Source organism: Dermacentor variabilis, chromosome 4, assembly GCF_050947875.1.
Source record: "Dermacentor variabilis isolate Ectoservices chromosome 4, ASM5094787v1, whole genome shotgun sequence".
NCBI classification, from domain to species: Eukaryota; Metazoa; Arthropoda; class Arachnida; order Ixodida; family Ixodidae; genus Dermacentor; species Dermacentor variabilis.
The window spans coordinates 187744607-187888785 of NC_134571.1; the positions used below are offsets into that span (position 1 = coordinate 187744607).

Here is a 144179-nt window from a genome sequence, read left to right on the forward strand (position 1 = left end):
TTGTGGTCCCTGGACGAGTCTAAACAAAGAAGGTTGAATTAAATAAGCAACAGCAATGCGTGTGACCGTTCAATAGATGGTGACAATTTAACGCATCTCGAGTTAATTGCGCGGGCACCGAATCGATGAGAAAATTGGTCTTCACACCACAGGAGAGGCCAATAACTACTGCTATCCAAAAGGAGTGAGAACGGCAGCAAAATGTTGACCGCCGAATAGCTGTCAAGTCTCAACATTGATTTGGCGAAACTTTAGGAATGTGTGTGAGGAGTGGTGGTTTGGGTGGGAAGAAGAGGGAAGGGCTATGCTGCTTATGTTCTGGGGGCGGGGGGGCGCCTGGTGTCCATCATGTGCTCAAAAGTTGCGGGCACATTACAAAGTCCAAAATGCATTATGGCAAATTCGTATAAGCGGTGGGGTGTGACAAAAGCTGTCTTCCGACATACCGTATTTATTCGCGTATAACCCGCACCAATATGTGAAAAAACGCGTTTAAAAAGTGGGGGTGCGGGTTATCTGCGAATTTTTTCCTTGGGAGGGGGGGGGGGGGGTCGGCTTCACCGCAATGTGCGGCGGCCTCCCCGTGTAGTCCGCCATCCCCATCGTCATCGACGCTTGTCAAGCCGATGAAGGGCCAACGAAAGGCCAGCATTGTTGAGCCTCGCGTTAGGCGCTGTTTAGTGTACTTACCCCAGTTTGCACTGTTTGCCTGCTTTGTTTTGGCATCATGAGTGCGACTCGACGGCAGTGTTTCACAGCGAAAGAGAAGCTAAAGATTATAGCCGCTGCCGAAGAAATCGGCAACAGAGCTGCTGCAAGACAGCATGACGTCGACGAGTCGTGCATTCGCGACTGGAGGAAGAAAAAAAGAGAGTCTCGAAGCAACGAACCGGAACAGGCGAGCGTTTCGGGGTCCGAAGACTGGCGCGTACCCCCACCTCGAGACGCAGCTTGCGAAGTTCATTGAGGAGCAGAGAAGTCGTGGCCACGCTGTTTCGACTGAGATGGCGCAAATGGAAGCCCTGAAGTTGGCCCGGGAATTGAACATTCCACGTGAGTTTCGTGCAAGCCGTGGATGGCTTCAGCGCTTCATGCGAAGACATGGATTTTCTATGCGGCGGCGAACAACCATGTGCCAGCGGCTTCCTGAAGCCTACGAGGAAAAGTTGTTGAACTTTCAACGATATGTGATCGCACTTCGGAAGGAGCACAGCTATTTGCTGTCTCAGGTGGGAAATGCTGATCAAACACCTGTGTACTTTGAGATGCCGATGGACACGACCATGGAAAAAAAGGGCTCCAAATCAGTCGGCGTGCTGACCGGCGGAAATGCCAAGCTGCGCTGCACAGTCATGCTATGCGCTTTGGCTGACGGCACGAAACTGCGCCCGTATGTGATTTTCAAACGCAAGACGCTACCTAGCATTCCACTGCCCCCAGGAATCGTTGTGCGTGCGGAAGAAAATTCGTGGATGAACAGTGGCCTAGTCGGTGACTGGCTTCGAGTAATCTGGGAGCGAAGACCAGGTGCCTTGCTGGCACGCCGGTCGATGCTCGTACTAGATTCCTTCAGAGGCCACTGCACTGATGCGGTGAAGGCTCGCCTTGCCGAGACCAGCACCGACCTCGTCATAATACCTGGCGGCATGACGTCCATGCTACAGCCACTCGACGTGTGCCTGAACAAGCCGTTCAAGGCACACGTGAAGCGGCTGTATGCCCAGTGGATGGCCGACGGCATGTACGCCCTCACACCGACGGGACGCGTGCGAAGGCCTGATATTCCATTGCTGTGCCAGTGGATCGTGGATGCGTGGAAAGCGATACCGGCCGATTTGGTGCGCAAAAGCTTTAAAAAATGTGCGATCAGTAATAGTCTGGATGGTTCCGAGGACGACTACGTCTTTGAGAGTGGCGATGAAGCCTCGGATGGCAGTAGTGAGAGCGGCGACGATTAAGAATCGGATAAGCAGTGACGTGGTGGCGGTCGTTTGAATAAATGTTCTGAAAACGAAATGATCACTGAGTGTGAGTTGCATCTTTCTAGCGCTCATTTTTTTTTTTCAGGTAAACGTGCGGGTTATACGCGAGTTCTTTTTTTTTTTTCCGCCGAGTTCAAAGTTAGGGGTGCGGGTTATACGCAGGGGCGGGTTATACGCGGGTAAATACGGTAGGTATACCTCACGTGCAAGTCTAGAGATGAAAAGTCTGCACCTTGTAGGCTAAACCCCATGAGCCGGATTTTGTGCGCGACAGCGACGAGCGACGGATCGGGCCATTGTGTGAACAGATCGCTCGGTCTTGTCGCGCGATCGCTCGGTTTTGCAAATCTAGAATTCGTCGCTCGTGGCCCGGAAGTGCTATGAGCGACTAGCCAATAGCGCGAAGCCGGAACTGGATGTACATAACTCAAGTACTTCCGAGTATAGCAGGGAACGAGCAAACAATTGAATTTTTACACGTGCAAGGATAAGAACCTACTGCAACACTTTCAGAAATATTTTATGCTGCTTTTTACAGTAAAACACATCAACTTAAGGTAATAAAGCACGCATCACGCTCGTTTCGGCGCCTATATTGCTGCCCTCATACCGGCAACACTGGGGAGACGTCGCTCGAAGTCATCGCTCGCATGGGGTGCAACTTGTAGGCAACGAGCGAACGCGACAGCCATCTCCATCGCATCGCTTGTCGCTGTCGCGTGCAAGATCGTTTACATGGGGTTTATACTTGTAGACTGTCCATCGCGTCGTCTATGCGTGGGAGAGGGTAGACATCCATGTAAATGATCTTGTTGAGGCGCCGGTAGTTCACACAGAACTATCGTTCTTCATAACAAGAATAGGGGATGCCCATGGACTGTTTGACGGTCATATCAGCTTGCAGCCAAGCATGTCATCGACGTGTTCGTGGATTACATGAAGTTCTGCAGGAGAAGCACAATACGGACATTGCCGCAATGGCGGTTGCGAGCCAGTGTTGATGCAATATGTAACAGTTGACGTCCGGCCCAGGGAAGATTGCCCTACATCGAAACAACGCATAAGAGGCACAAAGGCTGAGACCTCTGGACTGGTGTAAAGTCTACAGCAATAGAGGAACTGAACACATCACTGGGTAATAGGTCACAAGTAGAAACAGCACTAAGTGCACTGGAACTAGCCTAAAATTGACCATTGCCAGATAAGTGCAGCTCACAATGTGCGATTATGTTGTTTGCCCAATTTTACCATTTGCCCTTTCTTTTTTCCTTCAGGAAAACCGAGTCAAAAATTGCCTGTGTGGTGCATTCAGATACCAAAAACCAAAAACTGCCTTTTCAGCATTTGTATGCTTTATGGATGCATTTGCATGCCTGAGCCGGAGGAACGACATTAATATATACAGCAATAATATTTATGCCCGACTATGACAATATTGTGGAAATTGATTTCTTTGCACTCTAACAGGTGCGTTTCCCTTGCAGGAAAGAAATGAGCACGTCACTGCTTGTACTTGTATTCCTCTTTCGCTTACAAAAATGGCCAAAGAGGTCATATTGTGCAGGGTACGGAAGGGGCAGGGGACTTGAATGCTATGACATCTAATGACAGTCTATTTGAGCCGTGAAAAGGGACAAAGTCGCAGGAAGTCATGTATGATCACTAGGGCGATAGTGTAAGTTCCTGTTGTTAAAGGTGGCCTTGTATAGCTAGTGACAGTATGCCTGCAGCCCAGAGAATGTCACATCACGACTGCAGCATGAAAAACAGAGGAACAACTAGAATAAAACATTTATTATACAAAGAGCAACACCAGATTGCAACTTCATTTCATGGTGCAGCTGCTGGTAAGATTATCACCGTCAAGCTTAAGAACAAATTCTAAAAGGATGCCGACACATGTGAAATATGTACAAGAATTTTTACATGACTGTGTACAAAGTTCAGTAGATTAACAGACATCTGTAATTAGTAAATATAATAAGATGAAAAAAATTGAGATAAAAACATGTGGACTGTTTACGAGGGAGGCATTTGCTCCTCTGTGAGCGTCGCGTCCAAGTCTGCTCCTGTGGCTCGTGGAGCGGTTTCAGGTTGTGATGGCCTCGGTGCTTCAAGTATGCTGCTGGTGAGCTGCTTCCCGTTTGCTTGGGCAAGGAAGTGCTGAAAGACAACGTTTGAAGCATTAGTGAACAAAGTTCATTATACCACACTATGGTCGTAGAGCTATTTTAGAATTACCTTAACCTTATTCATAATTACTTCAACTGTATTCATCAAAAGTTTCCAACCACAAGCAGGTTGATGCTTTTTTTTCTTTTACGGAACCTACTTTCAGATCCATTGAGTGTGAACAGACTGACATCCTGATGTGCAATTTACTCTCGGAATTAAATTGTGGGGTTTAACATCCTTAAACTGTGCATTGCATTACGACGGACAGCGTTAGTAGAGGTCTCCGGATTAATTTTGACCACCTTAGGTTCTACGCCCAAACGAGCGTTTCAGGCATCTCAGCCCCACTGACATGCAGCCGCAAGCTCATGCTCAAAAGCACAACGTCATTAGCCACTAGAATTAATCCTTGCTTATGCTAGAAGTACAAGATAGCCTTCCCAACTGCTGTCCTGAAAATGCCATTTTACAGCCACGCAAGCTGTACAGTACGATGGATTGTATTTCAACTAAATATTGTATTTCACCTACAAAAAGTTATGCATGCATGATGGTTACATGACTTTTATAAAAATAGTGTGAAGAGGTTGACATTGCATGTTAATACTGCAATTACAGGACAAACTAATTGGGCATTTCTTTGGTGTACCTACTGACATGAAACACAGCCTTTTAGCATGGTGTGTGAATGATCCATAGCCACGATGTGCTCCCAACACAGAACAATGCACAGTGAATGTGTCAGGGCAGGCGCTGCGGCAGCCACAGAGATCCTTACAAAGTTCCTCACCAATGCAAATGTTCGCTTTACACTTTGTGTTGTCTAAGGAACTTTTTACAAAATTTTTAAAATTGGTTCCTCATTAGAGGAAAAATAAGAAGTTCAACTGTCCCATTACCATGCTACCAGCAGGCGAGCGTCCTTGTAAACAGACACACCCTCTGTCTTGACTATGACCTGCGAGCTCCATTCCTTCAGTCTTCTCCCATACCGGAGCTGAATCACACCATGTTCATGTGTCGAGCCCCACCCTCAATTTTTTTTTCTCTTTCTTCCTCGCTGCACAGCGAATTTACGGCAATGATGTTGCGCTTTCGTCATTAGATGATTAACTAGACACATGTCGCGGTGAGCAACATAGCTAGCAATGTGTTTTACGTAGAGGCATCTGTGCGCGAGACCAACTCTGGCTGGGAGCGCAACTTCTGCATAAGGGACGATGCGTGGCATTTGTTTTGAAACTTCAGCTGTTTCTGGAGTGCACAGTGATGTAATACAGTATACACTCGTTCATATGTTCTGAAGGGAAAAAATGTAAGAAAACACCTAATAGCCAGAAGAATTTATGATCCAAAGTAACTAAAAAATTCCACAGGCTCAACTGTAGTTGACATCTACATAATGCGAAGCATTGAGCAAATCGTTGCGACATGAGGCACAAGACGCGTAAGCACATGGAGCTTAAAGGGCCCCTGAAATGGTTTGGCCAAATTTTGTAGACGCTTAAGGTACAGCTAAAGTTAATCATTCGCACCACAATTTGTGTGAAACGTCTCATATTAAGAGAGCTACGAACGATTACAAGTTACCCTCCTCCATATTCATGCATTTTCTCCTCAACTCGTTCGGCGAGTGATCGGGGCTAAGCTCCGTCTTCACTGGCTCTGCGTCATGATGGCACGTCGTGTCGTCGACTTCCGATTCTCTAGGAGCAAGTGCGCGAAGCCTCTCCAAACTCTCCGCCATCTGCTTGGCAGTCGATCCCGAGTGAGAGCTATCAAAGCAGCGTACGTTGCAAGCATTCTGTCGCAGCGCCGAACATGTCTAGTATTCCGGCAACCGTAGGCAAGCTGGGCGTTTCGACAGATGGCTGGAGTCAAACTCAAGCTGATGAAGGAACTTTAGCGTAGATCACGGTGGAAGATTCCACCGTGGTGTAGATGTACCATATTTACACGATTGTAAGTAGACCCCCCCATATCGCGTGACAGGAAAAAAAGAAAAAAGGGGAGCATACCCAGGGCGCATCCGATAATGAAAATTTATTAGTAGCCGACATGGTCACTAGACTACTCGTCTTCACTAGTGCTGCCATCGTCATCGTTGCTACGGTCCCACAGCGCGTAGTCGTCCAGCGAAATTTCACATTTGGCAAATGCCCACACCACATCTAGTGGAACAGCAGCCCACGCTGAATGCACCCAACCACACGCAGCTGTCAGGGAGGCTCTTTTGACAGGTCTGGTTGGCGTAATTTTGCGATCTTCTCCCGCCAGCCACTCGTACTCACAACAGAGCAGGTCCTTAAAAGGCAAAGATCCGAGCTTGTTTCATGACCATGTCGCACTTCAGTGACAGGGACCGATCATGCATTTCAGTGACGTACAACGCAAGCTTAGCCTACAGCTCCGGAAAGCGTCCAGACTTCGGAACGTGGGAAATTCCTCACTTGCCGTCACAGGTGAAAATTTCGCTTCGCTGCAGTCGCCACTCTCACGCCACCCGTTCAGAAACATCGAACTTGCGGCCCGCTGCGCAGTGATTTGTTTCTTCAGCGTAAAGTATGGCAGCCCTCTTAAGCGCTGCTGTGAACGAGTGCCAAATGATTAGTGGGCCTGGAGCACTCATAACGAGTGAGGAAGCATAGAAGTAGCGCATAGCCGGCAGTGAAGTGGAACACGTCAAACCAATGCCTTATGTCAAACCACAGTAAAAGCTCGTTAATTCGAACCACAAGGGGAAGTCACTTCAGTTCAAATTAACGAAAGTTCGAATTAATGAAATTGAAGGAGAACAACAGTACACTGATTTGGAAGCAGTAGGGCATGTCAGAAATTCGGCGTGTCAAAAAGTGGTGGCGTGTGCTGCGGGCACACGCCATCTTCAAGTCGTAACTCTGGGTCCGACCGAGCCCCACCTCCGATGTTCACCGAAGCGAACGTTAGCCTAGGCTTACCATCATAAAGAATCGCGACGGCCGGTACATCCCAAGCTAAAAACAGATGTGCACAACCAATGAAGACTGCTGAGACAAAGACGCTGAACATGTGAAGGTGACGATTCATCGGTTCTTGATTGCAAGTGCAGCTGCGACGCGCTTGATTCACTGTGATTTGGTGCTTGCCGCAACATTAGCAGCTACACAAGATTTGCAAAGCCTCCGAGATTCACAACGGGCAAGAAGTCTCGGAGGTCACATAGAATGGAGAAGAGGCAGCCGCCGCTGCTTTCTGGTCGATCCCGCGCCGGTTAGATTTTTCCCGATTTTGCCTTATCTCGCCGTTCTCTCCATTCCAGAGGCGATGCCGCCTTGTGTGTATGCAGTAGGCGCGTTTCTCTGGCCGTGTGCCAGGCGCCAAGCCGCCGGCACGGTGGCGCGGAGTTCGAATTATCCGTGGCGAAACCTTCTCGCGTTCGAATTAACAGGCTTTTTTATACATAGACTTCTGGGGAGCTTGGCATGACCAAATCGCACGGTTCAAATTATCCATAAATTCGAATTAACGAGCTTCCACTGTATAGAGAAAGCTAAGCGCAACAGGGAAAGAGAAACCTGCGAGCGGTGTCTGCTCTTCCATGAACTACCGATACTCCCCGCAAGCGCCGCCATCTGAGGGTGCCGCCGCAAATAGAACAGCGGCGCTTCCATCAACTATCGACACCCCCTATGAATGTTGTGTGCACTGTAAAACTCAAAAATGTTGAAAAACCCTTCCAAAAAGCAAACAAACACGTGGGATGTAAAGAAATTTCACTGCCGCCACAAAGGAATGCCGAGAGAATGCCGATAAATAGAAATTTTCACTGACTTAGATGGTCAAATGACTGAATTAAAAGCAGCTGCGTGCAAATGCACCTCTCAAATCGCACGCTGCGCAACAACAACTGCTGAAGTAGGGCCACATCATATTCCGCATACAGTCCAAGGGCGATGAGATCCTATAGCGCCCTGCACACTGTGTGCTTCAGGTGCAAGTGTAAGTGCGCGAGGGTGAGACGAGAAGGAAGGTGGCTTCACAAGTGCCGCCCTCCCGTGCGAGCAAAAGGAAAGAGAGAGAGGGGAGTGTGCTTGTGGTAACGCGATCAAGCATGTGCGAGGGGTTGGGGGTGGGGGAGAAGGGCAGTTAAGTTGGCGCGCGTCTCAGTCGTGGCTGTGTATGACTAAGCGCGGCTGAGCGCATACACAGCCATGCACCTAGCTTTAGAGGTAATTTACCACGTGTGCAGATGGGTGCACCGAGACGATGTGGCATCATGCAAGCTGTCTTACCGAGCGCTTCGTATTGGAGGTGGCGTAATCTCGAGTTTTGGTGACACGAAGCGAGAGGCAGACGAAGCATTTGCTTCCCTCTGCTGAAGCTCTTTAAGATAGCGCTGTACCAGTACGGGCGACTCTATCAGCTGTGAGAGCGGAGTGCATGCGAAAGCATGGCTGGCTTCGCTTAATTCGCACTGTCGATGTGAAGATACAGTCAACGTACGTGGCCTGAAACAGTATCATTTTGTCACCGACTCCCAAATTTATCAAAATAAATTGCTTTTTTAGTGAAGCTGCATATGGCCAGGGTTCCGTGCATTTTTGTTCTCTGTGAACAAAAACTATCACCATCAATGGCTCATACCCCTGTAAGCATTCATACTCTCGTAAGCAAGCAAAAAATGCAATGGTTCATAGCCCCATAAGGCAGAGGCTACAAGCACTCAGCAAAGTGAAGCGAACAGTGCTTAAAGTTCTTTCTAATCACGCTTACAACATACAGAACAGCATGATAAAAACTAAATGCAATATATGCAATTCAATAAATAAATGCAATGACTCAAGCTCATAATGTTTATGGCTACTCACTTTGTGTGATTTAGCTGAGATGACACTACCCCTGTTGTCATTGATTTCAATCTGGATGTGTCAGTATCGAAAGGGAGGGGTTTATGCATTTCGTGTTGTAGACGTATCCCTTGCGATGCTCCACCAATCTGTCCCAACCGACCACCCAGTGGCGTACATGCATCAACTTGACATTATCAAAGAATGTGACGGCAATTGCGAGTGAAATAATGCCCTCGGATCAAGACAATGAGTTTGTACCTTTGCTCAAAATTATGTGTCACCTCCGTGTCGTGTGCTAAACAGCTTCGCTCGTCAACCACCTTCACAGAGTGGAATGGCTCAGGATTTCTCATTCAAGTTTGCTTTTTCGATTGACCAATAATTCTGAAAATTCTGCAGCCCTTTTTCGTGTAAGCAAAATCAATCAGCGACTGTACTTATTTGCATAAAATGTCAAATTTCAATATTATGGAGCAATTGCCGATTTTATTGACTTCGTTAAATCGAGGTTTAACTACCTATATGCGCAGTTCTCGTTGGCAACGCACTGCAGTCAACCGGCTGGACGAGCATGCGAATGTGAATGCACGTCTCGGACTGCTGTCCTGCATTCAATTCCCTTGAGCAGCACGGAAGCTCTGTCCCTGAGTCCAGGAGCTGTTAGAATCGCATTCATTTTTCATGGACCGGTAGTCGCGACTGTCCGCGGACTCTCAGGGCTGTCAGCAGACCTTTGTTCAGTTAGGCGCAAGCAGCTAGCAGATGACGGCTGTCTTACAAATGCTGCACGCCATTTGTCGCCATGTTGTGAAATATGCCATTTGCTTCTGAGTACTTTGTGCGTTCCAGAGGGCAAATAGTGAAACCTCGGTGATACGATCACAGCTGGTACGAATTTTGGGGTGATACGAATTCGTACAATTCCCCGGCTAAAGTACACTGTATACTATGAGCAACAATTCCTACATCTGGAACACTCCCCTGCACCGGTTTGGGTGATACGAATGAAAGAGCCGCAATGGCCATGGCAGCTGGCAGCAAAGTGGTGAGGAGGCTGTGCCAAGCACACCAAGGAAGTTCAGCAGGCGGACTGTTTCCATGTTTGCAGCGTGGGGAAGGCCAGCAGAAGGCAGCCGATAACACAGCGGCAATGGTGCGGTACTGGCAGTCTCTCCCATGTCTCGCCACTCGTGAGGTACTGTATCCAATGTTGAAGCAAAGCCAGTTTTGCGAAGTTTGCGCGCAACTTCTAGAATTAGCTGCTGACCTGAAGAAGAAAACCCGAAAGGGCATCATCCAGGACTTCTTCCATCGTGAGTAAATTTCTAAAAATGACTTTCGTGCTCTTTAACGTGCAGATTTCATTTTTTTTTTTGGCGATACTAATTTCGGGTGATACGAATATTTTACGCAACCCCTTGAGATTCGAATCACTGAGGTTTTACTGTGCAATCAGCTATCACTTCTGTCACATCAATGCTTTGTGTGCCATCATGCGAGTTTTTCACGAGCGGTCTAATTGCTGCAGATTTAGTCTGTTTTTCTAAGAGAGAAGCACTGCGATCAGGCACACATGCTTGCTTTCCTTGTGTATCGCGAAATCTGTCATGCTCATTGCTATATGAGTAGCAAACAGGCAGATTTCATGTTTCAGGCGAGGTGGGTCAAAGTGGTGTGCAAGAAAGCATATCATGTTGCATGAGGCTATTCCATCCCGGTTTCTGTTGATATTGCTACGGAACAGCCGCCACAGTGTGGCTGCACTGAGGAGAAGGAAGACGACGTGGCCACCGCTTGATATAGCGTCGCCATCATTGCCACCGCTTGTCTACGTGTAAATATATTGTAGACTCGTACGTCAGCTACACGTAACATTAATTTGGTGGAGGTGGACGTTCCCGGTACCCGTCATGGAGCTTCGCAGCGGTCGCAACGGCGACAGTGCAACTTCGGCTCCTGCTGGCGGCACTTCCTCTACGCAACCGTCTCCGCCTGCAGCCCCGACCTACGTCGCCATTTCCCCACCTCGGGATCCTGGTATTTTCAACGGAGTCGGCAGTCCTGATGTTGACGACTGGCTCCGCTTATACGAACGTGTCAGCACCAGTCACAGGTGGGATTCGACTATTATGCTCGCGAACGTTGTTTTCTACCTCGACGGAGCTCCACTTGCATGGTTCCAGACTCACGAAGAGGAGATCTCGAGCTGGGATCTCTTCAAAGAGAAGCTCCGCGACCTTTTTGGCAATCCCTTCGGTCGTCAAGTCAATGCCAAGAAAGCCCTAGCCACACGTGTACAGACGTCGACCGAGTCCTACGTGTCCTACATTCTCGACGTCTTGGCCCTTTGTGCCAAGGCTGACCCGACCATGTCTGAGGACGATAAGGTAAATCACGTCCTCAAAGGGATTGCTGACGACGCCTTCAATTTACTGGTGTTTACCAACGTCACCAGCATCGATACGATCCTCAAGGAGTGCCGCCGTCTTGAGCATGCTAAAAGCCGCCGGTTATCCCAGCCCATCACGCGACTTCCCAACACAGCTGCTACGTCATCCTGTGACGACCTCTTCCACCAGCCGTCGCGATGTGACAACTTGACCCGCATTATTCGTCGTGAGGTCGAAGCGGCACAACCGGCGGCCCCTTCATTTCCGTCACCTGCTCATTCTCCGGTGACAATCTCCTTGCTCCAGGCCATCGTCCGTCAAGAGTTATCCAACGTCGGCCTGCACTCCATTCGTTCCGCATGCTCGGAACCTCTCTCTCCACGCACGGCCCCACCGCGCCCTTCTTACTCTTATGGACAGCGCAACCCCTCCGAATGGCGAACCGTGGACGACAAGCCGATCTGTTTTAACTGCCGACGCATTGGACATGTCGCTCGCCACTGCCGCAGCCGCTGGACTTCCCCCACACGCTATTCTCCTAATTACCACCCTCGCCCCTCTAGTGCGTCCTTTTCCTTCGCCCCTTCTATGCCCACCCCATCATCTGACCCTGCGACGCCTTTGACACGACCCCGCTACTCCCGCTCGCCTTCTCCCTCCCGTCGTCAATCTTGCTCGCCCCCGTCTCGCCGTGCTCCTTCTCCGACCTACTCGCCGCACCCCCGACCGGAAAACTAGACAGCGCAGCTTCTGGAGGTGAAGCTGCAAAGACGACATTGGCTCAAAATCCTCGCTTCACCTTACCGACGAACAAGAATCTTTTGGACGTTCTCGTCGACAATGTTCCTGTGTGCGCGTTGATTGACACCGGGGCGCATGTGTCAATTACGAGTGCTGCTCTTCGCCGTCGGCTTAAGAAAGTTCTGACGCCCGCCCCGGACCGAGTTGTACAAGTCGCCGACGGAGGAACTGTCGCTATTGTTGTCATGTGCTCTGCCCGCCTCACCATTGCTGAGAGACAAACCGTCGTTCTCTTCCCCGTCATCGAGTATTACCCTCACGAACTCATTCTCGGTCTGGATTTCCTTGCCAATCATTCTGCCCTCATTGACTGTTCGGCCGGCTCACTTCGCCTTGACTTGCCTCTTCTTGCCGACCCTGCGGACCCGCCTCCCAGCCATCTGAGCTGCATAGATTTTATTCGCCTACCACCTCACTCTATGACACACGTAGACTTGTTGTCCTCACCAGCTGTACCTGACGGCAATTACGTGGCCGCACCAATTCCGGCCGTTATGCTTACACATGGTGTTATCGTGCCGCACACTGTGCTGAAAATTACTGGTAACCGCACCTGCCTTCCACTCGTCAATTTCGCGCTAACCGCGCAAGTTCTGCCTCAGGGGATCTCCTTGGCTATAATTCGCGCTTTGCAGGATGATGAGGTCGAGCCATTCACAGTGGACGATCGTTACAGCTCAGCCCATACCTTGACGTCATCGCACAGTACTGACGTCGACATGAAGAAGATGGTCTCCTCTGACCTTACACCTGCTCAAGCTGCAGCCCTTTGCCGCGTTCTTGAAGGCTATCGCGACATTTTTGACTTTGACAATCGACCCTTAGGTCAAACGTCCGTCGTGACCCATCGCATAAACACTGGCGATGCGAACCCTATTCACCGTCGTCCATATCGTGTTTCTGCGTCAGAACGAGCTGTTATCCAACAGGAAGTCCAAAAGATGCTTGCAAAGGACATTATCGAGCCTTCCTGCAGTCCCTGGGCTTCTCCCGTCGTACTTGTCAAAAAGAAGGATGGAACGTGGCGTTTTTGTGTAGATTATCGCCACCTGAACAAAATCACAAAAAAGGACGTGTACCCATTGCCACGTATTGATGACGCTCTAGACTGCCTGTACGGTGCCACTTATTTTTCTTCTATCGACTTACGGTCCGGATACTGGCAGATATCCGTCGACGACATGGACAGAGAGAAGACTGCATTTGTTACCCCTGACGGCCTTTATCAGTTCAAGGTGATGCCTTTCGGTCTCTGTAACGCGCCCGCCACCTTCGAACGAATGATGGACTCTTTGCTTCAGGGGTTCAAGTGGTCCACCTGTTTGTGCTATCTGGACGACGTCATCGTTTACTCACCCACATTTGACACGCATCTAGACCGCCTTTCAGCGATTCTTGACGTGTTCCGCCGCGCCGGTCTCCAGTTGAACTCGTCAAAATGTCACTTCGCTCGCCGCCAAATCACCGTCCTTGGACACCTCGTGGACGCCAGAGGCGTGCGACCTGACCCGGACAAGATTCGCGCCGTTACGAACTTTCCTGTTCCGAAGTCTACCAAGGACGTTCGTAGTTTCGTCGGGCTGTGCTCATATTTCCGACGCTTTGTGAAGGATTTTGCGACCATCGCCCGTCCCCTTACCGACCTCTTGAAGACAGACGCCCTATTTTCTTGGGGACCTGACCATGCCGCATCTTTTTCGCAGCTCACCACTCTCCTTACCTCGCCTCCAATTCTGGCCCATTTTGACCCGTCTGCTTCAACGGAAGTTCGACCTGATGCCAGTGGTCACGGCATAGGAGCAGTATTAGCACAACACCAGCGTGGACATGATCGCGTTATAGCCTATGCCAGCCGACTTCTATCACCCGCCGAGCGCAATTATTCAATCACAGAGCGCGAGTGCCTCGCTCTTGTGTGGGCTGTTGCCAAGTTTCGCCCATACTTGTACGGACGCCCCTTCTGTGTCATCACTGATCACCACGCGCTCTGCTGGCTATCCTCGCTCAGGGACCCCACGGGACGACTCGCTCGCTGGGCGTTACGCCTGCAAGAATATACCTTCTCCGTGGTATACAAGACGGGACGCTTGCACCAGGATGCCGATTGTTTGTCCCGCTACCCCGTCGACGACCCGGCTGATGCGGACACCATCACTTGCGTTTTCTCTGTGTCCAAGTTGCTCGAAATCGGCAATGAGCAACGCCGCGATCCTTCCTTACGAGCCCTCATTGACCATCTGGAGTCAACGCCTGGCGACGCCTCTCTCCGGATGTTTCTCCTTAAGGAAGGGACACTATACCGCCGCAATCTCGATCCACACGGCCGTGACCTTCTGCTCGTAATTCCATCCCACTTGCGGTCGACTGTCCTCCAACAACTTCACGACGCTCCCGTGGCTGGACACTTGGGCGTCTCGCGCACATACGACCGTGTACGCCGTCGCTTCTTTTGGCCGGGTCTCGCTCGCTCCGTGCGGCGCTACGTTGCCGCTTGTGAGCCCTGTCAGCGCCGGAAGAAGCCCTCCACACCTCCAGCTGGATGTCTTCAGCCGATCGACATCCCACCGGAACCCTTTTTCCGTGTTGGTCTAGACCTTCTTGGACCGTTCCCTCTCTCGGGCTCCGGAAATAAATGGGTCGCCGTCGCTACTGATTATGCTACGCGGTACGCAATCACCAGAGCCCTCCCGACAAGTTGTGCTACTGACGTTGCTGACTTTCTGCTCTATGACATCATTTTAGTGCACGGTGCCCCGCGCCAATTACTCACTGACCGTGGCCGCAGCTTTCTGTCGGCAGTCGTCGAGGACATCCTCCGCTCCTGCTCGACTAAGCACAAGTTCAGCACGTCCTACCACCCACAGACCAACGGCCTCACGGAGCGCCTCAACCGGACCATCACCGACATGCTATCCAAGTACGTCGCGACCGACCACCACGACTGGGATCGTCACTTACCATATGTGACGTTCGCGTATAATTCATCGCGTCACGACACCGCCGGCTATTCACCATTCTATCTCCTATATGGCCGAGAACCCGCGTTGCCCTTGGACACATTGTTGCCCTCGGCCACACGTTCAACCACTGAATACGCCCGCGACGCGATCGCACACGCCGACCACGCGCGCCAGCTCGCCCGCACCCGTCTCGAGGCCTCGCAGGAGCATCAGCGACGCCTCTATGATTGCCACCATCGCGACGTACAATTTACTCCGGGTTCTCTGGTGCTTCTCTGGTCCCCCATTCGACGTGTGGGCCTTTCCGAAAAGCTGCTGTCCCGCTACACTGGCCCATACCGTGTGGTGCGACAAGTGACCGATGTCACGTATGAAGTCATCCCCGCCAGCCTCTCAGCGTCATCGTCGGCTGCAAGTGACATCGTTCACGTGGCGAGACTAAAGCCATATCACACACCTTTCGCCGCGGATGTGTAGATTAAGCACCGGGACGGCGCTTCTACTGCCGGGGGTGATGCTACGGAACAGCCGCCACAGTGTGGCTGCACTGAGGAGAAGGAAGACGACGTGGCCACCGCTTGATATAGCGTCGCCATCATTGCCACCGCTTGTCTACGTGTAAATATATTGTAGACTCGTACGTCAGCTACACGTAACAATATACTTTATAATGTGGAATATAAATCGAGGTGGATTGTAGGTCGGCCCCCTTACCTTGAAGCAAAGAAGTCAAGAGCAAGATTATTAGGCACAAAACTTTTATTAACTGTTGCCACTCGACTCGTTGCCTGCTCATTGGCTCGCAGTGTCCGAACTCTTGTTTGAAGACAACTGCTTCTCGCTGACTGCGTCCCACAACATGTCTTCGGTGCCGTCCATGGAATTACTAATGCAACATTTCTTGAATGCCTGCACTACCATAACATCGGACAGTGAGCACCGCAGGAGTGCACTGGGCCACTGATTCCAGACTGTACGAATCTAGTTGACCACGAGGGCCTCGTCCACGCAGCCTTTTTTGTTGGTGCAAACGACAGTCTCGTGCGAAAGCTTCCTTTAGCAATGTCTTCCTCTTCATTATTATAAAAGGGGGTCGCTTTCTGCCGTTGGCAGTGCATGCGAGTGTCACTGTGGAGTGCGAATGCTTGCTTCCCATCAGAAGTAGCTTAACTTCCTTTGTGCAGCGTTCGCACACTGCGGTAGATGGCAGCATGGCGAACCAAACCGGCGTTTCATCGGCGTTGCCCATCTGTCCCACCATGTAGCCATGCTGCTGCTAGAGACTGATAACATAGCAATATAATTTGGCCAACTTGTCTTCATATGCTTGTGGCAGCTTCTGACAAATGGATGTGCACTGGCATAGTGCGAAACCTTTGCACCGCATGAATCAGCGAACCCAGTAAATGGAGCCCTTAAATTGCTCTCTCGACAGTTCGGACTCACGGGCAAGCTTGATGGCTTTGATGTGGATGAGTTCCACTGCCACTGGAAAGGACCTGGCACAATGCTCGCGGACAAAATACACCACCTTGTCTTCAGGTTCAGGGTGCATCACATGGCGCCCACGAAAGGACAGCTTCAACACGTTGCTTGGAGACAGCTTGCCTTTCTGCGCTCGTCGGTAGCAGACACTTTTTCGGAGACGCCGAAGTACCACTCGACAAACCATACTGTATTTACTCGCATATAAGTTGCACTTTTTTGTCAAAAAATTAAAACAAATTCAGGAATGCGATCATTACGCGGGCTAAATTTCTCACAAAAATAATTTTTTTTTTTCATCCCACATTTGCTGCAGGATGACATCAGGTCAGCAAACACGCAGCTGCCGCTGTAACAGTGCGGGACACCAAAGCAAAAATGGCGGCCAGTGGAGCAAGCTGAAAGGGCCGAACAAGACCTTTTTTTTCTCGTGAGTACATTATATGCATTGAAACAGTTTCTTCCGTATCAGTAATGAATAATGTCATTAATATTGGCAAATTTGCGGCAATAACGTAGCCATGTTCACTTTGAGGGGACAGAAACAGATGGGCGCGCTCAGCTGCCAGTGACATAGAAACACATGGCGGGCATGCTGTGGAAACTGCGGCATTTCTCTTCACTACTATCCTAATAAAGCACGTTTCCGCTAAGGGTGGGCAAATATCTTAGCTGTGTTACAAGTGTCGGCATATGAATCGGGTACACTTCTAACGTATCAGTGTAAAAGTGGCCACTATCGTTGCCGCTCGCGATTTGCTGCATGCCCACGAGTGCAGACAAGAATCGAAAGGTGCCTTTTTTTGTTGTTGACCACGACCATTAAAAGCCTACAAATAATAAAGCCAAGGCAAGTTTGCTTGTAGCTTTTTTTTTTCATGGAAAGTGCGGAAAGTGATGAAAGGAATGAAATGGGGCACCTGCTTAAGAATGTTTGGTGCGTGCAGACAGCTTCGTATGTCTTCAAGAGTCATTTGCGTAGCATTCGACAGATGGTAAGCGCGATCATCATTAGCTAGACTTGGCACATGACATATCACTGCGGCAAGTTCGGGTGCCATCATTACATGAGAAAGAAAAAAAATCGAACTTTGACGACAAAATACAGCAGTGCGATCATTATGCAAGTAAATACCATACTGCTGTTCGCTTCAGTGTATTCGATCACGTTAAATGCAATGGTGAACTGATGCTGAGTACGAGTACTAATTTCGCAGCTGGTCATGAAGTGAACAACGCCATGAATGATAACCCAACAAAAAGGGAAGATGGTGTCGGTCGAATAGCATTGGTTCTTCGGCAACGTTGGTCAACATGGAGACAGTAACGATGCAGATGCCAAATAGGCTGCAGCTCCCACATGTTGTCAGACGACAAAACAGGTTGCGCGAAGGACCGATATATAAGTCGAAGGGTGCCTTCTTAGCAACATATTTTGGAAATAAACCTCGATTAATATTCTACACTATACGGTATATGTTGGTCCCTTCTGCCAGCAAGCTCGAGTGTTTGGTTTTGACGTGCAGTACTAGCAGATGGTGTACGTTCACTGTGTCCTTGAGACGCTTCAGGCCTTGAATTCATAGATGGGCTTGCGAGCTTTGAGAATATTGGCAGGTGCTTTCTGCATGAACAGTGACGTGGCGTGACCACGATTTTGCTCATGTTCGTGTGGAAATTCTACTTGAATTTTACAGGCAATGAGACAGCAGTTAAGTGGCACAAAGAGTGAGAGCTCAACATAAAGTGCGCTTTACGAACACGCTTTTTGCGATCAGGTTGCGATTCCCCTATGCAAGCTTTATGGTTGTGTCAGCAATGTGGCCTCTGAGACGGCACCACTTCAGAAGCCACACTGATTTCGCTGGGTAGGGGGCTGTCTACGAGTAGCTACGCAGACAACAGCACCCAGGAGAATGACTTCCGGTCACTGTGCTTTTGAACAAAAGCTCAAGCAGTCCCTGAATGCTGGATCATGCGACTGTGTCGCGCTCTTCTGTCAGAATTAGTCAGACAGGAAGGCGCAAACGGTTTGCGGACACTCCAGGACTGCATAATCAAAGAGGCCCAATAAAGAGCACGTGCCATCCTTCTGCCTTGGAGGCCATGCCCACTCTTAGCTGATAAAATGTTCCAGGGGACAACACTTGACTTTTTTCGTCTGCACTATCGTCATAATTACTTATTGTGGGATCAGTTTTTGTTGTTCTTTTTCTTTAATTTCTGATTGCTATTTTGCACGTGATGTGTCCACAGAACAGGTATGCGTCAGAGATGTCACATTTTTGTGTCTATTCGTGTGGCTTCGCATTTATGTGATCGGCACCACCACCTTGTGCCCTATGAGAGCAAAGTGGTGTTAAGTAACGTGGCTCATTTCTTCGATCTCCATGGCGATCACTTCTAACGGAGATCATCAATGCGGTGACCCTCTTGTCAACTGTATACTTCAAGGGCTATACTGTATGCGGAGACGAAATCACTCTTGCGCAAATCCAAGAAAATTTAATTGCCTCCAAGTGTAGTACGAGGCAGGGCATAGTTAGAGATTGTGCGACACTGATTCCTACGAGGTCCGCAAAATCGGTTAGGGACCCTACTTTTATTTTCAAGGGTACATTTAATTTTCTTTGAAAGACAAAAAGAAAATGAGCCGAATAAGTGCACCTTGTGTCAAGCCAATATACGCAGACATTTCAACACTCACTGCAAAGCTGTCCATGGAGGTCAGCCCACCCACAGGTCCGGCTGTGCTGCTGGATGCCTCGTCAGCTCCTTTTCCCTTGAACAGCTGTCGGCCAGTGGCGCTCTTCTTCTGCAGCAGTGACCAAGAAGAACAGAAAACATTGCTACCCACACACAGAAACTGCTGCACGTACATGAGCAGCACATGTGAAATGCCTATTCGCCAATACGATCAATACACTGTCAAGGGTTGCAAGAAACACTGCAAACGTCAAAGATGCCAGTACTACTGAGAAAGTACAGACTACAGGCCTTGGACAATGTCCTGCAGCAAGCGTGCAAAGGCAGGCAGTCATTTTAGTATGAACTTATATTGCTTCCCACTTGCCCAAGTCTTTGCAGTGTGTTTCGAGAGGAGTTGTGAGACAATGCTCCTCAAAGAGTACTTCCTCCACACAGTTGTCAGGATGACAAGTGTAGAATGAGTCAGTCTACAAGGAAGTTTTCATTGTAGCAAGTGATATGTTCCCCTGCCAGTGCTAACTGGTTGTGCCCTCTCTAGTGATCGAACAATTTAGTCACCGACTGATTACAGTTATGCCTGCCTATAACGAACCTCCACACAAGGAATTGCCTGATATTGCAAAGTTTTTCTATTGCTCGCCGTTACTCTATAGAAGCACATGTATTTGTGACCTCTATGTAACAAAGTGGCAGTGGGAGACACCCTTGAAGTAAAGAATTCCCCCCGCCGACCAATTAGCGATGTTGCCCCAAATTTTTTTATTTAGCGCGAGCAGCAGTGGCATGCATGTCCTCGGGTTGCCCTGCTGCCGCCACAGTGCGGAAAGTGTCGCTGGCGCAGAGAGCAGGGAAGGACGACGCTGGTCTGTGCGTATCTGCGCACGCATTGAGGCACCTCCTGTGTTCCTAGAGCCAGTATCCCACGATTCTTGCTGCTGCGGCCGTGTCCTTCTTTCCTCTTCCATTCAAACCTCATCCTGCTATTCATTCTAAGTAACGCTGCTGCCGCTTGCGGGCTCCCAGTGGCATGCCACCAGCGCCACTCTGTTTGCTGCAGAAGTCTCTGCACTTCACTTCGTTAACCGACACCAGGTGACACTACTACAAGAAAATAAACTGTAGCTTTCGATGTCTCGCGAGTTGTGGCGTCTATCCCTTCTTTTCACCATCATATCATTTGCTCTACGTTTTTGAAACCGTATGCACGTGCGAGCTGTCTCCTGTGTCCATGCATCCGGTCACTTTGGTGTATCATGCCAAGAATGAGTGCCTCGACAAAGAAACGTAAAATATTGGCTCTTAAAGACAAAATGGCCATCTGAGTCACAGTTTCTTGAGGCGAAAAAAAAAAAGAGGGATGTAGCTGCCAAATTTGGCAACCCAGCTAGTTTTTGTTTGAACATAAAAGATGCAATTCGCAGTGCAGCGGAGTTGGGCACCGACGGCAAGAAGAAGCTGAAGCTATCAACTTGCGCCAACGTTGCCAAAATGGTGTTTACATGGTTCATGGAGATGAGAGCACAAACAGTTTCCATCAGCAGCGCTGTTTTGCTACAAAAAGCAAGGAATAATGCTTGTATCTTGGGCTGAAATGACTTAAAAGCGAGTAACCGATGGCTTCAAGGCTTCAAACACAGGTATGGAATTGCCGCCAAAGTAATTAGTGGCGAGTCCTCCTCTGTGGATAGCGATGGTTGCCACTTGAGTTGAGAACAAGCTACTAGGAACTTTGGATCATTACAACACGTCTGATACATAGTACAATGCTGGAGAGACTGCTCTTCTTTTCCCGAGTTGCTCCCAAACTGCACCCTAAGGCTAAAACGAGACATCTGCCACAGCGGCAAGCAGCATAAATGTCGTTTGACTGTTTTGCTCTGCGTAAATTCGCATGGAAGCGACAAGCAAGTCCCACTGGTCATCCGGCCCAGAAGCTTTAAAATGACACACAGAAAGCTTGTGAAACGCATGGAAAACGTCAAAGCACAGATGGCACAGGACATATTTAGCGACTGGTTCAAAAAGATCGACAAAGATATCAAGAAGCAAGGCCACAGAATTTGTTTATTTGTAGACAAGTGTGCTGCACACCATGTTGAAGGCCTCGAGATGCCTAACACTCAACTTCGGTATTTACCTGCGAACTGCACATTGCTGATTCCGCCCCTTGACAGCAGAATTATTAACAATGTGAAGTGTTCCCACTGGCAGACTAATCTTCGTCTTGAGCGAAAAACAAAGGTGGACACTTTCCAAGCAGCTGAGATGCTTGAAGCATCCTGGGGGGAAACCAAGTGCAGACATTGATATGAACTGCTTCAGCAAGGCCCAGATCACAAAAAGGTTCAGGCTGTGCAAACTGACAGTGGAGAGGAGGAGCCTTCAGGCCCGCCCAATGTCGCCGAAGCTTGGTTTTCACTGCGCCCGCACGAATGGAGCAGCCCCGGGCAACATACAGCTTTGCGAGCGATTTTTGGTATGCGGACGAGTGTGCTGTCATTACTAAAGAGACATCAGATGAGGCACTGGTGGAAAGCATCCGATATCACAGTCACGACAGATCTTCGGAGGTTGATTCATCATGTGCTCTGCCTTCGGCGTATTTTTGTGTCTATTTGTGCGGCTTCGCATTTGTATGATCGGTGCCACTACCTCTGTGTGCCGTTATGAGAGTGAAGTGGCGCGAAGTAACGTGGCTCATTTCTTCGATCTCCATGGCGATCTCTGCTAACTGAGATCATCAATGCGCCATTGATGTTTTGCGCCATGTCGTGGGCTTGCTAGACAATGATGGAGCAGCGTTGTGTCCCTTGATGTCTTGCGAGTGTTCTGTGTTGCTGTCCCTCAGGAACAAGGGACAGAGGAAAGTAACAGCTTTTTGCAGCTAAATAAATGTGTTCTGGGTGAGGTCTACCTCCAGTTCCCTCTTTGATAACTTTGTGTGTTTCTTTTATGGATTTACGTGCTGCAACTGCACACAATAAATATCTGTAGCATGTAACGCAAATTTCCGAGCATTTGTCAATTTTGTTATATCCAGGTTTAACTGTCCAGTGAACTCTCGTTAAGACGAACTCGATAAAATTGAGTTCTTGCATACAACGACCAACATGGGAACAATTGTTTGGTTTCCCATAGACTAAACGCAAAACAAATCTACTTAAGACAAACCACATCAGACGTACCATATTTACTCGCATAATAGGCGCACCCCCAGTTTGGCCGCGGAAAATCTGATTTTTTTATTTCCGCGCATAATAGGCGCACCCCGAACTTGGCACTGTAATCAGTACCACATTTACACAATTGCAAGCCAACGCCCTCCTGCCCCTCCATCTCGGTTAGAAAAAAAAAAAAAAGCACGCACATTCCACAACCCAAGCTTATCAACGCATTTGCTGGACTACTAGTCTCATTAGTGTTGCTGCCGTTGCAGCTGCCGAGGGCCCACAGCACATACAACATCGCGAAAACTAGTTCTTCCATTAACTACCGACACCCCCCTCCCCAAACCGCCACGAAGCCAGCGAGCACGACGACCTAACGCGTCCGCAGAAACAAAACAAAAGAAAAAAGAAAACAAAACGCATCAACGAGCGAAAAGTTCTTCCATCAACTATCGATAACACCCCCCTCCCCTCCAAACAGCCGCGCGGATGTAAGCTTTTCGCTACCTTCGCTTAGGCAGCTCGGAAAGCTGGGCAACTCTCGGAGGCCGGGCAACTCGACACAAGCGACAGTGCCATCGCCATCAATGCTCTACACAGGCTGACACAGGCAAAGAAAAGACAAAACGCCACATCTCGCCATTTTTCAAGCAGCGTGCAGTTCGTGTGGTTGCGGGTTCCACAATGGGCAAGTACGGCAGCTACACGGCTGCATTCAAACTGAAAGCTGCGCAGTATGCACTCGAGCATGGGAACCGTGCTGCAAGCAGGCATTTCAGTGTCGGAGAAACAAGCATTCGCTACTGGCGAGGTCAGCAAGAAAAACTTCACGCCACAAAGAAGTCGCGACGGGCCTTCCGCGGTGCAAAGTCGGGAAAGTATCCGCAAGTGGAAGATCAACTAGTTCAACACATACGGGGCCTTCGACAGGACGGTTGTGCAGTGTCTCTCGACATAGTGCAGACTGAGGCACGCAGAATTGCGCGAGCACAGGGAATCGAAGCGAAAGACTTCAAAGCAAGCTCCGGATGGACAACGCGCTTCATGCGATGCCATGGACTTACCCTGAGGAGGCGCACAACGTTGTGCCAGCGCTTGCCCTCAGCATACGAAGACAAGGTACTCGAGTTCCACCGTTTTGTCATACGGCTCCGGCAGCAAAAAAACTTAATTTTGTCACAGATAGGTAATGCAGATCAGACTCCTCTCTGTTTCGACATGCCGAGAAATACAACAGTAGAGGAAAAAGGTGCACGAAGTGTGCTTATTCGAACATCTGGCGCAGAAAAACAAAGGTGTACTGTCATGTTGGCAGTGACTGCGGATGGGCGCAAACTACCACCTTATGTTATTTTTAAGAGAAAGACACTCCCAAAGGGAAATTTCCCTCGAGGCATCTACGTGAGGGTCCAAGAGAAAGGTTGGATGTCCGCGGAATTGATGGTGGACTGGGTCAAGACTGGGAAGCGTAGCAGGGGGCGGCAGAAAGTTAGGTGGGCGGATGAGATTAAGAAGTTTGCAGGGACGGCATGGCCACAATTAGTACATGACCGGGGTTGTTGGAGAAGTATAGGAGGCCTTTGCCCTGCAGTGGGCGTAACCAGGCTGATGATGATGATGATGAAGGGTCAAGACCGTCTGGGGCCGGTGGCCGGGCGGCCTGTTGTATCCGGCCATGCTCGTTTTAGGCAGTTTTCAAGGGCACCTTGTAGAACGTGTACGAGAGAAGTTGTCAGAGCTGCGTATGGATATTGCCGTGATTCCGGGAGGCCTCACTTCTGTGCTGCAACCTTTGGACGTTTCCCTTAATAAGCCTTTTTATGACAACGTTCGAAGGCTGTACACCAATTGAATGGCTGGAGGACAGCGTCAACTAACCCCCGGTGGCAAAATTAAGAGGCTGCCTATGGAAATTTTGTGTGAATGGATAGTGGAAGCTTGGCGAGAGATCTCCGATGACGTCATCAGGAAAAGTTTCATGACGTCATCAGGAAAAGTTTCAAGAAGACTGGGATCTCCAATGCACTGGATGCGAATGAAGACAACATGCTGTGGAGCTCAGACAAGGAAGACGAGTCTCCACCCGGCGGTGATGAGGATGTGCTCTCCGACTCGGAATAGTCTTAATAAATTTTACGTGTGTGTTCAGTCAACGTCTCTCGCCTGTTCATTAATAGGTAAGTAGGTAGCTTTTATTTTCCCTTTTATGCTGGATTTATTGGTAAATTATGTGAGAGTAGCCATATTCCTGACATATGTTAAAATTTAAAGCGCGAGAATGAGAGTTGAAAAAATTTCGTAAATTTCACCCCGCGTAATAGGCGCACCCCGAACTTCGAGCCGGATTTTCTGAAAAAAAAGTGCGCCTATTATGCGAGTAAATACAGTACTCTTCGGTTAAGATTAACATTTGGAGTGGCTGCCACTGCTACCAATCCTGGAAGCTAGGGTGCCTTTGGTGCACAATGCCCGTGGACAGAGGCGAAAACAAGAGGAGGAAACAAGAAAAGTTACTGTGACGTTTCACTTCGTGAACACGGGTGACGCACAGTCATATGGGTGCTATAGTGCGCACAAAGCCAATGGCCTTCGGTGCGCCTAGACACCTGCACCGTCCACGTCACAGATCGTATTCAAGACAGGCCTCAAGCACTGCATCATACGCAGCAACCACCGTAGTAGAATGCCCCTATGTAAACATTCAATTACAAACTAAATTGACAAGCACGGTATCAGTGAGCACAGGCAAACATGAGCACATCATACTCAATGACCACGGACGCTTGCTGTTAGAACGCTGGTGAGAGCAATCAAGGCAGAAGCAGTGAGCGAAGTGACCTTCGTGCCGTTTTTCACTTCAACGCAAACTGCGGGGCGAGAACACAGCACACACGAAGGTACGATCCATCGGCCCCACCTATACGTGCCCCCCCAAACAGATCACTTTCAAGATAAAGCCAACACAATGGTGCACAAATGAATTACAACTCCCCTCTCCCCCGGTGCCATACACATGACTGAAGACTGCAAACTTCGTCTCTCTTTCCTCCCTTGCGCACGCAAGACTGAACCACCATCGTCGGCTCACCATCGCACGCTTTCACCCGCACACACAGCGAAGGTACCCAAGGACGACGTTATCACGAGATGAACCCGGTACGTCCGTATCGCAAACGTAGGCTGTAGCAACTGCTAGAGAGGCCAACCCAGCACACCTCTGCCTTCATTTTTTCTCTACGATGCTTTGCCTCGTTTCTCCTTCCCCACTTTGCTTAACATCACTTAGATTTTCCTCAAGGTGGCGTTGCTTTGCCACGCGCTCCTTAGTGCTTTCGCTAGCTCGGAGCTTGCATTGATGAACGGTGAGGTGGCAGATGCCTGCTTGATCTCCCTTGTGAACTTTTTCCAGCAGCACGATGGCACAGAAGGATTTTTAGGGTCAGTAGGCGAGATGACGTTGGGTTGTGGCTGCTCATGGATTTGCACAGAAGCGACAATCATCCACCACAGACTAGAAGAAACCAAGCAACAGTACCACTTGAAGACAGTTTTGTGTGAAGTTCAGCTAAATAAATGCTTCTTATGTCATTTTTTTCTGCTGCTGTAAGTCTAATTCATTTACAATTTTGAAGTAACATATTTCGATGCACCTGGTCATGCGGGCAAAGACGAACAACTTTTCATGATCCCTTCGAGTTCATCTACTGTATTCTGTATTCAGTCTACTATATTTTGACACCAATAATTCGGACAGCTCTGCAGCACTGCAGCTAGACGACGACTATGTGTAAGGACGACCAATATTTTGGACACCTTACAGCGCACCGTGCAGTAACTCCGACGCCAACCGTGCGACCGGGTCCTAATTTGGCTGCCGAGTCAAGCAGAAATAGCAATATTTTCATTTTAAAACATCGCCGGCGGCTCCTCGAAACCGAAACTAGCAAAGCCTAGTCAATCTAACAATTGCCAATGAAGATTTGCTGCATACATTGACTTTACTTTCGTGTACCTGTAGCGACAGCATGACAATGGCAGAGATACCGACTGCAATTTTGTAGTGATGCCTTCTGCTCAATTCTATGCCACTCTTACCCACAATTCATGGCCGGCTGATCCGCTGATAACGCATGGAGAGTGTCACCCTGACCACTGACAACAAGCGTGAAAAGGAATAGCATAGAAGGCATTGCTAGAAACTGGAGGCCACAGAGTGTCTAGGCCAAATGCAAGCGTATGTGTGCGCAGCAACATTCTTTCACAAACTTGGGCCACATTCATAAATGATCACTTGCGAAATATGCTTTCGTTTTCACGATACTATTTCGCGTGGTTAGCACCGGACGCATCGATGGGCAGCAGCGCTTGCACACTGTAATAAGATAGTGTGCTCAGCACTGTGCCAAGAATGTTGTCACTCGCAGATGCGGATGCATCTTGCACTAGTCACACATACCGTATTTACTTGCATAATGATTACACTCGCGCAATGATCGCACGCATGAATTTTGTTGTCAAAATTCGATATTTTTTTCTTTCCCGTGTAATGATCGCACCCTGAACTTGTCACAGCGATATGTTGTGTGCCAAGTCTAGCTAATGATGATCGCGCTTGCCATCTGTCAAATGCTACACAAACGACTCAAGACAAACCGAGTGGTCTGCATGCACCCAACATTCTTAAGCAGATGCCCCATTTCATTCCTTTCATCACTTTCCGCACTTCCACGAAAAAAAAAAAGCAACAACCAAACTTGCCTCGGCTTTATAATAATATTTGGGGTTTTACGTGCCAAAACCACTTTCTGATTATGAGGTACGCCGTAGTGGAGGACTCCGGAAATTTTGACCACCTGGGGTTCTTTAACGTGCACCTAAATCTAAGCACACGGGTGTTTTCGCATTTTGCCCCCATCGAAATGCGGTCGCCGTGGCTGGGATTCGATCCCGCGACCTCGTGCTCAGCAGCCCAACACCATAGCCACTGAGCAACCACGGCGGGTTGCCTCGGCTTTATTATTTGTAGGCTTCATAATGGTTTTGGTCAACAACATAAAGGGCGCCTTTCGATTCTTGTCTGCACTCATGGGCACGCAAGGAATCGCGATCAACAACGATAGTGGCCACGTTTACAGTGATACATTAGAAGTGTACCCTAATCATACGCCGACGCTTGTAATACAGCTAAGATATTCGCCCACCCTTAGTGGAAACGTGCCGTATTAGGATAGCAGTGAAGACAAATGCCGCAGTTTCTGCAGCATGCCCGCCATGTGTTTCTATGTCACTGGCAGCTAAGCACGCACATCTCTGTTTCTGTCCCCCCAAAGTGGACATGGCTACGTTATTGTCACAAACTTGCCAATATTAACGATATTATCCATTACTGATAGGGAAGAAACTGTCTCAATGCGCGTAACGTATTCACGCGAAGAAAAATAATTGCGTTCGGCAAGTCCGGCTTGCTCCGTCGGCTGCCATTTTTGTTTCGGTGTCCCGCAGCAAATGCGGGACAAAAAAAAATTGTTTTCTTTTCGCGGGAAATTTAACCCGCGTAATGATCGCACCCCTGATTTTGCGTCAATTTTTCTCACAAAAAAGTGTGATCATTATGCGAGTAAATACGATAATCATACTTAACTTGTTTCGACAGGAGCAATACTTTGTCGCTATATTGATTCAATGCTAAACTCATTACCGTGAACAGTCATCGCGAGATGGGTTCCACCATTTTCTTTTTCACAAAGCTTTTCATTTCGAACCCCTTTTAAAAGAAACCCTTTTTGCACCGTGTGCCAATGTGCCATACAATCTTTAATGCTAATCTTTACATTTCTGGAAGTCTTTAAACTTCCGAAAATCATGAATCAACAAACTGGCCTACACCCACACTCTGCTATCCATCTCTAGCATAAGCGTGGACTAGAATTGCCTTGCGACATCAGCTGCACTCACCACGCAAACAAAATACATCAAGACCACTGTACAGAACCTCTTTTGTTAATGCAGTAAAAGCTCATTAATTCGAATTTGACGGGACCAAAAAAAAAAAGAAAATATGTCCGACTTAACCGAATGTTGTATTATTGAGGGTGTCAAGAAAACAATGAGCACATCCTTAGTACGTCAGCAGCTTTTACTTACTGAATGAATGAGTAAATCCAGTCTATTTTGCACAAAAGCAGTGCGGAAGCTGCTATTTTCGGCATCTTATGACTGATCAACGCAGCCACGGCACGTGTCTTCCGCAGAGAAAGTCATTTTACTACCAAGCACACATCACAATTATTTTTTCGCCAGTGAGCTGGTTACCGTCCATCACGATAAAGCTGGTGTTTTCATAATCAAAAACCTGTCCGAACGAAAACTACTGTTTCTGCAACCGAAACCACGGCTGCTGTAGACGCGATCATGGACGGCGACTAAACAGTCGTCAAGGCACACAGCCAACGTGGTGCTATGCATGGTGGTAAATGCAAGAATGAAGGCTTTAAGGGCACAAATAGGCACGAAGTGTTCTGTCGTTGCTCTCAGTCACGTAGGACTTTCACTGGTGACTACGGCAATGAAAACTCCGCCGCTACGTTTCAGTAGCGACGAACACCGGATTTGCTCATTTGTGCCGCTCGCCGAGCTCCAAAAGTTGTGCGAATTGACTGACGTGCAGCCAAATACGTCCGAATTAATGAGAGTTTCATTGCATTAAATAATGCACACGCCTGCCGGGACCAAAGGAAGAGTGAATTATCTAATTTTCCAAATAAGCAAGGGTCGAATTAACCTGCTTTTGTGTATTCTTACTGCAGTTTTGTCTTTTACCCCTACTCATTTCTGTAATGCCTTGAAACTATCTGAAATGAATAAGCGAATAAATAAAGGCACTCCACAATAACGTTCAGCCCGATTCCTGCTTTGCAAAGCTCTTTTCATTCAACCATGTCTTGTCTTGAAAACAAGTACCTTTCCTGAAACAAGGCACTCAGGGCTTCAGTGCACAAATAAAGGCCCTGAACAATATTGGAGAAGTTGCTTGCTCCAGTCATACCTGGGCCTTTAGCGAGCGCCGCCGAATGCTCTTTGCAGCAATGACAGCAGCGCCAGCACGGACTGGTGTGCCACCATTTGCCACCTGTGCATTCTTGCTGGCTGGTGTGCCTACACGCCTGCTGGATCCAAGGGTGGCATTGCTTGCCCCAAGCCGGAACATTTTGGACGCGCTGCCAGAAGGTGTTCCACAGAAGGTCCGCTTTGTGTTGCTCGACTTTGCAGGCGTGGCTTTGCGACGGTTCTCCTGCAAGTGAAGTCAGCAAGCAAACTTGAATTTCAACAGCACAGTGGCCATTCCAACTACAATGCACCAAGAACAGGCTTACTGCCTGCAGGTCAACGAACAAATTCACATCCCTTTCAGATGCTGCATGCACAATGGTACATGCCGACATGATATTGCCTCAAATTCGGAATTCATACAAACGAAGATAACGACACAGCACATTCCAGGCATTCTTGAGACACTTCTGATGGGAGCTATGCTGTAACATTCCCTATTTTGTTCAAGGCTGGATGCAACAAAACATTGGACTGCGCAAAGAGCCTAGTTTAATGCTAAATTCCAATGGCAGAATTGGAGTGCTCCCGGATCAAAAGTTTCTGCTTTTTTTTTTAAGCAACTCTGTACCAATGACAGATTGAGAGCACCGATCACTTATTCCAATGACAGATCAACAGTGGATCTCAATCAGAGATTGCCCTGCAAAGCAGTTCAGACCGCTCAGACAAAGCTGACAGGTTCAACCGGAAGTCTGAGTGACAGTTCCTCGAGCAGCCATTGACTGAATTGACTTATAGCAGACCGTATAAAAAAGACGAGAGCAGATTATCACAGACAGCACGCGCCACTCAAATGAAAAGGTAAGAGAGACATAGGTTTAGCAAGCACATATATTCTCAGAATTTATGCACCGAAATAACTGAAGTTCCGCACACAGAACATGCCACAGAACTGCAATAAAGTGAATTTGGCATGGTTGGTTCATGTTGCATAAAATATGAGTAACATCACAGGACACAGGACATAAGAAGGAGACAGACAAAGTTCTGAAGTCGACACTTCGTCCGTCTCCTTATATCCATCGTCTTGTGCTGGTACTAGCTTTTTTTTATGCCGCAGAAGTACAGCAGGAACCTTTGTCATTTGCAAAAACAGGAACGTGTCACTTTGGCGTTAGCTAGTACATGCCAGCACACTGTCAGTGGAACGATGGTCGGCATGCTGATTTTATTGGTGCCGTCGACAACTTGTGCTCGTCAGATGCGGCATCGTCAACGTGGTATGATAGAATGATTTCGGTGACGCACTGTGCTGAATAGTTGGCCAATTGTTGGCAGAGCGTCTCGTTGGTCTCCTATACACCCAGTGATGCCACGCCTGAAGGAGGGACCCGGGTCTCGGGGACCGAAAATCAGCCTAAAGTTCTAATGAAAAATTTTTGTTTTCCGTGTTCCTGACGCGTTTCCAAGCTAATCTCTGAAATTTGTTTACAAAATACCACATAGTTCTTTTGTTATTGTGATCTAAAGATGCAAATCCACAAGCGTTGCCCTTTAAATTGGGGGCAAATTGCGCTTGATTTTCATCGCGCATAACTCGAGAACTACGTGCTCTGCCAGCGACATCTTGGTATCAATCGAAAGCTCAAGTTTCTGGCTTTCTTTATTCGTCACTCAGCAACATTGCCGGTGGTGCAGTCACGAAAAAAAAAACAGAAAAGGAAATACACAGCGCATGCTATTATTAGCCAGTTTGAGCATGTGACCAAGATGGCGAGTCATGATTTGCTCCAAGGACCACGAGCGCTCAAACCACGAAAAAAGCTGCAATTTTGTCTTAGTCTCGCGACTGTGACGCTAGATATGCTGGAGGTCCGACCAAGTTTCGTTCCTTGAATCGTTACTGGCAAAAACGTACGAGATGCTATAAACTTCCAAAAGCGATTCCGTCATCGCAGTCAGCACAGGATACTCGGCAGCTCGCCACTGAAGTCGTGCCGCCGCCGAACGTCGACGCCTCAACTGCTTTGCCAGATCACGCATATCCACACGCCAGTCACACTCGTGTAAGAACTGAACACGGCTGTCGTAACTGAAGAGGAAATGGATAAGATAAGGGCACATGAGAAAGCTACGCTCGACAAGATTGCATCTAGGACAGCTATGAAGGGAACGATTCAGCCTTTTCTTGAAGATCCGACTGCCGATAGTGCAATAGCCTCAGTAGTAAAGCCTGCTGCTCCGTATGTTGTCATTCGACTTGCAGCAGTGAACAGCCTTCTCGGCGTTTTCTCATGCAATACTTGCAGTGGTTCTCCGTAGCTGGTGCAAAGCAATCAGGATTACAGTCTTGCTACTAAACTGACTGTGGTTTGAGAGATCTGCGGTGAAGTTGTGTCGGGATGGAGCTCGGGGAATTGAGGGCCCAAAAACATGTAATCCTTTTGAAGTGAACGTATTCGCAGTGCGTGCTGGGTCGTCGACCGGCAACGGCAAAACGGCCATGAATTATAACCAGTACATGCTGATGACCTTGGGTGCAGTTTTTTCAAGCTTTCTTTCAATATATCAGTTGTGAAATGTTTTTTGTTGCTTTCTCAAAACCACAATTTTGATGGTGCCGTATTGGACGAGCATTATCTCTGCTTCTGCTATCAGTGTAATTTTTTTTCCCAGAAAGGCAAAGCTGTCTACAGTGCAAATACCATATTTATAAGATTGGAAGTTGACTCGAATGTAAATCTACCCCCCCCTCCATATCACGACAGAAAAAAAAAAAGAAAAGAAAAAGCAGCATACCCGAGGGCACATTCGATAACGAAAATTTATTAGCAGCTTGCATGGTCACTGGACTATTCTTCACTAGTGCTGCCATCGTCATCGCTGTTAAGGTCCCACAGCGCGTCGTCGTCCAGCGAAATTCCCCATTTGGCAAACGACCGCACTACGACATCTTGTGGAACAGCAGCCAACGCCAAACGCACCGAATCACACACAGTCGTCAGTGAGGCTCTTTTGACAGGTCAGGTTGGCGTAAGTTCGTGGTCTTCTGCCGCCAGCCACTCGTACTCACGGCGGAGCAGGTCCTCCAAGGCGAAAATCCGGGCTTGTTTCATCACAATGTCACACTTCACTGGTTGGGACCGATCACGTACTTCAGTGACGTACCCTACAAGTTTCGCCTAAGTCGATGCACCCCGCAAGCTTGGCCTACAGCCCTGAAAAGCATCCTAACTTCGGCCCGTGGGAAATTCTTCACTTGCCGTCACAGGCGAAAATTTTGCTTCGCTGCAGTCGCCACTCTTGCACCACCTGTTCGGAAACATTGAACTTGCGGCCCGCTGCGCACTGATTTATTTCTTCGGCGTAACGGATGGCAGCCCTCTTGAACGCTGCTGTGAACGAGAGCCGAATGTTTAGTGGGCCTGGAGCATTCATGACGACTGAGGAAGCCTGGAAGTAGCGTGTAGCCGGCAGTCGAGTCGAACGCATCTAACTAAGAGCCACAGGGAAACAAACACGTGAGCGGCGTCTGCTCTTCCATGAACTATCGATAGTCCCTGCAAGCGCCGCCGTTCCGTGGGTGCCGTCGCGAATGGAACAGCGGCACTTCCATCGACTATCGACACCCCCCATGAGTGTTGCATACGCTGTAAAACCCTAAAAAATGTTGAAAAACCCTTCCAAAAAGCGAACAAACGCGCGGGATAGCGAGAACTACGGGTGGGGCCATAGAGCAAACATAAAATTGTAGCTCCCCTGATATCTCGTTGGTCTCTTTTTTTCTTTTGGCGGTGCCATGTTTTGGTTTCGATTGTAAGCCGACCCTCCCACTCCCTCCAGTGTATGATAATACAAGGTTCCTAGACAAAAATACAAGAAAATGCCCCCCAATTCATGTAAGAAGACTGACTGCAACTTCTGCCGTGCAGAGGCCAAGCGGTATTGCATGATCCAATGTTCAATGCAAGAACGTCAGCAGCATTAGCACTTCCAGTGATGGCGCTTGTGCCCAATGCACCACAGGCAATGCCACAAAGGCTACAGTGACCTTTCTTATTCCTCCCATTTGCAACCAAATGTGTCACATTAACGATATAGGCTGCGCCATGCAATTTGATGCAACAGTAACTCTGATTATTTTATGTTGCAAATTATGAAGTGATCATTGCATGTAAGGTATCGCAGATCTAAACCTATTTGAAACCAGGGGCCGTATTCTCAAACGTTCTCCTTCCGCGATGGTTTGGCCGCCGTGATAGTCACTGCTTGTCACAGTGACTGCTTACCCGTGACGTCAGCGTGCACTACCAATATGCGCTGTTGAACGCTTCACATCGCATGAGAAAGCGCAACGTGCGAGTGCAGAGCGGCCTGGGTGTGCTGTTTTCGAGTGCAGTGGCCGCAGTACAGGTTCTGCGCACTGACTACGGTTGGCTACGGCTTATTTAGGTAAAATACATTGAATAAAGAAGTGTGAAGTGTTTTATTTTAAATGAATCAACAAATATCGCTGTGAAACAATGCGTGCAAGGCATCACCAATAAAGCTACTATAAACTACCACCCTACTTTATCTCTACTATACATGAATACTTTGTTTAGCTCAAAACGACAGGCACAAGAAAGACGACCAGGACAAGGCGCTACTCTCAACTAACATCATTTTATTGCGTCACTCCTTTATAGACTGCTCAAACCAGAGGAACATGCACAGTGAGCACCATGCGGTGGAGCCACCAACATCCGATCCCAAGAGCGCACTCATGCGACAGAATCCAAAAAACCAAATTCAGCGCTGTACAAGGTTAAGGAAGGCACACTAATGCACTGTGACCCCAATGACTGAATGACAAATGCTTCCGATAACTCTCGGGCGGTGGTGTCACGGCACTTTTTCAAAATCGTGGTATCACGAAACATGGGTTTGCACTTGCATGTTTTACAATGCTGAGCCAATTAGCACAGCAATTTGGCTCAGCATTGTAAAACATGCAAGTGCAAACCCATGTTTCGTGATACCACGATTTTGAAAAAGTGCCGTGACACCACCGCCCGAGAGTTATCGGAAGCATTTTTCATTCAGAGCTAATTGGCTCAGCTCAGCGCATGCCGTTGGCGGAGGTGTGGCCAAGGCGGTAGTTTCGCAGAAGGCGACTACTTCAGAATAGGGGCCCAGGTGAGTGGAGTGACCCATTCTTGCAAATTGCGATTGCAGTGCATCACTTGCATTCACAAACTGTATGTTGCATACTGGAAGCACACAGGTGAACAAACGCATGGTTTCAGGTAACCTTCTGTACACAGGTTGTAGTTGTAACACTTGAAGCAATTATTTATAGAAAGCATTGTACATCATTGTAGAATTATACTTATAATGGATTATTAAGGCATCACTGCAAGGGTGGTGGTCTCGCTGTGTACGTAAATAAATTGTACAAACATTCTGTAATAGATTAATTTTGTGTAGCAGATTCTAATGTGGAATGCATTACTGTATCTACTAAACATGTAGCGGTCGTTGCAATATACAGACCTCCCACTGGTAACAAACAGCACTTCTACTTCCTTGAAAATTTACTCGTGTATCTCACTTCAACAGGATGCGTATTTATTATTATGGGTGACCATATTGTTATTGTCGAATAACTTATTGTCGAACGATTTATGTGCTACACAATTCAATAATACCGTTGCATTCTTTGCCTGGTGGAATTTTATATCTTTACCTACCACATGTTTTACCATCTTTTACCAGACATATCTTTACCTACATACCAAACATATTCTGTTTCCTGCCTGTCATGCAGGACACAGATATGAAGGTCCCGCAGTTATACAGAGTAATTAATGCTAACACAATAACTATGTTCAAACATTAGTTGAACGTTCACATTGGGATAATGTGTACGATACAATTGAGGTGAACAAAGCATATACTGCACTTATTAAACAGTTTCTTTAGTGCTACAACAATGCCTTTCCTCTAAAAGAAATTAAAACTTGCAAAAAGTTTAAAATGCCTTGGATGACTCGGGAACTATACAAAAAGATTAAGATGAAAAGCCATTTGTATCACAAGTTTATGAAGAGCCGTGATGCCAACACCCTCATTGAACTTAAAAAATACAGAAATAAATTTAACCAGGATATTAAAGGAGCCAAATGTACTTATTATATTGATTGGTTTACAGAAGCACAGTGACAGTAGAAAAGTTTGGCGAGAAATTACCTTTTTAACTAATAAATGTAATTCAGACCCACCCGTTACTATTATGACAGTCAATGGTGAACTTCCAGGCTCTGATCCCACAACCACTTTTAATTATTTTTTCATTAATGCAGCAGATTCTATATGTACATCGGAGACCACATCAGTGCCAGACACTTTCTAATCTAATCACTCCCTTACAAAATCCTGTTACGCTTATGCCAACAACTATACACACTCATGAAACGGCTTCATTAATTCATAAGGCAAAAAAATCATGTTTCACTTGCGTATGATGGCATACCAGCAGTACCTTTGAAGCATGCATCTTTTTTAATATGTGACGCCTTGTGTTACATCGTAAGTAGTATGCTAGAAAGCGGAGTGTAGCCAGATCAGCTGAAGACAGCACGTGTACGTCCAGTTTATAAAAGTGGGGGAAAGAATGACATATCTAATTACAGACTCATTTCTGTTCTACCTGTTTTATCAAAAGTCTTTGAAGGCGTCATTAATACTCGTCTCGAAAATTTTTTCCATAAGTGCAATGTTATTGTTATTACTTCCTCACAGTATAGATTCCTAACAACCACATCAACAGAGCGGGCACTGTTAACAGTAAAAGACGAAATTATTAAGAACATTGAAATGAAACAGTACACTCTTGGCCTTTAAATTTCTGAAAGGCCCCCCTCCCAATTCGATTGCGTTTATCAGAACACCTTGCTACACAAGGTTAACAGTTATGACATACGTGGTATTGCATCCGAATTGATAAAGAGCTATTTAAATAACAGATTGCAGTATGTTCACGTTAATGGCATACCCTCAGAGAAATTGGCAATTCAGCATGGTGTTCCTCAAGGACCAATATTAGGACCATTACTGTTTTTAGCATACTTAAACCTACCTGCAGCCTACCTATCTGAGGCCCACACTTTCCTGCAGTCATGTCTAGACTTTTCTTTAACACAGCTTATCACCCATCCTACGCGATCTTCGGCTACATCCGCTAATATTTTAGATCTAGTATTAACCACTGATCCTGATGTGTGCTTCGACTTAACTCATCAAGATGGGCTATCTGACCATGATATCATAACAGGTAGTCTTGCAGTTTCCCTTCCAAGACGTCCGTGCTCTGATAAGTACATCAGATGTTACAATAGAGCGGATTTTGACAGCATAAACTCCGCGCTATCTGACTTCTCTTTACATTTCCTCAATAGATGCCAATTTCAAACCATCGAACATAACTGGGCTGAACTTAAAACCACTCTTACTGAACTAATTAATCGATTCGTCCCTCTAACAAAAATAGCCTGCACCCCGACAGCCCCGTGGTTTACTGTAAAGCATCGGCGCCTTAATAATAAGAAAAAGCATTTATATCGTGAAGCCGATAAAGCCCGCGACTCAGATTCCTGGCACCGTTATAAGACCTGCGATAAGCAATATCAGTCACTGCTAAAATCATCTAAACGACATTTCTTTGCCCATGACCTATATACTATGCTCACTAACAATCCTCAACGTTTTTGGCGCGTAATAAACCCGAAGAGCTATCCCGATTTAACGCTAGTTGATGAGCACGATGATATGGTCCACCACTCGGAATGTGCTGATTTATTGAATAGCGCATTTTCATCTGTATTTACACAGGAAGACACCATATCTTCACCAACCCTTGACAATCTCATTAACATATCAATGCCAGAAATAATTGTTAGCGAAGCAGGTATTTCTTCTTTACTAAATAAACTTAAACTTTCTTCCGCCTCTGATCACACTGGCATTAATAATAAAGTGTTAAAACATTTGTCACCTAATTTATCACCTATATTATGTGCACTCTTCTCAGTCTTTATCAACTAACACTATTTTGCATGATTGGAAGGTGGCAAAAGTCATACCCATATTTAAGTCCGGAGACCGAACTCACCCATTAAATTACAGTACCGCCCCATCTCCTTAACTAGTGCTATTTGTAAATTACTTGAACACATCTTGTATACTGAAATCATTAACTACTTAGAAGAGCACAAAATTATTGTTGATTACCAACATGGCTTTTGTCGTGGTTATTCATGCGAAACAGAGTTAGCCGGCTTTTTACATGACATACATTCATACCTAGACCTAGGCTTTCAAGTTGATGCTACCTTCCTGGATTTTCGCGGGATCGAATCCCGGCCACGGCGGCCGCATTTCGATGGGGGCGAAACGCGAAAACACCCGTGTGCTTAGATTTAGGTGCACGTTAAAGAACCCCAGGTGGTCAAAATTTCCGGAGTCCTCCACTACGGCGTGCCTCATAATCAGAAAGTGGTTTTGGCACGTAAAACCCCAAATATTATTATTATTATTCCTGGATTTCTCGAAAGCTTTCGATCGCGTTGCTCACTAGAGACTAATACTGAAGCTAATGAACCTTAACATACACCCAACCGTTATTGGATGGATTAAGGATTTCCTCTCATGCAGAGTACAATATACGTCTGTTAACAACAGTACTTCCTCTTATACCAAAGTAACCTCCGGTGTTCCGCAGGGCAGCATTTTTGGCCCTTTACTTTTCTTAATCTATATTAATGATCTGCCTAACTGTGTGTCTTCCCACATCAGACTTTTTGACGATGACTGCGTAATATATCGATTAATTTCATGCGACAATGACAAAGATATTCTTCAAACCGATCTTAACGCTATTAACACATGGTGTTCAACATGGTTGATGACTCTTAATACAGCTAAAACGAAGTTATTATCATTTACTAGGCGCAACCACCGTATTCCAACATCTTATGTAATATCTAACAACATAATTGAACTTACAACTTCATATAAGTACCTTGGTGTTCACTTACAGTCTGATCTAACGTGGCATCATCACATCCGCCTGACGTTGGCATCAGCTAACCGCTCTTTAGGCCTCCTCAAACGCAACCTTAAGCATGCTCCAGCTAAACTACGCAGACTAGCATACATCACATTAATACGCCCCAAAATCGAGTATGCATCAGCCATCTGGGATCCTTTTCAAACATATATCACCCAAGAAATCGAATCACTGCAAAACCGTGCGGTCCGTTTCATTTTTTCTGATTATTCACCCTATACTAGCATTTCAGCACTAAAACCTCGCGCTCAGCTTGACGACTTATCTCATCGCCGCAGAATTGCCCGCCTCTCACTGTTGCACAAACTTTATCATCAACCGCACCTTCACCGTATCTTCGAACCAGCGACAGCCTTCTTTGCACGCACAGACCATATCTTCATGATAAAACGCATCAGTTGTCGCTCAGCTAACTATGCTAACTCCTTCGTTCCCCGAACAATTGTTGCATGGAATAACCTACCATCACACATGGTAGGTTATTCAAACCGATTTCGCAACCTTTCAGGAACTTTTACGCAATAGTTACATGTAAATATCCATCATGTACCGTTTCTTCATACATCGTTCAGTGTATATATTGTTTTGATCATTGTCTTACCATTCTGCGTGCACACTGTACAAGTGGATTCATGTCTCAATTTGTTAACGTGACAACTGAAGCAGCTTAGGGCAACACCCCGTTTTACTTCTTTTACATTGTACCTATTTAATTCCCTTAATTTATTTTCTCAGACAGTTTTGTATTTTCTATCTGAGTTTCACTTGCCTAATGTATTTCGTATATTGTTTACTTGTGTATTTTGCTAAATATCATACTTTTGTATAACTTTTGTGTTTTCTTTTGTAAAAATTTCGTATAACCTTTGCGTACTTCAGTTGTTTTTTCCGTAACGCTCAAAGCTCACATTTTTTCATGTATCGGTACCCCCTATGTAATACCCCTTCGGGGGCCTTTAGGGGTATTATGAAATAAAAAATAAAAATAAAATGATATCGCTAACATATCCGAATTGCCTAATCTGGTCATGTACGCTGACGATACGAATATATTTTTTTCATCCCACTCCTTGTCCCAAATGGAGGCTACGGCAAATGCACATTTAAGAAAGCTACATAAGTGGTTATTGATCAATAGGCTAAGCCTTAATTATGAAAGACAAACTACATTATTTTTCATCCTATTAATAGAGTGGAAAGTATCGATCTGAAAGTTGTCTTACGAGCACACTGAATTAAAGCGAGTTTCAAACCAGAAATTTCTTGGTGTTTGGTTCAATGAGAATCTTTCTTGGAAATTTCACACAACCAAAGTAATGTCTGATCTAAGCAAAACAGTCGGTTGTTTGTATAATATCTCATTTGTTGCCCCTCCCCGATTAAAGATATCCACGTATTACACACTCCTGTACTCAAGGTTATCATACTGTACTCTTGTTTGGGGAATTATGACGTCCAGCAATTACCTTAAACTATTTTCAATTCAGAAATGCACTTTGCGTGCCATTGAGAGGTTTCATGGCAGGACTTCAGATTTACCTCCGTCACCGCTACTTCAGAAACATGGCATCCTTAAAGTAAAAGAAGTATATAATTTCTGTCTACTTAAGTACATCCATCGTCATAAATTGTTCTTTTCTTGTCCAGATAATTCCAGCAGCCGATATGCTTTCTGAACGAAATGTAAACTTATTCCAATCACACGCACCAATTACAGCAAGCAAACACTAAGCTACCAAATTCCCACGGTAATAAATCAATTTCCCTTTGAAACTGAATATCATTTTCCACAAAAACGTTTTAAATCTACAATTAAAAAATGCCTATCGGAACCAACGGAATGAGATATTCATTTAGTCGACAGACTGTATTTATTTTACTACCTTTGAGATGTTTTTCTCTTATGCACATGTTGCAAGCTTTGCAATATTGTTTCTATGTTTTAGGACTGACATTTTTACGTTCATAAAAAAATTATGCATCTTTATAACGCTCAATGTTAAGTTGTGTATGCGATACAGTTCTTTTTTTGTACAAATTTCGTGAATGTTTACTGCGTCATACTTTCTACAAGGCTTGAGAAATTCATTGTGAATTTGTTGTGAAGTGCTTGCGCGCAATGCCAGCTGTTCTACGGGTGACCAGGACCTTGTCAGGCTCTTGCCTTTTGTCTTGGCGCCCTCTTTTCGTTGAAAAGAAATAAAATTACACTATATTGGAAGTGAGAATCAGTTAAAAAAAAAAAAAAGGGCAGTGCGAAATACACGAGTGATATCTATGTAATCGCACTACTGGCATAGCTTGTTTAACGTTGCCTGTTATAGATTAGGAAGACAAATACTGCCCTCACCCTTTCGAGGCGTTGGCGTTCTTTTTCTTCGGCACGCGCACGCTGCTGGGAATCCAAATGGTCGAGGAAGTCCTTACCCCAACGTGCAAATATTTCACTCCTGCCGCTGTAGGTGGTAATGTAGTCTTGAATTTCTTGCCTGAGCTGAAACCGAAATTTGAAAGAGCTCAGAATGCCAGGTTGAAAAAAAATAGTGCGGCGGTGTAAATCAAGTGTTGAGTCAAGTGTAAATCGGTGTAAATCAAGTGACGTACGTCTACGCTAAAGTTCCTTCATCAGCTTGAGTTTATACCTACAGTCGTTTGCCGAAATGACCAGCTTGCCTGTGGTTACTGGAATACAAGACACGTTCGGCGCTACGACAGAATGCTCGCAACGCACGCTGCTTCGATAGCTCTCGCTTGGGGTCGACGGCCAAGCGGCTAGCGGAGCTGTCTCGCGCGGGCGGGGGCGGGCTCCAAAACAACCGGAAGTGGACGATGTGACGTCGCATCGTGACGCTGAACCAATGAAGGCGGAGCTTAGCCCCACTCGCTCGGCGAACGAGTTGAGGAGGAAAAGCATGGCTAGGGAGGAGGGTAGCTTCTAATCGCTTGTAGCTCCATTAATACGTAACGCTTCACTTAAATTGTGGTGCGAATGTTCTACTTAAGCTGTACCCTACGCGTCTACAAAATTTGTCCGAACCGTTTCAGGGGCCCTTTAAGACTGCTCCTGGAACCAAATCTTAACTGCTGTAAAGAAATTCAGTCTGACCGTGCCAATAGTTCTCACATTAAAAGGGCAATTGGCAATGTTGGCCAATACTCTTAATAATGCCAGCATCCCATTTTTAGGAGAAACTGGCAATAAAAAACATGCTCTCCTGACGGCTCTGTGATGTAGGCCTCAGGTTGGCTGGTTAATGCCAATGAAGACGTCCCTCGTGCACACAACACCACCCACAGCATCAGCAGGCACACACCCTCGGGAGCTCTGTCTGCAGGCGCTGCCTCTCTTTGGTCTCAATAAGGAGGTGCCCTCCCCGGTTCATCAGGCGGGACGGGTCCGTGGCGAGCTTCTCCAGCTCTAGAAATCGCATCCACAGGGCTTCGTGACGCTCTGCCTTGGCTATGATGACCTTGTTCTCAGAGTAGAAGTCCTTCAAGGACTTGAGCAGCTGCTCCAACTTTGCCAGGTGTTCCTCGGTGGCATCTGGAAAGGCACAAGGCCAGCATGAACAATAGACATTCCAGAGACAGAGCAAAAAAATTTTGGTAAGACCACTGTGGCGCAAATAAAAAGGACAAGACAGACAAGACCAGACATCAATAGTGCCCGTTATGTTGTCCAGTGCCATCATGTTTCCATTTTATTTGAGCTATGATGGCCTAACGGAGAATACACCAACTAGCCCAAGAACAAGTTATCTTGAGAGCACAAAAGTAGTTAATGTCAGTAAGTGAGTGTCAACCATGCTCCATTTTTAAGGACTTCATTTCCAGCCATCATAAAGGGCAGGTAACAGACTGCAAATAAGATAGCTGCCTGACACTGAGGAAGTCCTGGTTACAATGCGCAAGATTAGCAGACAACGTGTAATGACCCCGTTTTCTAGCCTGGGCTGCGCCAATACATCCATCCTGCCCTGTGTGCTTTTGTTTAACTTTTTCACAAGTGTAGCAGTCAAGAACTACAATCGTAAGCGCAATCGCTGTGTGCTCCAGTGAACAGTTGTCTGCAATGGGGTAAGTCTCACTATGGACAACTGAGACAAGCTGAACCACAGTCAGCAAGCGAACATGCCGAACATGAAGATTCGGTGTGATACATTGATTGCACAGTTGTACAATGCACAGAAGAACCTCCTTCATAAGTTCTGGAAAAAAACCATGAGAAAAAAAATGAACCAACTGGGAAAACATACAATCTGAACTAACGAAAAAAATATTTGATGCTCAACTATTGTTGACATTTACGAAATGTGAAGCGTTGCGCGGAACGCTAACGCGCATCGAGCTGGTGGTGCTATGGCGGCCCGAGACGCGTTTTCTTGTTGCTTTGTGTCTTAAGTGAGCGACGGGAGACCAAAACGAAATCGAGCTGGTAGGCAACACCGGATGCCGCCGAAGCAAAATGCGGTGCCCACATTGGGCCACTTGCACCACAAATCGTGCACCACGGGAGGGATCCTGGGAAGATTTTTTGTGGTTTGCCGCGGTGGCAAGCGAGCTTTGAGCGGAGGCAACCAATAAGAGTGGCCCCTACAGTGATCTATGCACGGGAAAGTGGTATCATGCGGACCGGCCCGACCACTCGATTGGTACTCGCGTCTGGTTCAGCCGAACCACTTGTTTTGCACTGTACTCAATATAGCAGCCAATGCTTTTCTTGCTCGCTAGATTTAGCAGGCTACGTCGCTGAGCAAAACCGGAAGCAGTCCAGGACCTATTTTTTGTAAACAGTGAAAGGGTCAATATAATTTCTTTTTCATTGAAGAATGGCATGGCAGCGTGCGCCATGCTACCATAAAGCCACACCTTAAAGCAAGGTGCTCCGCCATTCAAAGCTTCGTTATCTCCTAGGGAACCCCGCCCCTTTCCCCACACCTGCGTGGAGAAGCTCCCTTCTTTCCTCCTTCACGGTTGCCCATTCTCCTTGTTATGGGTTGCCATTTCACATTTAGCAGTTAGTGAATACTGCATGCGGCGCCGGCAAACTCATAGGTCACCCGTTCCCATAGCGCTGCCCTTGGTCTGTGCGAAGCGGTTTGCAGAACAGCAAAGTGCCAGATCGCCGTGGGATTTTCGGCTAGGTCAGGTTTGCTCCCTCACTGTTGCCCATGCAAGGGCTGCTCCATCCACACCGTCATCCTCTGTCGTATGAATGCTAGCTGCGGGTTGATCTGACACATGTCATGTGACTGAATCATCGGTGATCGCGTACTCGAGTGAATCCAGCTTATCAGCATCGCCAAAGAGGGGCGTGGTACCAAGACGCTAGCCGAAGATATGACATGGACGAGTCATACATCTGCCAATGGAGACTTACCATATGCCAAAGACTTCAGCGTTGCTGTATGCAGTTATCCTCACGGGTTATACACGTGGATTTATTAAGCATGAAATGCTTTTAGCTCCTGTTGTTGGCAACATTCCAGTGACCTTGAGCCAAAAGCCAGATCAGTTATCCAGGCAGTCAAACGAGAACATCTGGACAAGTCGTGAGAACAAAACGAGATCCCCCCCCCCTCCCCTGCCAGGGGGCATGTCGTACAGGATTGCATTACATACACTAGTTACTCCCAAATAAGTCACAAAATATATTGCTTTCGAGTTCTTCCTAATGTTTGTTCACAATATCACTCAAGCTGTAATTTCTAGTGCACAGAAGTTTTATTTGTAATTTCCGATAGCGACACTCAAAAGGCAGATACAGGGAACCCTACACTTCAATTCTCGAAAATGAAATCTGCTGCAGATCTACTATGCTCACTGAGCTGCCGTGTAGCATGGTGCCAAATGCGTCTGGAAGTGCTGCTTTGCCTTCACGGCGAGGGAAAAAGTTAGGAGAGACCATTATGTCACACAGCGAGCCTTGGTAAGCAAACGCTCCGGGAAGCCAGTCCTTTGCTCAGTGGCGACTAAACATGTGACCTCTTGCATCAAAATCACGGAGCAAGAATCGAGATTTGCCGAGACGTTTGGTCGCACCTCCTTCAGCCAGTTTTCTTCTAGCTGAGCAGCACCCATATGGACCAGCGCATAGTATGGCGTGGTGCGGTGTGGTGTGCCGTTGCAAACATGCACTACCTTCGTTTAAGAGTGTGGCTAGTATCATCTCCAACAAATCTGCTTTGGCGGGTGCCGTTTTATCCTTGCAGCTATTCTCGATTACCGAACAGCCATTTTTTTCTTTCTGGGTTGTTGCAATATGGAGTGCAGGTTACACACGGTAGCAAGTTGCACGCGGTATACATATATAAATTACGGCAACTTAAACCATGATTTGTCTCAAAATGCTTTGCAAACCAACATGTTTTCAAACATAAATGCTTTTGGATATTTACAAGCATGCTGTTTCCCCATCCCTCATCCCTATGGATGCAGCTAACATGGAGTGCTTCAGCATTCACGCGGTGAATGACTGGATGCATTGATTGCTGCAGTAAATTCCCTTACCGGCATTGCAAACACATGCACAGCAAAAATCGTCATTCGTGGCTTTATCAATTTTATATTTAATAACCCCAGTCAGGCTCGCAGTGCAAATTTTTACATGCACATCAATCTCCATCAGCACAAGCATATTCATGCATTTAACTCTTTTCTGTTCGCAATTTTATGTTAAACCAGACTTGCAGATGTTACGGAAAAATGTAACAAATTTTAAATACAGTTACTTATTCAAAGATTAATTGACTACAGTTACAAATTACTGTTCCGTGAAAGTAATTTAGGAATTACTCAATAGTAAATGATATGTTCTAAGTTATTTACTTTCAAGTATTTATTAACATTGCATAGATTCAATGAACACAAGCTGACCCGACCTCTTCAGTTCATGCTCTGCAGGCCTTCACACATTGCCTATCCGCACAAACAATTGCTTTTAGAAATGTTTCGCAGTCACCGTCTGTTGCTTTCAGTGGGAAGACACCAGCAGCAACAATGAAAACTTGCTCGAGGCGGAAAAAAGAGAGGGAAAGAATGGGAGCCTAGCCGGTTAGCTTGATGTGCGTGCTGGGCAGTAAGGCGGTGTTGTAACACATAGGGATGCTACACACAATATTGTGGTTACTCAGCATCTGGATCTTTTGTGAAGCGTAACGCTTCGTTGTTGCTGAGACTGAGACCACGCTCCCGTTTGGGCTAATGGAAAGCTGAAAAAAAATCATCCTTATGTTTGACTTCCTGGTCCGCAGATAACATAACATGGTCTGCGTATGCTCCTATAAGCTGTACCTATCTCTGAAATGCTCTCTTTTCAAAAGAAGCCTGCTCCTCATTCGCTTCTGGATGCTTTATTTCATAATAAAGCGGACTCCCATACACAGCTGCTATTTGTAGATGCGGTCTGCTACGTAGCGTAGATACTGCGCGCGCTGTGGGGTCCACTGGTGAAGTGCACTACGGCTCGCTGGAGACCGCCACTTTGGCATGCACGTGGTGCGTTGTAGGTGCCAAAACTGGAAGTAGTGGTGTTTTAACATCCAAAATGAAATTTGAACTCCGTGCCAGGGTGTCATTTAGAAGGCCGAGCGTTGTAGGCACGCCCTGCTCCGCCATAGCCTATGCGGTGCGAGGCATTGAAGGAGTGGAAGCATCACGAAGGCCATGTGTGATGCTATGCTTCCGCTAAACGCACTGAAGTACTTTTTGCGGCAAGGTATTTCTGAAACTGCCTATTTTAACGCAGATGCATTTCTCCTGATCAGTAAAAAGTGGTTCAGGGCACCTTTAACATCTTAGGTAACTTTCACAATCGAGACATTCCTGCACTTGTCAAATTTATTGGCGAACATCTGGTGGACCATTAAGATAAGGGAATGAAAGTTCAACCTGCAGGCTTCCCTGTCTGAAAATGTGCATTCGGGAGGCTGCTGCATGGCATGATCTCAGGCGCTGCATTGCAGTTTATGCGAAATTCAAGTTCTCATAATGCAAAGAAGGGGTAAGGCGTGCAGACACGGACACAGGAGGAGAGAAGTGGACAAGACGAATGCCGACTATCAACTGAAGGAAGCACTGAGGTGAAAAAAAGAAAGAAGACAAAACTAATCTGTGCATGCTCTGGAAAGGTACCACCACGTGTCAATTGGGTACACGTGCCGGTCTATGTCAGAGGTAACTGTTAAGGCATTTGATCTCTTCTTTATGTAAAGTAATCGAAGGCTGACTCACGCACGCACTTCCACCTTTATAGATACGCCATGCCTCCACCATAAGATGCACATCTTCATTCCTCTGCCTGTACATATCGCTCATTCATCTAACTTAGGCGTGCAGTTACAATCTTGGCAGTCTTGGCAATGTAAGGAAAGATTAGAAGGCGATCCACCGGTTAACCTTTTATCCATTAGCCTCTAATTGATACACCGCCCCGTTTGCCCTAGGTAGAAATGGCCACAGCTAAAGGGAGCTTTATATACCACACCTATACGACAGTCAGTAAAATTGTTCTTGATGTGCTTCACTGGACAAATATCTGCTCTTTTTTGCCTTTCACCTGCTCCTTTTTTCGCTGCACAGCAGCGCATATCTTACCTAGCTTAATGGGAGCAGTGAAAATGACATTAACATCATATCTAGTTGCCACTTTTTTAAGCCTGTGCGATACTGAATGATTGTAAGGAATAGCCACTACTCTTCTTGCTATTACTGCTTTCTGTAATCACGTCCGTCCCCCTCAAAATAGACTTCTTTAGGCTTCAGCCACAGTGGCCACTGCTGTACTAGGACTTCTTTGCATTATGAATCCTTACCAACTAGCTCAGCTTTCTGTCGTTCAACAAGCTCAATGCTATGCTGCTTGTTACAGGTTGCCTCGTCAATAAATCAACTGGTTACATGTAATTAGTTACTCAAAAAAGTAAATGAATTACTGCGAGCATTACAGAGCAAACTTAGTAATTAATTAATCACAATATTACCAAGAAATGTACCGTATTTACTCGATTCTAACGCAGCCTCGATTGTAACACACACCCGTTTTCCATGACAAAAAAGAAAAAAAAAGAAGTACAATACCACGCACCTCGTGCTTTCATATAGAAAGCATAGTTTTTTTCATTTGGAAAAACCAGATTTATTCACAATACACTAAAGTTGTGATGAATAAAAACACAAATGGAAGCGGCGTACCTTGCCGCCAAGATTTTCACTTCGCTGGTACGAGTCGCATGGGGCAATAGATATCACTCGTCGTCGCTATCACACAACTCCTTATGGCTATCAACAGACCAAAGCACTTCATCCTCGGTGCTGTCCATGGCATTCAAAATCCCACACTTTCTGAAGGCCTTGTTGACCATGGCAGATGGGGTCGTGCACCATGCATCTTTCACCCATCCAGCGAAGTCCTGCAGCAAGCCTCGCTTCACTTTATTGGTGGGCATGAATACGTGGCAGCCATTGACAAGCCATTCGGTGTCGAGCGCCCAAATTCTATCTTTCATTGCTTTGTTCACACAAATATCGAGCGGCTGGAGCTGCGATGTCGTGCCGCCGGGTATCACGACAAGGTCGGTGTTGCATGCAGCCAGCTTGTCCTTGATGTGCTGGTCAAGGTGGCACCTGAATGCGTCGAGCACAAGTATCCCACGCAGACCCAAACTGCAGCCGGGTCTCTTACACCAAACGTTATCAATCCAGTCAGCAACCAAGTCCTTGGTCATCCAACCTTTTTCATTTGCGCGCACAATGACGCCACTCGGAAACACGATTCCTTTTGGGAGCGTCTCCATCTGAAGATAAGATATGGGGGCAGCTTGCGCCCATCCGCAGTGCAACAAAGCATTGCGGTGGCTCTAGTTTCTTCATGGCCGGAAGACAAAATGCTCACTTGCTTCGCCCCCTTCTTTTCAACGGTTGTGGTGGCAGGCATCTCTAAGTAGAGCGGCGTCTGACCGGCATTTCCAATATGTCCGAAGTGGTAGCCGTTTCTATGGCGCAACTTCAAAATGTGCCGCTGAAAGCTGTGCAATTTCTCTTTATATCCTTCAGGCAATTTCTGGCATATCCCTGTCCGCCTTCCAAGAGAAAAGCCTTTTCATAAAATTTGATAGCCAGCAGCTGCTCGCTTTGAAGTCACTCCGCGTTAGCCCTTTCTGTAGGGGCTAAGTGCATCGCCCGTACTTTGAGCAGATCGGTCGTCACAGGCCGCTGTGCTGCTCGTTGCTCGTGCACGTATTCCGCGAGCAGCTCTTCTATTTCGGTGAAGCGGCCCTGCGTCGGTCGACTGAAACCTTTCCTTGTTGCTTTGCTGGTGAAAATATTCTTCTGTTCACACCAGTCCCGCACGCAAGTTTCGAGAACTCCGAACACTCGTGATGCCGCCCAATTTCAGTCTGTCTTCGCGCACATGATAACTTTCCTTTTAAATGCAGCATAATGGTGGACTCTGCGTGTCTTTGCAGTCTGCGCTTCCATGCTGATTGAATAAACACAGAAAACGGGAAGACGGGCGGTAGACTGGTTTACACCAGCGCTTGGTTACACATACAGCATGGAGGTATACACATGGAGGAAGCAACGGCAGCTAGGCTAGAGGCACATACGAGGCGGCCATTTTTCTAATGCCGATGGCGATATGATAATGCGGATTTAGGGTTGTACTTGATTCTAACGCGCATGCAATTTTTGGGCCCATTTTGTGGGAAAAAATGTGTGCGTTAGGTTCTAGTAAATACGGCAATTTATTGCAAGTAATCAATTACATGCATTTTGTTACGTACTAGTTTGTGTTAAACACAGTATATTTAAGGACATAAATGGTTTAAGGCTCTGGGTATGCCACCGCATGCCCAAACATTTGTGGAGAGGAGTCTTATAGTATGCTTTAGCACATAACAGAACAAAAGCAGTAACACTCTTACAACATGGGTGCTTTCAACGACTTCAAACGGTATGTCCTTAGAGTAAACACTACCTTTGCACTCCTACAGTGTCCTGGCAGGCGACGAGCTCGCCATTCAAAACATCTGCATTTCAATTTACACTTTACAACGTGCATACTCGCATCACCGTTACTGAAACAAATACACAAACAAAATAAGCACATTGAATTATTCGAATTAGTATGAACCGTTGCCACGTGAAAAGTCGTTTAAACTACGCTGTCTCCCAACGGCGGGTGATGGAGCCAGCAGAACTCATTCTGTTAACCAGCAGCGCTGCTAAACACGACTGCATGCGCATGGTAGTGTCTCACGAGATGAATATGATCATTACTGTATGCAAGTGCTGTACAATACAGGCTAGGATGATGCAGTGCTCAACAACTGCAGCATCTCCCAGTATCCTGGAAATAACGCTAACAAAGCCCAGGCTTTTTACTTAGCTGGCACTGCCCTCAAACTGGCCTCAGCTCGAAACATTGGTGCTCGCGTGCTTAGCGTTTTAGAGTGGCTTGACAGAGCAGTTCGGAACTGTACTAGCACATTGGCACAGATGTACCACCCCTGCAGTGGCAGCCTGACATAAAACCGTGCATGCAAACAATAGCACCCACCTTCGTCATCATCGTCAAGGAAATCTCGACTCATTGGCAGACAACACTTCCCGTACCATGTGAGCAGCTCGTCTTTGACTCTGATGACAAACTCCCGAAGGCGCTCTCGCTTCTGCAGCTCGTACTCGGCGAGCTTGTTCCTGAGCTGTCGAGGCAAGGAGAATGTCGAAAAGTGAGAGCACACATAGCCAGATGCACGATGCCATGACACCAGTTACAGTGCAGACACGGCAGCATCACCAAACTTGCATTTTTGCAAGCATGCTGGCGGAGTGCTGGAAGCCTCCAGTTTCACACAATGTGTATCATTCGACGAAAGTACAGAGACGTGTTCTCGAAAAGCAGCGACTCGCATCTTCCGAAAGGCACTCAGGCGTGCCAAACTTAGAATTTAAAAAATAATAGTAACAGCAAAAAAGAAGAAAGAGCTACAATTTGCGGAAAGATACAACTTGAGGAAGTTAGCTAAATATTTATTAGTCGACATGTTGATTGTCTGAAAGAGGTCTGCCAACTCTTTTGTAGAGATGCTGTGAACAGGCGCTCTGCTAGTACAGTCGCAGTCAAGATGACCTGCACCCCCAACAGAAATGTTTACAGTTTTTTCATGTAATATTCATATGACCGCAGCCGAAATTGTAGCCACTGTTACTTGTTCATTCTATATTTGGTGCAAGGGGAGTGATGGTATGTTCCCTTTGCACCCACGAATAACAGACCAACCGCTTTTTCTGTTGCCCTGATACGAACAGCAAAGAGCTATGCAGTAGCCCTCATATGGCGAGGCAAGAGTTTTGAGAAGGACACCTTGGCACATATGTAAACGCTGCGGCACCGAACCACACCTCCAAACCCACCATAACATTCATGAACATCAGGCAAGCAATCAAGGAAACTGATTTCCCACACCTTGTTACCCTCCACACTTGTAAGACATTGCCCACTGCACATCCTCAAATTTCGGGCATGCAACAACTTTCGTTCCTCAGAGAGTTTCAGACATATTTCAGATGCTGCCATTTTGTCATTGACATTTCGGGACACTTCTTGTTGCCACAAAATCTTTTCTAAATGGACCAAAAGGAAACCAGGCACCATACCGCAGCCATTGTCGCAGGAGTGAGGCCATTGCTGGCATTCCGAATGTGGTCCTGCTCTTCGAGTGGGATGTCCAGCCGGTCAAAAAACAAGGCCAGCTGATCCAGCAGGGCAGCAAGCTCCTGGCGTCTTGCCTCTTCAAGCTGCTTCAGCTGACCATGCAAGCAAAAGAGAGAAGCCCGTGCATGACAGTACACACACAAGGCCCCCAGAAAGGCCTTGATGGAAGCTTCAAGATGCCATGTCAGCCTAGTCAGGACCCATCAAGTGCGGCTGACAAGATGAGCTCGAGCTATTCGGAGGCAAATTTCTGCGACTACAGTGCAAGATGCACTGACCCCTCGAAGCGACGGCATTCTTGGCACAGTGCCAAGCACGATGTGTTTCAAGCAACTAGCCGTGCGAATAATCGGTCGTCTGTATAGCAAAGTAAAGAGCCGATTTCACCGACTTATTATCGAAATTTAACTGCACTTTTAGGGGCAAGCAAGGTGCAATAACTGCGGTCTGTACAACACAACTCTCTCCCATGGTGTGAGTGCAGGTTAGTCCAACCAGTGTGGCTCACCCGTTCGAGGTAAGCCCTCGCTTCATCGATATTGCTGTTTGAGAGAATGAAGCCCTCCTGGTCTTCCACCAGCTGGATCTCCAGCTGTGCCTCTGGTTGGACATCGAGCAGGCTCAGCTTGGCGATGATGCTGTTCCGCAGTGCAGAGAGTGTGCACGAGCGAATGGCCTGGAACAAACATTGCTGCTCAACGATGTGCGGGCATTGGCTGCAACATCAACCTGCAACGGCACTCACAAGAACACTGCACTGCTCTCTGAGCCCAAGAGTAGTATTTGCCTTGCTCAGAACATGACCTCCAAGATTTGCACATGCCAGGTGGTTTTGCTCCAGCCGTCCCATTTGCCGCGCTCCCCCCCCCCCAAAAAAGTGTAATGCCGCGCGCACCCGGCTATACCGAGGGGGCGCTCTTATTCAATGTGTACGATGTATGTTTTATTAGAATGCAAAGACGTCTGCCCTGCGGTCAATTTAGGCACCACTGGCCTCCTTGAAGCCATTGGGTTCAGCGAGAGCAGGGGAAAAGTAAACATGTCCGAAATAGGAATTAGTAAGAGTGAATTGGAGGATTGGTGGAAGAAAAGCAGGGAAACAACAAAAAACTGAGACATACAAAAGCAAAGTTCACAATAGGTGATCAGAAAATGTGGTTGTGGAAGTACATAGTGTTTTTTTCTTTTTTCTTGTTTAACCTAGGTAGGATATTAGGCAGTATAATAGCAAGAGCTTGGCGGCGCAACCCACCGTCCCGTTCCAAAGGGGACACTCATAACATCCATTCATCTATCCATACGATGCCAGCGGTGGCCGCGGTAGAATGCAAACCGTGCGAGGTCTCAGCTTGGGCACTGGCTTTTTTTGCCTTTTGCGGTGCATTTTCACAGCCAAGGGGAGGGAACAGCGTCCAGATCTTCCAAATGCATTTATTTTGGCCTAATTTATGAACGAAAACACAGCAACTGCTCAGTTTTCCTAAATTAGATCATTGTAAGGGTATACCTTTTTGTCTGTGTTAGCATTACATTATTTTTTTCGTGCGTGCATTAAATTTCCTGATGTGGGAAGTAACAGGGGTATTCTGGCATCTTTTTGTGCTCATAAGTATCTCGATGGAAATTAGACTAATTGTGGTAGCCAGCTGATGCATGCTGTGGTCCTCACCCCGAGAAGCATCGCCTTATTATTTGATCACGCACAGATATTGATGAGGTATGGACAAACCCAAGCAGGGCTGCTGTCTGTGTTATAAGAAGCCTGTTTGAACAGCCCCATAGGTCGCTGTGCAATGAAGGCTGGCAGCTCTGAAAGATTTTAAAGCGTTCCGACTCCTGACACCCCCTCGCGGAATATGTTCTTGTATCTAACATTGGTATTACTATCTATGTCTAAGCAAGCCATTTGTGTCCTTTGACTCCTGCATGTGTTTCTGGAATCTTAGGAAAACCAAATAGTATCTGCTGTCAGGCTACTTGGTACGGGAACGAGCCCACTTATTACAAGCCCAATTGCCATATCGAAAAAACTGTCATAGGGAAACTGGTCACACCAGCCAGCTGGTTCAATGTCTCTAGATAAGAATTCTGGAGAAGGTGCCTTATCCTCATTCGAATTTATTGTCACCACAACCTTACGAATGCAAGCATTGAGCTCAAAGGGGAATGGAAAGTGGGTATGGCATAGGTCAGCAAACTCACGGGTCGACTCACTCAAACTTACACTGAAAAGACGGGGAATGCGAGAGATGGAAATTTAAGACTATGAGCATAATATGAACAAGGTGAATGCAGGAGCCAATGTTTTGACAAGTGAACTTGTCGAAACGTTGGCTCCTGCATTCACCTTGTTCACGTTTTGCTCATCGTCTCAAACTTACACTGACACTCGAGTGTGACACTGGCTGGGTAGAATTTGTGAGTTTTGAGTCCGGGTGAGCCTTAAGCGAAAAGTAAATGTTCCGACTATTTAACTGTATGGTGAAATGGAAACAAAAAGCATCACTAAAATCCCTGCGACAGCGGCGTCGTGCACCATACTACAAACGACTGTATCGAGAGAAAAGGACCCATCACTGAACTGCATGACCGCCATGTCATCAACAGCACAACACTCGCACGTACATGCTGAGCTTCCCCATTCCTTTATACCGACACGTGCGCACATACAGGCACGAGCTTTACACACGTTACGCTAGCCGCAGAGGCAACGCCAAGCATTCAAGCAATTCAGGACTTCAGCATCATTGAGAAATGTGTCAGTCGTTGGAAGGGGCAACGGGAGACATTTTTCACGTAAACCGCAATGAGGATAATATTTATCAGACCACAGCAGCCATGACGACATAGAATGAGCTCAGCACGCTCATATTCAATAAGTCTGCTTTTCTTTTTCTGAACACAGTCCTCCCTGTTTTGTTCGGCCTACATCGATGTAAGCTTATTTTTTTTCCGGCTTCGGACTTTCGGGGGCCCACTGAGCATTGGGGCCGGCCAAGATCCAAGTAAATATGGCAGCTGGTGCCTGATTTAGTGAGGAAAGTATGCCCTGCTGCATTATAGGAGACAGGAATGGAACATTAAGACACAGAAACACCAAAAATGAGCACATTCATAGTGGCAACGAAGAAGTTGAAGGCCCTCTCACCTAGCCCTATACCAAATTTTCCCTTTACGCTGGAAGTGGTGAGGCAATGCCTAGGAAGTGTCTTACCGAAATAATTTTTCAACTTTTCAACCCGTTACCATAGTTCCAGGTGGTGAGTGCGACTGCCTGTAAAGACTTCCCCCACTGTGTATCTCGACTAGCGACAACAGCATAGTTCCTTCCCTGCCTTCTGCCATGCGGGGCTGAAGGACTGCGTTACGGTCGCATTACAAGCTCCGCATCTTTTTTGTTTGTTAGTTTTTTGCTGTACAGTGCACTTGCAGTGGCGACATCTCATGTCCTGAATTGGATGGTTTACTAAAGTCACATGTCACGGGCAGTGACATTGCAGGCAGTGCATTTTATGCAAGACACTTGTGCATTCAACCTTCGTTCTGGCTAGGAGAGAGACTCCTTAGAGAGAAGGGGCACGCAAAATTTTGTGTAAAATTTCAGTCACTTTTGTGATACGTGTTGTTGCAATACCTTGCTGGCACAATTGTCAGCATGTGGCGATACTGTTTCTCTCTGTTCAACATGGCTAAACCTGGTGACGGGCCGTTTAGCAACTTCGCTATAAAAGAACCTGCAAATGGATTTGCTCCTTTTTTTGCTCGTGAGACGGTCAACAATGGGCGACACTTAATGCCCGCACTCGTGTATGAAATTTCACACACACACAGGGTGCCTTTGCAGACCCAGCCCCTGGATGCCACGATGCTAGAAAAAAAATTAAATTATGGGGTTTTATGTGCCAAAATCACTATCTGATTATGAGAAATAAACAAACAACAAACCTTCTCTCGTTCTAGCTGATTCACGTGCTGCTCCAGCTCTTGCAGGTCTTTCTCAGTAGGAGTGGATGTGCTGTTAGAAAGGACCAGAGCTGGCATGCCCAGCTTGGTGCACAGCTCACACTCCTTGGAGCGCAGCTTCTTGCGTTCTCGCTTCCGGAAACTTTTGATCTGCTTAAGCTGCTCCAACTTTTCCCGGATGACATTCTCCTTCTCGAGCATTGTGAGGGAACTGTCGACCTGAGGAAGAACAGATGTGGAAACATCAGAGCCAGTGTACTTACACGGCGCTGGGGAAGGACATGAACTTGCTCGTCCATCTCCTTTCTACTGTTGTACCAATAGACAGAGTTGATGTCTTATTTACACCGGACAGTAAGCTGTCCGTAAGCTTTCAGTAAGCTGAAAATGACAATATGCAGATAGACCAACAAAGACCGGTTCTGTGTGTGTGTGTGACGGTCTATCTGTGGGTCGTCATTCTTGTGCCTTGTACCTGTAGATCCAAGTGTTACGACTGTGGTGTGCCGTCTGCTAAATCCACTACTGGTGTAATGTGCTAAGACTTGCTGGAAGTTACCCTTCATAGTGCAAGCGCTTCTTGAAGCAGTTTATGGTTTAGACAGCATTAACATATCCAGTGTGTTTGCCCTTAATTTGAATATTGTGTGCTCTGTAGGTATTTAGGGTATCTGACTGCGCCAGTTCAGAAAATTCACTTCAAACTCGAGCCATGCTTCAGGTATCAACCAGCCAAAGCTTAATCAAGATGACACCAAGGGTCAAGAAACTGTGTTGCATGTTAAAACGTGCTTTGAAATGGCAAGCTTGGCTGAAAAGAAAAGTTGCATGTTTTCACATGCTCGTTTATTTCGTTTTGTTTAGAATACACTCATAGATCTGCTTTACTTTTTTTTATGTTTCTTTGGTGTTCAGAGGAACAGCACTTTACACGTGTGGTGCTTTATCAGTAAGCTACCGCAATGGCTTTCCTACATTCCCTTTTAATGTGCCAGTTATTTGTAGCAGTGTTTTTGTGCACCTCTCTAAGATTGCCCCTGGGAGAGTTAGCAAGCACCTGTCATGGCTATCCCAGTGTAGGTGGAACAGCACTTCAATCGCAGCAATTACTGTATGTTCAGAGACAACCATTAACTCTTTGGCCCACTTGTCGCCAGTCCCCTCTACGCAGCTTGCCAAATACCAGAGTGCATTCAATCTGTCTGAAGACAACTACTACTGGCACATTGTAAGGTAGCATGGATTAGTGTGCAGGAAGCTTTAAGTGAAGTTTGATTCTGTTAAACATTGCCACATCCTATACCGTTGGCGTGTGTATGTGCCAGGCCATGAAAACAACAGTGAAGTAGTATGCGGGCAAAAAAAAAAGAAAGCAACGTCACGTTGGTCAGTCTTATAAAATGCTTTTATACGTCTTGTACACCAGCTTTCCTGCCTCCTACTAAGACGTGACACTGGTGAAGGTGCTGGGTAGGATTGCCTCACACCTGGTACCCCTTCATGGAGCAATACATTGATAACATTACTTTCCCTTTATACAGGCACTAAGGAGCAGAAAACTGACTAAAAGGATTTGACTTTCAAGGATGTAGAAATACAGTCGACTCTCGTTATAACGGAGCCTGATAATCCTACAAAAAATTTTCGTTTTATCCGAAGTCCGTAGTCTGGAACGCCTCACTTCCGAAACTATGGTCACGATGTGTTACAACATTATTGCAGAAAGCGAGTTACGAACGTCTGAAGTAAACCGCAAACAAAAAGGCCACAGTTTCACCCAAGAGGCAAAGCATCGATTGAGATAGCAAATTAAGTGAGATAAGCGTGGTAGCAGCAGCAAGCGAACTGACCCTTGTGCTGTCTCTCACTTCAACATGAACTAAACGTCGAAAGCACAGCGCATGCGAAGCTACTGGCACTGGGCGCACTTTGTTCACTATGCAGATGGCTTTCAAGATGCAGCGGCTGTGCGGCTGCCGGAGTGGAACTCTCTCCTTGCCTTTCCCAGTGCCTCGCACGTGAAAAAAGACTGCGCGCTTCCGCCCTGCCTTCCTACCTCACGCGCACAATATTCAGCCACAATCTTTGGCTGACCCTCGTAAATCAGTTGTCAGCCAGTGTCGACACGGGAAAAGTCTGTTTTATAAGCCCAAATTTTGAAACAAAATTACAGCTATTTTCGTCCGCTGTAGTCGATAGTCCGTAGTAGCGCGGTCCATTAAAAGCTAACTTTGTTGCATTAATAAAATATGTAGCGCAGAGTAGAGTATAAATATTGTTCGTTATATCCGAAACTGTTGTATTGGGGTCCGTTGTAACGAGCATCGACTGTTAAAGGGACCCTGAAACGCTTTTGACGATTTTCTACAAACGTATTGAGTCGTTAGAGTAGGTCCTTCTGATCATTAATTGACACATCTAAGTGCTCCGCGTAAAGCGTGTAATTTATTATAAGGTTTTAAATATGTACATCGCTGCCGATCGCAGCACACTGCTCGGCGGAATTTTAAGCCGCCCCTACCCATATGACCGAAATCACCCATACGACGTCAGTGGGGCGAACTATCCGATTGGCTGACAAGGGCGCGTGATCGATAATTTTTCCAATTTTATGGTAAACAAATGATCTTCGTAATAGTTGGAACGTTAGTTAATTTGTTTTTATGAAAAGAAAGTAACAAAGAGAATGCAGAAGAATAATTTTTCAGTACACTTAAGCACTTCCGGCACACAGCGTGTGTCGTCTGCTTGTGTTACAACGTACTCCATTTTGAAGAGAGCTCAGAGGTCAGAGTCAGTCTCAGTCTTTTCGCGAGCACTATGATTCGACTTTGTTGCCTTGTGGACTGCAAACGTAGCAACTGGCAATATGTCAAGCTGCGACATCGTATTCCTCTGCAAGGCAGCGTACGAGGGAACTGGCTGCTGCGCATCGGACTGCCGCTATCCGATCGGCGCCAGGATTTGCGCGTTTGTGGCTGTCACATTACACCGGAAGATTACTAACGCAATAGCGTTTCCCGAGTCCGGTATTGGGGAAAACGCAAGCGCAAGGGGACAGAGTCTGGCCGCTTGACTTTGCCGTAACGGGATGAGCCATGAGATGAGCAGAAGAGCAAATGCGAATGGTCTGCACGGTGCAGCCACCTGGTGGCACATAGCTCAACCATACACAGTAGCAGCAACGAAGTGTATTCTTCTTTGCTGCTGGTGTGTATTTTTCGCAGGAGTGTAATCATGAACACTTTTTTATAAATGTTTAAAATGTTTTACACTTGGTTAGAGCAATATTAGCGCTTTGTTTGGCTGGTTAAGCTCTGCACCAACAAGTGTATGGACCGTGCAGACCGATCAGGCCGCTCACGTACGTCTACGCTAAAGTTCCTTCATCAGCTTGAGTTTATGCCTACAGTTATTTGCCGAAATGACCAGCTTGTCTGTGGTTACCGGAATACAAGACACGTTCGGCGCTACGACAGAATGCTCGCAACGCACGCTGCTTCTATAGCTCTCGCTTGGGGTCGACGGTCAAGCTGCTAGCGGAGCGGTCTCGCGCGGGCGGGGGCGGGCTCCAAAACAACCGGAAGTGGACAATGTGACGTCGCATCGTGACGCTGAACCAGTGAAGGCGGAGCTTAGCCCCGCTCGCTCGGCGAACGAGTTGAGGAGGAAAATCATGGCTAGGGAGGAGGGTAACTTCTAATCACTTGTAGCTCGATTAATACGCAACACTTCACTTAAATTGTGGTGCGAATGTTCTACTTAAGCTGTACCCTACGCGTCTACAAAATTTGTCCGAACCGTTTCAGGGGCCCTTTAAGCTACTCTTGTAACGCCCACATCTGCTACACTAACAGACTAGTCTCGCCACGAGCAGGGGCTTGATCAATGAGGAAGGTTACAAGAACATGGCTGATGAAGTCTAAAATTACAATTGCACCTCACTGTGTTATAATAAATTTTCCCTGCCTGTTGGCACTAGTTGGCTCTTCACTAATAAATAACTAATACGCGGCTTGAGAAGCAAGCGCTAGGAATCAACCTTGCATCCTTAGGTATAATACAGTAGAAACTCGTTCATACGTTTTGGAAGAACTGCGAGAAGAAATGTATTAACCTGGAAAACATACAATCCAATTTAACTAGAAGAATTTGACAGCCTCAACTATTGTTGACATCTACGTAATACGAAGCATCGCACAGACCATTGCGGCATGAGACCGCCGGCGTACGTCGAGGTGGTGGTGCTCTGGTGGCCTGAGACGCATTCTATTGTTTTCTTGTTGCGTTGTGTCTTAAGTGAGCAATGGGAAACCGAAAAGAAATAGAGCTGGTAGGCAACGCCGGATGCCGCCAAAGCAAAACGTGATGCCCACATCGCGCCACTTGCAGCAGGGAATGATAGCACATTTGGATTATCGCGTACTAAATGTGTGTAGTACGCTGCCAATGGCACTACGTACCCCGCACTGGGAAACAGATAGGTGAAGAAGCTTATCGCAATAGGTTTGATGGCAATAGCTATGAATGCGGCAAAGGATAACCCCAGGCAGAGATTTGTTATTGGAATAAAAAACTGCTCACTGTCGCTTTTACACGAGACGAGCATCTACATACTGTTCTCGATAGGGCGCGCCTCGTGCCTTTTCTTATTGACATGGGATCTAGCAGCAGGGTAACGTCTACAATCACAGTCTGCAGCAGGGGACGGCGGCACATTTCAGTTATTGCCCATTAAAAGCGTGCGCTATCCTTTCGATGGCACCATGCGCTGTGAAGCATAGGCCAAGATGCCGTGTGCGACGACCCCGCATAAGATTTGTGGGTACAGAAATGAGAAACAGTGTGCGCCGGCGTTTTCATGTGAGACGAGCGAGGGAGTATTGCGGTGAAGTTGTCACGGCGGGCAGAGTATACTATACTGTTCTCGATCACATACACCTTGCGCATTCTCCTGTTTACATAGGCTCTAGCAGACAGAAAATGTATCATATGATCACAGTTCGGCAATGTATTGAACGTTGGTGCCAAAGAACTTGTTTTCGGGGAACATATGAACTGGTAAAAAATTTGTGTAGCTGTTGGGTCATTTTTCGTGTTCTCGATTGTCAACACTGGTGCGGGGAAAAACGTACATACCGTATTTATTCGCGTATAACCCGCACCAAAATGTGAAAAAACGCGTTTAAAAAGTGGGGGTGCGGGTTATCTGCGAATTTTTTCCTTGGGAGGGGGGGGGGGGGGGGGGGGTCGGCTTCACCGCAATGTGCGGCGGTCTCCCCGTGTAGTCCGCCATCCCCATCGTCATCGACGCTTGTCAAGCCGATGAAGGGCCAACGAAAGGCCAGCATTGTTGAGCCTCGCGTTAGGCGCTGTTTAGTGTACTTACCCCAGTTTGCACTGTTTGACTGCTTTGTTTTGGCATCATGAGTGCGACTCGACGGCAGTGTTTCACAGCGAAAGAGAAGCTAAAGATTATAGCCGCTGCCGAAGAAATCGGCAACAGAGCTGCTGCAAGACAGCATGACGTCGACGAGTCGTGCATTCGCGACTGGAGGAAGAAAAAAGAGTCTCGAAGCAACGAACCGGAACAGGCGAGCGTTTCGGGGTCCGAAGACTGGCGCGTACCCCCACCTCGAGACGCAGCTTGCGAAGTTCATTGAGGAGCAGAGAAGTCGTGGCCACGCTGTTTCGACTGAGATGGCGCAAATGGAAGCCCTGAAGTTGGCCCGGGAATTGAACATTCCACGTGAGTTTCGTGCAAGCCGTGGATGGCTTCAGCGCTTCATGCGAAGACATGGATTTTCTATGCGGCGGCGAACAACCATGTGCCAGCGGCTTCCTGAAGCCTACGAGGAAAAGTTGTTGAACTTTCAACGATATGTGATCGCACTTCGGAAGGAGCACAGCTATTTGCTGTCTCAGGTGGGAAATGCTGATCAAACACCTGTGTACTTTGAGATGCCGATGGACACGACCATGGAAAAAAAGGGCTCCAAATCAGTCAGCGTGCTGACCGGCGGAAATGCCAAGCTGCGCTGCACAGTCATGCTATGCGCTTTGGCTGACGGCACGAAACTGCGCCCGTATGTGATTTTCAAACGCAAGACGCTACCTAGCATTCCACTGCCCCCAGGAATCGTTGTGCGTGCGGAAGAAAATTCGTGGATGAACAGTGGCCTAGTCGGTGACTGGCTTCGAGTAATCTGGGAGCGAAGACCAGGTGCCTTGCTGGCACGCCGGTCGATGCTCGTACTAGATTCCTTCAGAGGCCACTGCACTGATGCGGTGAAGGCTCGCCTTGCCGAGACCAGCACCGACCTCGTCATAATACCTGGCGGCATGACGTCCATGCTACAGCCACTCGACGTGTGCCTGAACAAGTCGTTCAAGGCACACGTGAAGCGGCTGTATGCCCAGTGGATGGCCGACGGCATTTACGCCCTCACACCGACGGGACGCGTGCGAAGGCCTGACATTCCATTGCTGTGCCAGTGGATCGTGGATGCGTGGAAAGCGATACCGGCCGATTTGGTGCGCAAAAGCTTTAAAAAATGTGCGATCAGTAATAGTCTGGATGGTTCCGAGGACGACTACGTCTTTGAGAGTGGCGATGAAGCCTCGGATGGCAGTAGTGAGAGCGGCGACGATTAAGAATCGGATAACCAGTGACGTGGTGGCGGTCGTTTGAATAAATGTTCTGAAAACGAAATGATCACTGAGTGTGAGTTTCATCTTTCTAGCGCTCATTTTTTTTTTTTTCAGGTAGACGTGCGGGTTATACGCGAGTTTTTTTTTTTTTTTTCCGCCGAGTTCAAAGTTAGGGGTGCGGGTTATACGCAGGGGCGGGTTATACGCGGGTAAATACGGTAATGGGAACGTATCAAGGTTCTACTGCATGTGGCAACATGAAAATATACCAAACTCAAGGAGACAATCGACTGACACAGCATTGCATCAAGAGAGTAGGTTGGGCCAGTTGGCTAGGATTCATCGTAAGATTTGTAACAGCGCAACACAAGACACGAACACAGGGAAGGCAAGAACGACTCTCAACTCTCAACTGGTATTTTATTGAATAAACGTCTAACATGTAGTCAATTTTACTATATGTATGGCAAGAACTGTTAAGTTTAATTTAAAGGAATCAGAGATTCAGCCCGACACCTGCACCGAGAATGCGTCTGTCATTGTTGACACCCCGCTGACTTCGTTGTCTTCGGCTCCTGCAGAAGCAGCAAATTCCCAAAACAGCCAACTGCTATGCGTGTGGCATTACCCCCTTCCAGAAAGCGTCATCTCGATGCTTCAAATGCAAAAAAGAGAAAGAAAAAGAGTAACACTGATGAGGTTTGTGAAGGGGAATGGGTCATAAGTGGGATGAAGGTGAGTGGAAATGAGAATGGCCTCATCAACTTGAGTGCTACAGTTTCATCCTGGAAACATGGACAATGTCCCATCTGATACACACAACAGAATTGAAGAGTGGTGTCTTCAGGGAGAACTTCATAGTTGCCCTCTCTGAGGCGGCACAGGACACTGTAGGGACAAAAATAGCGGTGCAGTAACTTTTCCGACTGACAGTGTTTGCAAATGGGTGTACATACCCAAACTTGATCACTGCGTCGGTAGATAACCTCACGATGGTGAGTGTTATAGCTCAGAGACTACGTATTGTTCACTCTGAAATCGCTCACATGCAAGCTTGCGAGCTGCGTCTTGGAGCCAGGTAAATTCACTTACGTCAATGGTGATGTATTGGCCGGGTAGGAAAATGGCATCCAGCATGGTGGTTACCTCACGGCCGAGGAGCAACTGGAAAGGAGTGAACCCAGTAGTTTCTTGAACAGCAGTGCTGTATGCAAATTCAACGCCAGGCAAAACATTTTCCCAATTCTTGCGGTCGATGTCAGCGATTGTCTTGTTTAACCTCTCCACAAGGCCGTTGGTCTGAGGATGGTATGCAGTGGCTTGGCGATGAGCTGTTCCACTAAGCATCGTGATGTTTTGCATCACCTGTGATGTACATCATCAAGCTGTACTACGATCTGTTATGACTACCGCTGGTGCACCATGCCGGAGGACGATGTTGTGGATGAAAAAGTGCATGATATTACCAGCAGTAGCTCAATGAAGGGCTCCAGTTTTGCAGAATTGCACCAAATAATCAGTTGCAACCACGATCCAGCGGTTGCCAGCAAAAGACTTAGGAAAGGGCCCGAGCAAGTTCATGCCGATTTGTTGAAATGGTGTTGGTGTAACAGGGTTCAGGAAACCAGCTGGGCGCTGAGGTGGAACCTTTCGACGTTGGCAGTCACAGCATGTGTTCATGTAATGCTCGATTTCCTGGGCGAGCTTAGGCCAGTAGTAGCGATGACGAATTAGGGCCAAGGTACACGCGAATCCCAAATGGCCTGAAGAGGGCTCATCGTGGCAAGCGGACAGAATATTGGCACGTAGCGCAGGCGTAACAACAAGGAGATGTCCAGTCGCCGATTGGTGGAAGTTCTTTTTGTACAAGACATTGCCACAGAGACAGAACGAAGATGGTAAATGCGTGAATGTCTGTGGAAGATCTGAACTTCGGCCTTGAAGACAGTCGATAAGGTGGCAGAGTTCTAAATCGTACCACTGTTGCCGAGTCAAGCTGGATATATCGACAGCACAAAGGAAACCACTGTCATCTGTATCACTTGACACCATTACAAGTGGAGCCTGTGAATGCATACAAGATATGATTCCCACTTAAGACCTGACAACACTGGTCATCATACTTTGAAAGGTTGCGGGAGCTGAGCATAATCCAAAGAGCAGCACCTTAAATTCGTACAGACCGTCAGAAGTTACGAAAGCAGTCTTTTTTCAATCACGTTCATCAACTTCGATCCATAAGTATCCATTTCGCAAATCCATCGATGAGAAGTATCGGGCATGTCGAAAGCAGTCTAAAGAGTCATGTATGCAGAGTAGACGGTAGACATCTTTTCTCTTCACCTTGTTCAGTTTGCGGTAATCCACACAAAACCGAAGAGTGCCGTCCTTTTTCACAAGTACAACAAAGATGCCCACGGGCTGGTTGAGGGTTGAATTACATCGTCGTCGAGGATTTACTTCACTGGACGAATCGCCTCTTGCTCCTTTTGTGACACTCGGTAAGTGTGCTGACGCATGGGTCGTTCGTTTGGGTCAATTATAAAACTGTGCTTCATCATGCGGGTCTGTTTTTGTAGACATGGGTGCAAAACAGTCACTGAACAGGTATAAAATACTTCATATATGCTCTTTTTGTGTGGTTAAGAGCTCAGGATTTATGTCAACTGTACTGACAATCGCGGCATCACTCTTGGCTGCTGCAGAAAGCTCAGCAAGCAGAGAGCTTTGTGCGTACCCAACCTCTTCAATGTGAGCAATGGTTGTTCACTTTACCAAGTGTTGGTACTCATCGCTGAAGTTCGCAATTAAAAGTGCAGTCATCCTGCGATTCAGTTGAATAATGACACGGGTGACTGAGATGAGCCAAGAGCACCAACAGGTTTCCTTCAGCGATGACACTACCGTCAAGGTCGCAGTCGCCATCAACAGTTATGAACATACTAGTTCGCGGTGGAAGTGTTGCAGTGTCAACAACCCGCAGTGCTGTTTTGTGCGTGCTACAATCTTGCAGTACGGGTGCGTAGTTATCGAAAAACGTTATAATCAGCTCGCAAAGGTGGATAACAGCTCCATGCTTGCGAAAAAAATCCATTCCAAGGATGACTTTCCGAGAGCACTTGCGTGGTACGATGAAAGCTGCAATGTACGTTGACAGACGAATTTGGAGTCTGGCTGTGCATCTCCCAATTGGCGTCAAGAGATGACCACCTGCTGTTGGAGGCTTGGTCCGCGCCATGGCATTGTGACTTTTCAAGTTGCGCCGCTAGTCCAGCACTCATAACGGAATAATCGGCACCAGTGCCCACAAGGGCAGTGAACGGACAGTTGTCGACCTGAATGGGGATGAGAGCGGAAACACTTTCATTGTCAATGGCATGCAGCTGTGACAGGGAATCATCTGCGGTAGTCCAGCGTATTTGGGGAGGATATCTTATAGTTCGGTCAACAGCGGCTCCGCCATCGGAGTTCGCTGCTCCTTTCCCCGGCGTGGGCTGAGGGCCTAGTAGATCTGCCCCAAACGCCTTATGTGAACACAAAGTGTTGGTCAGGTGACGCAGGGCATCGAGGAGATGGGGAGGAGTCGAGGAGGAGAGCGGGACTGACGTCACAGGAGAGTCAAGGACTGGTGGCTTGCCAAGTACTCGGCAATAGCTCGGGGCCACACCATCCCGGTGTCTGGGGCGAAAACCAGGAAGGCCCATCTGTCGGTATGTACACTCTCAATACAGGTGACATGCTTCGCCACAATGGTAGCAGAGTGGCTGATTGTTGGGAGTGTGCCACCCACTGGATTTCCGCATGTTCAGACTTGGGTATGCGGAAGGCAGAGGGCTCGAGAAGTACTGTGCCATCTGCTGCGTGGCTGGACAGGACGGACAGCTGACTGCTGGCATAGGGGTTCTTAAAGGGATACAGAATAAAAAATTTGTCGCCGAAATTTCTAGCTCCAATGATAGCTATCGCGACAGAGAGTGACCTAAACAACACTGAGGAGAAATGAGCAAAGAGTAATTAATCTAATGAGTATTTCTCAATTTGTCGCACCTCGTGGCCTCCTTGGAAAGCTCCAGCAAAATCATATTGTGCCACACTTGCCTCACTGCCTCACTGCTTCCTGCCTATTACGAGTGATCGCCCACACCCAGCGCGCAAAAGGGAGAGTGACATTTGATGCAATGCGTTTGCTTTGTTGTTCGACCGTCCAATTCGTACCGCTTTCTTGTGTGAACTGTTCAAGAATCTAGTCTTTCACCTGCTGGTCTTGTGGTTTGATGCGAGGAGCAGCCGGGTCGATGCTGCAGACTGCCGAGGGTCTGCTGCATGCTTTGATGACACACGAGCACTGGCAACGCGTCCCTACTGTGTCCGCCAAGGGCGTCTACTATGGCGTCCGTGATTAGTGCTGTAGTAGATGGTAGTATTAGCGCTGGTTGTCTCCACTCTGTACAGAGGGGCCCGCTCCATATAGAGAAAGCTTGCAGCAAGTTTGCACCTGTCACACGGCCATGCACCGCCGTGTCTTTTCGTCGAAACCCAGCGGTACGGCATGGGCTGCCATGGAGCAGACAGCGACCCGGTGGTGGGCAGCCTCGTCGCCACTGTAGTAACTCAACAAGCAGTTGGCGAAGAACGAAGACTTTATTAAAGGTTAGTGTAGTTTTTATAGCCTTTTTCTTGTGACGTCACCACAGCCACTGCTGATTAACAAGAGTTGTGGCCGGTGAATCTAACAATGTAAACACGTGTCTACGGCACATGCTGATTCACAAGTTTTTACCTTCCTTTTGACTGTGTCTTGTATTGTGTTATGTTGTTACGAACCTTACGATGACACAGCACTGAACTGACCAGCAGTAGAAGTTAAAGTGAATTGAATTCCAATTCAATTCACTTTAATTCATGTTCGATGAACATGAGGGTGGGAGAAAAGGACACTGGCACTCACACCCCTGGCATAGCAGGCACTTAAGTTAGTACAAATGTGCAATAAACAAAACAGTCGCGCAAATATGTATTGTAACAGATTTATACTAGTAAATGCTACAGAATAAAAATAGTATCACAAAAAATTCTGAAGTTAATCATTTTACAATTATCGCTATAACACAACACATCAAGTATAACACATTTGCAGTTATTTTGACATACACGTAAACAGAAACACGAAAAGGGTAATATAATATGTATAACAGGAACACTGTAGTTGATCACTTTTCACACAAGGCAAAGATGTTTCGTATGTGCCTGTACAACATGCAGCATGTGATTGGTCCACTAAAACTGCTCTAAAAAAAGTACTACTATTACACTAAACGATTTAATCCACTCTGGTAGCTTGGCAGTATATTATCTACTGTTTGGATCACTAGGACATTCATCTAATGCAAGAAAAGTGGAAAAGAAAAAAATGCCATGCCAGTATACTTCTATTGTTCATTAATAAAACGGAAATACATTTCATTCTAGATGAACCAAACTTTCAGCCTAACAAAGTTTGGTCTAGTACTTCCCTTAGAGACAAAAACAGCACTAGTATAAAAAAGATAACTGACCTGCAACATTACGCTTGTAGTCATGCTGGAGTTTGGGCTTAAAAGTAGACGATGCTTGGCCCTTACCTTCTTTCTCCACTAGCAGTCAACATTTTATATGCCAAAGGAATCAAAATCGAAATACGAAATGATATTGTAGCAGTCTAAATTGCCTTTCTCTATTGTGGTCTTTTAGGAAGCAGCAAAGCTATGCCAGAACTTACCACAGGGCTGGCAACTGAGAGCTCTAAGGCAAGCTGTTGAACCTCACTACTGAATTCCTTGATGTTTCGGATTAGTCTTTCTCGCATTTCAACTTCGCCCTCGAGCATCTGGTCCAGCAGGTTGGCAATGTGGGCCCGAGTACGCTCGAGGCGGCTTCGTGTAGCCTCGTAAGTGATGCCCACGTCGGACCAAATGCTCATCAGCTCACGGACCTTAGTTCCCACCATTTCACAGATGTGCTGACTCATCTGCGCCCTGCATTCAGAAAGAAACAAGAGAGGCTAAGCACACCTCACCGCAGCATCACTTATTCCAGCACCTCAACAATAATGATTTCACTAGTGCAGATGATGGAGCACGTGCTGCCTATGTATGTTGTGGAAGGAAAAACACCCTTTGACAGCTTCTCATCACAAGCCATTCAGAGTGGCAAAATATTCATGATGAGATGAGGTCATCAAAAGCCAAAAAGTCGGAATCGCTTGCAATGATATTAGGGTGTCAAAAGCAATTAGGGATTAAAGAAACACTAAAGATTAATAACTCGTACTGTATTATACTGGCAGACAACTTTTTTTGGCTACAAAGCGAAAGCCACGGGGGTGGAGCTGTTGCACATGACTGTATTCGTACACAATGTAGTCCCTCGGCACTGGTTTCTGTTTCACCAACCTCGCACAACTTCTCTAGTCAAGGCAGATACAATAACTCGGTGTGAATCAGTGTTTATTCACATACGACGTGTACCAAGTTCTGAACAGCCAGCATCGCAGCCTGCGTCGGAGCTCCGAAGCAGCCGTATGGAGACGCGCCACCGACGCTGCCGTCGGTAGAGCCGGTGCTGCAGTCAGCTTGCTCGTTCGTTTGTACGTGCCGATGGTTGCAATTTCCAGAGGGGCTCGCTTGGTTTCCGGGCAGACGCTGGAAAAACTTATTTTGTGTTTTTCAACAGTCTTTAGTTGCCAAAGTTAGTCAACAGCCTCTCAGGGGACTTGATTGGCGAGACAGCAAGTGACGAACACTCACCAGAAGACACAGGTGTCATTTTACGTTTGATGAACGTGCAGAACGAGCAATGGTCTAGAGTGTGCGAAAACTCGAAAGAGCAAACTAAAAGCGCAATAAAATACCAATAGTTGACTGGTGAATATTACGTAGTGTTTCAAATTAGGTGCTGTAAAAAAAACAAGTATTGTTTCCTATTTCCCACGTAAGAAAACATGAGCAAAACTGTGGGACTACTTCCAGTAGCAGTGAAATAGGCGCCCTTATTTTTCGTAGCCTTCACTTCATAGCCAAGAAATGTTGTCCGCGAGTATAGAAAGTTATGCTTCTGTAATACAAGAAAAAAAAAAGGAACTGCTTCTGCAGAAAGGTGCAATTATCCTGAAAAGAAGAGAAGGGCGGCAATGCCATCTTGAAGCTCTCACACCAGGTCGTACTAACATAATCGATGCTGACATCTGCTTGGGCCCGAATAATATTTTATTGGCAAAGACAAACTACATATAGTGTATTGTAAGAGCCCAAATCTGAACTTGGCAAGGTTCAAGGATCTTACTGAAGCTGAATGCCCTGTATATAGATGTAAACTGTGCGGGAGTCTCAATTAAAAAAAAAAAGTAAAGAAGAACAACCTTACATTTACTTGTTGGTGGAAGCTTGGGTGAGTTGGTGATTCAACATTGACATGTTTGCACACTGCAAAAGATGAGGACTGAAGAAAGAACACAACACAGGCGCCTTTGTTGGGCTCTTCCTTCAGTCCTCGTCTTTTGTGTTGTGCAAACATGTCAACACGAATCGAGCCCAGTTTAGTGCTAGGTTAAATCCATCGCTTCGACGGGTGCCGCTATGTTTGCCGATGCAAACCTTTTGTGGCTCCTGCTAAATCAGTGAAATAGCATGCCTGACGCCAATCTCATCAAAGCAAGGAGACGTGACTGCGGTTATCGCTTTCTCTCAACTAGAATGTGTTATGAAGATTGATTCATTAGACGCCGCTGATTCCGAATTAGACTGTCGATTTCATGGCTTGTAGGCCTAACTTGTAGGCCTTAGCTTGGCTGGTGAGGCACCTAATGTTGGTCATTCAAAACTAATCTCAACTAATCAACATGAGATCAACAATAAACTTTAACAATGTACATTGTCAGTCTATACCGATTTACTTTTATGTGCACGAATGTTTTACTTTCCCAGAATAAAATTATGCAAGTCTTCATGTGCATCAGAGATGCCTACCCCAAGGATAATTGCAATTTTATTAGAGGGAACTGTCACACATCATGCACCACAACACCATGCAGTTGGGCAAACTTTGTGATCAATACAGGAAGAAATTTTAATTACAGAAAACCCAGACGGAAATATCCCAGCTGTAAAAGAACTATAAAGTGTAAAAAAATAGAGTGCATTTCTCATTGCTCCAACTGCAACAAGCTTCTTTGAAATTTGATGATGTCATCCTTAGTTGAACAAATAACAGCTTCGGCATCAGCCTAAAGCAAGCTTCACAATGTGAAATTTTGTCTAGGCTTTAGGAGCTCGACACAAATAGAAACCATTCTTTCTACTGGAGTTATCTGTCGCTGCTGTTGCCACTAGCTCTTCGAATATGGTATGTCCCCCACCTTGTTTACTGTAGACAAGGCCAGCATTTTCATTTCTTGACATATTTATCACAATAGAGGATTTTAGAGTAGAGGCCCCAACATTCGGGGCCTCAAAGAAATAGCGTCAAAGCCACAGTGCATGCACAAAATGCAAACAGATTGAGTTTGGCGTCAGGCATGCTATTTCACTGATTTAGCAGGAGCCCCAAAAGCTTTGCATCGACAAACATAGCGGCACCCGTCGAAGCGATGGATTTAACCTAGCACTAAACTGGGCTCGATTCATGTTGACATGTTTGCACAGCACAAAAGACGAGGACTGAGGGAAGAGCACAACAAAGGCACCTGTGTTGTGTTCTTTCTGCAGTCCTCATCTTTTGCAGTGTGCAAACATGTCAATATTGAATCACCAACTCACCCAAGCTTCCACCAACTTAATTCATGGCACCGCATGAAGCTTGCAAGCAAGGAGACGTGACTGCGGTTATCGCTTTCTCTCAACTAGCATGTGTTATGAAGATTGATTCATTAGGCGCCGCTGATTCCGAATTAGATTGTCGATTTCATGGCTTGTAGGCCTAACTTGTAGGCCTTAGCTTGGCTGGTGAGGCACCTAAAGTTGGTAATTCAAAACTAAGCTCAACGAATTGCTTGCTGCAGATAGAATAGCCTCTCGCTATTGTAGTTAGATGTGGCAACATGAATGTCAAAATTACTGTTCTCCTAAAATGGTATAATTTAATTATTTATAATAGCTTTCCTCTGCTGCTGTAGTGGCACTGCAAGCGCAAGACACTATCCGCATATGCCAAGCCCTATCCTACGTTTTTTTTTATTATTATTAGAGTAGAGTACCCAAACTTTTGGGGTCCCTACTCTAGAACTCTCAAATAATGGTGCAAAGTAGTCTCCAAACCTATCACAATCTCCAACGAAATTTTACCTACAAAAAAGCAAATTTCCGTACTCTTCCACATAACGTCCCACATAACATGCATTTGGTATCGCATAATACAGGGTGTCCTGCATATTCGCTCAACATGTTCGAAAAAAGATTGTGCTTACCGCTGCACTGTTCTTGCCGAAATTTTGCAGAATCACATATGGAGTCCTTGTCGTTCAGTGTGACACTTGCTACAGTTAATTACCTGGTTTTTAAGAAAAAAGTGCAAATTTGCCATTGCTTATGAGGAGGCAAGCTGCTGCCACAATGGCACAAGCATTAACTTGTGTAGCTGCCTACTGGCAGCTGCAGAAAGCAGCATACAGGGACTGGTGTTGTGTGTTCCAGGAATGGGCAACATGCAACAACGCTATCCGATTGGCTGCTTTCTGCAGCTGCCAGCAACACAAGATTATGCTTGAGTCGTCGTGGCGGCAGCTTGCCTCCCATAAGCAATGGCAAATTTGAACATTCTTTGTCAAAGACCAGGCAATTAAATGTAGCAAGCATTACAGTGAACAACGTGGACCTCAAACTGCTAATTTTTGCAAGAACAGTGCATGGTAAACACAAAATCATTTTTTTAGTACCTTAAGCAAAATATGCAGGACTCTGTATGCAGCAATTAATCCTTGCCTCACAGAATCACATTAATGGTTTTCTTGCTCAATACAATGCAGTAGGCTGATAAAAACCAAACAGACCCCTTGATATTTTTTTTCTGTGCCGATTTCAGAGTCGGCTTGACAACCATCCCGAATTTAGTGGGACAGTCCCAACTTTTGAGTAAACGCCCCAAGCTCAGAATGGCAGTTTGGTTAGCCAATTAATCTTTATGTATACTAGGGGTGCGACTATCCAAGACTTTCGAATGATGCATTGAAGAATGTCCCATTTGATGTGATCTTCAAATCAAATAATCACTAACTATAAGTATGAATATTTTTCAAATAGTAGTTATCAAACATTTGAAAACAAACACTAAACGCAATCTAACATAAGTGGAACAAGTTTCATCCCCGCAGACAGTGTGAGCATAAAATTTGAGGAGGAGGAAAAACATTTATTAAAGAAAAAAAAAAGAAAGGACAAGCAGGTGTCCTTCTGCTTGCGTGGGAGGCGCCCTTGGTCCAGGACTCCTGCGGCTCTTGCTCCCGGGCCCAGTGCATTAGCTGCTGCTGGTTACGAGGGTCCGAACTAGTCAGCACGGCCTCCCACTGCTCGGGTGCGGGGTTGGGTGTTTGCAGGGCTGCCTTCACATTGGGGCACACCCATGTGGTGTGATATAGGGAGGCACAGTCGTTACAAAGGGAACATTTGTATGAGTATACAGTCGAACCCGGCTATATCGAACTCGAAAAAAAACGCCTATCAGTTCAATCTAGAGCATAATTCGATATAAGCCTGCTGAATAAGTGGATGTCATAAAAGCACGTACCATGTATAAAATCACTTTATTGATAAGACTAGCTTAGTTTCGCATGAAATAGTCCTGCATTTCTTCCTGCTTGGGCAATTTCGCTGCCTGCGACGCACGCACTTCTCCACATTGTCTAAGGAGTCGGGAGCAGCTGAGGCCGCAACCTTCCGCACTCGCGCAGAAGCACCGGACTAGTGCGAGCGCACCAATCACTTCGGAGGATGCAGGCAAGGGACCGTCGTTGCTTTTCTCATTGTGCCCACTTTCCCTTGTGCCGACGGTACGATGTCGGCAACGTAGTCTTCGTTTTCTGGCTCTCCCGTGATCGCGACACCATCATTTGCACTCACAAACTCGTCCACTGTTGATTCATCAACAGCTTCCGGAAATTCTGACAGCTCGCTCCAAGTTTCGGCAACGGCTGCGTCGCATTCATCAGAATTCACAGTCAACACTGAGCACACGGAAGCTGGCACGGCTGAAGGAATTTCGGATGAACCACTTGTACACGGTTGTACGTACGCGTCGGGCGCCACGGGCACCGGTGCGAGAGTTTGGCCGCTTAATGTTCCCCTTATTCTTCAAGATCACCCCGAGAGTGTTTCTTGGAATCATTCACGCTGCGGGAACACATCCGACTTCTCACCACGTTCGACCTGATTTACGATTTCGAGCTTCACGACGAAAGGCAAATTCTGCCGCTTCATCACAGCGACACTCCGGGAGAAGGCCCACAAGGCACACACACAATGGACCAGAAAAGCACCATGACAACTCGCACTTTCGCCATTTTGCACGACAAGGGCACAAGAGCCTCTGATTGGCTGTCTGAGCAAGCGCTGCGGGCGGGCCAGGATCATTTTTCGCAGGAGGGTGTCGACGGCTCATCCGAAGCAGCGCGGTCATGGTAAGGAGAGCAGTTGGATGGAGCCGCGCCGTCAGGTTTACCCGCAAGCGCGAGGGAAAGCCAACTTCTGGGGGCGCTTTTCCGCCGCTCAACATTCGTTATATCGGGAGTCGCTGCTATTTTTGTTCAATGTAAATGTAATTTTTGCTATACATACTCATTGTAACTATACCGTGCTCAGAAATTGTTCGATATATAGAATAATTCAATGTAAACGGGTTCAATATAGTCGGGTTCGACTGTAGTGTAGGGTGTATTGCGTGTAGTCTGCTTAAATGGGGGTATTTATTGGTTTGTAATTGTCGCCATGTTAAGGCACCTTCACGTGAGAGGGTCTTGTGTGGAGGTGGGTATTGTCTGTTCAATCTGTGGTGTTGTAGTATGGTGTTGTATTGTAAAGGTACAGGCTCCATAGTTGAGGCCGTATCTCTCTCTTATTGCGCTCGGGAGGCATGAGCTCGGGCTACAGTGTGCACATGCTGATTTCCAAGGAGGGACTCTTGTCCTGGAGTCCATACTATTTCAATGTCCAGGAATTAGGAGGCTTGTTTGAGGAGTCGGTGGGCCTCTCGTGTAGCTACGGCAAGCTGCCTGGGAGCCTAATAATTGTGACGTACTCGTTGGTCAGACTAGAGGTGATGGCCAAGGCGATGGCTGTCTTCTCCGTTACGAGGGCGCTGGCAGTTCGGACCGTCATCGAGACCACCTCTCTTGAAGGTTATGGTCAACAATGCTGGCCGTCATGACTGCTTTTTGGGGGTACTGCGCGGCATCTGTGTATAGTGTGGTAGGGAGACTGCCATATTTTGGCTGTAGAGTCTTCGTGCGAGCTTGGCGACGACCGGCACGATGTTCCAGGTGCATGCTTCTGGAAATAGGGGCTGCCTTGATGTGCTCTCTAAAGTTGGGGGCCAGATGGATTGCTTGTTCACGGCCTTTCGGGGTAGCCTAGGCGCGCTAGGACTGTTCTTCCTGTTGGTGTGAGGCTAGGCGCTCTCGTTGGCTTGCGAGTTTGGCGTCTACAATTTCTCTTAGTGTACTATGGACTCCTAGGGTTTCAAGCTTGAGTGTCGTTCCCGGTGGTAGGCCGAGCGCTTGCTTGTATGCTTTCCGAAGACGCACGTCTAATTGATCTATCTCCTTGGGAGTGAGGGGCAAGTATGGGGCAGCGTAGGCAATGCGGCTGACTATCAGGGCCTGGACGAGCTGTGCTATGTCGTCTTCTTTCAGTATGCATTGTTTGGTGGTGATGCGGCTAACCATTTGCATGATTTGGAAGGTGGTCTGCTTGAGACGTTGGATGGTATAATCGCCTCCGCCATCCTGTTGTATGTGGAGGCCAAGAATGCGGATGCGGTTTACTGTTGGTATTTCTTTGCCGTCGAGGGTGAGTGTGATGTGGGGTATTTCAATTAGTTTTCTTCACGATTTATGTCAAACGACTGATAGTTCCGACTTCTCGGGGGGAGTACCGGAGACCACTTGTTTTTGCATATTGCTGGACGACGTTGGTCGCTTGTTGAAGGGCGTCTTGTTTCTCTCCTTCGGAACCAATGGTGGTCCAGATAGTGATGTCATCGGTGCATATTGCATGCCTGATTCCTGGTATTGCATCGAGTGGGTGACAGAACAGCACCTTGTGGGGTTCCTTTGTTGCGGGTAGGTAACAGCGAGGTTCTGAGTGGGCCAATGCCTATTGTGGCCGTGCGGTTGCTTAGAAAGGCGCACATTTAATTGCAAGTACTACGACCACAGTTCGTGAGACTTGGGTTTTTAAGGATGGTATGGTGAGCCACATTGTTGGAAGCGCCTTTCAGATCGAGTGCTAGAATTACTCAGGTGTTGTGTTCAAGGACTTGTTCCTTCAGCTGAAGGATGGCATGGGTAGAAAGGTGGGGCCGGAATCCGAAGATTCTAGGTTAGGTTGAAGTCGGTTCAGAATGACATGTTCCAGAAGCTTGCCTAGGCATGAAGTTAGTGATATTAGTTAGTGAAGTTAGTGACACAAGTAACACTGATAGCCACTTACTACAAACTGACCTGGACGCAATAAGTGCATGGTGTTCTAATTGGTTAATGCCATTAAATATTTCCAAAACTAAACTCATGTCTTTCACCAATAGGCCACGGATTCCAACCACCTACTCCCTTGATAACAATGCTGTGGAACTCGCAACTACTTCCAAGTACCTTGGCATCAATCTTCAGTCCAACTTATCATAGAATAATCATATTAATCTTACCCTTGCCTCTTCAAACCATACTCTCGGGCTTATTAAACATAACTTAAAAGAAGCCCCAATGCATATTAAAAAACTAGCATACACAACATTAATCCGTCCTAAACTAGAATACGCATCTGCCATCTGGGATTCCGAACAAACTTATATCATCCGTAACATTGAAGCCTTGCAGAACCGCGCTGCATGATTTATATTTTCAGATTATTCACGTTACACCAGCGTCCCCTCGTTAAAAAATAAAGCCGAGTTGGACAACTTAGCACTTCGCCGTAAAATTTCTCGCCTAGCACTTTTCCATAAGCTCTATCACCATCCATCACTTCACGATGATTTCTTTCAGTCACCACCAGTTATTTTTCCAAGCCGTGACGATCCATACAAAGTCAAATGCATTAACTGCCAGTCAACCTATTATGCATATTCATTCTTACCAGGCACAATAACTGAATGGAACGCCTTACCATCAGTCATTGCCACGGAACCAGACTTCACTAAGTTTCAACATTTAATTCATTCACGACTTATCTTATTATTATTTTTGGGGACTTTTACAGTGTTTTCGACGTTTGTTGGTGTTTTTCATGCAGTTCACGTATGTTCTCCTAATATGTACTAATGTTTTCTCTGTAATAATTGTGACCTAATTATCTTGTATATTACCTATGTTTCACTGTATTATTACTTCAGTTACATTCTCTTGTTTTTAGTATGTACAGACTATGACCAGTGCCTGTGATCGCACCCCCCCCCAACATGTATTACCCTCGTAATGAGGGCCTTTGGGGGTATTTTGAATAATAAATAAATAAATATTGGTAACATATTTCCTAAGCTGGAGAGTGGAGTCCGTGTGCTTCCAGTCTGCTGGTAGCGTACCCGCTTCCCAATGATGATTAAAGAGGTCAGTAAGAGACTGAATGGCGCCATCATCCAGATTGCGCAAGAGCTTGTTATTTATTTTGTCCTTGCCTGGAATGGTGGTTCATGTGAGTGCATGGAGTGCTTTGTTGCACCTCAGTGATATTGATCGGCTTGTCGAGGTCACAATTGTCACTCCCGCTGTACGTTGGAGGTTGTCCTTGTGTGGGTTCGAAATCGCCTATGTATCACGGCCGCAACTCCTCCAGGATTTTGTCATCAGAACGTGGATCGTTGTGTAGATACGTTGGATTGTTTGCTGGCTAACTGCCTTGCTTTGTATGGGGTCAAGAAGATGGCGTAGCAGTGACCGTGTTTTGCCTCCCCCCCCCCCCCCCATGCTAAGATTGCCCTGCAACTTGCTGCATAGTTGTCACCAGTTGCGATGGGTGAGCTACCCAGCATAAAATTCTGCTGTGGCTGTGAGTTTCGCTATACGTAGTTTCAGTTTACAATTATGTTTTTGGCGATTCTATCTGTTAAAATATGAGAATTTACATTGTGGAGCAAGCTACTTCTTGTTATGCAGCAAACTTTTCCACAAAAAAATACAAATTTCAAAAGTAATTGTAGCTTTTAAAAGTGGAGATAAAAATAACCTGGCCAATTACTGACCAGGAGGAACTGTTACATTCTAGGATTTCTTCTTTCGCAGATAAATTCAATTTGACGAGTGAATGCCAGTTTTGGTTTTCGCAAAGGTCGATCGACGGAGCATGCTCTGTTAACACAAAAAGGAATTATTCTAAAAGCATTTGAGGAAAAACAGTTTATTATTGGAATATGTGTAGAACGTTCAAAAACATTTGACAGTTTGAACCATGACACATTAGTAAAACTTGAACTTTGCGGGATAAGAGTGGTACCTTTAAAACTTTGAACATCATATTTTAAGTACCGGAAACAGTGCATTTCTATCAACGACAACCTATCCCCTCTGAAATCGATAAATGCTGGTGTTCCACAAGGTAGCATTCTTGGACCGCTCTTGTTTAATGTATATGTTGATGATGTGACTAACATTAGCAAAACACCAACTTATATAATTATGCGGATGACGTGATTCTTCTATTTTGCGGGTCCAACATTAAAACACTTCACTTAAACATCAATGATTTCCTACAAGGCCTGCTGACATGGAGTAATATAAATTCATTAAAAATCAATACAAGCAAAAGTAAAGCAATCCTTTTTACTCCTCAACAGTCGCCAGTAGTTCTCATGGAAAATCTTATGCCTGACCACATGCCTTTAGATGTTGACTTTTTCAAAACACTTCGTGTATACTTCCACAAGCATATGTCCTAGGACATGCATATTAAACACATTACCACACTTTTGAGGACTGTTGGTATTTTGGCTTGATTGCATTTTTTTCTACCACCCAATATTAAATTACTGATTTACAATCCATTATTTTTGCCCAACTTAAACTACTGCTTTCTTGTATGGGGCAAAACTACGTCATCCAATTTACAACAATTGTGTGTACTTCAGAACAAAGCTCTTAGACACATAGCTAGCGTGCCCTTCAATGCACATACAGAGCAACTTTTCAGGCCGGTTAATGTAGTAGCTGTTCGTAATATTTATTCATATAATATGGCCGTACGATGTAAACATAGCAGCGTGAATACTAAGGAAGACATAATGTCGTTATCACACTTCAAGATTAGGACACCTATATACAACACACGTATCAGAGTATTGGAAAGTCCCATTTTGTCGAACGAAATATGGAGAACAAATGCTTGAACGCAGCATACCCGTACTTCTAAATTTTTTTAATGAACGAGAGATCGATATCATAACTGTCAACAACGTACTGCACTCTATCTTTGTGACGCATTCATGATACCATCCGTTCTATGTGGATGTACTTGTCTGAAAACTAATATGCATATTATTATAAGCATCTAATGTATATAACCCTGCAATTCTGTTTTTTTTTTTCCTACAGAGAATGTGTGAAACAGCAGTTCGTGCCTGAAACTTTGATATTGAAATGCATTCTGTTGTGTTTTTAACGCTTCTTATGCTCACATTGTTTGAAACGTTAGAAGGGACATCCCTGGTTTATCTTACTGTATGCCTTGTAAAGGGGGTCCGAACCTCTGTCAAGTGAATAAACTTTCACTTTTAGATCGGACTTTCCCCCCATTCAATATGGAAATAAACTCAATTCAATTGGCACTCTCTTAAATGTGTACGCAAACCAACTGCTTTTTTGTTTATTGTGCTCAATTTTTACATTTCATAAAGAACTCTTCATAATGTGGAATGTGTTAGGATGTCAATGTCATTTTAACTGAATTGTGAGAATGGCTGTTCATTATATGAAAATATTGAAAAATACTCCATATTTGATACACTGGCTGCACTGTCAGATTCATATTCAATTCGATCACAAAAATTACCATTTGCACACCCTTAGTGTATGCCCTTCAGATTAAATCGGAAATCTGTGGCTAGGGCTGAGTAGCAACACACTTTCTAGTTCAAATGGTGATGGCGCCACAATTATATCAAGCATACTTCAACAAGAAAATTCACATTTTATCAAATGAGAGGACACAGGTGCTGCATCGGTAAACAGCACCCACTGCCAAATGCAGTACCTAAGCAATATTTTATTGCGAGTGATCATACGTCTCGGTGGAATACTCCGAACAATGCAGCATGTCCTCGTACTTATTGATGGCTGTGGATTTAATGAAGGCTACCACATTTTCGCTTCAATTTCACATTTTATTGTGTCAGGCATGGACGTGAGGTGTTCATGAAGTATTCAGATTTTCGTATTTACGATTCCATTCACTATTTGAATGTTCTTTAATATTTGTGCACCTCCAGCCGTTCTGAATTTAGGAGAACGGTAACTAATATCGATGTTTTTTCAGCGCAATATTTCGAGATGAATTGTACAGATTCCCTGTTTTCCTCTTCTTTTATCCCGAAGACAGGAAAGAAAAAAAAAATCGGGTCTGAAAACTATTTCACACAGCGAGACAGAACCTTCAGCACGCTAGTGCGCTTTGAGCACAGGTTGTTCAGAAGTCGCAATGTCAATCCTAGTTGTAAGCGAAAAAAAAAAATAAATAAGAAGGTCAATGCTGGGTAGCATGAAATACTAGTGCGGGTTCTAGCTTTGGTGTCCTGGAGGTGCCGCGAATAATGCGAAACAATGGCACGTAGTTACAACTAGTAATAGAAACAAAAGAAATACTATTGAGGAAATACAATAACGTCCAGTCAAGAACTTGTGACGCTTAAAGGCGCGTTTAGTCGGACGTTAGCGGCGCCGGGTGCACGGGGGCGCGTTGGCTACACGTCCAACCTTCGGTCGAACCGAATGGTCGAACTAAAGACGCGCTGTTGTTCTCGCCAACGTGACGTAACGAGTGCGCGCGCTCACGCTACGTCGACCTATGTTTAGCCTTGAAGTTGAAACGCTACCACGCGCCGCGAATTCAACACCGGAGAGAGCCTTGCGTACAGCTTCATTACTTTACAGACAATCATTCGTGCTGAGTAGATACGCAATGTTGTGTTCCAGGTTTGCGAGCACCCCATGGAAATGCGTTAAGGGTAGTTAGTGTTCCGGACTAGTTCAGCCTTGCTAACCGCCAACTCCGAAACTGCTCAACGGCCAACGCAAAAACCGGCACAACGGCGCAATTTTCGACCGTTGCGGAGCTCGTCTGCTCGAGCTTCTTCTCATTCGCATTTATGCGCCACTTCGACGTTCGAACGAAGCGAGGCGTAAGAATGACAGCTATTGCCCTCGTCCGTCATAATGTTCACGAACGCATTTGTGACAACGTCGCAGAGCGCATCTGGAGGCCGGCCAGCCATGGTAGTAAGCCAGCTGCCGAATAGGCAAAAGCAAGCTATTATGGGGTAAAGACGCTTTTGCAGCCACCTCTGCTCGGCTTTAATAGCAAAGTAAGCACGCAGTGATACAAGGAGAGACGTTACTGTCGGTAGGAAAACCAAACTGGCGCCCAGCGCACGCGCTGCGCCCCAAATGTCAGGTACGGCAGTCGCGCTCACCTTAATTCTGTAAGTCCTGTCATGTTCTCCATGGTAAGCCCCGAAGATACAAACGTGACCAAACAGGTCAGGTGCACGTCTGCAAGTGCCGTTGTCAGGTTATAAAAGCTACTGGCCCATGGGCACGTGTTCAATACTGAACCTCTCCAATCATATGTAAACGTTCGCAGGATGCGGCTACACGCGGCAAGCGAACAATTCAAATAATCGCATCGCCAACAGCGTCAAGGGCGAGTAGACCAATCGCCGAGCTGCCTGCCATAGCCGATGATGATGATGGTACACGTGCGTTTTTCTGGTGTACAAATTCACGCTTGGAAAAGTGGCATCATCTAGATATAAAATGGTAATTTGTAGGCGATGCATTTGCAGGTTAAAGCGGCGGAAGCAATTTTTGAAGCTGGAAACACGTCACGGGCATTTGTGGGAATAAAATTTTGCCCTTCCCTTTGCATTGATCGTGCTCGAATTTTGCAGCAAGCTTGTATACTATGGCAAAATTGTTTATTACGACATCTGTGGAGATTGAATTCGTCCCTACACATATTTTAATGCAAATCTTGAAGGCCATGTTTTGTCATACTGCAGACGGCCAAAGTAAATAACGCTGTAAGAAACTCTACATCTTTACGTGTTTTTGGCTCCCGAAATCACTTCCGCCGTATGCATTCAAGAAACAATAGCCTTAAAGATCTGTAATTGTTTATTCAGACGGCGTGACCTTGGCATAAGCAACGTTACTAGACTAGGTTCTGTTGTCAAACTGTCCGTAGGCGCCGTACATCGCGGAGAAGCGTATCCACAGAACACCTATACAAACTTAGAGAAGGGAAACTGTACCTTCCACAGTGCTACGGAAATAAGCGTAGCGGTGGCGTCGTGAACGAAAGTATGCGACCACGGGTGGCGCTGTACAACAGGAAACGGAAACGGGGTTTTGCACAGTTTACCAGGTGTTCTGTGGCTTTACTGGGTTTCTGGCTGCTGCGCCATGCTGCGCCTTGATCGTGCTCCCGCGAGTTTAGTTGCTGTGTGGCAAACGTAACGCCTACATATGTATGTTGGCGCTACGTTTGCCACACAGCAACCAAACTGGCGGGAGCACGATCGAGGCGCAGCAGAATACATGTAGCACCGAGTCATATCGAGTTAAGGCACACCCTCAACTGACTTTTAAGGGCATCCCGAGCGGTTTTTCGTTTATTACGCCGCCGTTACCCCGAGTTGTGCCGCCGCGCTCCAGCTGTTGCATTTCATGTAGGGCTACTGACAGAATGCGGTTTCCAGGTGGCACGATGGCCTCGACTGGAATAAACGCTCACGACACCAAAGATTGAGTAAGCCTGAAAATATTTTATTTGCAGTTTACAAGTACAACAAAAAGCACACGTCTACGCATCCACACAAACGCGGTTACATAGTCAAGAACATAGTCAAGAAATGGCTCATTAATAAGGGTAGCACAAACGCACAAGAAAGAAGACCTAAGCTACAAAACGTATGGTCGGCTGCTAAGTATAATAATTTCCCTGTCACCGCGTGTCACTTTTATACAGCATCTTTACAGCACTACCAGGCCGGGTAGTTTGGCGGAAAGAACGCAACAGCTTACGGCCGTCAGCTGCCTCTTCCTTACGGGTGTCATAATTATCCTAATCTCCGCATCAACGTCGTGCAAGTCCGCATACAGGTATCTGTATCTGAACCATATGTGCCAGCTTAATACATGTGAAGTGAAATTATGATAACCACTGCGTCTTATCAAAGGTATTGGTTTTGCAAATGCGCATTACAGCTGACGGAACGACATACTGTAAGTGAAGCACAAGAGAACAAGGACAAAAGGAGAATACAACACTTGAAGAAGAAATGAAGAATTAGTAGGCGTACAGCAAACAAGCGATGACGGAGAACACACAATGATGCATCGAGTGTTCTGCGACATCGGTTTGCGTACTTACGGTGTTATGGAGATCAACGGCATAAAAACGTACCTTCAAGCGTACTCCCTCAACCTCCGCCGCATTCATTATGATAATCAACGCCTAAACAAAATGAGGCACTATTTTTTGCCAAGAGTAGACCTCTTTACAGCAAGTCTATTTAGTGACTCGCAGACGAAACCAGCATGCTTTCGAAAATGTTTTACCGCCGTAGTATTCGAACGCCAACGGCCAGGAAAACACATCGATACCAATAGGCTGTCGGCTGTCGGTGGTTAATCAAGTACAAAAACCTTGACGCTATGACTAAAAAGCAGCTTCAACAATCAAATTAAAAAAAAATCAACTGCCTATTTGCCTGAGGTAAAAAAGCATCCTTAGACACCTCGATTGTTTATGTCAATGGTTTGTGTAAAGTAAAACATTCAGCATGTTCAGCGCCCCTAGCAGAGAAAGCACAAATTAAAGTATTCGACCAAATTACAGTAGCTCCACTTGCGCGCTTACGCTGAAACGCGCCTCGATTGATTTTTCGCCCTCTGTGGCCATTTGTTGAACTTGAGAGTGTGCGGGGCCTGGCGTATCCCCGCAGGCTGGCTGTACCCGGTTTGGAGACAAACCGGATGTGACGTAAGCCAGTGGCGTACTCCCTGCCCCCAGATAAGTACTTGTACGCCTAGGGAAGGACGCTGCTAGGTGCTGCTGCTAAATCCCTGTGGTGTGTGCCGGCCACATGCCATGCACATGCGGCCACTGCCGGCTCACGTAGGTTCGTTCGCGTGGTCTTGTTACGCCTCGCTGGATCGTGTTCAGTCATGCCGTCCTTGCGCGGCGTCATTGTCGGTGAGTCAGGTTAAATTCTTAAATAGGTCCCGCCTGCGCCTAATTGAGTCTATGAAAGCCTGCACATTCAGTTTTGTGGGCTACAATGCAGTGCGGCTGGCGTGAGCTGTCTCCACGATGCGCTTCGAGCGTGTCGATTTCGCCGTTCTTTATGTTGGCGGAAACGACCTTGAAAGCAACATGGATCCACAAGAAATATGCGACAACATCAAGGTAAGTCTACTGAAATCACAAAATTTGAAACAATAAGCGCTAATAGTTGTGTTGTCTTTTAAATTTTAGGCCTTGATTGTTCAACGAGACGGCCCCCGTCGTGCTGGTTTTCAAGGAGCTCCCTCGCTGCGTAGAACATGCTGATGCGGAACAGAAAATGCAAAATCGTCGCTTGCTCAACCGCAAATTGACGGCTACGCTGAAGCGCATGCCGTGTCTGCAGAATTTGAACCCCGAGGTATGGACCCCCCTTTTTCCAGCGGCATGCCGTTACATACCGTCAGGAACACGCTTGGCTTTTTCTGACTCGGTAAAATATGTTTCACTTTTTCTCGCTGCTCGCTGCGGAAGAAATGCGGACCGTTTGTCGTAGTTGTGTCTCCATTACAGGGTGGCATTACTGCGGTGAACAAAGCAAGTGTTGCCGTACATACTGTGCGCATTTCACCCTTTGTTGGGCGGTCGGAAAATATTGGTCCCACTTTTCAGGGCAACTTCGCTACTCTGTAGCGGTGAAGTGTAATTTCTACCATTGAACATTCCTGTGTAGATATGTCTCTGAATCACGTTAAGCACATTTTTTCGTCCATTTCTTTGTCAAACAACGCGATAGAGCGATTGCGCAGATTGTTTACTTCCCGTTATACAATGTGTATTTTATTCTATCGCCTTCCTTCAAACCACCACAGCGGCAAATGGACTCTTTTTATCGAAATTCCGTGTTTTCATATAAGCTGAATTTTGGTGCGGTTAGGTGTCTAAATTTCTCGTGCCCACAGCTACCAAAACAGGTGATCAAATTATTAGCATCGCGAACAAATCGCATTCCTACATATGCGAGCTGCTACATACGAGCCCTCAAGAATTTTCAAGAAGCATCTTTTTTTCTAAGAACCCTTGTGATATCGGAAAGCCCTGATTGAGGATTCACATACAAAGCATGCTCAGTAAGTATAATGAAAACGTGCACAAACAATGGGTACTGGGTACTGTACTGGGTACTCTCGCTGCTTCTAATCACATTACAGGTGACCACAAGTAGGTAGAAACAGGCCTTGAGGCTGTATAGTGGGATGTAATATTCCCACTTTTCGCTATTACAGAATCGTAGTCAGCTTTGAGATTTTACGTTATGTGAAAAATATTTCATAAAAAAAAACCACTTGTAATGTCTCGGACACAAAGCGGCCTGTTCTCTGCTTGAGTCTATGAAAGGGTTAAGATGCACACACTATTCAAAGGTCGCATTAAGGAAGAAATGAGCGGCACCGTACTGCCTTCATTTCTTCAAACCCTTCAACAAAGCTTGAACAAGTAATGCACTCGAGGGTGTCACTACAGACAGCTGCGGCAACGCTGACGCATGCGCGAGAATATAAAAATGCGGTGCACGCTGCCGTGAAGTTCGAATTACACTTTCCCCCTTGCGAAACTACCGGAAAGGATATATTGCATCCATCGGTGTTAATATATTTTCTTGTTTTCAGCCAACATACACATCCCCGTTAAATCAAATAGATCACTGTAGATGGTGGCCACAAGCATATTACAAGAACTGTGAATTGGAAGCTGTTAGCTGCCTGTGGCACAAAGTCATGCAAGGGTACATGTAGTCTTTGTGTGCACATTGACTTCATGTTTTACTAATTTGACTGGCTCCTATTGCACTCTGGCTGAATAGCAATAACACACAGGCCACTTTACGTTCAAACTACTTGAAAGTCTGCGAAAGCTGAAGGTACATTCATAAAAGTTCATAAGTCCATGGCATTAGTGAAAAAAAATCTAAACCTTTTCTGGTACAGCTGTGCGTTGTCAGAAGTGGCTCAATGCATTGCAGTGATTGAACAGGCACATATTGGCTGTACCACTTGGATTTCAGCCTGCATGCGTTCGCTGGACAAGAAATTCTACCATATTTTACCTCCAAACTTTTGCTCACGAGTGGAAAGCGCTGTTTCTGTTGTAAATAGATGTGGCTTGCACACAAGGTATGTGCATGCTAAGTGCCTTGGTAAAGAAAAGTAAAGGTATGCTGCATGAACAGAAGGTGCTGCAGCCACATAACCTGACCTTTGATCTTCATTATGCTCGCAGATTGAAGGTATGGAACTAAGTGCGTGTCTTTTAAATGCTTGATTTCAGCCAGTTAAATTTGCCAACACGGGGATTCAAACCACTGGTGTCCATCTGCTGTTGGGCTGAACTCTCAATTTAGTGAGAATACTAACCACTGCGTTCATTGGTGCCCACAGATATCAAGTCAGTTGTAGCTTGGCATTACTGTATCACGTCACCAAAATGTTAGAGAACCACTTGAGATCCTTCGATGTCAGCATCCTCATAATCAGTGGGCACCCCATAAGAAAAATAGGTCAATTTTGAATGGTATCCTTGCAAGTGTGAGAAGGCTAGGCCACAGAAACTCGTGTTTCTGATTTGTGCACTATTCAGCCACGTTAAAATATGGGTAGCCTAGACATCTAAAAGACAAGGAGCAAGCAAATTGAATGCAGCTACCAAGCAAAAAATGTGGAAGCGTAAGCTGTTGATTTTCTTACTCTAAAGGCACGTTCACACTGAAGACAAAGCGGCTAAACCGGGCAAAGCTCTTGGCCAGGCGGATAAAAGCAGGCATTAAACGAGGCGGCAAGCCCGATCGCTCGCGGACCACTTTTTTTTCCCGCCCGCCAGAGCTGTCCGCTTTGCCGCAGCCAATCAGAACACCAGACGACGGTGGCGTGTGCGCGATAAGGATGGACGACCGGTGCCACGAGACGGCGACAAGTGCGCCACAAAAACGTTTGATGCTCCGCCTCGGCGGTGCGGGCAGCCAGGCAAGCCGTCCAGTATACAGGGTGTTTCAGCTAATTTGTGCTGAGGCTTTAAAAGAGAAAGACGGAAAGAAACTAGGCCTGCAGTACTCAAATGCAATCAATTCAGTAAACTACCCTTTTGAGCAACTTTAATACTTACAGCTCATTCAGAAACATCTGCTTTATTTTATGAAGATAGCTGCTGTGGTTATTTTTTCAGGACAAAAGAAAGTGCACAAGATCGAAAAAACTACCATGCAACTATGCACTTTTGAGCAGTGACGAACAAATGAACAATGCGGCATGCAGACAGGATGTAAAAGATATGCAGATCCGACACACTGAAGATTATGTAACCAGCTTTCTTTGCTGCTTCTGTTCATTGATGGCATTTGGCAGTGATATGTTAAATGTTACCTTGCATGCACCACTTGTGTTTGTAGTACAGAGCTCACAGGCAGACGTGCACCATCCATATCCTGTGAGAGTAGTGGCACTGTCATTCCCTCGCATGGCGCATCGCATAGCGGGTGACGTAGAGAAATCCGTTTATTTAATCCTTAGGAGAAATAGTTGCTGCCACGTCCTGTGCCCGACAGAGCAGCGCCTGCTGGCCACCCAGGCTTCCGTCATGCAGCATGGCCTCCCAGTGTTGCAGTGTAGGGACATTGAAGTTTTGATGCTGGACCACCACTTGCATACTGTCGTTTTGAGGCCGTGGTGCTGTATTGCAGCTTTGCATCTGCACATCCTGTGTCAATTGCTGGCATGGACACACTTGCAGTGTTTATTTTTTCAGAAATAGCATAAACATGCCATACCACACCTTGAACTATCATTATAATATTTTTAGTTTGCCACCACAACTGTCACCATGTCTAGTTGTAGTGTTTTTCTTTTAAAGAGACTCTATACGAAGGATGCTTTCTGATGGCATCTTTACCTTCTCGTATGATCATTCAGCGAGCACAAAGTGCTGCTGCTTCTGCAATGCTTTTGTCTATTCCTTCCAGGCACACTACTCTCAATGTATCATTTGCGCTGAAATAGAATACCGCCCATTGCTCAAAGCAGCTTCAATATAGATTCCAATCGGAAGAATAGGCAGACTTGTGGCAGTATATGACTTTCTATAGCCATAAAAGGCAAGCTAGCATAGTGGGGCATCTCAATGCTTGTAAAAGCATTCAACTGCATGTATCTCGAAATAACTAAGCTCAAGCAGACACTATCAAAATTCGTGCTTGTCACGGTGAGTTGGTGCGGGAACTTGAAGGTGTCGCTTTTCCTTCATTTTTGTGTGTCTCATGTTTTTGCTAAGGCTCTTGCCACAGCAAAGTTGCACTTGTGGTATTTTAGAAGGGTAATTTACTAATCACCTAGGTGATGTCATTTCCTTCATTTGGTTGCACTTTGTGCATCAGTGCAATAAATAGGTCAAACGGCTTAATACGAAATGTTGCCAGGTCATTTTGGCACAACACTTGTGGATAGCATTTTGGTGTGGCTTGGGCGAGACTGAAAGAGAGAAATTGACACATACAAGCACAAAGGCCAGGCACTGTGGCCTGCACAACCACTAGAATAGCAGCTAGTCTTATCAATTCATACTGAGTATCACAAAGTGTAACGTTGCAAGAACTGTAGCTTGGTTGATGAGACAAGGCACTTACAGCTGTAGCTGAAACATGTGTGATCAACATGTACAAGGTTACAATACTCTACACCCTTTTTGTATTTTAGTTTTTAACTTTGCCCACAATCTGATTACAGCTTTCCAGAGTTCCTTGGAAAATCCTCTCATGCACCTACCATGTGGCGTGCAAGATGGCAGCAGCAGCTGTGGGAACAGTTGAAGAGTCGAAGAAAGGTCCACTTTATAATAGGTTGTATGTAAATAAAACTGATTGAACTCAACCGATTCGGCTTCCACTTTTGTCAAGACAATTGTCAGCAAAGCAATGGGCGATACTAATAAATAGTGCATAGAAATTCTTGGAAGCCCCGTCAGCTTTCTTGCTGTTAACGGGCTGTATTGGTGGTTTAGGCAGGGAATGCCAATTCACGAGGGATGGTCATGGCCACCATGTTCAATGTATGTGCAGCATTAATCAGTTCTCTAGATCGAGTGCACTAATGTCATGGCAGGCCAGCACTTTGTCACATGATACATTTTCGAACCTCGCATGCTTTCTTTGGGGCTGAGAAAATTAATGAAGCATGAAACTAAAATCGGCATGTTGCAGTTTTCAATTAACCATCACTGCATTTGTCCATTCTTGAAACAAATTTTATTGTACCAAATGCATACAGAATGAATTTGTGGAATATCCAAAGTACATTTTGCTTGTTTTGGTCAAGCAGCTGGCAGAACAAAACCACAAAGTTCCAAAGCAGAAAGGTAACACTTCTTTTGAAGTACACAATTGGCGAAACAGTGTTGCTAACACACGAGTGCAAAACTTGCAGCCGAGTAAAAAAAGAAGGGAGCTGCTACACACCACTTGGTTCCTTGACCATTCTTTTTTTTTCTTTTGTGGCTGATTTTTAAAAATCCTTGCTATAGCAAATGCAAGGACATCAGAAAATCAACGCACAACAGATATTGGTGCTATGGTGTAAAGTAATGAAGATATAATTTTGCATGCACATTATTTAGTCTGAAATAGAGGGATACAGCACAAACATTACTCTTCAATCCCAATAAAAAATATGGAACTCGAGGGCTATGGATAAATCTTGAGGGCCTCGGCTTCTGTAATGTGCAGCTATACTTAAGTACACAAGCGTTTTTGAATTCTGCCTCTACCTGGGTGCAGCTTTGTGACCTGGAATGAAAAGCAACAGCCATCGAGCTGCTGCAGTGGCGACATCACAGTAAAAGGTGATAGCGAAAAATTAAAACAATAATATGGCCATGCAACTTGCACATCAGATAAGTCACCTGAAGCTTCTATTTCCAATTTTTCTGGTGTTGCATAGGAGGACAAAAATTTTGAAAAGTAATAGTGTACGATTTTCATACATTAACAATTATGCATATCTAGTTTTTTTTTTAACCATGCTGATATTTAGCAAAAAGTTTTGAGCACGGAGAGCCCGGCGTTTTTGCAAAGGAGTTTCTAGGTGAGGTGGACACACTTTGCTGCTAATGCGAGTTTCAGAAAATTAATTTTGAAAAATTCAGTCACTTTTTTATTAGTAACTTGGCGGCAGCCTTCTAAATGGCATATTTGGAGGCAGTCTCATGTGAACGCACACCCTTTCTTTTTCTAAATCTCGAAAATTGCACTTATTCTGAAATATTGATTATCGCGCTCAATTGAGTACAATCAAAACTTGGTGCATCCTCCTCCACATCAGGCGGCAGTGCCCTGTCAAGAAGTGTGGGACAAAGCTTAAATGATAGCCTGACATGGCATACTGACGCACATGCTTGCCAGGCAAAGTGTGTCGTATCAGCAGCTACAATAACTGGCCAAGATGTTTCCATCTGATGAGATAGCGGGACCTTCTTTTCTGCGCTCCCAGCACACTCGATTCCAATATTGCCTCGATTTACCAGTAAAATTCAATGATGAATATCTTGAATTAGGTGCAACTTTCAAGATTTGTAAGAAATGAGAGTGCATTAAAATGTGACTGCCTCCAAATTTGTGGAGTTCCATAATAGAGGAATTCCTCTGCAAGAATGCCACATTTGCCGCGCTCATAACTTTAAAACAAGAAAATCTGTATGGTAATAAAAGACACCCTGCACGTAACAGTGTGCATTGGAGCATTTCATGCAACCAATATTCAAGCACCTTCTGTCTACAAAGAATTCATAAAGCAAATTTATGCATTAAGACTGGAATCAGTTACGAGCACTGGAAATGCAAACACTGTTACGAACCCTGGTCACATGCCAGGCATTGTGTTGCTGCTCTCTGCGTAGGGCCTATGAATAAAAACCACCTTCAACATCGTACAGTAAGCTACCAATTGCTATGTGTAGGAAGACTTACAGTTCTTCAAATGCAATTATGACCTAGACATTCTAAAGCTTTTCTAATAGTGTACTTTTAGTGAACAAGTACCCCAAACTTGAACAACTCTGAAGCTATAATGCAATTATTATCTGAAAGATGCACTACACATTTTTTTAACGCAGTAAGGAAACATTCATAATCGACAATGCCACCATAGACATGAGAGTCATAATATTGCACTGCGTGCAGCAAGAATAGCACAATCTCGCACAAAAGATTAGTCTCTCCCGCAGCCTTTGAGGCCCCCTTTATTATGTCTCGCTTATGATGCCGTGACATGGTACGAAACCATGATGACGTAACTTATGATCATGAGTTACTCTTGAATGAAAGCTTGTGCACACATGCATATTCCTGCATTGTAATTCTGGAGTGCACTTACAGTAAGGTCACTGCGAAAAGAAGAAAAGGCCAACAGCAAGAACCAGGCGGCGCAGTGCTATTTGCACCTTCTCGGCTGTTGTCGGTTTAAGTCACCTTCACAGCAGCAGAGTTGTGTTATGCGGCGAAGCATATTTAGCATCATGCAGTGAAGCATATCTGAAGTTAAAGGGGACACTGTCACGGGGCCCCTGCTGGTGCTTATGGTTACCCGACACTATCAGCTTAAGTACTCGTACTGTGACCTCTTCATGCATTTGGACAACACCAATCGCCATGTGAAAACCTCTGTTCACTGCTAATCTCGCTAAGAGCCTAAATTGTTTCCAAACTACAAATTTCACCAAGTGGCAAACTTGGCAATGCTTCTGGAACCTCATTCTCAAGTACTTTAATACTACCAGGATGCTTCAATGTCAAACTGGATTGAAAACCTGGGATGAGATTGCGCAAGCTTCTAGCTTTCTGACTGTTTGCTTCACCTTCTACATCAGTGAGTAGGCAGTGTTCAATAGGCGCTCCCGCTTCACCAAGCAGACGACCGCTGACGAAAGCACGGTGAAGGCGAATAATGAGAGCGCAAGCAAACATTCGGAATGCAGGATCTCGCCCTTTGATTTAGAGAAAGGAAGGATAATTTCAACACCAAGGAACCCAAGTATGCGTTCAACAACAAAAGCTTCTGAACGGGCCACTTCCACATCAGCACTGCGGAAAGACTGATTAGCTTATCACCCAGCAGAAATTTTCACTCGTGGCAGAAATTTTCACTGCCACAATCGCAGGTTCAAAGATATTTGCATGATGACATTTTGGGCCAAAAAGAAGATCCGTTTGAGTGATGGTGTAAGCGTGGTGCCCACTGTTGGCTCGGCTTGTGAAGAGCGACCTGCTGATACCAGACACTCTAAGCAGCTCTTTTCGATGTCTGAATCGATGGTGACATGCACTAGGTGTCACTGCTCTTTGAACATGTTGAGCTGTTGTCCTTGCTTCATGAAACATTAAGTAACTACAGTTATGACATTGTCAAACAAAAGTGTTGTATTAGAGAATTTTGTTAACCACGAAGCATAATATCCCTGTACGTTATTTGCTATGCAGTAAACTATTTTGCACCTCTGGTTGGTGAAAAAAAATGGATTTTTGCAATACCAGTAGTATTCATATTCGAAAAATATTCGCTTCGCACTTAGGTTTCATTATTCAAATAAGCTTTGAAATTGAAAAATTCATATTTCCACACCCATAGTTTTGCTCAAATACCTGGAGCATAAGTCATTTGAGGGCGTAACTTCAGGATTAGCAACAGTATGCCACCAAAGAGTCAACACAGTTCAAATTTTTTTACATTCTTTTACAATTGTTTCCTAATGTACATTCATTAAAACCATCTTAAGCCTCAATAATTGACTAAACTAAACTTTGATAACAGCTGCATGCTTGGATCGAACGGTGCATGTTCCGGCCACTCTAGGGTAGCAGTTTAGGGGAAAAAATATCCGTTACTTAGGAATTCCACTTGGTGACCTTGTGCAGAGAAACCCCGGCTGGACCTTACCATCTGAATCTGCTTCACAATGGCTATCACTGGCGTTTTTGGTGTTCTCGATGGCATCCACTTGCTTGAGAAGCTCGACCTCAATGATGTCTGACCACTGGCAGCACTTATTTCTGTTTATCACAGATGAAAATTGCCTATGAGTTCGTATTTCGCCCAAAACACAGACTTTTGCCACATTTAAGAAAGTGGCACTCTCCAAGTCAGTGTGGTCAGCATGCCTGGCATGCACTTTCATCTCCTGCGTCAGAGTGAGTTACTATCCCAGATTAATGTGCTACAGAGATGACAGAGAGGTTGGCGAAGAAGTTGTGTCCAGACAGATAGAATGATAATATTTATGTCTATTGCAATTCAAAGCCATCTATTAGAGCACCTTGCACCACCAGAGAAATCCTAATGGCTTCCTTTTCTTTCACCTCATAATGTGGGCGGTAACACCCCATTAAATGATCCCTAAGATGGTTTTTGTCAACCCTGAGGAAATCTCTCACAGAAAACTTGTAGACAGTCTTAATAAGTGTTGTCAGATTACTTTTCCATGTGTTCTTTATCATCACTGTGGTGGTCGTAATTTCAATTCATGTGCAGCACTCACACAGTGCGCACTCCTTGCAGACATCTGTAACTAGTGGCAGTTCACCAGCATATTTGAAGGGAGGAAAAAAGAGCATGGCCACACAACCACATCACAGCATGTGTATCCATCAGATGACATTGTGGAACCTAATTCTATGTCAGCAGGAAATGCATGGCTTCTGTCGCTATTTCGAGTGCAAATATTTGTCCCACGGGTACAGAGAAGTCATTATGGCAACCACATAATCCAGGCAGCTTAGCGCTGGGCAACTGCAATATTTATGAAGCAGCAGACTGCATTCAAAGCCAGGCACTGTCACACTTGTCTGGGAAAATCTGTGCTTGTATACACAGGGGCCGGACCATTTCAAACCACAGTCACGTTGGAACTCTGTCCACTCTTGTAGGGTGCATTTTCTGTGTAGTCGCTGCCACTGCAGGAATAATTTTCTTCCAACTGCACAAAAGAGAAAATTGCAGCACTGTGCTCTGCAGTGCTTGGTGCAAAGGCAGAACAGCCATGAGCCTTCTCCCATCCACAATTCAGAAATCCGCCAATACATAGATGGCTTACAGTGGCATCCCTACAGGCAGCACACACCACCTATATGCCGCCACTTAGTTTGCAACACACTGAGGGTCTCCATGCCTTTATGTAAATGCTCAAATATACTACAGGACAGGATCTTTAGGGAATAAAGGTTGTTTCACGGTCCTCACATCTATGCTGTGACAAAGCCAACTCCAACTGCACAGGTAGAAATTGCTGTGGAAAATTAAATTTTACAGTTCCATGTACCATATTTTCCATACAGTACTACAGTCTGCAGGATCTAATTTGGGCTGAAAAAGCCCCTCTCATTAAGCACCATGGCAAATATTAGTTATAGGTACATTGGTACGTTGGAAGCCGTCAAGGGAGCATTTTCTCAAACAAATATTTCTAATTAGTTCATTATTAAAGGAAATGGAAGAAATTGAAATGTTGCATTTTCACGCTGCCAGGAGGCGAGTGCTAAAAGTAACAGCACTCAACCCCTTTGCCTCCAAGTGATCTTCCTTCTTCATCTTCCCCCATGACGGAGCCAAGGGTTCACGTCACACTCGCATGACAAGCCCTGTCTTTTCTTTCCTTTTTTTCTTCTCTTCCTTTTTTGCTGTGGGGCACACATCCAGGGATGGCATTTAACATTGTTTGGCTTACGAAAGTCACGTGCCATGGTTGGTGATATTGCAGGCAGCACGTTTTACATAGAGACATTTGTGCATGTAACCTTGACTCTGGCTGAAGCAGGGCTTCGTTGCGACCATGATGGCTTTTGTTTAAAATTTCAGCTGTTTTCCCACTGTGCATCATTTTGATAATTTGGAGACAGGATTGTTAGTGTATGATCTATGCATTGCACTTGTCGGTTTGCAACTTCCAATCTTGGTGAGACGCCTTTTCAAATAACAAAGTGCGACTGAACTTCCTGAAGGCATTTGCCTTCAGGAAGTTCAAGGGAAGCAGCCCACATCCGCATACCTTAATCACAGCTGTCAGTTCTTTTTTTGCTGCTGCTCCGTATTAAAGATGGAAACCCAAGACTGTGGAAGTAGCGTGGGCTTGGTGGTCTGGAGCTTACCATCGGTTGTCGGATCGAACCGCTGGCACCAATTCTTACAAACTGTGCACCCAGGTGCTCAGGATCGTGCCGCTGACTGCATTTTGCAGCGGCTCGCGAGTCCTCAGGGGGCCAGGCAGGAGATACGGCAACAAGGCAACGAGTAACAATGAATGTTTACTTCACATTGTTACGGAGTGGTCAACTCTGCAAGTTTCCCGATGGAGAGCGACAGACATGCTAGTTTGATCAGAAACTGAAGGCTCAAGTCCATTGGCGAAGACGTCCTTTATAGTGTTTGGAATACCCTTGCTCAAAAGAAGGAGAGAGAAAACACTTTCTACGCTGGCGGCCACCGCTCGATACATGGAAGTGTTCAACAAATTTTCTAACCCCCACTGGCTCAGCAGAAGGAAAGGCACTGACGTGCGCGCGCGCACACACACACACACACACACACACACACACACACACACACACACACACACACACACACACACACACACAGACAGACAGAACGCTGGCACCTTCCCTGCCGAGGACGAAGAGAAAGAGCGAATGCACACACGAAGCTTAACCGTCCCACTTGCTGAAGGGAGACAGCACTGTGGAGACTACGCAGACATCAGGGTGTTGTGCAAGCCGTGGGTAAGAAGGTGAAAATGCCTGTACAAATGATAAGGTCTTTTTGCTATTAGGGCCTCCTAGGCGTTTTCCAACGGTTGCAGGCGGCTCGGCGTATTTAAAAGGTCCAGCCTTTCACTGTTGCTTTGGCGCCGTGACACAAATCGTTGACCACACAGGCCAGTCATAACATCAGTTAGACTAGTTCTTGCGCACGCTCAAGGACACTGAGCTTGAACGACGCCATGAATGCTCTGTCTTTTCAGTGCTATTAGAACTGTTTTTGTATTTTCTGTGTATACGAAGTCGATTATAAATCTCTTGTGCATTTTGCAACGTGGCCTTAGATATCCAAGCACTGAAACGCAGCCACATGATCAGAGTGAGCAGCATTCACTTGCATATCGTGAGTTGCCAGAATAAATTGAAGATATTGTGCTGCGACTATCAATACTGCGTCATGAAGCAACCAGAAATGACAGTACCATGCTTCACAATGCGACTTTCATTTCTCCCCTGGTGCGCTTGTACTTCTCTGGTCCCCTTTCCACTGTGTAGGGCTCCCAGAAAAGCTTTTCTCAGGACAGGGGACCATACTGTGCGCTCAACCAGGTGGCACCCATCACCACAACATTGCCCCAATCAGACTCACCTTGTCATCTCTTGTCCTGTCCAGTGACGTCCTTCACATTTCAAGGATGAAGGTTTAGCACTGTGTTTCCGATGACTCTCTTTAGAGCTCTGGGACAGCGCTTCCGCTGCCAGGGGTAATGCTACAGAACAGCGATTCCACTGACCCCAAGCAGGTACGCCATGTTTGAAGAGACAAAGATAAAACCTTGTGCAGGCGGTCCGGCATGCATATACATCTTTTTCTGCGCCTCTTTCTAAGCAACAATACTTTCACTGGTGAACAGGAAGGCAGCCTTTGTTTCTTTTTTTCATAATCGTTTCTCAGTTTTACAAGGCCATAAAGAAAAATAAAGGAAACAGGAAAGATTGCAAACCAGCCCTGCAATTTTCCTGAATTATTGGAAACGAATATGTGCGAACAGAGGATGCCAAATGAAATGAACAGCCAGGTGCAACAACAAGTGACATCATTCAGGTGGTGCAGGCGGTTTGGCGGGCCCATAAAATGCCTTAACGAGATTTATTTGAGCGTGAACATGGTGAGAAGGCTGCTTCTGCCTTGCAGTGGTGTAAAGACTGCTGCATGTCTGGAGGTTAAAATGCTCATCATTCTATCATACATGGAAGTATTCCGACTATTTAGTGGAGTCATGGGAAAGCCACTCAAGCCTACATTAGCAAAATGTGTAGTACTGATTACAGCGAACACACTCCCTCCATATTCATGCAACCGAATGCAAACATACTGAAACCTGAGGTGTACCTGACGAGCGTACCTGCCAACAGCCCATAGGACAGGAAAGGCAAATCCCTGTGCATGCATAGTGAATTCGTCACTGCTGTGCATGCTCATTTCGGCAAACTGGCATAACAGATGAATTGCGAGTGCAATATGTGACTGTAAAGCACGTGGCGCATCTTTGTCACCATAACTTGAGCTTGGTGAGAATCAAGTGGTTTGATAAATGTACAACAGAGTCAGCAATGGTGGGACAGTTCTTAGAAACTTCACAGCATGCCCGTCTGCCTCTACAATGTAAAAAAAAATTGGCTTTGATCCAAGAGCCAGATCTTTTTGACTGGGCAACATTCATGCACCAGCTTTGTCAGTTTTTTGATGCTCCCACTACTTGTGCTGAGGTCGCGAGAAAAGCCCGGAGAGAGTATAAAATTCGAGAATCATGTACCTCTTACATTGTGGATGTCCTTGCACTGTGCTGACGCATGAACACCACCACGTCTCAAAATGATCGAATGCGACATATTAAAGGCGCAAACACTGTTACCTTATACGTCCTTGGTATGCAGAACCCCAGCACCTCCACCACTTCTAAGGAACCGCTTTATTCTTGCCGAGCTAGAGCTATGGCGAGGAAGAAGCGACACACACTACGTACGGATGAGGAAGATGAAGGAAAGTCACATTGCGCTCACAATATCGCTAATGTGGTAGTTTCCCAAAGGAAGCGGTCACACCACTGCATATAAAGTGTATGCACAGGGATTCTCATATGTCTTCCCTGTCCAAGGGACTGGTGGCAAGCACCACAGAGCAGCACTGGTCAGGTGCATTCCAATTAAATTCTTAAGAATTGAGAAAAGGCCGATTCAACACAAAGCAACGATCTGACACCCTTGCCAAAAAACCTGTTGCACTGGCATTAAGTTTCAGATATTTGCGGCCACACATAGGTAAACCAATGGGCAAGGTTCTGACTGGTGTTGTAGTGAGTACTGCTCCAGGAGGGCACATGTAACCGGCAAACAGAGGCCTCAGGAGAGCATTAGAATATAATCAAGGAGGCGGCAGGGTACCTAAGGGGCAGCGGAGGGATCATAACTGGAAGCAGGGCGGTCCTAAACTGGAAGCAGGTTATGTTGCTCCAACTCACGGACCACCCTGACTCCAGCCTTGTCCGCGAAAGCGGACAGCTGATCTTAAAATGCGTCAGGAAATTCGGAAAGTACGACTTACACACAGCCTACAGACATCATAGATATACTACTAGCACGCGCAGGCCTCGGCGAGCCCCAACCCATGGACCAGTCCGCGTTCTAGCTCTGGTGTTTCCGTTATCGATTTGGTGTCCTGGAGACGCCGCCAATAATATGAAATAGTGACACGTTGTTACTAGTAAAAAACACGATTTAAGCCGCTAACGCTACGTTCAGCACTGCCGCGCCCAACAACTTCTACAACGCCTGTGAGAACTTCACCAAGCAATGGTTGTTCTTGACAATACTAAGAACTTGTGAATTTTGTGTACCGCTCATGCTTAACTTTGTAGTGCACTGTGGCTTAGTGAAGCACTACGATTGCGTGTAGCATACGTACACATCTTACCTGATAGACGGTGAACAGGGTCTTGTACAAATATCCGCTGAAGAAGAAAAGACTACACCTTCACATGTGTTAAAACACATGCCAAACTTGAAAAAACAGACGTACAATGAACCTCCACACGTTAAAATAGCAAAAGCATCACTTAAAAGGCGAAAACTATTGAAAACTTTGCAAGCGCCATGGCAAGCGGAAATCCGCCATTGCTGCTGATATTGATGTTGATCAGGCTGTCCCCTTGCGATCGAGTCGGCAAGCGCGTGGAAGCGCGTTTCCTTATTCTATGAAAGCGCAATTGGCGCAATGTAGCCAAAATAAAGAAAGAAAACTGCATCAACTCCAAATACACACACGCAAAACGCCGGGATTCTCTATAACGACGTTTCCAACCCCTTGACCGATATTTCATACAGCTCGTTGCATTAATTAAAATACCCGCAGTGCATTGTTTTCATAACGCGCTAAAAAAATTTTGCGCTTAAGCTTACCCGCACAAACACGCGGCGCAAATTCGTAGAACGCCACCAGTGCAGCCCCCCACCCCCCAAGAATATATATGACTAGTCAATAATAATAGCATACAATTATAACGTGAGCGTCGGCGCAATCAATGGAGAATTCAATTTTATTTGTTATAGAAAATCAAATGCAATGCAGTAAACAATGGATAGAATTAAGCATATAGCTTCGAGTCTAAAAAAAATCTGCCTTGAAACTTGACGTGGTGACGCGGCAAATTGTGAGTATATGATTGAAAATAATTGCTATAGTGTGTTCGTGTATGAGTAAGCTTCTCAAAAGGAGTTTCAAGTGTTTCCATGGTATGGTAAGCTTATATCTTGATTCCTCAAGTTTTTTTTTTATTCATATAGGTCAATTATGTTTAAAAAGCGAATTGGAAATCCCAATGGTTTTGTTTTTTACCGAGGGAATACAGAGTTGAGCCACTGTTTTGAAACAAACTTTTATTTAAAGTAGTTACAAGTAACACCGACACCCTCGCTCATAACAAAACAACCTTCACTCACTGTGTCCAGACACTTGGTTCAAGTTGCATGTAATGCTTCATCTCCAAGCTTTGCGTGGTTTCTTAAAGGCATTGTGAAATCTACACGGTGTTTTTATTTTACACCTCCTCATCTCATAGTACAAGATCTGAAATGCGTGAACAAGAAGAATCAGGCCAGCACATATTCACAGAAATGAACTCTTCACAGTGCAGTTGACAAGTGCAAAAATTACAGCAGAAACTGCCAGTCACATGATATGAGCAAAACATAACTGTTCTTTTTGCGGGAAAGCCTCAGTCCCATGCCGACATTAACCCATATGGTGGTCATCACTGGCAATGTTTGAAAGATTTTCATAAAATAGAGACTGAATGTCTGGAGTATTTATCATAAGGGAAGTAGAAACTCGCACGTCTTCTAAACAGCCCTTTGCAGTGCTAAATGTATGCTGGCTATTGATAGTAATAAATAGTATGACTGTTACAACTGTTAAACAAGACAAAAGCTCACAGGAATATGAAGGCTTGAAGTGATAAACAGTGTTTGGAGGGAGAATGTAGCTGGAGTGAACTTTTTGACAAAGATTTGTCTTCGTCAGTGCCGCAATTAAGTTCGGCACAGCAATCTTTATGCACCTTTAGCTCACTTTCCCACACCCTCAATGTAGGATGAAGAGGAGAATAAGATAGTGCGTAGAATGAAGTTGAAGTGTAGAAAAGAAATGGGGATAGAGAAGGTAGGAGCACTGTTGTAGATTATTCTTCCAAGGTTACTCTTCCAAAAGAAAGAAAAATATTAAATGTGTAAGGAAGCATTGCCAATTGTTATTATGCCTACTCAAGTAAGACATGCACCATAAGGGATGCAATATAAAACTGATCTGATATGTAGGGTGGCCTAAAGCTTTCTGCATAGTCTTTACAATCATTATGACACTGTCGGCTGCAGCTAAATATGCAGAAGTTTTAATTGAGTGCTCATGACCAGAGCAACTTATCCAGACTGCACACAATAATCTGAAATCTGAATCTTGGTAATCTGAAAAATAAAAGTTTATTCAAATGGGCAATAAGAACATCACATGGAACACAAAATCTAGATCGAATTATGAGGCATGCCACAGTGCGAGACTCAGTATTATTTTTGACCACCTTGGGTTTTGTGATGTGCACTTAAATTCAACTACACACTTTTTTTTTTTCATTTCACCACCACTGAAATGCAGCCACCTTTGCTGGGATTGAACCCGCAAGCTCGAGCTCAGCAATGCAACATCATAACTACTGCGCTACTGAGTGTTTACACAAATTTATAAGTAGCAAAACACATTGGAGGCTTTTGCACACTGAAGCACTACACACCATCCAATGCACTTCCTTACATCTATGTACAGACATACTTACCAGCGGTTCATATGACAAGCATGGAGGCGTGCTCTAACACACTACCATCCAACAGCTGCCACATACCAGAGATGACCACTGGGTTTGTACCTATTTTCACAGAACACTTACCAGCAGCTCATACAACAAGCATGGTGGCCTCTCTCGTGCTCTAACACACATACCATCCAGCTGTGACATATGGCTGCACACCACAGACAAAAACAGACGGGCTAATCATCAGAGACCACATGTCATGATTTGTTAACATGCGAGCCCTCAACCTGCTTCAATAAGGCATGACAGCACAGCACTACTGCACCACTTCGCTCTTCCTAACTGCACTGGAGGCTTGTTACCAGTAATCGTGCCCTGCTGACGTGGTTATCTCTTCAGTTTCTATGTTGCTGTCCCTAAGCTGTTATTTAAGGACTTCCTTTTGAGCTTCAGTGGGCCTTGAAAGGCTAGATGATGGCTGCCACAATCTAGGGTTTTTTGTAGAGTGAAACCTTAACAGGCGCACAACTTTTTTGTTGGCTGGTTTATTTGAATGGTCTGGCATCTTTCTTTTTGGGTCACTTTCACTTTCAACAAGCATGAAAACTGGCTCAAACAAATTGTTTGCCTTCTCAGCCACACCCTCAGAGACTTCACCATCTGATATTGCCTGACTGACTGGACACTGCTTTGGCTGCTTCCAGCTTTTTTATACTCTGTACAATGTGCAATGCCCGACTTGCCTCACATGCTTCTTCGGGTGAGCTCTCATGGGCCTTGTTGCTGCTAGTTGGATTAGCGATGACCACACAGTGAATGTGCTTGCACACTGTAAAGTGTATAAGATGGTCATAGCAAGTGCACATATAAGTATGCACACACACTGCGCATTCCTTGCACCTCAAAGGACAGCAAGCACCATCTCCCACTTTTGACACTTTATATGAGAGCCCTTTAATAGACTGAGATGGCACAGTCCATATGCCATCTTCATTTAATTTGGCACAAGCTGCCATTTCACTGCCAGACCTGTGGTTCTTCTGAATTCTGCTCAGCTTCTTACCCTTTGCGCCTTTCATCATCTGGATAGCCCTTTTCATTAAAAAATGATTTGTCAAGTCCATGAGGGTAGAAATTAGTTTGTCACCATGCTTATTCTGTTTTCTCTCCAGCATAGTATGCTTTAACGTCCTGTGCTTGCTCTCAACGTGCATGTTAGTGTTGACAGCTGCTCTAGTCCTAAAGCAATAGGCCCACTCTTGCGGCCTAACTGCATAGTGGTCATTGAAGTACTTCAGGAAGTCCCTCAGTTTTTCTTCCTCACTAGAAAGGAATTGCTTAAAATAATCTTCAAATGCCTTTTCCGCGAGGAACTCTAAGAGTAGCCACACACTATGGTAAACATGTGGCCTTAGCTGTTTCTCTACACACTCGAGTATCTTCTTACGCCAATTGTTATCCACATGCCAGGCACAGAGAAGTTTCTGTTGTGCAGCACCCATGACCATGGACCATGCTTTGTAGAATTGCGACGCATCATCAGATATCAATGTCTTAGCAGCCACTTTTTTGGCCATGGCTGACTCCAGATATTTGAAGAATGCTGTCAAAGTTTGCTCGTTCATCCGGTTGCAGATGAAATAAGCTATAGCTACACCTGATCCTACTTTATCTAGCACCAGAAGAGTGGTCAGCTCAAACTGGTGCTCTGTAGTTCCATGTGTGGATTCAAGACATACAGTACCTGCAGGGCCCAATTTTTCTAGTAGCTCCTTCTGAGGCTCTGTCATCAGAACAAGAGCAAAGTCTGCTGAAGAAATGTACCACTTGGGTCCACTGCACCTTGTGCCTTGTACAGGCGGACAAGTGTTTCACCTTTTTCTTTCATCACAAGCACCCACGTGTCTACACTGATAGCGTCATTAGTGTGACAATGTTATGGAGCAGCAATGTTAAACTGCTGTTTGATGTTATGCAGGGTTGAGCACTCTGCCAAGTGCACTGGCCTCAGCTTGGATGCAGATGTTCTTACTCGCTTTAGAATGGTTTTCATGGGCACACCCCTTTCTAGGTTCTCTGCTACGCTGGCCTTTTCCTTGTCGCTCATTCTCAAGTGCTGAATTTCTGGCTTATGACCGTAATGGTTTCTTTGATACCTGACTTTTATGGTGGTGCCTTCAGGTGTCGGACTCTGAGTATTGTCCATTGTGACGGTAATAAATGAAAGACATATCTTACCAGACCTACAGCTCCCCTGACTTTTCTCCCGACGGTCACTATGACCTTCCTTTTTCCTTGCCTCGCCTGATCTATTACAGTGATAGTGGATCCTTGTCCCTCCACTGGCCAGCTTTTCGGAGCCCGTGGGCAAAATGACCCAGCAGTTCTGGCTACTCTCTTCTTCTGCTTTCCATTCATGAAATTCTGTAATAAACGCACAAAATAACATTAGATAGTGACAAGTACCTTGGGGAGAGAGATGCAAACAAAAATAATCACATTGAAGGTCTTGGACATGGGCTAATGTAGCATTTATTTTACTCCCTCACCTTCAATTCGACCGTGTCATGAGGTCATCCTTGATATTGCTTAAGTTTCTGTTGAAATTGAATTTCAAATGCGGTGCACCATAACTTCAAAAAATTTATCATATTAGTTTTGTTTTAATAAGAAACAAATATGAAACTTAAGCATGATCTATGCTCACTCCTTCCTCAATATTGAATAAGACTGTACATTCACAGCAATGCTGTTACAATAAGACAAAGACGAACTGAGAGCACGTGGTGCAAGCTACGCCCCAGAACAGTGTGAATCCCTTCCCTCAGTTTCTTCTTGAAAAGCTCCTCCTTTTCAAGAAGAGCTTGATTTTTTACTGTACATAGGGGCTTGGCGAGGGAGTGTTCCATCGTCACGCGGTTATGATCTGGCTTGGGCATGCGCCTGGTTCGAAGAGGCAGCATTATGTGCCATTTCAATAAACCAGTTGCTAGTCTGCGTTCTTCCTGTCTTCTTGTACGTTGGTGTCTTTTCCCAAGCGCAGTTTACGTTCACAAAAAGATGTCTTACCAAGTAGCCTCTCCTAACACACTCTTCTTAAAGAAAAAAGGATTGCGCGTGCGTCAAATTTCGCTCTACTTTATGAAATCTACAACCAGAGTCCTTCAGTTGAAGGACTGTGGTACTACTAAAGAATTTTCCCAAAGTACGCCGGGAGACCAAGCCGCTGACAGCCGCAATTGCAAGTGTGGTCCTGGACCTACGTCGGCCTGCATTCGGACCTATTGCGGCCTGCACTGAGGCGAAGACTACACCACGCACGCAAGTAGCGCAGAGCAACGTCAGAACGCAGAGCAAATTCCTCCTCTCGTTTAAGTAAAAAAAAAAAGGGGGGGGGGGTTGCGCGAGCGTCACATTTCGCTCTATTCTATGAAATGTACTGCTAAAGAGCTTGCCCACAATACGCTGGGAAACCATCCCGGCGACATCCGCAAATTCATGTATGGTCCCGGTTCTGCGTCTCTGCCGCATTGCAACGTGCACTGAGGCGAAGACTAGGCCACGCACGCATGTGGCACAGAGCAACGTCAGAACGCAGAACAGCTTACTCCTGTCGCTTAAAAAAAAAAATAAGAAGATGTACAAACGTCAAATTTCACTCCAGTTGCTGTGCAGGATAGCAGACAATGCCAAACGTATGTCATGTAGCGCATCGCTGGGAGCGCGCACACATGACTATACTATAGATGGATAAAGAAACAAATTATATTTAACGAGGACACAAACTTCAAAATACCCCAAGGAAATAAATTAGGCACCTGCGCAAAAGCTGCTCTTCGCGAAACAGATGGAGAAAGAGAAAACAAAGGCCCGCAAAGCATAAACAACTGCCTTTTTGGAAGCACACTGCGCAACAAGAAATTAAAAAAAGTCCAAGATATAATATTGCGTTTAAACGTCATTTGCTCACGATGACTGAGAATAAATTTAATAAAACTGTTCCTCACCCTTATGCACATCAGCCTCGAAGTTGTGCGCAGCGATCTGGTGCACCGAATACTTCTCCATTGTAGGCAGGGAAGTGCCACATACGTCGCATTTCATCAATTTCTTGACATCCACGGCCATTTTGTGAACGTTCCTGATGTGTTGCAGCATGTTCTTGCTCTGTATGAATAGTTTGCTGCAAAATTCGCAGCGACGATCGTCATCGCCGATGGCAGCTCGATCACAGACGCGCGCCATTCCGAAGTGGAGTAGGCGGCGTTTGGACGCACGTGGTTTCTGTGTCATTGCACGCACTACAGCAATACAGAGAAGAAACCTCCCCAATCACGTTACACACTAGGTATTCAGTGGCCCCATAGGGACAGTTGGAAACCAACTTAGGGAACCAACATCCGGGAAGGCAGGGTCACGTGGATGCTGCCTTCTATTGTTCACCGGCCTCAGCCGGCCTGCGGGGAGACGCATGTCATCGCGGGTGCCCCCGTGTCTTGGTTTGCCGCCAGAGGGCGGGAGCACCGCAGGTAGCTCTCCGCGTGCGCAGCTCTGCGTTTGCGAATGGGTTCGGGTCCTCCGACTTCGCAGCTTACGTACTCAGCAAGTGTTTTCACCGATGCGTCTTTAAATGTTTGTATAAACTCGCGTTTAGGAGAGTGATTAACAAATTTTACGTAGCTGTGAAAATGCTGCTGCGCTGCCCCAGAGTGCGCTGTGGATACCTTAGTCCAGGGCCGCAGCAGCCCCGGCCGTCCACTGCGATCTATTATTAAGCTGTTGCTGATAAGTAGAGCGCATGGTATGACTCATGAGGCGATGTTAGCGCGACCACACGATGGTCCAAAAAGTCACGGGCTCCCAAGCGAACCAATCGAGGCAGTTCACGACGCCAGTTAAGGCAGAGTGAATTAGGCGAAGTTAATTAAGGCACATGTAATTAAAATAGAGTTAAGGCACTCGAACCTACGACCATTGGGGGAATCTCTCGAACCCGCGACCATTGGTGTCAATTAGCGCGATGTTCATTAAGGCCCAGTTTGGAAGATTTAGTTAAGGCGCTCGAACCGGTGGAACCGGCGCTCGAAGTTTGGTGGGAGTCCAACACACGACCTTTGGTGTTCATTAAGGCGAAGTTAATGAAGGTAGAGCTAATTAAGGTGCAGGTTTAATTACGATTGAGTTCATTACGACACTCGAACCCACGAGCATTGGTAGGAGCCGAACCTACTTACTTTCGTGGTAATTAAGGCGAAGTTAATTAATATATTGTTAATTAAGGCACTAGAACCCACGGTCGTTGGTGAGAGTTGAAGCCTCGACCTTTGGTGGGGTAATGAATTACCCAACAAGGTGAAATAATGAATTAATGATTAAATTAAGTAATTAACCAGCAATTAATTGAATAATCATTAAGTAATATATATATATATATATATATATATATATATATATATATATATATATATATATATATATATACGCAATACCAAACTAGGCGGATTTAAAATAATTTGAATATCTCCAAGCTACGGCAAACAACATGTACCTTGGTTGTGACCAGCTACGCGGCATTCGCATATTTTAAAACTGGCTGAAGTTAGCTGGGACACACGGCATATACACACTCTCAGCACTTCATTTCGGGACGAAAAAAAATGAAGCTAGCACTATTCCTTTCATGAGAGCACCGCATTCACAAGTGCAATGTAGAAACCTACGTGAGCTTTGCTCCCTTGCGAGCAGACTTGCACATTCAAAGTAGGTTATCGCTGCAGGAACGGAGCATAAATATGCATTCGCGTCACCAAATAAAATTGGATGATACGGCCCGTAAACACTTCAAAACGCACACGGCATTTAAAATGCACAAGAGTGTCGCAGAAATGCACCGAAACTGCAGCAAAACACGCATGTATACAACGCGCCAAAACACGTAAACAACGGATTCGTCGCCCCGTCCGCGCCGTGCTGACCGAGCAAAGTGCGACAGCAGCGCCACGAGATGCGCGTATCGGTGGTGGGTCCACGCAGTTGCGGGAGTTTGAAAACTGAACTTAGTATAGTAACGTTGGTATGGGGATCTCTCACTGAGGCGCCCCATGTGGAAAAATTTTGCGAGGGCGCTGCGAGCGAACTGGATTCGGGTGAAGACGCGCTCCGCGGCATATTCAACGTAATTTCGATGCGGGCCCTACGACCGATTGCGCGCGTACGCTCTGATAATAGAGCTTTATTTCCACTGCTTATTTTTATTAACAACTTTTTGCTACGTATATATATTTCAGGAATGTGTTATACAACACGACGTCTTCAATTTCGCTTTCGTTGTCAAGTGCGTCGTACGCTAGCGAGCACGCGTTCATTGCGCGGCCGCTGGTGGCCGCCCAGTTTTTCTTGCAAAAAGTCTGTGTATTTTATGGTTTCACTTGCATTGGTGCGCCCGCGACTCTTGTCGGCCAGTAGCAATTGTAGTTTTGGCCAGGTGTACAGTCGCGATCAATTTGAAGGTGATCGCTCGAGCGGCGACCGAAACTAGGAGCAGCGCCACGTTACGTCATCACCGTCAGTCAAGAGGGAACCATCAGATAGCTTCCCTCTGTCTCTTTTGCTGTTCGCTGAGCAGCCGTCACTCCCGTCTGGCAACTCGCAGCTTTTCGTCACCCTTCACGAGATAACCTGCGAATTCATTTCGACTGCCTTATCAGCTATTGCACAGAGGCGTCATTGTTAGCCAATGTATGCATGAGGCAGGGACGCACAAACATCATTGCCATGAAAGGATAACAAGCACAAAAATGTGACGAGTTAGTCTTGGGGGTGATGGTTGCAGCCTGGACGAGCGTAAAAGGGGAAGAAGGTAGCGCAATTTTTATCTTCGCAGTTCCGAATTCGGCCGCTGTGCTGCTTGGAAGGCCCGCCGGTCGCAGCTCGAGCGATCACCTTCAAATTGATCGCGACTGTACTGCTGTTTTTAACATTGTTTTCTAAACGTAACACGTAATTTTTGCCACAGGAGCTACCGATCTGCAACATGAAAGTAGGGAAGAAAATTTTACTGATATCGTGTCATTTTACGCGCTCTTCTTGTTGGTGAAATATCGATCAGGGACAATGATCAAAGGAAGCAATAATATAGTGAAATAAACCAGGTTTATTCACTGCGTGACGTAAATAGGTGCAGATGACCAATGTACTTCTAGGTAAATCTAAGGACACTTAGGCATATTTATCAAAGACATACACGTAAGAGAAAAATTATAAAATATTCTAGATGCACTGATTGAAAAAGTGAGAACTCTCGTCCGGAATAAGCGTGCTTCTTTTAAAAGCTGCACCAGCCCCAGGTGAACCAAGAGACTTTCCGAAAAGGGAATGAGGCAGTTATTGGACGGTAATATGAACAACAGTGCTAGGGACAAGATATTGCCTATGTACTCGGGCTCAATCGGGGAGAAGTCTTTACCAAAGTGATCTCCGCGACTTCTCTGGCGATCTCCTTCAACGTGCCAGCAGGCGTAATGAAGTAGAAACATATAGTCTAATCGAACGGTATTTGCTATTCAGATCGTATTCGACTTCAGAATTCACTATTAAAAATTGTTGAATAGCCGTTTGCGTTCGAATGTAAAGAATAACAGCACTTTTATAGCCTCGACGGTGACGGGCAGTGAGGACTCTTATTCCGAATGATTGCGCTGCGGGAGATTCATGGCTGTTGCGCCGAGGCGCACCAGTTCCTGGGAGAATTAACGCACAGGTGCTAATCGGTTCTGGTGAACAAGTTCCTAGCTGTCATCTAATATAAACGCCTCGTTTTGGGACAGCCTGTAAATATGCAAACTTGATTCAGGCGAGGAAAATATATTTTTGACAGTCTCACCATGCATGTCTGCATGACTGTAACACATTAAAACTGGGTGCCCAATGTAGTACCACACTTCTTCGACGAACACAGCAGGTCTGCATATATCTCTACGTGTATGTGAGGCATGCCGTTCCTTTAAATGCGTCATTATTGTCCTTGTGATATAATACCGGATAACTGAAGGCAGCCGTCTATATTGCAGAAGCTGATTCGTCGAACGGACGTACAGTCGGGAACGGCCTTATACATTGAAGGTATGAAGTATAAGGTAAGCGTAACACGTTTTTCCCAGAAATAAGACTCGAGAATAATTTCTTTTACATCCCTAGTAAAAAGCCGAAGGACGCAGCTACCTTCATTCTTTTTCTTTTTTCAACAAATTGAACAAATTCTGGCGTTTTATATCTGGCGATGTGCTTATGAGGCACTCTTATGAGGCACAGTTCTCACCACCTGGGGTTCCTTAACGTGCGCCCAAACAGAATCGCACAAGTGTTTTTCCTTTTCGTTCCCATCGAATTTTGCGACCTGGTTATTGGACCCGTGAGCTCGAGTTTATCAGCGCAACGCCATATCCACTTAACAGCGAAGGCGTTAAGGGCTGCTCTCCCGACTATCGCGTACGCGTGCAAGAAAAATAATAAAAATAAATCCCGCAGGTACTATGCCAGGCCGACCCGCGGCGGAGGGGCAGTTGGCCATTAAGGGGCCCGCATTACACAGCTTCGCTGGTCATCCTTCTTCACAGAGTGGAAGGGCGCTGAGCTTTGTTGTTGTTAAGCATGGATTGGACAGAAAATTTCACACGGCTTACGGACCAAAAATTAGCATATATAATCGCTACCTATAGAACTGTTTTCCGCGCCCCAGTGCCATCCGCAACAAAAAAAATCCGTGCCAATTACTCCGCGTTCTGTTATGCCAAGAAGACAGAAACATAAGTTGCTCTGCAGTTTTCTTTTTCTTCTTCTATCAGATGACTTCCCGTAAGTCTGAGTACAGGGCGTCGGACGGGGCCGACATGTTTTATTTGTTTGACGCGGCAAGAAGGACGTTTACATATGTTTTTTTACGTCTGCGTTTCGCAAGACCTACTGATGAAAAAATATGTGCGCACAAATACACTCGCGGAATACGTACTGCTTGAAGAACAAGAAAAATGTTCGTTCTCCAAAGGGAACCGTACAGTAACAGAATAGAATAAAAGCCGACACTGCGGCCGCAATGCGCGCGCATTCACCGAGCTGCATTAAATATCAATGAAATGAAACAAAGAAGTGAAAGAAAAGCATCTATTCCTAAGGCATAAATACATGTCATATCCAATTACAAACATCCTTTCGGTGGTCTGATCGCAAACAGTAGCGCGCGAAGCAGTATGAATGGCCCCGCCGAGTGGAATCGCCAGCAGTTTCCAACGGCGCTATACCTTGATGCGGCCAAATCCAGTCCGATCGCAGCGCCGCCTTGTAACTCGGTTTCGGGAGAGCACGCACCCTTTTCCTTCGTATCGCAAATCCACCGGGTGACCGCCAAAGGCGAACAAGAAGAAAAGAGACAAACAAAGCTATTCGCTCTAAAGAAATAAGGCTAGTAACTATAAAAGGCAGGGAGTTGCTTCGCAAGATGAGTTTTCACGCTCAATCCTCAAATTTTGTCAAGCACAGGGCTGAATCTTAAAAAATTGTGATCACGTTCTTGCAGGCGAATTAAAGCCTGTTGGTGTACAGAACAATTAAGCGCTCCGAACACGACCACGTATTGCTTATATAAACGAAGTACCCACGTCGCGCAAGAACCGTGTTTAAGCGTGCAGACAAATGGCAGCATGCATAGTGGACTGTGCCATAAGTTCTCCCTCCTAATTGATGAGTCCATGCCTTTCTTATAGCCCGTCGCGCTTACCCGACGGTGTCGAGAAGAGCTTCTTGCCTTTGCTGAAACTATTTTCACATACGAAGTCGCAACAGGTCATGCTGATGGAACATGTCGTGAAGCGACGTCGCACTTGCCACAAAATTTATTTCAAAGCGTTCGCAAACCAAACCAACACGGAAGAGCACGGTCGTCAACGTGCGCTCTTCGCCAGTCGGTAGACGCTCCTCATACGAAAATGGCAGTGGAGCGCGACTGTAAACAAACGAAGCCGGCGCGAAGGCCCACGTGATGCCATTAGGCCAATAGCAACAAGGCATCAGCCTCGGTCAGGGCGCACGAGGAGGAGGCGGCATTATTCAAAGCGTGTCACCACTCTACAAACTTTGAGGGACCTTCGTCATACGTACTCCTGAGGAGTAGGCAGCTTTCGCTCAACAACGCTGCGAGCAGAACCGCGAAAGAGCTCGTCTACGCCGTGCCGATGCTGCAGCCCGGGCACAAGAGCAGGCTCGTGCAGCCGAGCGCAAGCCGCAACTATGTGCCGAGGATCCGGCAGCCTACCGAGCCGTCGTTTAATGAATCACCGGGATTAACCCAGTGATGGACACCGGAGCAGCACGTTTCAGCTTCGCTGGCTGACCATCTGTATATAAAGTGTTTGGGCGGTCATTTTTTGTTGGAAGGTGGGCGAGGTGTCCAAAAGGTAGCGACAATTCACGCATATATTTGTGTAAATGGCGCGCCTTAGCACAAAACACCTTATAGTGTCACTCAACGCAGTAATATTAGTTTAGTTAAGATTACTGTTAAAACTTCTGGGCCCGCCTTCAGTTTATTTGGGGAACAGAAAAAAAAAGCTGTGGTTGCGTTTACATTAGGCTGTTTCATTGTGGTTAAAATATTTAAATGTGAATCGCTTGTTAGGTATTCCTACGGCGAATTTTGCTCATATCATTGCGATGCTAAAACCAAATGCAAAAGTTACGTTTTATCCGCAACATTTCCTTTTAAAAATTATAATCTTCATTGGCGTTTCCCTTTTTTTATTGATGCCCGTACTTTAATTGCATTTCACAGAGACACTGTTCCTTAATCGAGGGCTCGACGAAACGTCAACAGGTATGGAGTATACATTGTTGAAGGTAAACTAGCACTCGGTACTTAGAAGAGAGAGCGTGTAAGTGACGCTTCCTAAGCGTTCCCGGGCCCTTGTTGACAAACAGGAAACTTTGGTCGTACCTTACACATGGCGGATGGCGCAATGATATAATGTAAATATCCTTGAGATTGTGACATGTACGACTCAGCGTGTGTCGTGTGGGTTTATAAATAAACATTCTAAAAGAAGGTGGGATAATTAAAGGTTTTGAATATCTTACGCGAACCAGTCAATCGGCTTCCTGAAGCTCGTACACTGGCCTGTGTGCGACTTGAACTGCATAATTTTTGAACGAACACGCTTACAAGCGCGCCACTCACCTCAGAGCGTGCGGGATACTTTTCGGGCGATCGGTAGTAATATAGCGGGTTGGGTGGAGCTCAGTGAAACAGCGTTTATGTAAGCGCAGAAACTGGAAGGTGGAACCATAACATGCAAGATAATTTCTTAGGCTTTTTGCTTCTTTCATAAGGATTTGTCCGAGCAAAGGCGAAACGCCTCTTTATACAATGCTGTTAGGTTAGGCTAGGTTAGGTTAGGTTAGGTTAGGTTAGGTACAAAGATGCCACCATAAAGCCTAGACCGACCCAAAGCGATTTGCCTGAATGAATGGGTACCTGTCCAAGGTTGTTGTGGAACCGCCAGATGATTGCCATACAAAATCAGGGAAGGCGCTGGGTACGTTGGTTTTCAATGCGAAGCATTCGTTCCCTTAAACATGGTACGTTACAATAGGCAATTTCTTGTTTCATCATGTCTTGTATCTTTTCGATGACTCAAAAAATGCGGCAGAGACACCTACGATTGCTTACGTGTGAGAATGCGAAAACATATAGTCGCTTTGGTGAAATGTTTCTGTTTCTGCGCGTTCCATGTCCGCGAAAGCTCTGGTCATGCGCTTGAACTGCACCTCAGTAAGGCCAAACGAAAACGCACCAAGCACCTCAACGCGTTCGCTTGCCTGCGAGGAGTTCATGTCTCGAAGGCCCGCTCGGCGGCACTCAATTGGACATTATACCGCTTTTTATATTATACACCCATTAATTTACACTCATGACGTGGCGCCACCTCCTACGCACAAGCTACGCAGTCACCTGCCCAAAGACGCACGCACTAGGCCGCACTAGACCACCCAGACTAAAATTTACCAAATTTCCTTTTGAAAGACATTAATTTACTTTGTTTGCAGGAACCTCCCTGATAAATTTGACGCCGGTTCGAGTATGTTTAATGCGTAAGCATTCTTTGGCGAGCTCGCTGCTAGCCCTGTTATGCAGAAAAGTGTGATACGTTGTATCTGCACAAAAGTGCGTAATTTTCAAATTTAAGGCCTTTAATTGTTATGTTACTGTGAAGGTATATAACTGGGTGTTTTTAAGCGATAAGGAACAATTTAGAGCAATTGTAATGAAGCAGACGCGCTCCTGTGTACGTGGCAACTGAAGAGGAAGACGAAGGACCGTGTCATGATCACGAGCTAGCCCCGCGCTACGGACAGCCCTTGCAGTGCCTTTCCATACCTAGCGTCTCACAACGTTGTGAAGGACAATAAATCTCGTCGCATTTGGTGTAGGTGCTGGGTAGGTGTCTTGCCTTGTTGGGGTGTAGTGCAAGACTGAGTGTACTTTTGGACAAAGTTGTACATGCCTCGCCAATAATAGCGTTGACGCAATTTTGTGTAAGTTTTGAGGACGGCGGCATGAGCGCTTAAGGGATCAGCGTGAAAAGACGATCAGATGTCAGATCGCATATGAAGAGGCATAGCAAGGAGCCATTTCCTACTGTCCGCCATGTAGTTTCGGCGATATAGAATCTTGTCCCGCACGGAAAAGTGGGTTGCTTGGCGACGCAATGCTCGTGTCGAAGGGACATCAGACGGAGCGGCAAGATAGCCAAGTAACATTACAAGTGAGGGGTCCTTGCGCTGCTCTGCGAGCATGTCAGTGATGGTCAGCGGTAAAAGGGTCGACGAGGAAGCTGACAAAGGCGCCAAATCAGGCGTCAGTGGGGAGCGAGGGAGTCGGAGTGCTTGCGACCGGAGCGGTACATGAGCGGAGTACACGACCGGAGCGGTAAATGAAAAGGCGGTATGTCAATGTACGCACATCCAGGGTACCTCGCATGCAAGGCTTGATCAAATTTACCTTTCACTAAGCGCGCTACCTCTTACTTGCGGTTACACTGTGCACCCTATATTCTTTAGCGACCGTTGCCTAGTCTCAGCATCGTTTGGCAGCCGTCGGTATCAAAGTCAGCGTATGTGCTGGGAGCGGTGGAAGTTTAATAACCAATTACTTTTGCGTGAGTGTTTCTTAAATCGTGTTACTGAGCATATAGCTCATGTGTCATGCCGCAAGGACTTGCCACTCTTTGCTGTGTGGGACTTACTCAAACAGGAAGCTAAAATGATAGCTATCGAAGAATCAATAATATTGGCCTTTGAAGAAAAGAATAATTACAAAGCATTGTATAGACTTCTGAGTGAATTGCATGAGCTTGAATGCCTGCATACGGGTCAATATATTGATGATATTCAGAAGGTCAAGGCACAGTTACAAACTTTGAATGCAGAAAAATACAGAGGTACACTAGTGCGCGCGCGAAAGCAGCGTTTCCTGGAAGAGGAGGCTTGCAGTAGGGCCCTTGGTGATGAGCGCCGACACGCGCTGTCTAAACAAATACTAGATATAGAGTATGGTGGAATCATTGTTAATGAGCCTTCTCTACTAACTAAAGCGTTTTTCGAATATTATCAAAAACTATTTCGAGACCATAAGCCATTGGATACAGATGCTGCCAAAAAAATTGTATCGTTGCTGCCCCAGTTAAATCAGGATGATTACGATTATACAAATGAAAACATTGATATTAATGAGGTAACTACATGCATCGATTCGTTAACGAAGGGTAAGACGCCCGGCCCGGATGGCCTTAATGCCAAATTTTATCAGTGTTTTCGTTCCCTCTTATCGCCATTATTACCTCAGGTGTACCGTGAGGCCTTGGAAGTAGGGTACCTAACCGCCACAATGTACGAAGGGCACACCGTCCTTATAGCTAAAAGCGATGATGAGACTAAATTGCAGAAAGTTGACGGATATCGACCTATTACCTTATGCAATGTGGATTATAAAATTTTTGCGAAGGTATTAGCTAACCGTTTGCAAGTTGCAATACGATTTGTGGTCGATGATCATCAAACATGTGGCATCAGGCGCCGGTCCATTCAGACGAACATTCATGTTGCGAGATCGGTGCTAGAGTGTGCAGCTGAGGGGATTGGACAGGTGGCAATGGTACAGCTAAACCTGGCTAAAGCGTTCGACAGAGTGAATCACTCATTCCTGTTTACTGTACTAGAGCATATAAATATCGGATCCCTGCTCCTTAGAGGCGTCAGGATATGTTACGGTAATGGCTCAACGAGGCTGATAGTCAATGGCTCTCTCTTGTAGAATCCTGTTCCATTCTCTTATCGTTCTAGGAAAAAATGAAAATTGATAAGCGATAGTTCTAGCCTGGGGTACAATAAGGGTAAGTGCGTGCTTTCCGCGGGTACTTCTACACGTGTTAAACTGTAAGTATTTGTCAAAATTCATTTTAGTTTCGCCTTTGACTAGCGTGTAAAGCATCTTCACACGGTGTAGCTTACGGCGTTCCTCCAGTGTTGGAACACCAGACCTTGAACGGAGATCAGATTGTGACACTTGTCTTCCGTAGGCATTAAAAATAAAACTGAGTGCTCTTTTTGTACTTTTTCCAGCTTGTCTGTGTCAGTCTTAGTGTGCGGGTCCCAAGCGAAATCACCATATTGAGGTACAGGACGCACCAGTGTAGTATAACCAACTAGTCTTGTCTTGCTCATACAATGCTTCAGACGTTGCCGAAGTAACCATAGTCTTCTTGAGGCTGACGAAACTATGTTTTTAATGTGCGCACTCCATCTTAAATCGCGAGATATTTTACTCCGCAGATATTTAAACGTATCGACAAGAGTAATGCCAACGTCGTTAATTTTGTACGCATGCGATAGTGGACTCTTCTTTTTTGTTACGCTCATTTCGGAGCACGTAGGGATATTTAGGCTCATTTTCCAGGTCTGGCACCAGTTAAAAATTGATGTTAGAGAATTGCTTAAGAGTAATTGGTCATCTTTAGCTTGAATGGCGTGATAAACAACGCAGTCATCCGCGAAAAATCGACATTGTACAGAAGTTTCAAACGAGAGATCATTCAGATAAACAAGAAAAAGTAATCGTCCAAAGACGGACCCTTGAGGAACGCCTGAAAGGACTGGAACCATTGGTGATTTAGAGTCACCTATTTGAACATATTGTTGGCGTTGCGTTAGGTAAGAGTCAAGCCACCTCAGGATACGCTCATTTCTAAAGAGATGCTTTAGTTTTAATATCATTCTGGAATGCGACACGCGCTCAAAGGCTTTTGCAAAGGAGGAGGAGGAAAGAACTTTATTGTGTGCCCTGCGAGTGCGGGGCTGAGCAGCGCGGCTTCCCAGCGCGTGCGAAGGCTGCTGCTAGAGGCCGCGTTTTCTTTATTGCTATTTATCCCTCGGCATTCCCATAATATATGCTCCAGAGTGGCTCTGGATTCACATGTTTTGCATTTGTCCGTAGGATATACATCCGGATATATGATGTGCGAGAGCGCAGGATTTGGATAAGTCCTAGTTTGTAACTGCCGCCATGCGACAGACTCTTTTTCGTCAATTTTGCGTAAGATCGCGGGAATATGCGCCTCTGTAACCTATAATGTTTCGTAATGTCATTCACTCCCACTCATTTACCGCACCGTCACGTCCGGAGGGTGTCGGGGCGTCACTTGCGACTGCGGCTCGGTCCGTAAGCCCTCGAGCCGCGTTGTGTGCCGCCTCGTTGTTGCCGCCCTCCGCGAGGGTGTGAGCGGGTGTCCATGTGATGTACACCTTTCTTTTGAAATTTTAACCTCCTGCGAGAAGAATGCGCAGTTCCTCCGGGGAGATTCGGCCGTTGGCAAAGTTTCTTATTGCCGTCTGAGAGTCGCTGACTATCACGGTTGCGTTAGTCTGAGCTACTGCGAGCGCTATGGCTACTTCTTCAGCTATATCGTTATTGTGGTGCATATCGTCGCGCACGTCTTGCACAGTTTCTCCCTATCGATTACGGCTGCCGTAAACCCCCGTCTGCGACTGTATCGAGCCGCGTCTACGAACACTGCGTCCTTGTCGCTGCCGAATTTCTTCCGTATTTGCTTCGCTCTGTTCTCTCTTCTGTCCTTATTGTGTTCTGGGTGCATGTTCTTTGGTATGGGAGGTATTACCAATCTTTCCTTCGTCTCTCTCGGGATGTCCACCTTGACACCATGCTGTGTGTGGTAACCTATGTCTAATCTCTCTAGGATGTGTCTGCCTGCTATAGTCTTAGAGAGGCATTCATATTGCGCCGTACATTTCGCTTCAATGAGCTCGTCTATCGTGTTGTGTAGGCCTAATTGCAGCAACTTGTCCATGCTGGTGCCGATCGGTAGTCCTATGGCTAGTTTGTATACTTTCCGAATGAGGCATTCTAGTTTGATCTTTTCCGCGACCTGCCATTTTAAGTACGGCGCCACGTACACTATACTACTTATTACGAAGGCCTGTATTAACCTGATCGTGTTTTCCTCTTTCATCCCGCTATGTTTCTTTGTTATCCTTCTGATTAGCCTCATGATTAGCGCTACAGTTCCCTCCAGTCTTCTGAGGGTTTCTCTGTTGTTGCCCTTGCTTCAATGAGGAGCCCCAATACCCTGATCCTATCGACCTTGGGTAAGGGTTTCCCATCGGCCATCTTTAACTGTATCTCCTCTCTATGGGTGAGCTCTTCCCTGTAGTTGCCTGGTTTGCGACCTCTGCGAGTCGGTCTGTACAGTAACAGCTCCGATTTCTCTGCCGAGCACGTTAGCCCTGTCCCCTCTAGATATTTTTCGATTGTTTCGACCGCTGTTTGAAGCGTTTGTTCTATCTGCCCGTCATTTCCGTTTCTCACCCATAGGGTGATATCGTCAGCGTATAAGGTAGGATTTAGACCCTCGATTTCTTTTAGCTTGGCTGGCAGCCCGATTAGCGCCAGATTGAATAGCATCGGTGATAAGACCGAGCCCTGTGGTGTACCTGCGCTGCCTATCTCGATATCCTCCGAAACTAGGTCCGCTATCGTGATCTTTGCCTTTCTACCCGTTAGAAAATTGCGTACATAATCATACGTGCGTTTTCCCAGTCCTAGTTCGCCTACTCTATCTAGTATCGTTGCATGTGTTACGTTATCGAAGGCCTTTTTTAGCTCCAACCCGAAAATTGCTTTTGTCGATCTGCCCGAATCGTCTATGATCTGATGTTTTAGTTGTAACAGAGCGTCCTGCGCTGAGAGGTTTCTCCTGAATCCCATCATCCTGGGCGGGAGCGCGTCGCAGTCTTCGAGGTAGGTGGTTATCCTCGCTAGGACCACGTGCTCCATGAGTTTCCCCACGCAAGAAGTGAGAGATATGGGTCTCAAGTTCTCAATTTGCAGTCGCTTGCCCGGTTTAGATATTAACACGATTTGTGCCGTCTTCCATTGCTGCGGAATCTGCCCTGCCTCCCAGCATTCGTTAATATATTCGGTTAACTTAGCTATAGACTCATCGTCCAAGTTCCTTAGCGTTTTATTCGTTACACCGTCTAGTCCGGGTGCCGACTTGGTATTGAGTTCCTGCAGGGCTGCCCTGACCTCTGACTCGCCGATTTTGCTGTCTAATTCGTCATTTACCTGCCCTGTGTAGTCCGGGTGTATGACGGGCAGCGCTTGCGAGATGTATCTTTTCTCGATTTGCTTGAGGAAGTCCTGCTCTGTCCCTCGGTACGTTTGTATTAGCCGATTTATATTTTGCCTATGTGCCGACTTCGTCCCGTCCGGGTCTAACAAATATCGAAGAATGTTCCACGTTTCTGCCATTCCTATCTGACTGTCCATGTTGTTGCATTTTTCCTCCCACTGTTGTTTGCATAGCTGCTGGACGTACTTTTCTATGTCCCTGTTCAATTTGGCTCTCTTTCTACGAAGCGTCCGGTTGTGTTTTTGTTTTTTCCATCTCCGTTGCAACCCTGCCTTAGCTTGCCACATGTGTAGAAGCTTACTGTCTACGTTCTCTAAATGCGCCTCCGGCGGGACCATTTTCGTAGCTGCCGCCACATCTCCCTTTAGTTTTTCGGTCCATTCCTCAATACCTTGTGTTGTGTCGTCGGCCTCCTCCCTTATTTTCCTGAATTTGTCCCAGTCGACAATCTTAAGTGGTCTACCCTTTGTCTTGCGCGGTCCTGCCCTTACCGTTATTTCTAGTATATTGTGATCGCTCCCAAAGTCGTGTTGCGTATTTGTCCACTGCGTGTCCCGTATGTTCTTGGTGAATGTTAAATCTGGCGTACTATCCGCGCAAACACTGGTACCTATTCTCGTGGGAACCGATGGGTCGGTCACAAGGGTCAGGCCTTCCTGTTGCGCGTCTAGCCATAGGTTCCTGCCTTCTTGAGTCGTAACCCCATGCCGCGTGTTGGGCGTTAAAATCGCCTCTGATGAGTATCGCTCGGTTGTCCGCTATGGCTAGGGTTTTTTTAAAAAGCGATCGAAATTTATGGTGTCTGCACCTTGGACTGCTATAAATATTTAATACAAAGAGACTGTCCTTCGTTTTCCGCATGGGTATGAGTTCTAAAAGAATGTGATCGATTGACTTATCTTCCGTGTCGTGTTGAACGACCGAGTGATTTCGCTTTACCAACGTCGTTAGCGCCTTTGGCTCCCCTTCGGCAGTACCAAAGGACTTGTAACCCGACAATTTTGCCAGCCCATTTGTTTCCTGCATCATTATAATATCCGGGTTTTCTTTGTCTTTAAGGTGTTGTTGCAAAATGTATCGTTTTCGATCGTATCCTCTACAATTCTATGGCCAAATCGTGTATCTAATTCATCTGTCCATGGCGGCATTACAGGTTCTCCAATCCTTCGGCGGATACGGGGGGCCTAGTGTACGGCTTAATGGCCGTCTTAACCGGTCCCCCGCGACTTGTTTGCGGTCCCCATATTGCTAGTTTGGTTTCGAAATCAGCCATCATTTGTTGCACTTGCTGTAGTATCGCCTTTCCTAGCACCTCTATCTTTGCCTCTATCTTTGCCTCAAGCCTCACTTCCAGTTGTTCTAGTTTAGTTTCAAATTTTGTTTCGTTCTGTTTGATGCTGGTTTCGATTTTCTGTTCAAATTCCCCCTGTCTTCCTTGGAGCGTCGTGGCTGGCTTGGGTTTCTTTACTCCGGTTTCAATCGGAGCGTTCTCGGTTTTACGTTTAATGGCGGTGAGGGCTACGTCCTCTTCCATTGCTGTCTCTTTTTCCTCCCTTATAACTCGCGGTTTCCTCGTTGCGTGGCACTTTCCCGCTCCTCAAACGGTCGTTCTCTTGCCTGAGTTTTTTAATTTCATCCATAAACGCAACATTGCTCTGCCTGATTTGCGCCAATTCTTTCTCTAGCGTCTTAACTGTATTTTGAAAAGCAGCCTCTGCCTCCGCACGCGCCCCGGAAGCCGCGTCCTCCCAGCTCACCTGTAAGGGTCCGGCGGCACCCCGTTGACGTGGCTCTTTCCTTTTGGGCTCTGGGATCCTCCTCCCCCCTGTGCTCTGGGAGATTCGGTATTACTGGTCTTGGGTCTGGATCTCGATCTGGACCGCGATCTCGATCTGGTTCTGTTCGACGTCGGGTGGGCCCCTTTCCCTTGTCTGGAGCTTGGGGAAATCTTCTAGTCCAGATCCGTCCTTTGTCCGATGTTCCGACCGCTGTCTCCAGTCTTCCCGTCCTGGCCTGTACAGTCTTTCAGCTTCCCTTTCGTGGTACATCGCTTCTTATTTCTCTCGTCTGACTCGCTCCCAGTGGCGCCTTTTTACCAAGTACGGTAACTTGTATCTGGCATTACATCGGCGATCCGCCGTAGGGTGGTCTTTGCCGCAGAGCTGGCACTTCGCTTCGCACTCGTGGTCCTGTGGCGGGTTCTCCATGCCGCAGCCTCTGCATATCCTGCTGTTCGGATTCGGGCAGACATCGGCTCTGTGTCCGAGGCGTCCGCACTGGTAGCATATGTCTATTTGCTTCCGGTATAGTGAGCACTTGACCAGTGCCCTTCCGCATCTCACGTAGTTTGGGACGTGATGCCCGTCAAGAAGGATGATGACGTTCGTGGTGTTTCCCATCCTTTCGGCCATGACGACCGTCGGATTCCTTGGTGTTAGAAGCATCTCCACTATTTCTCTAGGAGACACCTCGTGCGTTACTCCTCTTATCACTCCCTTAGATGTATCCTCCGGAGCCGGCTCGTACGCGTTGGCTTCGAACTCCTTGTCTCCCATCCTCAGTCGAGTGATAGTCCTGTATTTTTCGGCACGCTCCTCCGATGGCGTGCTGATCACTAGAATGTTCTGTTTGTAGTTGGCACACACCATGTCATCTTCCGATTCGTTCCTGGGGATTCCCGCGGCGTTGGCGACGCAGCATTCTAGGCGATTGATCCCATAGTCGGTGACCTTGAAGCTGTCACGTGGGCGCACTATTATCTTGTACTCCGCCTTCGGCAAACTGGGCATCCTGCTTGGCGCCATGATTTGTCTTGCTTTTTGTCCCTTGTTCACCTATTATTGAATGCGTTCTCGCTGGAGAAGCGCGCCGCCTGATCCTTGGTTCCGTGAGATTTTGTCCGCTCATTGGCACATCCTCCTCTCTTCACAACACGCCAACCTGCTTCGTCCTCATACTTTTCTCTCGTTATATCATCCCCTTCGACGCTCACCGCTGCCATCTTGCAGCTCTAACCCGAAAAGAGGCGGGGCTCCAGCCACCGGGGCTCCGGCCACCAGCTTCGTTGGGTCAGGCTTAGCGGCCGTGTCGGCGTGGCGCTATGTAAAGTGGTCGATGTGCCGAAAATAAACGGTGTCACCTACTTGAGAATGATATCAGGGTGGTCCGTGGAACTTGCACTTCCTTCTCGATAATAAGGCGTCGGTGAATTCTTCGAATGTACGCCGAGCATCATTCAAAATGTGCGGAGCCGACGCGACACACATCCGCGCTTTTTTCAAAGGCTTTTGCAAAGTCTAGAAAGATTATGTCGACCTGGCCACTATTATCAATAAGTGCAAACAAATCATTAGTAATGTGGAGTAACTGTGTCACTGTTGAAAGGCCACGCCTGAATCCGTGCTGACTGTTCAAGAAAAAACTGTTGCCTTCTAGAAAGCTGCTTAAATGTTTGAAAAGAAAATGTTCCAATACCTTGCTATCTGTGCACAACAACGACACCGGGCGATAATTAGTTACTGTGAGCTTATCTCCAGTCTTATGTATCGGTGTAATTTTATCTATTTTCCAGTCAGACGGAACTTCTTTCTGTAAACGTTTGTTAAAAATAATATAAATATACTTGGCACACCACTCAGCGTATCTAAACAAAAATGCATTTGGGATTTCGTCGGGTCCCGAAGATTTCCTAATGTCTAAGCTAAGCAATGCTGAAGAAATACCTTCTTGTGTGATTAGTAGCTCTGGAAGTTCATACATAGTTGTGTGGCTGAAATCTATATTGTTATCGGCAATGCGCAGAAAAACGGACGAAAAATAGTCGTTGTATGCCGTTGCTATACAGGTTGGGTGAGTGACGTCTTTAACATGTATTGTCAATTTATTAACTGGTTCCTTCTTTTGCGTCAAGTGAAGCCAAAACTTTCTCGGATCGCTGGAAAGGAAGTTGTGCATTTTAACGCTAAAAAAAAGTGAATCTGGACGATTTTATTTTTGAACGCAAATCCGATCGCAGCATAGCCAAGGTGCCGCTTTCTCTCTTGTTTTTAGACCATAGTCGTTTTACGCGCCGCTTTAGATGAACGATTTCGCGCGTTATCCAGGGGCTTCGATGTTTGCTCTTATGTTTTTTCGGGATGTATTTATTCATGCAATGAAGCACCGCACATTTGAAGTGCAGCCACAAACTATTAATAGTTGTAAAGTTTTTGTGACACTGTAAAAAGAAATAGTCTTGTTCCAAGAAGTCTAATATGCTGACATCCTCCGCATTATTAAAATCATAGTAGGGCCTTCGCTTGCTGCTCTCAGCTTTACGCCACAGTTGGCTTTTAAAAAGGACAGAGAAATGGTCTGATATACCGGGCACGATATCGACAGTATAACCTAGCTGACTGACGTTTTGGGATATGAAGACGAGACCGAGAATCGAACTTGATACCACAGTCTGGTGCGTTGGGGTATGCACAACCTGGTGTAGATCGAAGGCGGGCTTTTGGCCAGCAACATCTGGAATGCGCTGTCCTCTATGCCCTTGAGGATGTGCTTGATCTTGTCATCCTCTGACATGCTGGGATTTACCAGCTTGCACAAATCGAGAACATCCTCAATGTAGCTAGGAAATGTCTCTCCAGGCTGCTGTGTGCTCTGGCGCAGACGCTGTTAGCGCGTAGCTTACGCACAGCTGGGCGGTCAAACACTTCGGTAAAAAGAGTCTTAAACGCGGATCAGCTTATGAAGTCGGATTCGTGGTTGAAGAACCGAAGTTTGGCTGGGTCAGCTTAGACTGGTTATCCCATTTGTTATGGGCACTTACACGTTCGTACCATGACAGCCAGTCTTCCATGTCGTGTTCGGCGGTCCCACTGAAAATGGGTGAGTCGCGTTGACGAGGGACGCCCGCGTTGACGACAGTGGCAGCCGGTGGTGCAGGCAACGAGGTGGCGGGATGAGGCATAGTGCAGGGCGATATTGTGGGCAAGGCTCGAGTGCAGAGCAGCAGGACGAGGCGTAGGATCTCAGCAACCTCCAGCAAATACGACGACGTTTATTGTCGTTCACAACGTTGTGGAACGTTAGGCATATGAGATGAAATAAAAATATAAAATAAAAATAAGATAGAATAAGAGAATTTCTATAGAGATCATTGCGGTTCCTTAGAAAATGCACGAAGAAGCTTGTCGTAGGGGTGGGCGAACTTATATTTGGGGGTGGTTCCACTTGAAATTTGCAGTTGGGTCAAACTGAAATTTGGGTGTGGGCGAACTTGAAATTTGTAGGCGAGCCAAATTAAATTAAGGAGGGGCCGCCAACTTAGACCTTGGACGTGGGCCAACTTAAGTTTGGGGGTGGGCCAACTTGAATTCTTAGGATGACAGAAGTTAAATATCGAGCGGGCCAAGTTAACTTTGGGGGTGGGCCTACTTGAAATTTGAGGGTGACCCAACTTTACTTTGGGAGTGGGCCAACTTACATATGAGGGTGGGCCAACGTGAACTTTGAACGTGGGCCAAATGAATTTTTGGAATGGGCTAATGTCCAATTTTACGTTCCGAAATGTAGTTGGAATTTTGCGCCCATCCTGTGTACGTTCCTTTCATCGTCCTTTTTTTTCGCGCTCCCCTGTTATGTGCCCAATTGAAGGCTGCTGGGCTTCCTTCGAGTTATGTACCTCTCGAGGGCAAGCGAGCGCGGTTTCTTTAATTTGGGCTTTGCCGAGTCAGGACTCGGGCGAGAGCTTGCATGAAAAGGGAACGCGCGCATAACAGAGGCTTGCGAGAGCGACAGCGAGGATCACGTGGCGTCGCGGCGATGCACTCTCAACTCACGTAAGGCCTCACGCGCTACTGCGGCCGCTGGTGTTCGCTCCAACCAACTCGAAATGTAAAGGTGAAGACTTGATTATCAGACTTCGCAACGGCTCGAACATCATTATTGTAAGCACAGATAACGAGGAAGCGGCCCAATACGTGAGACGCATCTCCCATCTCACGTTCGGGGAACGCACCCATGAAGTAAACGCTTACGTGGCAGTCCCCGAGGACACCCAACGAGGGGTAATCCACGGCGTAGACCCCGGAACATCGCCGGAGGAACTCAAGGCCAACCTACGGGTGCAGACTCAAGGAGTCACGATCCACAGCGCCCGCATGCTGGGAAAATCAAAATCCGCCGTCATCACCTTCGACGGCCCCATAACCCCAAGGCAAGTCCTATACTACGGAGGAGAGATGTGGTGCTACCCATACCGTCCGACGCGGCAGATTTGCTACATTTGCTGCAAGCAAGGACATCGATCGGACGTTTGTCCGCACCCGGAGACCAAGGCCTGCAAACTATGCGGGACGCAGAATCCGGCAGAAGGACACCAATGCACACTCAGGTGCCTGGTTTGCGACGGCGATCACGCAACCGGCACGAAAGATTGCAAGCTGTGATTCAAGACGGCCGGAGAGCTGCGAGGGCGACCCCCTCAGAAAGGCCAGCGGCAGAGCCGGAGCCGGAGCCGATGGCGACACCCGAGATGGTTCAGCTCGGAGGGCGACAGGGGCCGATCCCAGAGCCACAACGGGGCCGGCTACGAGGACCAGTCGCGGAGCCGAAGCAGGGGCCGGAGCCGAGGACGGAGTCGAAGCCGTGGCGCACCCAGGGACGAGTCCTTCCCACCCCTGGGGAAGCAGAACGGCAGCCCGGGGCAGCAGAAGCAACAACAACAGAAGAAAGGCGGAGTCCAGGTGAGCTGGGGAGCAGGCCCTCCCAAATCATTGTTTCCGCACTCGGGTCAAAAGAACCAAACAAACAACTAAAAGAAACTAGCTGACGAAAATAGAGCACTTAAAAAAGAACTTGAGCTCTGCCGAGAAGAAACGCGGCAGCTAAAAAAGAGAATAGACGACCTAATAAGGGAAATGCAGTTGCAGAGGCAAGGCGGGAACTCACCGGGGCGAACGCCGAGCCCACCAGTAGGGCCGACCACACAACAATCAGAAGAACAGAGTCTTAGAAACGAACTAAAAAGCTTCATGCATACAATGCAGAATCAAATGTTACACATGCAACAGAAAATAGCCTTGCAAGACCAAAACTTCCGCAGTTACGTAAAAAACCAAAACACACAGAGAAGCACTAATGACGCCAGAGACAGGCTCTTTAACGAGAGAAGATTCGGACCAGAAAGCCAAAGTAACAACAACAATAATACATCATGGCAGGAAAAAACAAACTAGAAATATGGCAATGGAACTGTAGGGGATACCGGCGAAAGCAGGGACTCCTACAGCAGTACATAAACACTAGACACAAACCACCAGACATTATTATGTTACAAGAAACTAATACAACACCCACCCTAAAAGGATACACGTGCCAGGAGAGCGGACGCACCGCAATCCTCATTAGCAACAAGATAGTCACCATAGCTCACAAAGGACTTGAGAACACGAAAATCGAACACATAATAACCGAGATAATACCCAAAAAGAAGCACAAAGCTAAAAGCACATTTATAGTCAATCTATACAGTCCCCCTAGGCAGAAAGGCGGTGACTTCGGCAAACTCTTTGCAGAAGCAAACGTGCTAGCCAAGTCAAACACCCTAATAATTGCGGGGGATTTCAATGCTAAAAGCCCGAGCTGGGGATACCAGAAAATCGAAAAGAAGGGGCAGCAAATATGCATTGCGGCAGAAAACACAGGCTGCGTCCTCTTAACGGACGAAAATCAGCCAACGCACCAGGGTAATAGCGTTAGCCCAGACACCTGCACAGATCTAACATTTGTTAAAGGAGCAAAGCAGGCCGAGTGGGAGAACCTGCTAGAGAACCTAGGCAGCGATCATTATGTACTGAAAACCACAATCGAAGCGGAGAACGTAAAAAGAAAAATCAGCACAGCCCATATCACAGATTGGGACGCCTTCCGTAAGCACAGCGAACAACTAAAGAGGGAAATCACCTCAATAGAGGAATGGAGCCAACAACTAAAACAGATACAAGAACTCTACACACAGGAAATAGATAGAACAGAACAAACACCGGAGGTGGACCGGCGGCTACTCGGGCGATGGGAGGCAAGACGCGGCCTCACAAAACGCTGGAAAAGACAAAAGCTAAACAGGAAACTCAAGAAGAAGATAGCAGAGATCACAAAGAAGGCAGAAGAGTACGCAACACAGGTGGCCAGGCAAGGGTGGCAGCAGTTCTGCAGCTCACTGAACGGCACGCTCAGCACAGCCAAAACGTGGCGCATACTAAAAGCCCTCATGAACCCAACCAAAACGAAAACAGAAAGCGGCATAGCAATCCAGAAACTGGTCTACCAGCACGAAGGCTCCGACGAGGAACTATTGGAGGCAGTGCGTGTAAAATGTTACGGCAAAGACAATTCCAAAGGCTACGACGGGGAGTATCTGGGGACAGAGAACCCCCACATGGACAGACCGATTACAAGAGAGGAAGATTACGCGGCAATTAGAGCGACAACCAAAAACACAGCCGCGGGCGCCGACAAGATCAGAAACTCCCTAATACGCAACCTCAGCGACGAGGCGATAGATCAGTTCACAGCATACCTCAACACACTGTAGGCATAGGGCACGATACCGAAGGAATGGAAGCACGCTGTCGTGGTGATGATACCTAAATCCGGCAAAAAACTTCAGATTGAAAACCTGAGGCCCATCTCCCTCAACTCGTGCCTCGGTAAACTCTACGAAAGGATAGTCACCAGAAGAATCCAACACCACCTGGAGGACAAGGAGCTATACCCGCACAGCATGTTTGGCTTCCGGGCGAACCTGTCAACACAGGACGTCCTGCTACAGATAAAAGAAGAGATCATAAACACGTCACCCAGAGCAGGCGAAAATGTTATCATGGCCCTAGATATCAAAGGGGCCTTCGACAACGTTAGCCACGAAGCCATCATGGAAGGACTGAACAACGCCAACTGCTGCAAGAGAATCCACGACTACGTGAGGGCCTTTCTGACCAAACGCCACGGCAACGGTGGGATTGGGGGATCTGCGAAGTGACGTCTTTACCACTCCACGCAAAGGCACGCCGCAGGGCTCCGTGATCTCACCAATACTCTTCAACATCGCAATGATCGGACTGGCTCGAAGACTCAGCAAGATTGATGGCATCCAGCATGCAATATATGTTGACGACATCACGGTCTGGGTCAACCGAGGCTCCCTGGGACAAAAGCAAGAAAAATTGCAGGAAGCGGCCGAGTGCGTGGAAGAATACGTCAGAGAAAGGGGCCTGGCGTGCCCCACCGAAAAATCAGAAATCCTGAGAGTGGGAAGAAAGCCCACCAAGGAAGAACTAATAGTAAAACTAGAGGGACAAAACATACATGAAAGGAGCATGATACGCGTCCTAGGCATGTGGATTCAAGGAAGCAAGAAATGCAGCCACACAATCAGCTTACTAAAAAAATCGACAGAACAAGTAAGCCGAATGATAACGAGGGTGTCTCAAAGAAGAAGCGGAATGAGAGAAGAAGACACAATCAAGCTGGTCAGAAGCCTAGTGGTCAGCAGAGTCACGTACTCGCTCCCGTACCACAACATGATAAAGCACGAAAAAGAACAGACGGAAACGTTACTAAGGAAAGCGTATAAGACGGCGCTACATCTGCCTAGAAACACGCCCAACGATAAACTGTTACAGATGGGCCTAAGCAACATCTTCGAAGAACTCGCGGAAGCGCAGCTCGTTGCACAGATAGCCAGACTCCAGCAGACTGCCACCGGCCGCAAGCTCCTAAAAGAATAGGGCATAACACAGACGGAATAGAGGATCGGGCTGCTAGCATCCCAGACAGCGTTCGCCAGACACTGGAGGTTAGCCCCCTACCGAGAAACATGGACGCGAATCTCCACGCCGCCAGAAGGCAAGCACGAGCAGATTTCGTGGAACGAAACCTAGCCGCACTAGAAAACACAGTATACACAGACGCGGCCGTATAGCCATGGGACCGCAACACTAGAATGTTTAGAGTCGCGGCAGCAGTGGTAAACCACACGGGAGAACCAATTAGCTGCGCGACCGTGAGAAACTGCACGGTAACGGAGGGGGAGGAAGTCGCCTTAGCTCTAGCGGCGGCTGAAGTTTACCGCAGGAACAAATCTCTGATAATTCTAACGGACTCCAAAGCAACATGCAGGAATTACACACAAGGCAGAGTTAGTAAGGAAGCACTGAGAATCCTCCTCAAAACAGAGCCTCCTAACAAAAAGATAAAACATAGGATCTTCTGGATACCGGCACACACCGGGATAGAGGGCAACTCAAGGGTGGACCACCTAGTTCGCGAACTCACGCACCGAGCAGGGCAGTTGGAAACCCTAGAGGCCCCCTTAACGGTGGAGCCGACGTATGCAGAAATACTTCACCACTACAGAGGAAGGAGACTTAAATACCCCCCACCCCACACATCGCTCACACAACATGAGGCAGTAAGTTGGCGAAGACTGCAAGCAGGTACGTTCTTCAACCTGCACACATTACACAAAATGTTCCCTACCCAGTACAGGGATACATGTCCGTGGTGCGGAACAACCCCCACGTTATACCACATCACGTGGGAATGCAAGCGTAATTTCGCATTCCATAAAGTAAATAACCCAAGTGCGGAACAATGGGAGGGTCTGCTCACCAGCAGCGAGCTCGCCGCCCAACGGGCAATTGTGCAGCACGCCTGCGAGGCAGCAAGACTCAGCGGTGCCCTGGAATAGGGGCGCCGACCTTGTGAAGCATCCAGGACTCAAAACATGAAGACACCGGCCCACCGCCAATCTCTCTGAGATATAGAGAAATAAAGTTTTTCCATTCCATTCTATTCCATTCCATTCCATTCCATTCGCTTTCCAGCGCTCTGCTCCGTCAAGGCGATGATGATAGCGATCTAAAGAAAGGAAAGACGTTTGATTCTGCAACCCGTGAGGTAAAATCTCGAGCCCGGTGTTCCGGCCCAATCGGTACGATTGCATTGAGGAGTACCGATGCGGCAAAAAAAAAAATCTGCCAATTGTCTATTGAAGCGTAAGCATTCTTTGCCACCGGAAAGGCCATGGTTATACGCGCATAACCTAGGACAAGCAAAACTAAGCAAAACGGAAATCTCAGGCGAGCCAAGCAATGCTTACAGTTTAGTAGACAATTCTCATAATTTCTGTACTTCTTGATGTGGTTTTACTCATTGCCGTCATTCATTTTTGGTGCCATCATTCGGTCATGCTGCCGACAACGCCGGATTTTTGGGTAATAGGGCACATAATGCTTTGGCATAAAAATTATGCAGATACAACGCAAACTTTTTTGGAGTAGCACAAAAGCTTTGGCAGACAATCCAGCGCTTCACTCACAAGTGAAACCTTTTGAGCACAACGATTATGTAGGTAGCTACACGATTTCATGAGCAGGATTTTTTGTGAAGGACGTTATCGGGGATATACTGGGCGTTGAAGTTCGTTCGCTGGGGCGTATTCCCAGAGTTGGCTCTAATAAAGAAAATTGAGAGCGTCCTGTAATCTTGCGCTTTTAAGATTTCACAGAAAAACTGCCAATATTAATGCTTTAATCTGAAAGACAGTTCGCTATCGATGTCGGAAGATTACTCTGCCGATGGCGTAGAAAGCTATGGCAGTCAGCCAAAGGAAATCATGCAAACGGTCATAAAGTTACGCTTGTGTCGCTTGATCGAGAAAACAAGCGAGTCCAAGTAGGGCTGGCAAAGCGAGACATTGATACGGGACGTAGTGGTACGATCGCCTGACCGAATAAAAAACCCTGCCTCGCTTTTGTTGCTATGTTTCAATGCCCCTAGTATTGTTAATAACGTTGATAAATGTGAAGAAATAATACTACTGTACTGTCCAGATGTTATCATAATTACAGAAACGTGGCTATATCCTGAAATCCGTTATTAAGAAGTAGTCCCCTCCTCGTATACATTGTTACGCACAGATTGTGACGTGCGTGGAGGTGGAGTGGCTATTGCGACAAAGAATTACCTACCCTTCCAAAGAGAAATAGGCATAGCAAATCATGAGAGTACATGGTGTAGGGTTAAGCTTAATAAGAACTCACTCATAATAGGAGCTTTTTATAGATACACAGGAGCGCCAGATGAATACCTAGCGCAAGTGCATGACTATCTACAGAGCGTGACAAACCCACGCACTAAGATAATGCTAACGGGGAATTTCAACTTACCGGACATCAATTGGGAAGGACTAACTGGGGACACAGAGGGAAAGCAGAGTTCTGAGCAACTTCTGTATATAATGTTTAGATTGTCTTTATCCCATATGGGTCAAAGTACCCAAACGTTTATCAACGAGTAGAAGCATAGATGATGGTATCTCGGATCATAAGATTTTATTGTTGACAGTGCGCAACTATGGGCCCTAGTCGTTACACTAATCCCTCGCATATTGAAATTAAAGAGTACAACCGGGCTGCCGAAGAAAGCGTAATAGATTACTTGGAGGAGGCATTAGATAATTTTTCAGTGGAGTCTTCTAGCTCTGTTAATGAGCTGTGGCTGAAATTAAAAGAAGCTATCGTGCATAGTGAAAAAATCTTCATACCTACAAAACTCCAGAGAATTAGGAATATGTCTCCTTGGTTAACACGCCATATAATCTACCTTAAATGGAAATTGAAAAGAATGAGGAATGAAAGGAATACCTGCAAAAGACATAGGTGAACTCTCGCGGACTTTAAAATCAGAGATCAGTACTGCGCGAAATAACTCCTTTTCAACTACCCCAGTGAACTTTGCAGAGAACAAATCGTAAAAGTTCTGGAGGTATCTATCGAAATCAGAAGATCGTGCTATTAACTTATAAATTAATGGCTCTGTTGTAACAAATGAAGGCGCTATAGCAAATAAATTTAATAATTATTTCAATCGATATTCACTCGTTCACCAGTAATAAGCACATCCTTTGCTGAGCCTGCCGTCGTTATGCCAGAGCTTCTGAGTCAGGTGTGTTGAACCTGCTTTTACAAATTGATACCAAGAAAGCGCCCGGTCCTGATGACATATCTAACACGTTTCTGAGACGATATGCACAACAATTAACACCCTTCTTGCGCACCATATTCACTGAGTTGATTAGTACATCCACGTTACCTGCGGACTGGTTATGTGCGAAGGTTGTTCCTATTCACAAAGAAGGAAGAAATACACTGGTATACAAATATCGGCCAATATCACTTACAAGTTACTGTTGCAAATTACTAGAGCATATAGTTAACAAAGAAATCTTGATTCACTTAGAACAAAATAATTTGTTATGCCCAATTTAACATAGTTTGACAAAAGGATTATCTACAGTAACACAACTTTTAGAGATTACAAAAGACTTCGCTTCAGCAATTATTGATAGGTCACAAACCGATGCTATATTCATTGATTTTTCAAAAGAATTTGACTGCGTTGTATATCTTAAATTAAATGAGAAACTTAGGCCTATTGGTATAGAACCAGAATTATTAGGCTGGATTACTGGCTATCTGTCCAATCGCACACAATAGGCGACCATTAATAATACTGATTCCAATTTACTTGAGGTATACTCCGCGGTACCACAGGGATTAGTGTTAGGGCCACTATTATTTCTTTTTCATATCAAGGACGTTGCTAATTGTTTTGAAGAAGGCGTGAAAGTTCGGTTATTCGCTGATGACCTGGTTGTGTACGCCTGTGTTTATTTATTTATTTTTTATTTATTTTACCCTCAGGGCAAAGCATTACAGAGGGGAGTGGGTAATACATAATAACACTGAAAATACAAGCAACAGGAGAGAACAATAAATTACCAAGACATAGATAAGTTAGAATAAGTGATCAACACAATATATCATTCAATAGAAGCGGTAACAGCAGTCCGAAACAATACAGAGTCAGGAATTGTGGCAATTGAGGAAGGAAGGTACTTCCAGGCATATGAGGTGCGAGGAATAAAAGAATCCGAGAATGTTTTAGTTTTGCATGTAGAAATGCCTACCTCATGTATGTGATCTGCGCGGTGTGAAATATATGAAGGCCGAAGAAGTAACTCGTAGCAAATGGACTCATGGCGAAATATTTTGCGAAAAAGACACAGGCGTGCAATTTTGCGTCGTGATGCAAGTGAAGTTAGGCCCAGGGTAGTCTTCATAGTGGTTACGCTTGATGTACGCCGAAAGTCAGAGAGAATAAACCGCGCTGATTTGTGTTGTACCATCTCCAGTAGGTCGATCAAACTCTTAACACCAGGGTCCCAGATTGGTTACGCTTGATGTACGCCGAAAGTTAGAGAAAATAAACCGCGCTGATTTGTGTTGTACCATCTCCAGTAGGTTGATCAAACTCTTAACACCAGGGTCCCAGATTGATGAAGCATATTCTAGTTGTGAACGTACGAGTGTGGTATAGAGTAGAAGTTTGATGCAAGTTGGGGCTGCGTGAAAGTTACGTCTCAGATATCCGAGCATGTGGTTAGCTTTGTTAGTGATGTGCTCAATGTGCGCATGCCAGGTAAGGTTAGACGTAATATGAATTCCTTGGTACTTATATCTTGTAACAGGATCAAGTAACACACCATTAAGAATATATACTGGCAATTCACTATTAACACGAGAGATGCGCATAAGTTTACACTTTTCAGCATTTAAAGTCATATTCCAAGTTTTGCACCATGTTGAGATAGCGTTGTGGTCAGATTGAATCATGTGTTTGTCACTATCATTTATTTCCCGAAAAAGGACGCAGTCATCGGCAAAAAGATGTGCAGAAGAAGAAAGGTTACTGTGTAAGTCGTTGATAAGTATAAGAAAAAGCAGGGGCCCCAAGACGGTGCCTTGGGGCACACCGGAAAGAACAGGGTGAACGGTGGAATTAACATTTTTGACGGCAACAAATTGCTGACGATGGGTAAGGAACACTTCAAGCCATTTTAGAATGTTAGTGTCTAATCCTACCATGCGCAGCTTTAGTAACAAATGATGATGGGAAACCTGATCAAATACCTTCGCGAAATCTAGAAAGATGCAGTTGGCGATCGAGCGGCTGCCGAAAATTGCGTGAAGTTTGTGCGTGAGTAAGAGTAGCTGTGTTTCGCATGAATAGGACTTCCTAAAACCGTGCTGAGAAAGATGAGAAAACGAGTTTGATTCAAGGAAAGTGACAATATGTGAAAAGAATATGTTCTCTAAGATTTTGCATGGGATGCTGGTAATACATATGGGCCGGTAGTTAAAAGGCGAGTGTTTATTACAGGATTTATGCACAGGAACCTCCTTGCCTATGTTCCAATCGGCCGGTAGTTCACCGTTTTCCAATGATTGCTGAAATATTTTAGTTAAGGCAAGCGATGAATACATTTTAGTACTTTTCAGGAACTTTGTAGTAATGCAATCGACACAAGCACTGGAAGATATCTTAAGATTATCAATTTTAGCTATACCATCAATATCTTAAGATTATAGCTATATCTTAAGATTTTAGCTATACCAAGATATCTTAAGATTATACAATTATTTAGCTATACAGGGTACATTGGGAGTAAGTTGTTATGAGCCAGTTGAGGGAAATCCGTAGTTTCACCACTTGGAAAAAAGCTCGAAAAAACATCGTTCAGTACATTTGCACAGGCAGTATCAGATATAGGTTCGTCACTTGAATTCGTTAGGGTTATTCTAGACGTTTCAGAGGGGTTAATGACGCTCCAAAATGTTCTTCGGTTATTGAGCAGCATACCCGCTAGAGTGCTTTTCTGGTAATTTGCTTTAGCGTTCATGACCGCAGAATTGTAAGTGTAAGCTGCAGAGCGATAACGGGACCAATGATGTTCAGTGCGCGATTCTTTAGCTGAACGGAAGAAGCATTTCTTACGGTTAGACAAGGGCTTAAGATGCGCGTTATAACATGGCCCATGCAGGTGATGAGATATTACGCGAGTGGGTATGAAACGGCTGGTGAGATCTAAGATTTTGTTCTCGAATAAGAGCCAGTTTGCGTTCACCGATCGCGAGTGCAATTTGTCGGAAAAGGTGGCCAAGAAAGAGCCTAGTTCATTATTAACTTTGTTGAAATCAGCGCGATGATACATGCGTATTATTTTAGTGTGACTAGCAGATTTTTGTGTGGGAATGTTCACAGAAAAATGTAGCAAAGACTGGTCGCTTAACCGGGGCATGTAGGTTATTTCTGAACACAGTTCTGGGCATATTGTTAGTACCAGGTCTAATGTACTTGTTGTAACTTCAGTAATTCTTGTAGGCTGAGTAACAGTTTGCGGAAGATTGAACTGTGAACATAAATTAGTGAATTCCTTGCATAGCGCCGAAGAGGAGGATGGTTGCACCGAGGACCAATTGATGCCTGGAAACTTAAAATCACCCAATAGAAAGATAGATGACGAAGGGTAACGCTTTGCTATGACCTTAATGGTATCATGAAGCTCTGCAACAAATGTAGGAGAGTCATTAGGCGGTCGATAGCATACGCCTAGGATTATTCTGCGGTAGCCTAGTTGAAGAGATACCCATATATTTTCGATGCTTGAGGTTATGTGAAGAGAATATGGCTCTATTTTTTTTACTGACTGCTCTTAGTACGCCACCACCTTGCCGATCTTTCCTGTCACAACAATAGAAGTGGAACCGATTTGATGAATCGAATATCTCAGAATCACGTATGTATTCATGCAGCCAAGTTTCAGTTAGGACGAAGATGTCAGCGGAGCACGCACTTATGGGAGAGGAGAGTTCAGTACGTCTTTTGATGACCACTTCGGATATTAGTAAATAAAACTAATGTTTGAGCTGCGCTTAAACAACGGTCTCTGCCCCTCGGTAACGGTTAGGCAGATTTACAAGCGCTAGATGCAGCGGGGAAAGACAAAGGCGCGCGCTGGGTTACCGGCTTGGTGCGTTCTGCGGTAATCTCAAATGTTTTATAGTTTACAGGGTCATACATGCAGGATCTGTCGTTCACGACCAACTTATTGTACTTTAGCTTAAAGGATGGGGAGCCGGTCAGCGATTTGGCGAAGCCAATAAGTTTTTTGCGTGCTTGGCGTGTGGCAAACGAGTAATCTTCTGTCACATGAATGTCTTCTTTTATGTCTTTTTACACTTCAGAATTTTTTCTCTGGTTTTGAAGTTGTTGAACTTCACAATCACCGGACGGCATCCAGAATCAGAATACCGCCCTAATCGATGAGCCCTATCTATGTCATTCGGCGAAAGTTCGGGGTCAACGTATTTTGACAGGACATTTAGATGCTTTTGTTCCGTTTCATCCCATGTTTCATGGTCATTCTTATCGGCGATACCATGAAAAACTAAATTATTTCTACGACTCTGGTCTTCTAATTCATGAATTCGTGCCTGCAGCAGTTGATCTTGTTTGCGAATATCAAGAGCAGTGCATTCGAGGTCATGCTTTACTTCGTCAATTGCTTCAAGTGAGTGTTCAACTGTCGTAAGCCTGGAATTCATATTGGCGAGGGTTGAATTAATACTCTGTTGTCCGCTCCGTAGTTCTTCCATGGTTTTCTTTGTATCTCCGTTACTTGCTGAAAGCGCGACTGACTGTGCCTGCAATTCCTTCAAGATACGAAGTATTTCCATGTTTTGTTGTGATTGTGTTAATATGGCATTAGTGGCAAGGTTGCTTTCCTCGCTCGAGGTGTCTGTGCTCGAAGCACCGCCGATTATGTTGGTACGCGTTTGAGAAGGACCTGGATTTACTTGCACATCTCCCGACAATAGCAAAAGAAGACAGCTGTTGAAGCATTCAGTCAACACGCTCAAAAACACCCGTGTGCACGGGAGCAGCAGTAAGCATCGATTGGTCACTTTTCTTAGCATACAAAGGAATGTGGTTACACACCTGTATGGCAAACAAAGGCGGTCTGTTAGTCATTGTCGCTGCTCACGTGCCCACTGAAGCGGTCCCACGGATACCAGCGCTTAAATACTGTCGTTGAACTTGCTGTCGATGACCATGCCGCAGCTCTGGAGTGAAAAGGACTGTTCACAAATCTTGAGGGCGCCGCCTGATGAACGAACGGAGGCAAATTGAGTCACTGGTGCAAAGAAGCACTGTCACGGGCAGGATGGCAGATACTGTAGGTGCTGTGCGCCACGAGTTGAAGCAGCACCTGGATGGAAAACAAAGGCGGTCTGTTAGTCATTGTCACTGCGACGCTGCTCACGTGCCCACTCGCGTGCGTGATGCTGATGATCAGAAGCTCCTAAATGTCTCCTTAGATAAAATTACTCAATTGTGTGTAACCTGGGGTATGGAAATTAACGTCAGAAAAACAAAGTGCATGACTATTAGCCATATAGAAGTCGTTTATTACATTCAATTATAAAATGGTGGGCTCCGAAATAACACGAACAGACGCTATAAAATATTTGCACTTAGCCAACCTAAAGTGGAACGTTCACATAGAGAATACATGCGCAAAAGCATTTAAATACTCCGGTTTGTACGAAGAAAGTTGGCTGCGGCTCCTGCTTCTGTTGTTATTAGCCTGTAAAACTCTAGTGCGTCCCATTCTCGAATATGGCAGTATAGTATGGAAGCCTCATCAGGTATACCTTATAGACAGATTGGAAAGAATCCAAAATAAGGCATTGCGTCTTTTCTCAGCCCCTCACAAATTAAAACGCGCGGAGGAAGTTAGTGAACGCAGAACATACGCAAGAAGATGTCTGCCAGACGAAACATTTGATCAAATACGTCGAATATAAGAGCTATTGTGGTGTATCACATCCCTCTACCCCGCGAAAAAGTGTACATTGCTCAGACCGGTCACTGCTTAAATAACAGATTAAAGGAACACAAGCATATGTGTCAGCTTTTAGCCGTGTCCAGCTACTTGGCGGTCCACTGCTAACAGTGTAAATGCTCGCCTCTACTAGAGAAGGCTACAGTTATTGGAAAAGCGAGAACAAGAAAGTCGCGGATTCGCCCAAAAGGCGAACCATCAATTGCAATAGCACATTAGTAGACAGCTATACGACGTCATAATAGTACTTTTAACGGCTGTATAAACTCGTAAACATTAGCTTACTAGCTAACTTATCAAGCATGGCGTAAAGCGCACAGGAAAAACACATCTCACTCGATCAGCGTGGACACTCGCTTTCAAAACGATGGCGTGAAGAAGAGCGGCAGCAGCGGCGAGCGAATTGACCTAGTCGCCTCTCGCTTCCGCGGAACTAAGCGGCGAGAGCTCAGTGCATACGAAACTATGCGTGATCGGCGAACCTCGACTTATAAAAAATCCCTTGGTCTCACCTTTCAACCGGGTTTTCGAAAACTGCCAAAGAGCTATATATATACATACATACATATATATATATATATATATATATTGCAGCGGGGGTGTTCGCCTAGCAACACTAGTTCTAGGTTGCAGCGGTAGGCTTTAACAGGTCGGTGCTGAACCGAAACGGGGAAGCAAGCACTCCTCGTCGTGTTCTCATTCACTAGTACCATGCCCACTGCACAGTGCCTTCAGTACAATCACTCCCCACCGAAAGAGTAGCCATCTTGGCGACCTAAGGACAGGAAAACACAGGGGGGTCATGGCACTGCTTGAGCTGGGAGACGTGGACAATTTCCTGGGCGCGACGGCGCTGGTCGGAAGGCGCTTCCATTGGCTTGATGAGGTAGTTGACCGCGGATGTTTGTTTCAGTACCCGATAAGGACCGTGGTACTTGGAGAGCAGCTAAGAGGAAAGGCCTGGAGGAGTAGAGGGCACCCACAACCAGACCAGCGAGCCAGGAGCAAAGCACGTCGCTGCAGTAGATGAATCGTGGCGATGCTTTTGGCGCCACTGGTCCTGGGATGTCGACGAACGAGCGAGCTGGCGGCATTCTTCGGCCTAAGCAGCCGCTCTAGAAACAGTCGTGCACTCCGAAGCATCTGGTCGCTAAGGCAGAATCGTGTCCGTAGTGCATGAAGGTTCGTGTCCGTAAAGGAGAAAGAAAGGGGAGAACCCAGTGGTGCTTTGCGTGGCGGCATTGTAAGCGTAGGTGACGAAAGGCAGAATGCGATCCCAATTCAAGTGGTCAGAGGAAACATACATGGCCAACATGTCGCCAAGGGTGCGATTGAAATGCTCTGTCATACGATTAGTTTGAGGATGATATGCTGTGGTAGTGCGGTGAATGATGCGACACTCCTTTATCAATGCTGCAATGACGTCAGCGAGAAAAACGTGACTGCGGTCGCTCAGTAATTCTCGAGGTGCTCCATGGCGTAAAATCAGGTTTTGAAGGATAAAACTGGTGACGTCTTTTGCTGTGGCAGATGCTAGGGCTGAAGTTTGGGCGTACCGCGTGAGCTGGTCGATAGCAACAATAACCCAGCGGTTGCCGCTTGGAGTGTTGGAAGCGGACCGTATAGGTCAATGCCGACGCGGTCGAACGCGCGCGCGGGACATGGTAAAGGTTGCATGTTGAGGTGGCGTCTTGCGTCGTTGGCATGATATGAGGCAGGACCGGACGTACTGGCGAACGAAGCGGTACATACCGCGCCAGTAGTACCGAAGCTGGAGGCGAGAGTATGTCTTTAAGACACCAACGTGGCCGCATTGGGGATCGTCGTGGAACGTGGCGCAGATGTCAGGGCGCAGATGTCGGGTTATAACAAGCAACCACTTGCGACCGCTCGAATTGTAGTTTCGGCGGTACAGCAGGTTATCCCGCATGATGAAGTGCGCGGCTTGACGACGGCGCGTCCGAGAAATTGGCGCTGGCGACTGGCTAGACAGGAAGGCAATAAGCGAAGAGATCCATGGGTCCTTGCGCTGCTCTGATGGCATGTCGGTAATGTTTAGGGCGAAGGCTCCATATGCGGAAATAGACGAGTGGACAGGACCGGTGGGCAGGGGTGACTGGGATAGAGCGTCTGCGTCTGAATGCTTTCGGCCGAAGTGATAAACAACGCGGATGTCGTACTCTTGTAGGCGCAATGCCCAACGGGCGAGCCGACCAGCTGGATCTTTTATTGAAGATAACCAGCATAGGGCATGATGGTCGGTCATGATGTCAAATGGACGCCCGTACACATAAGGACGAAATTTTCCGATTGCCCAAATGATGGCCAGACATTCCTTTTCAGTAACCGAGTAGTTCGCCTCGGCTTTGGTAAGGGTGCGGCTAGCATACGCGACGACGTACTCTTCGAAGCCATCCTTGCGTTGTGCAAGAACAGCGCCGAGCCCGACACCGCTAGCGTCCGTATGGATCTCCGTTGGTGCAGAGGGATCGAAGTGTCGTAGTACAGGAAGAGAGGTGAGAACGCGTCGCAGTTCTTGGAATGCGTCGTCGCACGCCAGGGACCAGGCTGATAGGTCAGAACTGCCGGTGAGAAGCTGCGTCAAGGGGGCGATGATAGAGACAGAGTTACGGATGAAGCGCCGGAAATATGAGCACAAGCCGATGAAACTGCGAAGCTCTTTCATGGTGGTTGGTTTAGGGAACTCGGTTATGGCGCTAAGTTTCGTGGGGTCCGGGAGGATACCGTCTTTGGAAACTACATGGCCGAGAATAGTAAGCGTGCGAGCGCAGAAGTGGCATTTCTTCAAATTTAGTTGCAGTCCTGCAGTGGAGAGGCACGCAAGGACTTGCTCGAGGCGGCTGAGGTGCGGCGCAAAGTCGGTGGAAAAAACCACAATGTCATCCAAATAACAGAGGTACGTTTTCCACTTCAGCCCTCGATGAATGCTATCCATAATTCGCTCGAAAGTGGCAGGCGCATTGCAGAGGCCGAACAGCATGACGGTGAATTCATATAGCCCATCAGGAGTTACAAAGGCTGTTTTTTGGCGATCGGCCTCTGCCATTAGCAGTTTCCAGTAACCGGAGCGTAGATCTAGCGAGGAAAAGATTTCGGCTCCCTGCTGACTGTCCAAGGCATCGTCGATGCGCGGCAGATGATAGACATCTTTGCGCGTTATTCGGTTAAGACGGCGATAGTCGACGCAGAACCAAACGGAGCCATCTTTTTTTTTTAACAAGGACAACCAGAGATGCCCAGGAACTGTTAGAGGGCTGGATGATGCCACGCTCCAGCATGTCGTCAATGAGCTGGTCGATGATACGGCGTTCAGCAGCCAACACACGATACAGACGCTGGCGCAATGGCGTTTGTTGGCCGGTGTCGATACGGTGAACGACTGCAGACGCCCGGCCCAAGGATGGTTGGCCAAGATCAAATGAGGCACGAAAACGCTGGAGGAGCTTAATGATTTCGGTGTGCTGCGCAGGTGTGAGTTATGCGTCGATGGCACGAGCGAAAACGTCTACAGGGGCATCGGTCGCGGCGGGAGGAGTTAGGGCACAAATCGGAAGTGATGCCGTATCACCAAACATGGTGGCCGGGAGAACGCTATCGAAAGCTTCAGCGGTACCAAGGCACTCGCCGCAGAGTAGGGATGATGGGAAGGCGGACGGATTGCACACGTAAAGGGCCGCAGAACCTTCGCAAAAATTGGCGACAGCAAACGGAAGCAGAAAGTTCCGGCGCCGCGCACAAGTGGCCGACGGCGTAAACAAAACAGATGAGTTCGCAGCAGAGCTACATAACACAGGAACCAGAGCGGCGGAGAAAGGTGCGATTTCGATGTCAGAGGCGGTAACAACTTTAGGAGAATAATGGTTGTCAGGGTCAAAACACGACACTGATAACGTAAGTTCGCAACGAGCGCAGTCGATAAGAGCTTGATTGACAGATAGAAAATTCCATCCAAGAATAACGTCGTGCGAGGAACGAGGTAGGACGACAAATTCGATGACATGCATAACGCTTTGAATGACAACCCCGGGCTGTGCACGACGCTGAAGGCTGAATGCGATGCGAGGTTGCCGTACGCAGAGAAAGCGAGGTAAGAGGAATGGTCACTTTGTTCAAATTGCGGCAGAGCTTCTCACTAATAATAGAAACAGCGGCTCCGGTGTCGATAAGTCCGTGTACGGTGACGCCGTCTACGGACAGTTCAATTTCGTTCGCCGGTGCATAATGAGGCTTTAAAATGTTCGACGTAAACGCAGTTCTTGCCTCTGGAACTGCGACTGTTAGTTTTCCTCTCGGGCTGCGCTGGGTCGGCGAACCATCGGGGAAATGGATCGGCGACGTGGGGAAGGCGACCGGCGTGAATCGAAGGGGAGGCGACTGTAAGACGAGTCCGGAGGAAGGTTAGATTGGTCCAGACGCGGAAGTCGAGCAGGCCTGTAGCTTGAGGCACCCCCACTGTCAGGTAAATGGGGGCTCCGACGGCGGCAGAATCGTGCTACGTGGCCCGGAAAATGGCAGGAATAACATATTGGCCGGTTATCAGGTGTTCGCCACGCGTTGACGACAGGGGCTGCAGCGACCGAGTAAGGAACGACAATCGGACGCGAAGGTGGTGGCGGTACATGGAAGGTGCTGGTGGCCCAGTAGGCATCAGGAGCCGGAGGAGCGTAAGGCCGGGCGACAACGTCAGCGTACGTTAGCGGTCCAGCTGCAGGTTTAGGAGGAGGGGCAGATGGCAGCGCCGCGGCAACCTGCGTCTGAATGACGTGACGAAGCGAAGGAGCCAGGGTTGTCGACAGCTCGGGTGCGCTATTCGACAGAAATAGTTGGCGTGCGACTTCCTGGCGGATGAGCTGCTTTATCTCTGGCATTAAAGCAGAGATGTCGGCAGCGTCACGGCCGAAATCCAACGGGGATAGATCCTCAGTGTCCAGCTGAGCAGCGCGGGTTGATGCACGTTGCTTGCGCAGCTCGTCGTACTGCTGGCAAAGCTGTATGACCTCGGCAATCGTACGGGGACTCTTCGCGACGAGCATCTGGAAGGCATGGTCATCGATGCCTTTCATGACGTGTTTGATCTTGTCAGCTTCGTCCATAGATGAGCTGACGCGCTTGCAGAGCGAGAGCACGTCTTCAATATAACTGGTGAAGGTCTCGTTCTGGCGCTGAGCTCGACCACGCAAGCGCTGCTCAGCGCGAAGCCGGCGAACTGCGGGACGGCCGAAGACCTCAGCCAAAGTCGTCGTGAAAGTCGACTAGGTGGTAAAATCGGCTTCATGATTGCGGAACCAGAGGTTGGCCACGTCATTTAAGTAAAATATGACATTGGTGAGCTTGGCGCGGTCCTCCCACTTATTATAGGCGCTTACATGGTCATATTCGGCGAGGCAGCCTTCCACGTCTTGGTCATCTGTGCCGCTAAATATAGCCGGATCGCGCTGGCGGATAACGCCAGAGCAGACGATGGCCGGGGGCATGGGAGCAGCAGCCTGGGACGGTCCCGGTTCCGGTTCCGGTCCCGGGACGGTCCCGGAACTAGTGCTGCTAGGCGAACACTAGTTCTAGGTTGCAGCGGTAGGCTTTAACAGGTCGGTGCTGAATCGAAACGGGGAAGTATGCAATCCTCGTCCAATTCTAATTCACTAGCACCATGGCCACTGCCCAGTGCCTTCAGTACAATATATATATATATATATATATATATATATATATATATATATATATATATATATATATATATATATATATATATATCTTGCATGGGCGGAGTCTGCGAAGCTGGTCGGCGGCCCCTCCACCCGGAAACGTGAAAGCTTTCTGCCTATGGCGTGAGCAATGCAAGAATGTACATAAGGAGCAGAACAAAGCCAGGGGATTGTTACGCCAGTCCTCAACGGCACGGGCAGACAGACAGACAGACAGACAGACAGACAGATTTATTTGACATCATGATTACACAATGTCAGGAACCTGGGCAAGAAGCCGAAAGTGCGCGGCTTGACAAAGACCCATGTTTCCTCTAAATTCAGGCTATACTTAAGTTGTACAGATCTATGTAAAAAAAAAGAAAAATATTTGGCATTACAGCGATTAATAATGCAAAAACAGCGCTTACAAGCATAATTAACGATTCAATATATTAGAATGTACAGACCTTTTAAAAAGACTTGCCATTCAGTGATTGTATAAAAACCTCGTAAACTTCAAGCACGTGAAACCTCAGCGGAGACAAACGCGCCAATTGCTAAAAGAAATAGTTATTGAATATGCATCATCATCATAAATTCATATGCACTAGAAGCGAAGCTATTGAACAGGCTACGAGAATTAACCTGTTGGCAAACTTGCCTTTGGTCAAATATCATGGCAACAGCCTTTAAGACGAGGCCAATACTCTCGGGAAAAATTTAGAGAGTGTGTCCAGCTCTGCAAATTATTCAGTCATTTGATAACCATAAACAAATAGCAGAAACGAAGCACTGAACTGTAAATGTAGTGTAAATGAACCGTACAGCCATTTTTCGAGTGCTGGCGAGTTAAGAGAGCTTTTGAACAACTGCGAGAAATCTGCACCATAAACTGACAGAGTCTGGCACAAAGTCATTGACCATCTTCACCATGACAAACACATATCACCATTGTCTCTTTGAAACATAATCTGGGCAACATATAACACTCCATTGGCATGGAAAGAGGCAACTGTAGTCCCTCTTTTGAACCAGCAAGTAGGCACTATGTATATACGTGTGATCTATCTACCTATCTATATATCTATATCTATCTATATACGTGTGATATATC

General features: G+C 46.3%; 2 protein-coding genes across 4 annotated transcripts; both read right to left on the reverse strand.

Moving 5' to 3' along the window:
* Nucleotides 1-3758: 3758 nt before the first annotated feature.
* LOC142580016 (protein regulator of cytokinesis 1-like) lies at nt 3759-106726 on the reverse strand. 3 transcript variants are annotated; one of them, XM_075690735.1, is made up of 11 exons: nt 106526-106726; nt 67748-68003; nt 55321-55557; nt 51884-52051; nt 51318-51467; nt 50218-50362; nt 41972-42201; nt 41008-41151; nt 29544-29789; nt 19330-19437; nt 3759-4145 (listed from the first exon to the last, which is right to left on the reverse strand). In XM_075690735.1, exons 1-11 carry the CDS (start codon nt 106558-106560, stop codon nt 4002-4004), a joined length of 1863 nt encoding a protein of 620 aa, XP_075546850.1. In that variant the 5' UTR covers nt 106561-106726; the 3' UTR covers nt 3759-4001. The 3 variants fall into 3 exon arrangements, with proteins under 3 accessions (XP_075546850.1, XP_075546851.1, XP_075546852.1); XM_075690736.1 differs by lacking the exon at nt 106526-106726 and adding an exon at nt 80848-81056; XM_075690737.1 differs by lacking the exons at nt 67748-68003; nt 106526-106726 and adding an exon at nt 80848-81056.
* On the reverse strand, nt 99359-105054 carry LOC142580015 (uncharacterized). Its single transcript, XM_075690733.1, has 3 exons — nt 104813-105054; nt 103044-103229; nt 99359-99571 (listed from the first exon to the last, which is right to left on the reverse strand). The coding sequence occupies exons 1-3, from the start codon at nt 105048-105050 to the stop codon at nt 99558-99560; spliced, it is 438 nt and encodes a 145-aa protein (XP_075546848.1). The 5' UTR covers nt 105051-105054; the 3' UTR covers nt 99359-99557.
* Nucleotides 106727-144179: the final 37453 nt, after the last annotated feature.

Excerpts from the sequence above, each read along its gene's own strand:
- LOC142580016 (XM_075690735.1), bottom strand. The coding sequence starts at position 106,560 with ATGTGCAAGTCTGCTCGCAAGGGAGCAAAGCTCAC. Across the intron at positions 50,363-51,317 it reads CTCCTGCGACAATGGCTGCG|CTCAGGAACAAGCTCGCCGA; the intron begins GTATGGTGCCTG and ends TTGCCTCGACAG. Across the intron at positions 41,152-41,971 it reads TGCAGACAGAGCTCCCGAGG|CTCAGGCAAGAAATTCAAGA; the intron begins GTGTGTGCCTGC and ends TTTCGGTTTCAG.
- LOC142580015 (XM_075690733.1), bottom strand. The coding sequence starts at position 105,050 with ATGGCGCGCGTCTGTGATCGAGCTGCCATCGGCGATGACGATCGTCGC. Across the intron at positions 103,230-104,812 it reads CGAGGCTGATGTGCATAAGG|AATTTCATGAATGGAAAGCA; the intron begins GTGAGGAACAGT and ends CGTTTATTACAG.